General features: G+C 38.8%; 29 protein-coding genes across 29 annotated transcripts; 13 read left to right on the top strand and 16 right to left on the bottom strand.

The window, feature by feature from the left end:
* Positions 1-3,162: 3,162 nt before the first annotated feature.
* PAAG_06725 (hypothetical protein) lies at positions 3,163-5,693 on the top strand (the record flags this gene model as incomplete). The annotated part of the gene is made up of 8 exons (XM_015845984.1): positions 3,163-3,415; positions 3,668-3,767; positions 3,958-3,970; positions 4,040-4,257; positions 4,340-4,489; positions 4,567-4,976; positions 5,070-5,177; positions 5,245-5,693. The coding sequence occupies 8 exons, from the start codon at positions 3,163-3,165 to the stop codon at positions 5,691-5,693; spliced, it is 1,701 nt and encodes a 566-aa protein (XP_015700419.1).
* Positions 5,694-7,469: 1,776 nt separating this feature from the next.
* Positions 7,470-9,966, bottom strand: PAAG_06726 (serine/threonine-protein kinase srk1; the record flags this gene model as incomplete). Its single annotated transcript, XM_015845985.1, has 4 exons — positions 7,470-8,676; positions 8,763-9,007; positions 9,177-9,230; positions 9,511-9,966. The coding sequence occupies 4 exons, from the start codon at positions 9,964-9,966 to the stop codon at positions 7,470-7,472; spliced, it is 1,962 nt and encodes a 653-aa protein (XP_015700420.1).
* Positions 9,967-14,873: 4,907 nt separating this feature from the next.
* PAAG_06729 (hypothetical protein) lies at positions 14,874-15,327 on the bottom strand (the record flags this gene model as incomplete). Its single annotated transcript, XM_002791137.2, has 2 exons — positions 14,874-15,180; positions 15,260-15,327. 2 exons carry the CDS (start codon positions 15,325-15,327, stop codon positions 14,874-14,876), a joined length of 375 nt encoding a protein of 124 aa, XP_002791183.2.
* Positions 15,328-15,603: 276 nt separating this feature from the next.
* Positions 15,604-18,306, top strand: PAAG_06730 (hypothetical protein; the record flags this gene model as incomplete). The annotated part of the gene is made up of 1 exon (XM_002791138.1): positions 15,604-18,306. One exon carries the CDS (start codon positions 15,604-15,606, stop codon positions 18,304-18,306), a length of 2,703 nt encoding a protein of 900 aa, XP_002791184.1.
* A 978-nt stretch (positions 18,307-19,284) lies between these two features.
* On the bottom strand, positions 19,285-19,646 carry PAAG_06731 (hypothetical protein; the record flags this gene model as incomplete). The annotated part of the gene is made up of 2 exons (XM_015845986.1): positions 19,285-19,316; positions 19,400-19,646. The coding sequence occupies 2 exons, from the start codon at positions 19,644-19,646 to the stop codon at positions 19,285-19,287; spliced, it is 279 nt and encodes a 92-aa protein (XP_015700421.1).
* A 189-nt stretch (positions 19,647-19,835) lies between these two features.
* PAAG_06733 (Zn(II)2Cys6 transcriptional activator) lies at positions 19,836-23,108 on the top strand (the record flags this gene model as incomplete). The annotated part of the gene is made up of 8 exons (XM_015845987.1): positions 19,836-19,983; positions 20,049-20,115; positions 20,187-20,637; positions 20,760-21,232; positions 21,309-21,746; positions 21,832-22,100; positions 22,157-22,702; positions 22,786-23,108. The coding sequence occupies 8 exons, from the start codon at positions 19,836-19,838 to the stop codon at positions 23,106-23,108; spliced, it is 2,715 nt and encodes a 904-aa protein (XP_015700422.1).
* Positions 23,109-23,738: 630 nt separating this feature from the next.
* On the bottom strand, positions 23,739-25,437 carry PAAG_06734 (hypothetical protein; the record flags this gene model as incomplete). Its single annotated transcript, XM_015845988.1, has 6 exons — positions 23,739-23,905; positions 23,962-24,217; positions 24,296-24,340; positions 24,439-24,654; positions 24,777-24,842; positions 24,925-25,437. 6 exons carry the CDS (start codon positions 25,435-25,437, stop codon positions 23,739-23,741), a joined length of 1,263 nt encoding a protein of 420 aa, XP_015700423.1.
* A 287-nt stretch (positions 25,438-25,724) lies between these two features.
* PAAG_12271 (hypothetical protein) lies at positions 25,725-26,075 on the top strand (the record flags this gene model as incomplete). The annotated part of the gene is made up of 1 exon (XM_015847783.1): positions 25,725-26,075. One exon carries the CDS (start codon positions 25,725-25,727, stop codon positions 26,073-26,075), a length of 351 nt encoding a protein of 116 aa, XP_015702579.1.
* An 11,582-nt stretch (positions 26,076-37,657) lies between these two features.
* Positions 37,658-41,271, bottom strand: PAAG_06735 (F-box domain-containing protein; the record flags this gene model as incomplete). The annotated part of the gene is made up of 2 exons (XM_015845989.1): positions 37,658-40,853; positions 41,027-41,271. 2 exons carry the CDS (start codon positions 41,269-41,271, stop codon positions 37,658-37,660), a joined length of 3,441 nt encoding a protein of 1,146 aa, XP_015700424.1.
* Positions 41,272-43,231: 1,960 nt separating this feature from the next.
* Positions 43,232-45,607, top strand: PAAG_06736 (hypothetical protein; the record flags this gene model as incomplete). Its single annotated transcript, XM_002791144.2, has 5 exons — positions 43,232-43,929; positions 43,998-44,432; positions 44,548-44,929; positions 45,001-45,139; positions 45,201-45,607. The coding sequence occupies 5 exons, from the start codon at positions 43,232-43,234 to the stop codon at positions 45,605-45,607; spliced, it is 2,061 nt and encodes a 686-aa protein (XP_002791190.2).
* Positions 45,608-46,215: 608 nt separating this feature from the next.
* PAAG_06737 (hypothetical protein) lies at positions 46,216-47,792 on the top strand (the record flags this gene model as incomplete). Its single annotated transcript, XM_015845990.1, has 7 exons — positions 46,216-46,313; positions 46,467-46,794; positions 46,873-46,897; positions 46,997-47,175; positions 47,237-47,331; positions 47,457-47,518; positions 47,560-47,792. The coding sequence occupies 7 exons, from the start codon at positions 46,216-46,218 to the stop codon at positions 47,790-47,792; spliced, it is 1,020 nt and encodes a 339-aa protein (XP_015700425.1).
* A 977-nt stretch (positions 47,793-48,769) lies between these two features.
* PAAG_06738 (import inner membrane translocase subunit tim-50) lies at positions 48,770-50,557 on the bottom strand (the record flags this gene model as incomplete). The annotated part of the gene is made up of 2 exons (XM_002791146.1): positions 48,770-49,399; positions 49,481-50,557. The coding sequence occupies 2 exons, from the start codon at positions 50,555-50,557 to the stop codon at positions 48,770-48,772; spliced, it is 1,707 nt and encodes a 568-aa protein (XP_002791192.1).
* Positions 50,558-51,679: 1,122 nt separating this feature from the next.
* Positions 51,680-52,847, bottom strand: PAAG_12272 (26S proteasome regulatory subunit rpn11; the record flags this gene model as incomplete). The annotated part of the gene is made up of 3 exons (XM_015847784.1): positions 51,680-51,828; positions 51,928-52,463; positions 52,570-52,847. 3 exons carry the CDS (start codon positions 52,845-52,847, stop codon positions 51,680-51,682), a joined length of 963 nt encoding a protein of 320 aa, XP_015702580.1.
* Positions 52,848-53,789: 942 nt separating this feature from the next.
* PAAG_06742 (histone deacetylase RPD3) lies at positions 53,790-56,165 on the top strand (the record flags this gene model as incomplete). Its single annotated transcript, XM_015845991.1, has 4 exons — positions 53,790-53,984; positions 54,152-54,452; positions 54,524-55,065; positions 55,128-56,165. 4 exons carry the CDS (start codon positions 53,790-53,792, stop codon positions 56,163-56,165), a joined length of 2,076 nt encoding a protein of 691 aa, XP_015700426.1.
* A 1,271-nt stretch (positions 56,166-57,436) lies between these two features.
* Positions 57,437-58,135, top strand: PAAG_06743 (60S ribosomal protein L23; the record flags this gene model as incomplete). Its single annotated transcript, XM_002791151.2, has 3 exons — positions 57,437-57,673; positions 57,948-58,025; positions 58,103-58,135. 3 exons carry the CDS (start codon positions 57,437-57,439, stop codon positions 58,133-58,135), a joined length of 348 nt encoding a protein of 115 aa, XP_002791197.2.
* Positions 58,136-59,116: 981 nt separating this feature from the next.
* Positions 59,117-61,024, bottom strand: PAAG_06744 (hypothetical protein; the record flags this gene model as incomplete). Its single annotated transcript, XM_002791152.2, has 1 exon — positions 59,117-61,024. One exon carries the CDS (start codon positions 61,022-61,024, stop codon positions 59,117-59,119), a length of 1,908 nt encoding a protein of 635 aa, XP_002791198.1.
* Positions 61,025-62,041: 1,017 nt separating this feature from the next.
* Positions 62,042-65,291, bottom strand: PAAG_06745 (hypothetical protein; the record flags this gene model as incomplete). The annotated part of the gene is made up of 3 exons (XM_015845992.1): positions 62,042-64,950; positions 65,017-65,160; positions 65,231-65,291. 3 exons carry the CDS (start codon positions 65,289-65,291, stop codon positions 62,042-62,044), a joined length of 3,114 nt encoding a protein of 1,037 aa, XP_015700427.1.
* A 564-nt stretch (positions 65,292-65,855) lies between these two features.
* On the top strand, positions 65,856-66,292 carry PAAG_06746 (hypothetical protein; the record flags this gene model as incomplete). Its single annotated transcript, XM_002791154.2, has 2 exons — positions 65,856-66,097; positions 66,166-66,292. 2 exons carry the CDS (start codon positions 65,856-65,858, stop codon positions 66,290-66,292), a joined length of 369 nt encoding a protein of 122 aa, XP_002791200.2.
* A 16,288-nt stretch (positions 66,293-82,580) lies between these two features.
* On the top strand, positions 82,581-85,961 carry PAAG_06748 (MIZ zinc finger domain-containing protein; the record flags this gene model as incomplete). The annotated part of the gene is made up of 1 exon (XM_015845993.1): positions 82,581-85,961. The coding sequence occupies one exon, from the start codon at positions 82,581-82,583 to the stop codon at positions 85,959-85,961; it is 3,381 nt and encodes a 1,126-aa protein (XP_015700428.1).
* A 1,536-nt stretch (positions 85,962-87,497) lies between these two features.
* PAAG_06749 (hypothetical protein) lies at positions 87,498-89,478 on the bottom strand (the record flags this gene model as incomplete). Its single annotated transcript, XM_002791157.2, has 4 exons — positions 87,498-88,223; positions 88,353-88,654; positions 88,724-89,317; positions 89,391-89,478. 4 exons carry the CDS (start codon positions 89,476-89,478, stop codon positions 87,498-87,500), a joined length of 1,710 nt encoding a protein of 569 aa, XP_002791203.1.
* A 24-nt stretch (positions 89,479-89,502) lies between these two features.
* Positions 89,503-89,841, bottom strand: PAAG_12273 (hypothetical protein; the record flags this gene model as incomplete). Its single annotated transcript, XM_015847785.1, has 1 exon — positions 89,503-89,841. One exon carries the CDS (start codon positions 89,839-89,841, stop codon positions 89,503-89,505), a length of 339 nt encoding a protein of 112 aa, XP_015702581.1.
* A 249-nt stretch (positions 89,842-90,090) lies between these two features.
* On the top strand, positions 90,091-92,363 carry PAAG_06750 (hypothetical protein; the record flags this gene model as incomplete). The annotated part of the gene is made up of 3 exons (XM_015845994.1): positions 90,091-91,799; positions 91,894-92,017; positions 92,133-92,363. The coding sequence occupies 3 exons, from the start codon at positions 90,091-90,093 to the stop codon at positions 92,361-92,363; spliced, it is 2,064 nt and encodes a 687-aa protein (XP_015700429.1).
* Positions 92,364-94,000: 1,637 nt separating this feature from the next.
* PAAG_06751 (DNA damage checkpoint protein rad24) lies at positions 94,001-95,167 on the bottom strand (the record flags this gene model as incomplete). Its single annotated transcript, XM_002791159.2, has 5 exons — positions 94,001-94,117; positions 94,182-94,252; positions 94,323-94,564; positions 94,710-95,016; positions 95,107-95,167. 5 exons carry the CDS (start codon positions 95,165-95,167, stop codon positions 94,001-94,003), a joined length of 798 nt encoding a protein of 265 aa, XP_002791205.1.
* A 2,478-nt stretch (positions 95,168-97,645) lies between these two features.
* Positions 97,646-98,367, top strand: PAAG_06752 (hypothetical protein; the record flags this gene model as incomplete). The annotated part of the gene is made up of 4 exons (XM_015845995.1): positions 97,646-97,779; positions 97,935-98,000; positions 98,142-98,207; positions 98,328-98,367. The coding sequence occupies 4 exons, from the start codon at positions 97,646-97,648 to the stop codon at positions 98,365-98,367; spliced, it is 306 nt and encodes a 101-aa protein (XP_015700430.1).
* A 2,798-nt stretch (positions 98,368-101,165) lies between these two features.
* PAAG_06754 (hypothetical protein) lies at positions 101,166-101,847 on the bottom strand (the record flags this gene model as incomplete). The annotated part of the gene is made up of 2 exons (XM_002791162.1): positions 101,166-101,361; positions 101,522-101,847. The coding sequence occupies 2 exons, from the start codon at positions 101,845-101,847 to the stop codon at positions 101,166-101,168; spliced, it is 522 nt and encodes a 173-aa protein (XP_002791208.1).
* An 835-nt stretch (positions 101,848-102,682) lies between these two features.
* On the bottom strand, positions 102,683-103,095 carry PAAG_06755 (hypothetical protein; the record flags this gene model as incomplete). The annotated part of the gene is made up of 3 exons (XM_015845996.1): positions 102,683-102,796; positions 102,905-102,929; positions 103,007-103,095. The coding sequence occupies 3 exons, from the start codon at positions 103,093-103,095 to the stop codon at positions 102,683-102,685; spliced, it is 228 nt and encodes a 75-aa protein (XP_015700431.1).
* Positions 103,096-107,094: 3,999 nt separating this feature from the next.
* Positions 107,095-107,378, top strand: PAAG_06757 (hypothetical protein; the record flags this gene model as incomplete). The annotated part of the gene is made up of 2 exons (XM_015845997.1): positions 107,095-107,196; positions 107,238-107,378. 2 exons carry the CDS (start codon positions 107,095-107,097, stop codon positions 107,376-107,378), a joined length of 243 nt encoding a protein of 80 aa, XP_015700432.1.
* A 936-nt stretch (positions 107,379-108,314) lies between these two features.
* PAAG_06758 (hypothetical protein) lies at positions 108,315-108,545 on the bottom strand (the record flags this gene model as incomplete). Its single annotated transcript, XM_015845998.1, has 2 exons — positions 108,315-108,436; positions 108,473-108,545. The coding sequence occupies 2 exons, from the start codon at positions 108,543-108,545 to the stop codon at positions 108,315-108,317; spliced, it is 195 nt and encodes a 64-aa protein (XP_015700433.1).
* A 2,543-nt stretch (positions 108,546-111,088) lies between these two features.
* PAAG_06759 (hypothetical protein) lies at positions 111,089-112,996 on the bottom strand (the record flags this gene model as incomplete). The annotated part of the gene is made up of 1 exon (XM_002791167.1): positions 111,089-112,996. The coding sequence occupies one exon, from the start codon at positions 112,994-112,996 to the stop codon at positions 111,089-111,091; it is 1,908 nt and encodes a 635-aa protein (XP_002791213.1).
* Between the last annotated feature and the right edge of the window lie 17,589 nt (positions 112,997-130,585).

A 130,585-nucleotide genomic window follows, 5' to 3' on the forward strand; every position in this document is an offset into this window, starting at 1 on the left:
ATAAAGATTAATTAATTTTTATTTTAAAAAATTATTTTTAATAATAATAATAATAATATAATATTAAATAAATATAAATTAAAAATATTTATTTATTATCTAATTTAATAAGTTTTTTTATCAATAATTATATAGTTTAACTAAGTTATTAGAGTTATAATAAAGTTAAAATAAATTAATTTATATCAGTTAATTTATATATTTTTTTATTTATTTTTAAAATTCTACTTTTGATTATTTTTATTAAAGTAACTAATTTTTATAAATTTAAATAATAATAAAAATTTTTTTTAATAATATTAAATTTAAATATTATTAATTTTATATATATATAAGTTTATATAAAAAGAAATTATAAATATATTTTTTAATTTAAAAATTAAATTAAAAGTTAATTAAAAATTTTATTAATTTTAAAAAATATAATAAAAAATATAAAATAATAAAATAATAGAAATAATTTCAGTAATAATAATAATATTAATAATAAAATAATTATTATTATATTATTAAATAATTATATAAATTATAAAAGTTTTTATTAAAATAATTTTTTAGATTTATTATTTTTTTATAATTTATAAAAAAGATTTTTTAATAACTATAATAATATTATATAAATATATTTTTTATAATATATAAAATAATAATATTAAAAAAATATCTTGATAAAATCTTATAATTAAAATAATTAAATAGTAAAAATTAATACTAAATTTATAAAATAACTTAAAGAGTTATTTTTTAATTTTATATAAAAAAATATTAAAAAATTATATTTTAATAAATAAATAAAGCTTTAAAATATAGTTAATATATAAAATATAAAATAAAATTAAAGTAAAAATTATAATTAATAAAATATATAAATTTTATAAATTTAAATAAATATATTATTATGATTATAAAATTTAATATAATTATAAAACTTAGTATAAATATAAAATTTAATTAAAAACTTTTTTTTTATATTAATATTTTCTATATATTATATTATTATCATAAAATTTAATTCAAAATATTTCTATAGTATCAATATACTCTATGACTTAAAGACTATTTTTATATAATACTGTTACTATTTTGATGATAAAATAATTATTTTATTTTTATATTAAACTATATAAGATGATAAAATAATTATTATATAAATAATAGAATAATTATTTTTATAATTATTTTTATAAAAAATATTTTTTTTTAAATCAGATAAATTAATATTTAAATATATTTATAAAGAAAAAAAATTAATAAAAACTTTATAAAGTTAATTATTTAATTTATTATTTAAAAGTATCAATAATTTATTTTTAATATATTAAATTAATTAAAAATATATATAATTCTCTATTTATTTATTAATATTTTTGATTATTTAAATTTTTTTTAATTTTAAATATATAAATATATCTACTTTCTTAGTTAATTAAATTTAATTAATCAATTTTTATTAATTAACTTATATATAGTACTATTAACTTTCTATCTTAGTACTATATTATTATATATAATTTTGAAAATTTAATTAAAAATTTAAATTATTTTTTAAATAATAATATTTATAAAAAAGTTTAAAAATATTTTATTAAATAATTAAATATATATATTTTAAATATTAAACTAAAAAAAGTTTTTAATTAATTTTAGAGAAAATAAAAATTATATATAAAAAATAAATTTTAAATTTAAATAAAATTTTTATTTAAAGTATATAATTAATAAATATTAAATTTAAGTATTATTTTAATTATTTTATTAATTTTTATAAAATTAAATATATATAAGTTTAATTTTTATTATATATTTAATAACTTTAACTTCTTTTTATTTAGTTATTTTTATTAATTTTAATTATTTAATTATATAATAATTTCTTAATCTAATATCAATAGAATTAATATTTTTTCTTTGTAATTTTTTATACAAAGTTCAATCAGTTTTATTAACTTCTACTATAATAGTAGCTTATTTTCAATTTTAAAATTATACAAACTTTGAATGATCAATTCTTAACTTGATAATCACTTTGATTATATTAATATCATCTATTTAAAACTCAGTTTCATCAATATTGCATATATTATTTAGTGAAATTTCATATTTCTCAATAATATTTCACATATGCTTAAATCATTCACATATTATCACAAAATTCTCACATAACATTAGCTCACTGATGGTCATACTTTCAGAAGAACTTTGATTTTAACTTTTCATGATGATTTATAAAGTTTCATACGTAGCATTCATCAACTGTTGATGGAGGCTTAGATTTAGACTTGATTTCTCATTCAAAAGGAAGTAAATTGATCATATTTCATATGATCAAAATCTGAGATGACTGTTTTCACATATTCATAGAGAGGATTCACTGAATAAGAAATTCTTGCTCTGTAAGACAGAGTTTTCAGTTCTTTGGTGAAGAATCAACACATGTCATATGACCATTGACATGATGAGTTAAGAGTAGAATGAGGAACATCACATAGCTTTGCTGCAGCTCATACACCCAAAATCAGACCTTTATCAAGTGCTTGAATTGCTAAAAGAAGTCCTCCTTCTTGAAAGGAGGCTTGATGACTTTGCATTGTTGATATTTTTAATTGTTAGATCAAGAGAGGCGTAGATATTGAGAAGTGGCTCAAATCACTGGCTCGCTCGCTTAATTATAGATTACGTTTCCCATCGGAAGTTATTAATAAATAAATATAAACACTAATTGAAACCAAGCCAATTGGCACAACACACACGGACGAGGGGAGAGTTCCAACCTGGTTCCGCCGCTCCCCCGGTTTTTTTTGGCGATCCCTCGAACCGGCAGTAAGGTTCTAGTATTCTTAACGCATAATATATATATTTTGAGCTTTCATTTCGTGTGGCTGTATATATGAGGATGGTCACTATCTCTTTGAGTCCAATCACGCACAGTTTTACCTAGGCCATCCTGGGCTCCTTCGTCTTGCTCCCTACTGTTCGCTGCGTGATACTGGCAAATACACGGAATCGTCAGCCCTATGCGACCAAAAGAAAGGAAAAGGAAAAGAGAAAAGAGAAAAAATTCTCCATCAACGTAAAATTCCTCCGGATACCGTTTCTCTATTTTCTAGATAGACATAACCCACCTGCCCAGAGCAACAACTTGCCCAGAAGGAAACCGTCGTCATGGGGTTCGTGAATCCGTTCAGGAATAGCGACATCGCAACGTATCCAGGGGTCCTGATTCCTCTGTCGCGTTCCCAGCCAGTAGAAGACCCGAAACCCGAAGCCGGAGATGTTAACCCGGAAGATGCACCAGAAAAAGGCTTTGCATCCTGGACGTTAGGTGACCAACACAGCTCTTCTCTGACTTTGGAAGACCTTAGGGCTGAGGTGGAGAATGATATTGTGATATCCGGCTATGATACCGCATATGACCGTACGTTTAAGACGACCAACCGCTGCGCTTGATAACAAATGCCCCTGGCCTTTTTATTTTATTTTTCTTCATTTGAATTTTCTCCTTTTCGTTTCTTGTCCGTGTTTATTATACAGCAAGGAAGGAAGGTGGAAGAAAATGAAAAAAGAAAAGGCCTTTTTTTTTCCTTACAATTTCGCTTTTCCCAAGTCGATCCAAGTCGATTTGGTTTACGTAATTGAAGATGATAGATCTAATTGTACAATTGTGTAGGTAAATCAAAAGTCATTAACTTCGCTATTCAGCATATCGGAATGGGCAAATATCAATGGCAGTTGTTTGTTCTTTGTGGTTTTGGCTGGTTAGCCGATAAGTAAGTTGAATGTTATCTAGTTACTATTTCTCCCCCTTTGTCTTCCGTTCCCGTCAGAATGGATAAACTTTCAACGGCTCTTGATTAAGTTTGTAGTCGTTCTGGAGTGATAAAAAACAAACCAAAAACAAAAAAAAAACAAAAAAAAAAAAAACAGAATTTGGCTGACGGTTTCTTTTTTAATTTGTAGTATCTGGATACAAGTATATTTATACACATCTTGGTATTGGGAGGCCAAAAGGGTTGGAGAAGAAACTGACAATCAAATATAGGGAGTTGCTTTGACCCTGCCACAGCTTTCCGTAGAATTTGGTGTCGATGACTCTACTGTCCGATTTACCACCTGTTCGTTGTTTGTCGGCCTCTGCGTTGGCGCCATATTCTGGGGAACTGCTTCGGATGTAATCGGTCGACGTCTTGCGTTTAACCTGACCCTTCTCCTAACTAGTGTTTTCGGCCTCGCTGCAGCTGGCGGGCCGACCTGGGTTGGGTAAATTAAAACAGTTCCTTTGAGCTACATTTAAAGGCATTTATTTAATCAATTGGTAACTAACATTTAATTGTGAATATAGTGTCAGTGCCCTGTTTGCATGCCTGGGTGTGGGAGTGGGCGGAAATCTGCCGGTGGACGGTGCATTGTTTTTGGAATTCTTGCCATTTGCATCAGGAAATCTGCTGACGATGTTGAGTATTTGGTGGCCTCTTGGTACACTTGTTGGAAGGTAGGTTTCCCAATTTTTTTCCTTTTGGGTGCTCATCTTCTCCACTGGGATTTACTAAAACTAATATGATCCATTAGCATGGTCGCATGGGGTTTAATTCCGAATTTCTCCTGCAGTGCAGACGAGCTCAGTTGTACGAAGGAAAAGAACATGGGATGGCGCTACCTTGTTATTACACTGGGAGGCCTGACCTTGGTCATGTTCATGTGTCGTTTCTTCCTGTTCCATCTCTACGAATCACCCAAGTTCCTTCTCTCCCGCGGTCGTCAGGAAGAAGCAGTGTCTGTGGTACATGCTGTCGCATATACAAATGGATCCAGCACTTGGTTGACTAACGAGATCCTTAATGAAATCGGCGGCTATCCGGAAGAAATTTCACCTGATCAGCAGAAGCTGTCGAACTTAGAAATTGTCAAAAGGCAACTTTCCAAGTTCTCTACACAGCGTATCGCGCCTCTTTTCGCTACCAAGAAGCTTGGGTTTACAAGTAGGTTTTTGAATTTCATAAAATCTGTCGGATTTGTGTCTTTGGATAACGATGAAGATAAAGGAAAATACAACTAACGTATGTCTCTCTCAGCTGTTCTCTTGTGGTTCTGCTGGGCCACGATTGGCATGGGATACCCTCTCTTCAACTCCTTTCTACCTCAATACCTTGGAAACAATGGAAAGACCCCCGTTTCAATTGGTATGTCCTCATGCCTGTACAAGGTGAAATGGTAGTTCAATTCTTAACCAACTGACCAAAAACCCAGTCTACCGAAACTACGCCATAACTTCTATTATAGGTGTTCCCGGCTCAATCCTTGCCTGCTTCACCGTTGACATCCCCTATATAGGCCGCAAGGGCACCATGGCCATCTCCACCGCACTCACCGCTGTAACGCTCTTCTGTTTTACCATATCCTCAAACCCAGATGTCCAGCTCGCCTGTTCTTGCCTAGAAGCCTTCTTCCAGAATATTATGTACGGCGTTCTGTATGCATATACACCGGAAGTCTTCCCCGCTCCTAACCGTGGAGCTGGCACGGGTATTGCTAGCTGTCTAAACCGGATTTGCGGGCTGTTAGCTCCCATTGTTGCTATATATAGTAGCAGTGCAAATCCCAAGGCACCCATTTACGCATCTGGTGGACTTATGTTTGCTGCATTTGTGGTGATGGTTTTGTTACCAATTGAGACGAGGGGGAGGGCTAGTTTGTAAGGGAGGAGAGCAGATACGGTACGAATCAATGTTATCCATATGGAGGCATTGAAGGGTGGGTTTCAAGAGGGCTTCTAAGGTTTGTATGGGGAATTTTTCATGATATGACTTAAATTTTAATTTTAATTTTTTTTTTTTTTTTTAATTTTTAATTTTTTTACTCTCTATTTTTATTTTGCGTTCACGCATTCTCTTGATTCATTTATACCGGGATTTATTAATCCTGATGACAGGTCAGTGAAGTTGATTTGATTTCAATGGGTTGACATGTTATTCTGCACCTTTTTTTAGTTCTATATCCATTAACACGCAGCTAATGTGATCGATCGACTGTGGCTTCTTAAACCCATGTGTGTTTTCAAACTTGTTTTGGAAATGCAAATCATATTTCATATAGGTGAGTATAGTCACCCTGCTTGTGAAATATAATACTAATTTTCTTCTTTTTTCATGATGATAAACCTCTTTCACTATTCTCCCATTATGAATTTTTTAAAAAAAGGCAAGAATAGGTAGATAATTAATTGAAATCATTTCCAATATAAAATTATGTTACCCTAGTCTACCATCTGAATACTTGCATTTCTTCTCTTCTTTCCTCCAGCAGAAACTCCATTCCTCAAGTACCCTTCAAAAGAATCATATAAATAGATTGCTCATTTAATCATAGTTTCGGTACAATATCTCCCTTCTCTTCCAAATCTCCATTCTTCTTTTTAGTTCCACTAGGGTAGTCTGTGGAACATTTTTTTGGGGGAAAGGGTTTCCTTTTGAAATGCAACAAAGTGAGAGAAAAATGGGGGGGAAAGGGGCCCTGCCATGCGAACAGTTATCATCTTCGCAAAAGCATAGAAGGAAAAGTGAAAATCCACGTTCAACTATTAGAAAAGGTATGCAACAGTGAATTTTAGATGTGGATATGTGATGGGTCATTTTCCTATTCGCTGCTATCCAAATGGTAATGGTGCAGAACGAATATGAATGTCCGGTCAAATTAAATAGCCGTAAGGGCTCGTGTGGATTAGAACGAACAAAAATAAGAAAGGTTTAGGAAAATAGAGAGAAATGTTTTTTCTAACGATTTTCTTCCTAGCAACTTATTAACGCTCAGTTGCTTACCGTTCGTTATAGGTATGTAGAACTACTTATTAGGTAGGTAAATATCAGTTTCCCATCCCGTCCATACCACCGGGCGGAGAAGAGGGTGAAAAGGTGATCTCATCAAACCGTGTAAAGCAAGGAGAAAGGAGGGAATGGAGGAAAAGGAAAAAGGGGGGGAAAAGAAGGGGCAAAAAAAAAACCATTGCGCAAATAGTTTATCACGAGAGAATAAGTAGAGAGTATTGTAAACAGGGGACATAGGTCCGTAAAAATGCATCGTAAAGGGTGTGGATGAGGGAGGGTGAGCTGGGGACGTAATATGTTCTTTTACTCAGTTTTTCTCATGCCCACTGCCAGTCAGTCTCTTTCTCCGTTGAGTTTTTACTTGCAATTATCAGAAAAGGTAATATGTAGGATGATATAATGAAAAACACTTCTTGAATCTGACAACGACAGTAAAAACGATCAAGACAGAAGGGAACGAAAAATAGCAAGTTAACAAAAAGGGAGAATGTGAGAATGAACTAAAAACAAGATCTAGCCAGATCTATTCACACACAGAATGCACACATACCTGAAAACGCACAAAAAAAAAAAGAGAAAAAAAGAAGAGAAAAAGAAAAAAGAAAGAAAGAAAAATCACAAAATAAAATTAAATCATCATAATTTTCAACATCAAGCAACCTCCTGCCCTGGCAATCGCCTCCCTCTCCTCCCCAACAACGTGGCATTATCCAAACTAAGCTCAAACGGCTGCATCGACGAGCGCGCCGCGCTCTCCCTCGCCGCAGCCACAACAGCAGCACTATGCGTCCCATATCCACCACCCCCACCACCACGTTGTTGTTTCTGCCGCTGTTGTTGCTGCTGTGGCTGGGCAGGCTGTTTTTTAACTGCCTGCTGTCTCGCCTGCGCTACAGCACTGGGTTGTGACATGTTAACTGCACCGGGTGCTGCGTTCAAATTTGTAGACTGCAACTTAGCCTCCATGGAAGCCACGTCGGCGCGGTTGGTATGATAAATCACCCGCCGTGCCTTAATGGGCGCCATGCAGGTGGCTGCATTATTATCCTGATCGTAATAGTACATCTCTTCCAGATCTTCGTCATCGTCATCTTGGTCATCATCATAGTCCTCGTTGAGAGGGTTGAGAGCGCCTCGGAAGCCGTATTTGAAATTCCTGCGGTGTTTGCCTTCTTCTTCTTGGCGGTGGACGGCGTAGCCAACATCGAAGACTTCGCGCAGGTTGATGGCTCCTGGGGATCGGAAGTCCATTTTGCGATCCAGCGCGATGGGGGGGGTTTCCATGAAGTGGGCGTGGAGGGCTGCTGGGGTGGCGAGAGGAGGGGCATCGGCGGCGGCATGGGTTTCTTCGTTCGTTTGTTTGATCCAGGGATGTTCCAGGAATTCCTTGATGGTGAAGCGCTTGTCTGGGTCGACAGTGAGGAGGTGGGAGACGAGGTCTTGGACGGATTTAGAGATGTCGTCCCACCACGGGGAGAGGAAAGTGTATTGGCCACGCGCGACCTTTTCGGTCAGCACTTGGATGCTCTCGTCGTAGAAAGGGGGGAAGCCGCATAGTAGGGTATATAGGACACAGCCTAGAGCCCACATATCGACGCTCTTGGAGTATCGTTCGTCCTTGACGATTTCAGGGGCCGTGTAACCGACCGTCCCACATGGTGTCATGGTTTCACTGTCCCATATCACCTTGGACAGACCGAAGTCGGCTACTTTGATCTGACCAATACCGCCACCTCCAACGCCAGGGGTAAACTCGCCTTCGTCAGCTTTTCCTTCATCACCAGGGCCAGAGGGTTTAGGGTTTTTAGAGGGGATGAATGGAGCGGGGTAGAAGAGGAGATTTTCAGGTTTGATGTCACTAAGTTAAAAATGTGATGTCAGTGGGAGACGCTCCATCAATGCCAAGATATAATGACGCCATGTGGTCTGGATCTTAATGCATACCGGTGTACAACGCCGGAATGTTCGTGTAAATATTCTATCGCCTTTGCGACTTGTACTATAACATGGCGACTGAGGTCCTCGCTGAAGTATGTCAATCGAACGATTTGGTGAAACAATTCACCTCCGGGACAAAGTTCAAGGACGATATAGTAAAATTGATTCGACTCTGAGAATTCGATCAGCTTAACTATATTGGGGTGGTCGAGTTGGCGCATTATTTGGACTTCTTTGAGGATATTTGAGCGCTAAAAGGAAGAAAAGACGGCATTAAACCAAAAGTTAGTGACATAATACTCAAGATATGGTTGGTGTGTTTTAACAGGCATTATCTGATGAAGATTTGATGCTGAAAACTTCAAAATCTGAATCTGAATCACCAAGTCGTGAAAACATATAAGTCAAGTAAACGCTCACCTCCACGACCTGCTTTTGCTTCTTCTTAAGGTCCGGATGAAGGTGATCCTCGCCCTAGAATTTGGCTCCCCGATGTTGGCCAATGCAAAGAAAGAAGAAAGAAGGATAATAAAATATTTGAAAAAAAAAAAAAAAAAAAAAAAAAAAACAGCCTCCAGGTATGCAGACATAATGTAAAATAGAAGAGAAGAAAAAAATAGTGGTTAATATTCTTTTCTTTCTTTTCTAAGAAATAATGGAAAAGAATAGAATAGAATAAAACGGAAGGAAAAAGGGTAAAAAAAAATTAAGATTAAAAAAATTATTTTGTTTATATCAGTGACAGGTCTCATACCTGTTTAGAGTTCATCTCGAATTTCCGCACGACTTTAATAGCAACCTCTCCGAATTTGCCAGTGGTATCTCTGGCACGATAGACGTTGCTGAAGGCACCGTCGCCCATTTTCTCCAGCAGTTCCCACCTCTCTAAACCCGGATATTTTGGCATCTGTGACCTACTTCGCCTCTCCTCTGCGATAATCTGTTCGATTTCCGACTCGTGTCCCCTTGCAGCTTTTATGGGCACGGTCGCTGACTTTTTGGTTTGAGTTGTCGCATGAGCAAACTTTGGGGGTAACCTGCTATCCAGGGCATCTAGGCCGTGAGCAGCGGCTGAGAATTGGCTGAGTGGCTGTTTCTGATGCTCTACGTGGATGGTGGAGACGTTTGTGGTGGGTTCTGCATGGGGAGTGGCTATGCGGGCCTGCTTGCCATGTCGTATGAAATTCTTCAGGTTCTGAATGGTACTCATCATGGATATGCAAGGGAGCCCGAAACTGCTGATTGTGAGACGAGTGAAAAATGCAAATGTGAATGGAAAATGAGAAAGCAAAACAAAGACATTAAAAGATGATTGTCACAAGGAGCGGTTGGAGGCAGGCTACATCTATTATATAAATGCGGGGGTTGCCTCAGGTACTCGATATAGAGTGGACGGCGAGTCACGATGGTTCCTGGTGGGGATAGATGTAGCAGTTGGACTCTTAAGAGAAGTTGCCAATGACAAACAGGACTGAGATTAGACGAGGTAAATGAAGGATACCAAGTCGGAATGAACTGTGTTGGACAGGTTAAAGACGCTGAGAAGTATTCAAATACAGTCGAAGCAATGAGCCACCTGGGCAGAAGTAGGGAGCTGTAGGCAGATGTGCTAGAAAGGGGGAACAAGCTATGAGGGAGAGGTGAGGTTACAAAAAAAAAGAATGAAATAAAAGGAGAGATTGTGAATGTGGTGGATGTTCCGGTGACAGCGTGATAGTAGTGGTGATGGTGCTCCCAGATGGTTGTTTAGTCGCTAAAAAAATCTTGATTCCGCCAAAAACCGCAGCGATGAATCATGAGTTCCAAGGTTGGGCCTAGCGTCAGCCGCAGTCAGGTGAGGGCCGTCCACGGATGGCGGAAGACGGGACAGGCAGACGTCATATTGTTGATACTCCTTTAATATGTTGAAAACATAATGTTGAATATTGTTGTCTTTTCCCTCTGCTCTAAGGGAAATAGGATTTATGCAACTCTTATTTCATATTTACAGTCTACCTGCACTCACCGCTGCTTAAAAGTCGAATGTTTGGCAAATGCCATCATTGCCCTTCAACACCCCCCCCCCCTAACTCTCGCTTTGCTGATCTGTGTACTTCGGTGGGGACTTGGGCTGATCCGCCCTCAGCAACAACTGACGCTCATGTCATTGGGGTTTTTGCCTGATACCAATTTCCCCGCTCGCTCCCGCCCCTCGCACCTCTGCTGTTTGATATTTTGTTCGGCTTGATGGGATCCTTAGTCCTAGGTCCTCTGATTATCATTCTGTACAGACGATAAGCTGAATTATCCGCTGCAACGGCGAAAATGATAATACCTCGAAGCACCAAGGTCAGGCCCTGGGATGCGATCCTGCTTGGACACCGGTAACCACTCTCTACACATGGATGATGTGCATTATGATGTTATGACATTACATATCCCTTTGTTTCTTCCCGCCTCTTAACCATGGCAAGGAACCACATCCATCCTTTGCTAGAACATGAGAGCAGGGAATAGCCATTTATTAATTTCTTTTGTGAGAATAGAATGAAATTAACTTCTTCCCCATCTTCCCTCAGAAAGAAGTTGAAAATGAGATTGTGGCTCAGTCATGGGGCTGAGAGTTCCACCACACAGATAATCTAAACCCTTCACTGCTCTTTGACTACAACTATTAGTTAGTTAACGTATCGCACTTTTAGTTACTAAATTCAAAACGCGAATTCGTCCACTACAACTGAAAGCGGGTTGAGAGGGCGTTGAGTCTGTACCTGAATCAAAATCCCCAGCCCAGCCGTACTAAATCTCCCGAGTCACGTGGTCACTGAATTTTAAACCTCTCTTAGGTACCTCTTTTGAATTAACTTACTCGAATAGACTCGGATCCATCACAAAATCTGGTAACTCTGTAAACTTTCGGAATGATTTATGTTCATGAAGTTAATATGGACTGATATCTTGGTTAACTCGGTCCTTTACCCAAGGAAACTTCCTCTCGGCATCACAAACTCTTTATGTATTATTTATTTACTGCAATGTAATTCTTCCAAACCAGTTCTTACATGACTAATCTTCTGGAGATTTTCTGCCACTTGATAAACCAGATACCTATTAGCTATAACGTAGTCCACCACCTTCTTGACCAAATCATTCAATTGAACATTTTATCTCAACAAATAATTCAAAATGTCAGCTACTTTTAATAAAAAACTTCTAAAACTTTTAGTTAGAATAATTTATTTATTGTTATATTATTTAATTAATTATATACGTATATAGTATGATTAGATGCTCAACTTAATAATTAAAAAATAATCTTTATAGAAAAGAAATCTTTAATTCAATAAATAGTTTTCATATATAAGAGAAAAGAAATCTTTTAAATTGTCATTATATAAGAGATGATTAATTTATATAAAATAATATTCAATACTTCTAGTATTGCAAAAGTTTAATTAAATCAATAAATTTATTATAGTATTTGAATTAAAGATAAAATTTTTATGTAATAAAATTATGCTAAAAGAATATATACAGCTTAAATGAATAAATTAAAAAATGAATAAACTGTAATGAAAATAATTAATATTATAAACTAAGTATTATTTTTTATAATTATATTAAAAAGTAAACTGTATTGAAGTTTAAAATATAAGTAGCAGTTGTTAAAAAACTAAATATTTACTATTACAAATAAAAATTAAATTACAATAAATTTAACTTACAACTATAAAAATATATAATAAATATAATATAATTTATATAACTAGTTGATAAAATTATGCTGTTGTTGAATTTAATAAATTTTACTTAAATTACAAAATTATAACATTATATATAATTTTTTACTTCTTTTATTTATTGTAGTTATTACATGTGAGTTATTTTTTTCTTCATTCAAAAAAGTATATAATAAATAAAATATAAAATAAAAGATTAAAAAATTATATTAATAAGATTTTTTTTATTAACTATAAAAATATTATTATAAAAAATAATTCTAAATTATAAATTTATATAATTTGACTAAGATTCTATCTAACTAGTATATATTTAAATCTTACTTCTTTCTTTATCAGAGTTAATTTATGAATTTCATAAATTTCTGTTTTTTTAAACTTTTAAAACTACTTATAATATGACTCATTGAAATAGCAAAGCAGCAAGATTAAATATGACATAAATTTTCTTTCTGGTTTCATGAAACAAGTTTTTGATCAGTTGATAAAGAAATGTCAGATGATCATGCACAGCATCTCTTTACTAACAAAAGAACATATGAAGTTATAGCTGACATTGCCAAGGTAGAAGTGATTGAGAAAAAAAACTGTTTACATATAGCTGCAGAAGGGATTCTAACTGCCTAAGAAGAATTAGTTAAGGCTGCTAGAGCCCAGAAGCTCAATGAGCTCATTGAGTAGGCGATTGAGGATGCAAATAATTATCATATATATTTCCTAACTATTGTAGTGGTTGTTGCTTAATTTGAAAATTTGTCGAATTTGAGTTTGAGGTTGTTTGGTTTGGTGGTTTGTTGCGGGAAGATTACGTTGCAGTATTCGTATTCGCTGACGTCAACCGATGGAGGACTAGTTAGCTAACTAATAGTTAACTAGTTAACGTGGTTAAGAAGTTACGTGAACGGAAATCAAGATGACTCCGAGTCATAAAGTAATAAAAAGGAAACTTTGCTGAGGCTCCTGTCGACGGCGATGGACCCTCCTTAATTTCCCAACCTCCCCTTCTACCTTCTCGTCAGCACCACTTCCATGGGCCCCGGTTGCGGCAGAGGATCTGAACTGCGCAACTAAATATAGCAACAGCCACGAGATTTATCTTCAGATGGAATGAACACACTCCTGAAACATTTAAGATGATAGTATGCACTGCACTATCTAGAAAATCGGTTTTCAGATTTAAAAGTAACTGGGAACCACCGGGGACTGCTCATGAATGTGATCGGATATTGAATGTCGGGCCTGAGATGAGTCAAGGGTACGGACCAGTGGTTTCCCTGTGCTCCTACAGGAGATAGAAGTAGATCCCATCCATGGATTATTATGGAGAGATCGTAATCATCTGGGCAGCGGCGATTTGTTGGTGATGTATCTTCTGTACTGAGTTATCCACTCAAACTATCCGCCTGCCAGTAAAATGGAGTAGACAACGGACGCTCCATGGCTTCTGCTCAGGAAATGAAGGAGTTTGATCGGGGAAAGGGCTGGAGGGCCATTTGGCTTCGCAGATATATATGGATGTGCTTGTAGAAGACTGAAGTAGGGAATGGCGTTTTAGATTTTGTCGCACCATTTTGAGAGACTGCTCTTGATGGATGGTATTCAAAGAAGTATCCGTGCATAGATAGGGGTTTCAAACAGGTATGCATATATGTGCATACTTCAAAAGCATGTGCATACTTCAAAGGCTATGGCCAAGTTTCCTAGAAGTGGGAGAAATGATTTTATTTGAACATTCTCCTGTCAAACAGCTTGACGGATGATGCAGGTTTGCCTTTTTGTTTATTTTCATTGTTAAATATTAACGCAGTGTCGAAAGCGGGTCTTGGCTTGCATAGCAGGGTAACCAGGGGATATGAGGAATTCGGGAGAGGAGCGGACATACATACAAACGGTAATTATGATTATTGTAATGTATGATGTATGCATGTACGAGTCTTCGTTGTGCGGAATGACCGTGGTTATTTGCGAATGTTAATTGCATCTGAGCCCATCAAACAAACACTCTTTGTACGGAACTTGGTCCTTTCTCCGTGATCTGTTTGAAGGACAAGCCATGATTTGTTGATAGTTAGTTAGAGGAGGAGGAGGAAGAGGAAGAAGAAGAAGAAGAAGAAGAAGAAGAAGAAGAAGAAGAAGAAGAAGAAGAACTGAGTGGTCTCCTTTTGCTTTCTGTTTCTTCTTCTGATGGGGATCGCCCTTTGCCGTTGGTGTGTCTTGTGTCTGCGGTCTGGGTCAGGCCGCCTCATCTTCAATCTTCCCTTCTGCATCCTCCTATTTGTCCTTGCGACCAACCATCTCCACACACCCAGATCCCTTCAACCGCTCTGGCTTGGTGGTTGCTCTATCACCTGTGATTTACCATCACCGTGCTTAGCGCCTACCCCAGGCCTTTTTAATCTCAACTTGTCCGAATTGTCACCAGGTTATTGGTCTTGCTGGGCTTGACTTTTACATTTTCGTGCCGTCGCATCAATCCCATCTCAACCATCCAGAATTCCACAACCATATTTGCTGCTAGGGTCTGCTTGTCTGTGACAATCTTTGCTGAAGGCTTAAACTTCTGCTCAACCGACCAAGGCAAAACGGCGGTTGTCTTCATTCCATCATCAACTGTTTCTAATTCTAGTGCGTCGCCAACCATCACATCTTCCCGCGCTTCGTACACACTTTCCATCTCTCCAGTTCCAATATCCAGACAACCCAGGCTATTGCAATACAAGCGGACTTTACCCCGCGAGTTGCCGAGATTATATATCGCAAGTTGCCACAGGTGAAAGTACATACATAGGGAGAAAACCCTCTCTTTGCCTTGGCAAGGTCATCTGTTCTATATGGGCCAGCCCACCATTCATCTCGATCTCACTTTTAACAATCGAGCTTTGCGGGGAAATAGTCAAGCTCAGATTCTTACAGAACTGGAAATATTTAAAGAGCTTATTCATCCGTTATGAGACCACTACCAGTGACTGAATGAAATATTTGAACATCGAGTTACATGTTATTTTGAGGGAATTAAAGGGTCTTAAGGTGTGCGGCCCAACTTTTATATTTAGCTGAGCATCTTCGTCCTGAGAAGACACTCCATCATCATCAACACCACGTTAATCCCGTCTTCGTTTCCTATCACTATGCTGGCTGTGAATGTTTTGGGGCCCAGCCCCTTGACCTTTCACGCAGATCCTCCATGTTTGAAAGCCCATAAAGCCCTACCTCGAAAGCGCGATTTTCCTAGTCATGGTTTAATATCGATACCGCCGTCATCCAGTCTAAGACAAGATGCCACGCCTTCTTCGAATGGATTCGCCTATTCCCCTGCGCCAACGCTTCCGTTGACACCGCCCGGCCTCCCGTTATTGCCCCACAAGAGAGTTAACAATGTTATTTCGCGGGAGGGATCCAATGAGCTTATTCCAGGCACCACAGGAACTGCTACGCCAACGCACCAGTTTAGCCCCCCGACGCCCGATATTACACCTCCACGAGCACTTTCGTGCTTTAAGAAAAGAGAAGGGCTTACACCAATACAGCCATCAATGGCCTCAAGGGCTGAGTCATTTACAACTGCTCGAGAAGCTTTGTCATCGGACGAAGATGTGGCGGAAAGAAGAAATGCAGCAGTGCCACTGTTATTGCGCCCAACAATACCCAAGCTGCCTCATCCTTTGCGAACGAATACGTCATTTTGGGAGCCAGACCTCCAGAGAAATGTTGGACCAACAAGGGATGGCCATGAGCGTGTTGACCAGACAGAGGCAACCATGTTCGATTCCTTTGAAGGAGAGTGGGTTAAGCCACATGAAAACAATATGATCAGATCCCATGAAAACAAACACAAGCGCCCTCCAATTCTTGCAGATCATGATCCGTTCTCACAGAACAGCAACAACCCTTGCGATTTGCACGCGACAAATAAATCTTCGTGGAATAGGGAAAGGAGCTTGAAGGAAAGGCTTCAAAATTCCCGCAGAACACCTATTACATCCGTTGAAAAGGTCGCAGAAGATTTAGAATGGGTTTCAGGAGACGACCACCTCGAGATGACCGATCGCGTCCGTACTTGGCGACTTTCTGGGATATCGACTTCCTCGACTGTGGAAGCGATGGTGATCGACTCTCCACCACGAAAACATCCGACACTAAGGCATTCGGAGAAGCATTCCTCCCTTCGATCTGCCAGATCTGCGAGTTCGCCAATTCCAAAGTCAAACTTCGACGACTCGGCATCGTCTTTGGCGGACCACCGCCATCGTCTGAACCGAAAGTCTGCCCGGATTACCAATGAAAATCGATGGAGTGTGTCATCGGATATGTCCTTTGCTGCGAGTGTAGTCTCTGTGCGACCAAAATTGAAGCAGGATGTCGTACCAGTTGTCGTCATTCCCCAACGACGATCCTCATTGAAATCTACAAATTCGGCCAGCAGAAGCGATTCAAAAACACGTTCCCTCGGGTTTACTCTTCGCCCTACCACTGCGCCAGACAGCGGAATTAGGTCGTTTGATATATCCCAACGACAAAGGCGTACCTTGTCCGCATCTTTACCTTCAACGAGCTATACATCCGGGCCTAACATTCCTCAAAGAAAGTCTTCATTATCCGCACCTACCAGCAGGAGTAACTCTAGAGCACCTTCACTTACTTTGGAGAGTTCACGCCGTCATGCTGCCGTGCCCGTCCAACCCCCTGCTCCCGAAACCCCCACCAAAAGACCTAACAAACCGACAACTCCAAAAACCACCATTCCTGAACCTGAGATCACAAGTCTAAGTCCACATGTATTCGAGCAGCCTGGCTATGAACATGGCCTAATAGCCTCTCCATCTCTATATCTTACTCCATTTCAGCCATCGATTCAATCTCTATCTCCAGGTCCAGTGGAGATTCACGAGGCTAGAGCCGTCCCATTTTTCTTTCACAACAACAAATCCCTTTTACTTATAGACCAACAGCCGGCGGTTGCTGAATCTCGAGCTGTCCAATACCTTCGCACTGGGCCAGGTCGCTTGGAAATGAAAGTTACTCGACCACAAACTCCCGAAATGCCCTCCCAAGCAACGACAAGTGATTTTTATTCTCCCCTCCACAATCCTCGCGCCCCTCCTAGACCCCCAGCTGTCAAATTCATCCCACCAACTCCTATTGGTGATATTGGTCTAACACTGGTTACGGAGAGAACCAATTCGGATAGTAACAATGGTCGAGTTCGCCGCGTCAACTCCGTTCGCCGCGCCTTTGGCTCATGGAGGCGTACGGAAGCATATCCCGTCACTTTCCCGTCACAACACGTTCGAAACACGAAAGCTGGCACTAACATAGACAGCAAGTTACACCCCTTCTGGCTCCCACAACCATTCTGGGAAGGATTCGCAGACTCCGATTGTGAAGTGGAGGGTGGTGTCACGTCCAGTTCTCCCCTGGCTAGAGGCAACGATGATCTAATCGTCAGCAACTCCCTAGGCATACCGCAAAAGCGTGTCACTCTCGCCGGCCCGCTGACTATAATTCGACGGATCTCTAACAGAACTCGATCTCGTCGGGCTGCACGTCGCATGAACAACAGAAACCAGGAGCTTGCATCGCACTTTAAATCGACCTTCCCGGCGCATCAAGTTCACTCTTCTACCCGTCACAATCGCCATTACACGATGTCTAGAGCTGGCCTTTTGCACATACCTGTCAGCTCCGTGCGCGGGTTACAAGAGTGGATTGCGCGGGCTAGGCGTCAGAGGACGCAGGATAAACTTGAAGAGCGAAGGGAGAAGCTGAGACAAAAGATTGGGGGACGCGTTTTGCCAGCTAATGCGGCTCTCATCGTTCCGGATGGCCGTTGAATTCCTGCGATGGAGGCCATATATTGAAATGGCTGAGGCCACTCTTTTGCCCAGGGTACCGAACTCGTGTGTATTAAAACAGGGAATTTTCGTTTTCGGTTTGATATCGACAATTTTTCTTCCCATATATCTTCTATATTATTTGCTCTTTTTCTTCATCTGTTTGTTATGTTCGTTTACGTTTTGCTCTTTTGCTTTTTAGCGATCTACGTTGACATGAAATGGTACATAAGCAAAACGTATCATCACGCAATTCGATGAGATAATGATTTATGAAACCCTCTCATATTAGATCGAAATCTGTTAACACTCACCCCTAATTTATTAAGTGTGCGATATTTTCTAGCTCAGCTGTCTTTCCATATATTGTCCATCTCTTACATCAGACGGTTTACTTGGTCTTCGGTTCCCTGACTATTTGGCTTCGTTTGGGCCCGGTGGCCTGCGCTTCAAGCGTTGCCTTTATCACTTTGCGATTTGACGACATTTAACCTGCAGCAGAGCATAGAGCATTCACGAACTTATGCCGATATGAGTTGAGACATCTCGGAGCACAACCAAAGACATGAAAAGGCGGGGCAGGGGAAATGAAATCGTTATTCACCTCACGCAAAAAAAAATATCATCCAGAATAACCCTAGAAATATATCCATTGCCTCAAACTGAGTTAAATAGGTTTTTTTCACCGTTTCCACCATGCCTCTTTTTCTTCCAGTTATTTTTTATGCCCTGCATTGCCCTTTCTCGGTACCATGTTGTTTTGCTCGATTGCTTCTTTTCTTCCGCTTGACGCACCGTCTTTCCGCCATGACAACTTATATGTAACTCTGTTTCGCGGATTTGATCCTGATACTTCCAGTTTCTCCACATTTTCTCCCCAGACTCCCTTTCGCAGATGTATATTATTTGTTTTCCATTGACAATTGTAGCTTCTTAAATGCCACTACTATTTCTTGACTTTCTAATGGATCACAAGGATCAACGGATGGCTCCGTTGTTCTCCCAAGACCCTGAACGTCCGAGCAAACAGCTCCTCTGAAATTGTGAACCCCATTGAAAGCCCTTCACTTTCAATCTTCATCATGTCCCTAACCCGCCCTTTCCAATGCGTCCTCCCCTTCCAAAAACGGTTGTGGGGCCTTAGAAGAATCAAATTCGATGACTGGTAGTTCCTTTTCCTCCTCTGCAATTCCACCTTCGGAGCCCTGAGCAGCTAACTTGGCGGATTTCAGCTGGAGATCTGCCACATGGGCAGAGGGGTTTAAAGGCCGAGAATGCAATTTCGGTTTCGACAGTGGTTGCTTCGGGAGGGGTTGGCGTTTTTGGGGGGAACTTGTCATTTTTGTTTAAATTTTGTTTTGGCACTGGGTGTATTAGGTTTCTGTTCTCTTGCTTTGCTTCATTTAACTCGAACCGGCTATCCTGTATGGATGTTGGATAATTAGGGTCGGGTTTGATAATAAGAGCTTCCTGCAAGAGGTAGCCGACCAACCCCGCATATCACGTGACTAATTTTGTACCTTAAGCTAATGTCAGAGTTGCTCTGTCTGGCTTATCTGCGAAACCTTACCGACATCGGACAGAATCATTTTCATGTCAAACGAACCCCGCCAACCGGCAACTGGAGCATTGAGTCACTAAGATCTCACTATCAGAATCCTACTTGCGTCCATTCGAGTGCGTCAACGCGCGACGTGACTTAGGACGAGGTAAGGGATTCTTCCCTCCCGCCGCTTCCCCAGCGACTGTGAGGGCCTGGGTTTGCCGACAGCCATCGTACCTTTTCCCGGCAATTTCTCTGATAGCTGGGTGCGCTCTTAAAACTGCCGCGGCCCCTCCGGTTTTCAACGCTGGTTGCCTCCTGTCATACCGGTTCCCAGTGTGGCTGCCCTGGCATTCAGTGACGGCCATAGACGCAGTGCCAGTGGCAATGGGAATGTCGCTGGCGTTGGCGTCGGGAATGGTAGCAGTGTCGGAGGGAATATTGGCCCAGGAGGAATAGCTACCCCGATCGGGTCAGCGGGAGGAGGCGTGGAAGGAGGTGTGACATCCACCGCAGGAGCTGGACCAGCCGAACAGCAGCACAGTCACAGCCCGCACACGAGTCCCACACGGAATACTGCTAGTTCATGTACGGCTGGTCCTTCTCCTGCTTCGGCATCTGCATTCGGAAGTGGAGCCAAGAGACGAAATGTGTCTATCTCAGGGCTGGATAGCTCACCCGGAAGCACATATGACATCGAAGAGTCGGAGAATAATGCCCATAGTACCCAGGATGGGAGAAGGAAACAGCCCGTGAAGCGGGCATGTAATGAATGTCGCCAACAAAAGGTTCGTCGTATTCTAAATGTTGTCACAAATAGATATATGTAGTTGTCGGTTCTTGTTTCATGTCCAAAATTATTGTTGCTGCCAATTTTCTTGACCATATACTAACATTTTTCACATTACAGCTCCGATGCGATGTCATTCAGGAACCTTTTACCACATGCTCGCGTTGTCGTCGTCTCAAGCTGGAATGCAAAATCGAAACAAATTTTAAACGCATTGGCAAGCGCAGTCGGAATGCTGAAATGGAGCGTGAAATAATCGAACTGAGAAGACAGATTGCGAATGCAAATGCTGCAGCCAGCGCGGCGCAACAGCATCAGCATCAGCATCAACAGCCACTTCCACCCATTAAGCAAGAGTTGCACTCCCTTTCTTCGCAGTATACTTCATCTCAGCGTAACATGTATCAACCGTCAGCTGGTGATGCAGGGGACCAATATATCGGATCGCACGAAGCTGTTGCATCGCTGCTTGATCTACGATCCGGACTAGATTCTTCCAGTTTCTTGAGGAGCCCTAGCGGCCAGCTAATTATGATGAAACGCATTGAAGATGTATCAATAAGCCCGGAGCGTGTTACGGAGCTCTTTAGCCTGTTAGTATCCCCCTTTTATTTTATTTTTTTCTTTTTCCATTCCAAATAAAGTCACAGCTATGCTTACTTGGACCAGTTTTTTCACGTTCTATCATCCATATCTCCCCTTTCTGGATAGAGAGAAGCCTCCTGAAGATTTATTTTCTACTTCACCTCTCCTATTCTGGACTATAATCAGTGTAGGGTCTCGTCGATACGAGACTGACCCTTCGCTCGTCAATACCCTGTCTGGACCAGTTTCGAGATTGGTATGGAGTACATTGGCAGATGTTCCCCAGAGCTATCATGTCGTGAAAGCACTTGCGCTGTTATGCACATGGCCGTTCCCAACCAGTAGCACATCGACAGATCCGACTTTCATGCTTTGTGGCATGATGATGCAGATAGCAATGCAAATTGGCCTTCATAGACCATCACATGCTCAAGATTTCTCTAAGTTTAGGGTCGAGTTTAGAGAAGGAGAATTGAAAGACAGGGTTAAAACTTGGGCTGTTTGCAACATAGTTGCTCAGAGGTATTGTTACTTCCTGCTTCCGTCAAGCTTTCTTTCCACGTCCCATGCGAACTGAGGTCGTTCAGATAGTTAACTCTCCTATTAGGGTAGCGACCGGTTATGGCCAACCATCGCAGACACTGATTGACTGGACACTGTCATCTCCCGAATCAGTTGACCAAAATTTCAAGCTTCCAGCCGAAATAAAAGTTCGATTGGATATCGAGAAATTCTGCGATAAAGTAACAAGGGGCCTCTACAACAATCCTCGAGATCCTGTGGGCCTCTCCAGCGATGATGAAAGATTTATTGTAACCACCATTCTCGCGAAAGATTTCGAGGAACTGGAAAGTCAACTAAGACAGGAACACAATTGTATGTGATTTTCTGTTGATTCTGAATATTCATATTTTAATACTCACATTTATTAGCCATAACAAGCCTCTATCTTCGGGCAGCTGCTCTTCACCTACGTCTTTCGGCCTTTTTTGATAACCCAACGGCCAAAGATTACCGCCAAGGCCTTTCAGCGTTGTATCTCGCCACTACCCTCTTTCTTGACGAGGCTCTAAATATCGAAACTACCGTGGGACCTGTACTTGCATATAGCCCAAATTACATATATCAGATGACCCTAGCTGCCGGATTCATCTTGCTTAAACTGTGCAAAAGCTTCTTTGCTGTTCACATCGATATGGATTATACAAAAAACCTTTTCAACAGAACTATTTGGACCCTACGAAGTATGTCAGTTACGAATAACGATCTTCCACAGCGATTGGCGGAAGTTTTGGCCCAAATGTGGCGGATGGGTAGTGCGCCAGTCTCCCCAGACGTTGCCAGATCTTCATCTAGCCAGCCGGAAATGGACGACTCCTTGCAACTTAAGGTCAGATGCCGCATGAGCATGTCTCTTGTCTACGACTCAGTTTGGCGGTGGAGAGAAGATTTCCAGGCTAAGGGAAGGAACCTAGAATGTATGTTCCCTCCGTTTATCCATATCCATCTGGTCCTTTTCCATATTCATAATTCTGTAGTGATTCTAATAACAATACTCCAGCGTTCCTCAAAAATCCTACGAATCCAGACTCCAACGCGTCATCCTCATCCTCATCCGTAGCCCCGTTACGGGCCTCAAGCTCAACCCCCGGGGTCGGGGGTGCAGATCCCAGCCTTACACCTGCACCACCTTCTCACTCGATCAACATCGGCGGTGCAGGAGGTGGAGGGACACTCAGTACATCCTGCCCCGGAAATGGACTAGGTCTCTTGGGTGGCTTTGTGGAACCGAATTACGAAGTGTTCGATCCACTAAATTGGATGCTGGATGGACTGGTAGATTTCCCCTATTCCTATAATGCCGTTCAGGGGTTGGAGACGTAAGCCATCACCTAGCGTGGCCCGTTTCCTTGACTTTACCAATTTCTGTTAAATAATTTCTTTGGCTTCTTGCAGTTAAAATGTCTATATATACTACAGCACACATCTAGAATAGATTGCTTCTCTTTATATTCTTATGATTTACTTACCTTTTCTTTGCATATTATATCCACTGGATTGCACGATCATGTAAAGAATTTTTATGCTAACTCTTTTTTTTTTTTTCTTCTTCACCACCAATTTACTTAATGAAAGAACATTTGGGTTGGTTAGCATTTTACTCTTTAATTTCCACGCCCAGTTTGTTTACAATCTGTTTACCTCCAACCCTGCAATCACGGGGATAACTGAAAACCTGAATCAGTTTACCCTATCTAATCACTTTATCAATGGGTATTGTTAACTTCAGTGGCTCTAATCAAGGGATAAATGTACAATTGAGTTAATGAAAATTTGCCTGAGCAATAGGACACGAAAACAAATAATCTGATTGCTGCGTTGTGTTTTCTATCAGAGAGTGTATCATGATGAAAAGGAGGAAGACGACGATGCAAATCAGAAAGATGAGCTATCAGCAGCAAAAAGTTCGACAATAACGAATCTCACCGGTTTTATGCTTCATAGGTAGCATTATCACACTTCATGGCCAATAAACCAATTGGTAAAGAGCCAAGAACATAATTCAACAACTTCCCCCTCCCCCTCCACCGCCTCCGCCAGTGCACCCTCCACCGCTGCACCCTCCAATACCGCCACCGGCCCCACTATCAACCAACCACCCGCATCCTCCCACAGAAACCCTAGCACTACATGCGGTCGTGACTCAATTACCCACAGCTCCAAACCCCATACTCACACACGACGGGTTGCATGGATATAGTCTCATTGATACTTGGATCAACGGCGAAGGGGATGTAAAAAGACATTGCTACCGGTAGACCCCAAACAAGAGTGTTCGCACCATATGGATTTTGTCCGTCATTATTTGTAGTCGATGAACTTGAGCGGTGCTTTGAAGGAGAGCCGCTGCTCACTATCTCCACCAAGGAAAGGTAAGCCACGCTTCTGCTTTCGTTTGATGGCTTTTTCGTACTGCGATTTAAGCCTCCAGACTACCAGCTGCTTTGGCGCGGATTTAAGGTGTCGGGAGGGTTAACTGCGCTGTGAGCGGATATATGTGGGCCTTTAACCGGATCAGAGTCGATATCTGCGCGGTCGTGGAGTTGGCCCGCAGCCTTTTGGGTTGGAATGTCGCGAGGGATTTGAAAAGGCCGTTGTTATTATATGATTCCCGGATAGCTTCACAGTGCCAACATGTGCATTCGCTATATACCTGGCCTCCTGTTATTCCCTGGTATTGCTTTGATGTCCATTGGAAGGAGATGTTGAGTTTATTCTCGATCACTTTGTCGTCGTGGTCGATGTACCTGCCCTGTGCATGGTGGGGGGAATATGTGAAATACTGGAATGGCGAAAGCTGGTGGGTGTGCCAGGCAAGATCGACATTGAAAGTAGGAACGGCCATGTCATTTGGATTCTCACATATAATCTGGCAAAAAGTTTTATATTTCGTGATGAGACGTGTCATAGTTGATTCGAGTGCTGGGGAATGAATCCAATCGATTTTACTATATTTTCTATGAATGACCCTTGACGGATAACTGCTCCTACTAAGTCAAGAGCGAAGGGTGACGAATTTCCCAAATAACGAGACATCATTTTGAACGGGGAAACGTTCTTCTTGGTTACCAGCCCGGCACTTTGAGTGCCATGTGGACATGTGCTCTGTTCCTTAAATTCTCTGAAAAAAATCTCGCACCATAGACATTGATGCAAGGGCATTTTGGGAGAGGTCCACCAGACCAAGTAGTGGAATGCTAATTGCTTGCTGGATGAGATTGCTGGGAAAAGAAGGGCTGTGACGTTCACCTCTTGGATTTTCAGGCATCCCATTCCGGCTCAGAATAGTGCCTGGCATGAGAAGTACATCGTGGCGGAACTTTGCAATTCGAAATTTCTCATGCGTGATAGTGACCCTACAATGAATGCACATAGTTCTGAGAGTTTTATCAGTAAAGCCACTACCATGTTCAAAGGGCCGTGCCAATGATCCGATCTGCGGGTGTTGTTCCTGCCATGGAATCATCACCTGGCCCTGGCATTGGGGGCAAGTAAAAACCTTAGACGGGCTGTCATTGGTATCATCCCATTGAAGGTCCATTTGTGTGCGGAAATTTGTCACCGCCTCGTCTGTAGGAAAGTAGTCAAACGTCCTGTCATTGATGCAAAAGTCCACAGCTTGCCATGGTAAACCTGTTGACCAAAAACTCATTTTTTCCATGCGAATGCAGTCTTCTAGAAAAACTCGGGGACTCAGCAAATAGGCATGCCACACCATCAGCACATCTGGGAATAAATAATTAGCTTCCAATAAATCGACAAAGGGATTGAGCATCTACCTAACGGAGGCATTATATCAAACGTCCAAAATATTGTTTCTTTCCAACCTCGTGAGGTCTCCAGGACACCTGAAGGCTCTATATCATAGATAGTGACGGTGACCCTACGGGAGCCAAAGCCATCTCTTCCGATACACTTTTCGTGCCAGTTAGAGAACCTATGAACCACCCTGCCAACATAAACTGCCCATCGCTTCTCCCTGATCAACTGGGCGGCTTTAAGCCTGTCCTCCTCAGTCTGAAAGCTTCCATAATCCTTGTCATGAAGATTAAAAAAGGCCCATCAGTGGCAGAAATCATTTCCGGAGATGGGTTAGAGCGGCCAAAAACTTTAGATGTGCAATACATTCGTCTGTTGAAACAGGAAAGGGCTTCAAAGGATTTGCAGATATTTGTGGGCCTGCAGGCGCTTAATGAAGCTCTCGAAATGGCGGTAACGTGGTTCCAGCGCCCGAATTGGGGTTGTCTCGCATATAAAGTGGTGGAGGGTCATTCAATGGAGCAGGCCTGAAAGTCGATGATGGTCCACCGGCCTCTGGTTGAGGAATCCTCATAGTTTTGGAAGGGGTGGAACCCACGAACGAACAACGTTTTGGGTTTATTGCGGGTCGATAATTCTGAGTATGGCACGACTTAAAAGTCCACTGTAAAGTGAGTGCTCATCAACAACAAATATCAATGATCCAAGATCAGAGCGCTTCCGATTGTATATTCAAAGGGTATAGACCATATTAAAAGGAACCAGCTCTAACTCGCACCCAGCACTAAATGACCTTGCGCTCCCAGGAATATTCAATTTTAATAATGGAGTCCGGCTGCCACAAACTTTATCGTAAAGCATCTACACGGGAGTAGAATGGCGAAGCTAACTACTCCACCATGCTGTCGACAGTGCACAATCGAAGAATCAACCTTGGAAGTCGAAAAATGACATCTAGTCAAGGCACTAGATATGTTACTAAACCTTTAGTAAACGGTTGATTCTTTGCACAGACGAACCGGGTTAAGCAGAGTTAATTATAATTAGGGAGGTATTCCAAGCCAAGCCACCCCTGAAGCTTACATCAAGGTTGAAGAGTACATCGCATTCGACTCCTATTCATTAATGACACAAGTTAGATGTTTGAGAGGTAGATGTAGAGAGACAGACAGGTTTTGCACGCTGAGCCTCGTGTCATTGTGCCTGGCCTCAGACGGCTTTACCATCAATTGGCCCCTGACCTTGCAGAATTTTGCAAGTTAGCCATGTCGATCCGGGATAGACTCCGATAAAATAAATATATAAAATTTATACAATATTAATATATAATTATATAATTAAAATTTTATGAAAAGAGTAAAAAACTATATAAATTATTAATTATTTTTAAATAAATTTTTATTATTATTATTCTTTTTTATTTAATATATGATCAGTTAGTAACTATAACATCTCTTTAATTAAAATAGAATTTAACTATTTATTAATCTAACTATTCAATATTATTTAAATTATATAATTAAAAAATTCTATTTCAGAATAATATAATAGTTAAAAAACTTATAATAAATAACAAGCTATTATAATTATAATTTTAGTCAAAAATCAAAATTAAAAATTAAAAATATAAATAATTAATATCTCTATTAATTAATATAATAAAATAAAAAAATAAAATTTTAATAAAAATAATATTAAATAAATAAAATATTTATAAACTAAAATAATATTTTCAATTTATATATATAATTTTATATATATTAATTTTATTTAAATTCAAAGTTTAATTTTTAAAAAATTTTTTATCTTTTCTATAAATATAATCAAGAACTTTTTTTCTAGTTTAGTATTAAAAAAAAACTATATTTGACTAATTAATTGAATATTTTTCTTTTGATTTTTTTCAGATATTATTATTTAATATAATTTACTAAAATATAATTTAAATTTTCTACTAAAGTATAAAAACTATATTTATTAAAGTTTAAAAAATCTTTAAATCTTTTTATATATTATAAAAGAAAATATATTTTTTTATTATATTTTATTGATGAAGACTTTTACTTTAATTTTATTTTATATTTTACATATTGAATACTTTTTTTTTAAACATTATTTATTTATTAATATATAATTCTTTAATTTTTTATTTAATATATAATTAAAATATAGTTCTTTAAATTATTTTTTAAATTTTTATATTAATTTTTATTACTAGATTTACTTTTATATTTTCTAAAATATTTATATAAATAGATATTTATATTTTTAAATAAAGTTTTAAAAAAATATTAAATATATTTAAAATATCTTTTATTAAAATTATAAAAATAAAAATTTTAATTCTATTATTAATTATGATTTAAATAAAATTTATATAAAAATTTAAAAAATATTAATTATTTAATTTAAATAATAATATTTAATTTATATTTATTAAATATATTAATAAAAATTTTAATTAATAAAAATTTTTAAATAAAAATAAATATTTTAAAAAATTAAAAATTTATAATTTTATTAAAAATTAATATTAAGTTTAAATATAAAATATGTAAATTATAATAAATATTTTTATTAATTAATTCTTTAAAAAAAATAAAAAAAATATTTTTTATTTATATATTTAAATAATTTTAAAAATAAATAAAAATATTTAAAAATTAATTTAACTTTAATATATTTTAAATTAAATTTTTAAAATATATAGAAATTTAAATTAAATTATTTTAAATTTTATATAAAAAAATTAAAGATTTTATAAATTTAAATAAATATAATTTTTATAAATTAATTAAAAATTAAAATTATATTTTAATAAATAAAAATATTTAAAAAAAATTTAAAAATTTTTTTATTAATTAATTAAATATATTTTTTGTTTTTAATACTAAATTAAAAAAATTTAATTAATTTTATAAAAAATAAAAATTATATTTAAAAAATAAAATTTTAAATTTTAATATTATTTTATTATTTTATTATTATTTTTTAAAGTTTACTTTTTTTAATTAATTATATTAACTTTATAAAATTAAATATATATAAATTTATTTATTATTATATATTTATTCAAATATTATTTTATTTTAAAATATAATTTAAATATTTCTTTAAAATTAAATTAGTAAAATATTTAATTTTTAATTTAAATAGATAAATATATTATAGTTACTGATTAAATATATTTTAAATAAGTAAAAATTTAATATTAATTTTATTAATTATATTATAAATAAAATAAAAATTAAGTAATTTATTAAAATATTTATATATATTATAAATTTATATAAAATTAAATTATATTTTATTTTATATGTTAATATATTTATTATATTTTTTTAAATATAAATAAATTTTAAAATTTTAAAATAAATATAAAAATTTTTATTAAATAATAATATAATTTAATTTTATTATTATTAAAAAGTAAAACTTATTAAATATATATTCTACAATGTATATAAAAATTTTCAATTAACTTTTTAACTATTTAAATAATATCATTTGAATTTGATGAAGTTATTTAGCAACTGAATATTTTAATGTAATTTCACACTGAGTGAGATATCCCAGTGAGTGAGACATTATTTCAAAATATCATTTAATTCAACTACTTGTCCACTTCAATGCGTAATTATATCATCAATTTATAATAAAAATTTTTCAAATTCTATTGAGAGAGAAGAGAGGCTTGTATAAGGGACTGAACCCCTAGATTCACACTGGCTGGCTGACTCAGCCTAGTCATCATTTGCATGTGCGCACGTGATCATGCTATGTGAGCTTGCTTAAGCTCATGTTCTCATCTCATTCTTTTCTTCCCTTTCCCAAGCAATTTGTCCTTGTTATATAGGAGGACTAGCCTCTAGTTCTTAGAGCTTAATCCTCTACATTACAAATTGCTTCACTTCTTTCATTGATAGGTCACTGAAAGTCTTAATTCTGTATCACAAAGCTCAGCAAATATACTGATATACAACAGACTATTGGAAGTCTTAAATTCTACATCATAAAGTTCAGTGATAGAACTGATATATGAATAGACTGGGTTAGCAATCATGTTAACAAATGAATGAGCAACATTGAAAATGTCTAGCTAAACAAGATAAAGTAGTAGACTTGTACAATGAATATACAAATAAATCAACATGAAGCAATGAGCAGAGATGCTCTCAGCAGCTTTGAACAATAATGAATGATCTTTCTTCAACAGCAGAAACAGGTTCAGTGTGAGAACAGAGATTTAATAGCAGCTCAGCAAGCTGAAATAGCTAATCTACAACAAGTTTTGAACATCTCAACATCAATTTTCTCTCAATTGAATCTGCAATCACTCATTGCAGTCAGAAGATCAAAGATCAAGCTACTGAACTGCAAGAAGTATGATAATTTTAATCTGAAGCACTACTCTCAGTGAGAGCTAAAGCTTCAATCAAAACTTAAGATCAATGAGAAAGCTTTAAATAATAATGAGGAATATACTTGATACATATACTCAAGATTGAAAGAAATAACAGCAGCTTGAGTTTATCTCTAGATTGAGAATAATAAGAACAAGATCAACTTCATAGTAGAGAGCTTACTGAAGCAGACACACATGCTCTTTAGTGATTTTGCACAACAGAAAAAGGCTATGCAAAAGCTCAACAATCTATGACAGAGTAGAAGAGCTCTCTTTGACTTTCTGCCTGAATTTAATCAGCTACTGATGAAAGCTGATGATCACAGATAAAATGATTATGTTAAAAAGAGGTATTTGAAATTCACCTTAAGCATGGAGCTGAAGGAAGGCATGATGAGTGTAAGAGAATCATCTCTCTATAAGAATTTCTGCAGAGAGCTTAGATTAGTTGATCATCAATTCTCTGAGTTTAAGACTTTAAGACAGTGATTTAAATATCACAAAGACATATCTTCTTCAGATCATACAATATCTAATTCACACTCTCCACTTCATCATGCTGTTCTTGATCAATGAAATCAGTCTCAAGCTTTCACTGATGATCTGATGAATCTCTCTTCTGATACTGTGACCCCAAATGCTCATCATATCAAATTGATAAATCAGACAGAGATTAATCAATGAAGAGAGCAAGGCTTGTGCCTGAGATGTAGAGCTGAAGATCATATGATTAAGAGCTGCTCATTCAAATCTCTCAGACACTCTGTCATCCCCACAATAGCTAAAGTGATTCTCAAGTCAGTACTGGATGACAACAATGTGAATATGAGTGAGGATTCAGGAAAAGAGTAGCTCCAATTCAAAGATACAGAAAGGAGTAAAATAAAAAGCTTATGAAGAAGCAATGAAGAAGATTTAAATCTAAGATGATATTCAAACCCTTCACTGTCAATGCTCTAATAGATAATGCCTTTTCAACTAGAGTAATGATAGATAGTGAATGTAATATCTATAATCTTATTTCTCAATTCTACATTAACAAGCATAAGCTCCTATGCATTGAAATTCCTTCTGTTAAAATGACTGGCTTTGAAGACTCTATAGAACTCTCTATAAGCATGGTGACTGGCATTCAAATTGATATAAGTGGTCACATAACTGAATGAGCCTTTCTCTATGTGGTGAATGAGTTACATAGTCATGATATGTATCTAGATGACCCCTGGCTGGCCCAGCAAAAGATGACTATGATCTCTCATTAAAGAATTATAAGATTTGAAGAGAGTGGCATAGAGGTATAGTCTAGTTCAAATGCAAAAGCTGATGTGATTCCCATCTCTGTCATAAGCTTCTCTAAGCTTATGAGCACTTGAGAGAAGTGAAACATTGAGATCTTTGCTGTCAGTTTGACTGATATTCAAAAGACTCTAGAAGTGAAATCAAAGATTGACCCTAGAGAAAAGCTGCCTAAACATTATCATAAGTTTTTGAATATATTTGATAAGAAAGTCACTGACACTCTACTCTCACTTTGTGGCCCAGGTAGAGATCATGAGATTGAACTGATTAAAAAGGCTGATAATAGTACAGAATAACCTTTTTGAGGCCCATTATATAATATATCTTGAGAGGAACTACTGGCTTTGTGAAAGACTCTTACAGATTATCTAGATAAGAATTTTATTAGAGTGAGTAACTCTCTCATAGTCACCTCTGTACTATTTGCAAAGAAGCCTGAAAGTGAGCTAAGATTCTGTATAGACTATTGAGCTCTTAACAAAATTACTTGAAAGGATTGATATTCTCTATTATTAATCAGTGAAACTCTACAGTGAATTGAATGAGCTAAATAATTCACTAAGCTAGATATTATTGCAGCTTTTCACAAGATTTGAATCATGAAAGGTGATGAGTGGATAATAGCTTTTAGAATCAGATATGAGCTATTTGAGTGGCTGGTTACACCCTTTGGTTTAGCTAATGCTCTGAGCACATTTCAAAAATATATTAATTGAGCATTATGTGAATATCTAGACAACTTCTGCTCAGTCTATTTAGATGACATCTTGATATTTTTCTCAAGAAGCTTACAGGAGCATCATGAGCATGTACAAAAGATGCTTATGTATCTACAGGAAGCAGGTCTACAGGCAGATATTAGAAAAAGTGAGTTTGAGATGAACAGCACAAAATATCTTGAATTCATCATTGAAGCAGGCAAGGGTATACAAATGAATCTAGAGAAGATTAAAGCTATTTTGGAATGAGTAACACCTACTACTCTTAAGAGTGTATGAGGATTTTTAGGCTTTACCAATTTCTATAGATGATTTATCAGGGATTTCTCAAAGATCATGATCTCACTAACAATTCTTACATACAAGAATGTTCTCTTTTTATGGATGAGCAAGGCTGAGGAAGCTTTTAAGTATCTAAAATCAATGTTTATCTCTGCTCTAATCCTGCTTCAATTTGACCCTAACTGTGAGACTATATTAGAAACAGACTTCTCAGATTATGTCTTAGAAGAAGTACTACTACAATATAATGAGCAGAGCATTCTACACTCATGTGCCTTCTTCTCTCATAAGTATTCACCTGCAAAATGCAACTATAAGATTTATGATAAGAAGTTATTAGCAATAATTGAGTATTTAAAGGAATGAAATGCTGAGCTATGAAGTGTAAAGAAATTTAAAATTCTTATAGATTATAAGAATCTAGAATACTTCATGACTACATACAGACTAAATAAAAGACAACTATGTTGAATGAATATTCTCTATCAATTCAACTTCAGAATTGATTATCAGTCAGAGAAGTTGAACACTGGACCAGACACTCTATCATGAAGAGAGCAGAACATGTCACAGAGTGCTGATGATGAGAGAATCAAGCAGAGGCAAGCTCAACTACTTAAGTTTAATATACTGGCACCTGGAATGAAATCAAGAGTAACTGCTGTCAGTGTGAAACCTGAGATGTCTCTTCAAGCTCAGTGAAATGAGACTTATAAAAATGATAAGATTTTGCAGTGTCTGGAGCAGACTCTTCATAAGAAAAGATTTAGATTTTCTTCTGAACTCAGCATTAAGGTCTTTGTCTCTGAGTGCTCTTTAAATGAGAATGAGAAGCTTCTCTTTTAAGGTTGTAAGTAAGTGCTAGACTTCAAACCTCTTTAAACCAGATTAGTGTATGAGACTCATGACTTACCTTTTACTGGCCATCCTGGGTGAGAGCAAATAGCAGAAGTTCTAATACATGAGTTCTACTGGTCAGGCTATGTCACTGATGTGAGAAGAATGATCAAGAACTATCATCTTTGCAGATCAAACATCACATAGAGAGATTGATATTAAGAACTGCTTAAGCCTCTCTTCATTCCTGAATGCATGTGACAGAAGCTTTTCATGGACTTTATTGTAGACTTACTAAGCTCTATACAAACATCATAATTATAACAGATAGATTAATCAAGAAGATTATATTAAAAGCAATTAAGAAAACTGATATAGAGACAGTGACTAGAGTATTTCTTCATGACATCATCTCTCAACATAGCATCTTTAAGACAATAGTGTCAGATTGAGGATCAGCTTTCACAAGCATGTTTTGAACTTAAATGTGTGAGAAATTAGATATTAAAAGATGACTCTTCACAGTCTATCACTAAGAGATTGACAGAGCTACAGAGTGAATGAATCAGATTCTGAAAATCTACTTATACAAGTATATTAGCTTTTAACAGAATGACTGGTGTAAATGACTCTCTCTGACAGAGCTGATCATCAATAATAGAGATACTGCCTCAATAGGCATGAGCTCATTCTTTTTAACACATCTTTTTTATGTCTTCTTTATTGATATAGCTAATGTACCCTCTGTTAAAACATCACATAATCTCATTGAGTTTGCAGATGATTATATGAGAAAGGTCTGTGAAGTGTTGAAGTAAGCTCAAGTAAAAATGACAGATGCTTAGCAATCTCAAAAGAACTATATGAATAGATGAAAAGACCTAGCTCCAAGCTTTCAACCCAGAGATAAGATCTGGTTGAGCTTAGAGAACATGAGAACTAATCACCTGTGCAAGAAGCTGAATGTGAAATACAATCAATATACTGTGCTAGAAAAGATAGAATCTCATGCTTACTGACTGAATGTTTCATCTGACATTCACAATGTCTTTAATGTAAAGCTTCTACATGTAGCAGCAATAGATTCATTACCTAGTCAGAGGCAAACTGACTGACAGCCACCCACTATAGAGACCTCAGAAGGACCTAAGTTTGAGATTGAGAAAATTTGAAATGAATGAACCTATCAGAGAAAAAAGTAATACCTTGTTAAATGAGTAGATTAGGCTGAGCCTACATGGAATGATGCAAGTCTCCTACAAGAAGTGAAGGCTTTGAACACTTGAGAGGCCTCTTAGCAGGCAAAAATTAGGTGTAAAAAGAGCTTTAAATAGTCATAAAGACCCACAACAAAGAGGGAGAAGAGGAGTATTATAAAGGGCTGAACCACTAAATTCACTCTGGCTGGCTGACTCAGCCTAGTCATCATTTGCATGTACGCACATGATCATGCTACGCGAGCTTGCTTAAGCTTGTATTTTCATCTCATTCTTTTCTTCCCTTTCCCAAGCAATTCGTCCTTGTTATATAGTAGGACTAGCTTCTAGTTTTTAGAGTTTAACCTTCTACAGCTTGAACTCATGATAAAATCTATTTAAAATGATGAAAAACTCTCAATTTATGAAGTTATATACTTATTTGATGTCTTATCTTCTACTCTTAGTCATCAAATTAATGGCAAACCTATACTGGTAAATTTATACTCAAATTCACACAAATTGTCTCAGACTGAAGAGGATAGACTAGTTGAATGAGTACTGCACTATGTTAAATGAGGATTTCCTCCTAGTCAGCATTTATTGAGAATATGGCTAATTATCTTCTTATTTTACAGAATTTCATCATCTCTATCACCTTTCTTCCCCAAGTTAGCAAGAACTAGATTTCAAGACTGATTAAACACTGTATAGAGCTTCAAAGCTGCTATTTCAGATACTATAATCATAAATAAGCTAAATGCAAAGATATCAGAGTTATACAAGATTGATTTAAAACTTTGAAAGCTACAATTGCTGAGCATGAGATTCTGTCATAGAATATATACAACTTTGATGAGATTAGCTTTGCCATGAGGCTTTATGTCACTATTAAAGTCATCACTAGTGCTGAGTGCTATGGCTGGGCAAAGCTCTTACAGCCTGAGAATTATAAATGGGTGACTGTGATTGAGGCAGTCAATATGTCAGGATGAGTCTTATATATATATATCATTCTCAAAGGGCAGATCCTATAGGAAGGTTAGTTTAACAGGCTCTCAGACAGCTGGAGACTTGATGTTAGTTCTAATGATTAAACTATAAATGAGATAAGAGTCAAATGACTTCTTAGGCTGTTTATTCCTACTACAAATCTACACAGAGTTGATACTTATAGTCTTTTTATTCTAGACAGGCATAGCAGTCATCTTACCCCAGAATTCAATCAAATCTACAAGGATAATGCTATTATATGTCTTTGCATGCCATCTCATTCATCACATCTATTATAACCACTAGACGTGAGTGTTGTTGCAGTCTTAAAGTAAGTATATAAAGGTTTAGTTCAACAGTAAATATAGCTAAGATTTAATGCTATTTAGAAGATAGATTTTTTAAAAACTTATTCTGCAGCGTGCACTGAAGTCTTCAAACTGCAGACTATTCAAAATAACTTTAAAGCTACTGGAATAGTGTTTTTTCAACCTGACTATATTCTCCAGCAGCTAGATATTCAACTTCAGACCTCTACTCCTCTATGCAGTAGCTTTAGCAAATCAATCATGTTCTGAATGCTTCAAACACCTAGTAATCTCCGGCAATTATACCAGCAGGCAAATAAGATCAAATACTTAGTAGAAGGTCAACCTCAAGGCTTTGTGGAAGACTTTGACCAAATTATCAAAGCCTATGAACATGGAATGGTTAGTGCCACTATTATAAAGAAGTAATACCAGGATATATTCAACATGAATGAGATAGAGAAGCAAAAGTGGACTAGATTTAGATGTCAGATTCAACATACAGAGGGTCTCACTAGACAGGAAGCTCAGAATCTTATTATTCCATCTACTGCACCTGATGAACAGTCTGTTATTCAATCTTATGAGCCTGTAGTCTCTGGGCCTAGACCATACTCAGGAGCACCACAGTGATGCAGCAACTGCAATTTACCTGACCATAAGAGAACAAGATGCCCTCAATCTAGTGTAATTTAATTTAATTTAATTAAGAGGGTATAGGTGTAGATATTTCAGGTTAAAATCTAGTTAGTTAGGATACAGTGGTTTTGATGTCTCATTCAGTGTGGAATTATATTAATTGATTAGTTAACTTTAACTTCTACTTCATCATTTAGCTGATTCAGCAACTTCATATCATTTTGAGTATTTCAAACATGAAGTAATCTTAGCCAATTGCATATTTAAGTGAATAAAATTATAAATTTTATAGAATAAAAGCTTAAAAGTATTATCTCAAGGCCTAGTGAAAGAATTTGATTAAATTACCAATGTCTGTGAATATGAAATAATTAATGCTATAATTATAAAAAAGTAATATCAGTATATATTCAATGTGAATGAGAAAGTGAAGCAGAAATGCAAGTGATATACATATAGAATTGAATCTGAAAAGGGGTCTATAGAGGAAAAGCTGTTGGATCTTATTATTCCATCTGCTCAGACTATTGAACAATATATTATTCAACCCCCTGAGCCTTCAACCCCTAGTCTATTCCACACTCACGAGCCCCACGAAGATGCAGCAATTGTGGGTTTCTCAGACATAAAATATCATTATCCTAGAGTTATTAAGTTAACTAACTAATTTATTTTAATTAGTTATTAAGTTAACTAACTAATTTATTTTAATTAGTCATTGTTGAGCATAGATATTTTGAGTTAAAATCTATTTAGTTCAGATATCTCGATTTGGGTGTTTGCTCGGGACGGGGGTGGTGTTCGCTCGGGGGGATTACGTTAGTTAACAGGTCACAGGAATTGGCTTATGTAAGAGGATCTCCGAAAACAAAATTCGGAGCCCTCGACTTCAATAACAGAAGGGTATATGCGAAATATGAGAGATATGCTACTTGTGCCATAAGAAAGCAGAAAAAGATGCCAACCCGACAGAGAAAGAAAGGAAAGGTGAAGGATGAGTTGATCGAGAGTGGTCGTTGGCAATTAGGAAACGTTAAATAAACGCCCGGTGCAGGATAACAAAGGTAAAACTGGCGATATCCCAGAAAGCAGATGATTTGAGAAGGGTAAATGTTCGGGAAACATAGCCACCATTAAGATGAAATGACGGGGCCGTAAGGAAGAGTCGTATATCAGAATACGCCATCGTCAAGGAGCATAGTAGACCATCGCAGAAACCACATTAGATACAAGAGCCCCAAACCGCTCCATGGTGTGTACCAATACCTTGATAAAAAGCAAAATCTAGCCATATATAGAAAGCAGATTGGAACCGAGTGAAGATGCGAGATCATAAACGTCACAAAAAGAATAAAAAGTATGGAAATTAACTCGCAGGTCGAAGCAGGTGGCTATTGGTACTGGACGTCACATTCTCGTCCCTCTGGATAGGTTGTTACATAATTGTACACCTAGCATCTTTCTTCTTCTTTCTCTCTCTCTCAAGCTGGCTCCAATCTATCATCCTTTCTCTCAGCTCTTCCGTCCTCGCACGATGTCCTACCCCTGCATCGGATTGAGAACTTGAAAGAACTCGCCCTGAGCGTACGTCAAAGAAGGCGCCACCAGTCATTGGTTTATGCCGAGGAACGTCTTGCGATCTTGGTCTAGATCGCTGCGACTCCGGATTTGAGCTGATGTTGAAAATTTCCTCCATACGGCGAGGCCCATGAGACTGTAAGTGTAAGTGAGGAGTGGATAAAGCGTGTGGCTTGGTTAGAACAGGAGAAAATTTTGGAGGAGCACTATGGCGCGAAGAGCTTTCAGTGTTCCTCGCATTTAGTCGGGGTGTTCTTAAATTGTCAGGGCGTTCATGTGTTGTGTAACTGAGATTCGGGTTGCTTGCCGTTGTTTGGACACTTTCATCGATGGAATCCTGAGTCATGGTGGAAAATCCACTGTTTCCCATTCGTATTCCTCCCTGCAAGACGGTATGGAAAGATGGGGATAACTTATTACGATCTATGTCCAAATGATGAATAGGTCCGTTCCTGCCAATCACTCGAGATAGCGTAGAGTCAGACTGAGAATATTCTGCAACCGTCGGGGAAATAAGATTCTCGGGTCGTTCTTGTAACGCAGATCCAGGAAGGATTGACGGTCTTGCTGACCAAGTTTCTACGGACGATGCATTGGTAAATCCTGATGGGGTCCGATCCATCGAGGGTGCCTGAATCTGCGTATTTATCACAAGTCGTTGGGGAGGACCTGACAAATAGTATGACTCTGAGTTTTCTGCACGAGTTGGACCGGGTGTTGTACACCCAGGCCTTCCTCCAGGTTGAACATGATGGGGGCCAACCCGACTTTCCCGCAAAGAAATAATCCGAGATATCCCATCAGAGACTGTTCTTCTGCTTCTAGGAGAGTGGCGGGAGGTAGCATTGTCTCTGGCTAGGTCACCTGCACCTAGAGTATCCGGGGACTTTCTCAACCTCGCCCTAGGGACAATAATACGATCCATGGTTGACGTAGTCCGTTCCATGGCATTCTGTGTCATCGATTCGAATCGAGATGTTTGTGCCCATCGGTGCTGTGGAGAAAATTCTTGGGCCACCCCAGGGATAGGCTTGGTCGCTGAGGGAAGCAAAAATCTTTGCATATGTTCTGGTAGCGGCTCGTCCGCATTGGGGGTATATGGCGGTGGCGGAGGAACCCAGTTATCTGCATCACTTTCATGAGGTGCAAATTGTCTACGATTACCTGAACCCATCGATTGCTGGTAGCGGGGATTTTGGAAGCGACTCCGGCCCCGATCAGCTGCTGCTGCAGTAGCAGCTCGACTGAGAATGTCTTGGGATCGAGGCTGGGTATTAGAATAGGGATTTTCAACTGCCTGGAGATCCACAACTAGGATGGAATCTGTGGGGGAGCCAGGCTGGGAAACGCTATTTCGATGAGTTCTCTCTGGAACAACAGGCTCAATGTTTGCACTTCCAATACTAGCGCGGTGCCTTGATAGCGCCATGGAACGTTCAATGACAGTATTGCGATTCCTCCCTAGTCCGCCGCATCGATTGACTCGTGTCCTTCTCCTCTCCAGCTCAACCTCAACGTCGAGGGTTGAACCCCGTTCGTGTAAAGGTGTGGGCTCTGCCTCTCCCACCTCGATTGTGATATCAACTGCCTTTCCATCAGCTGAAGAACGCGCGAAATCAAAAACCACAATCCTGCCACCATCGACTGGCAGATGATCGCCAACCACCTCCCCAAAATGAGACCTAACGCCGCCGGGAGCTACAGCCACTAGTCTCTGAAGACCTTGATTTCCAGTGGTTTTCAGATTAGTGTTGACCCATTTTATGGCTGTAATATCAGTTATGGATGACAACAATCTCCCGTGAACCAAGTGGCTAGGGGGTTTAATCACTTTGTTGAGCCTTTGAGAATTCGTACGCGCTAACATAGAACCCCAGCTGCGTTCCAGGACCATGTATGATGCTGAGGGACAACCAGACACGTCCGGAATTCCATAAAGCCAAATTCCAGAACCTTGGAAACCTAAGGCCAGTAGTTCACCATTAGAGCTTGCTGTTGGCTCAGAGCTTGGGCCTGGCTCTTTTATTTCACCATCTCCTCCAGGGCCAACAAAATAGGTAAACCCAGCCCGGGTATCATCAAGCTGACCGAGCCTAAAGACTTGCAACTGGGAGTCATATCCAACGATCCAAGTGACGCCTGCATCAGCAGCTTTAGAAGGAACGAGGGTCATGTTGTTGTAACCAATGGTAATGTCCGGAGATAGTATCTGTGTTGCCCACATTCGGGATTGAAACTCGGGGGAAGGCAACTCTGATTCCAGGTCCATATAAAGAGGCGGTGAAATGGAAACCATTCTGGCTTCAAGTGGATCATTGGACGAACCTACTAACATCAAACCATCCCGCGAGAAGGATAGCATATCCGTAGCAAAACACCGTACAGCCCTGCGGTCAGTCGCCAGTGCGTTCTCCCCCAAAGCATGGACTTCAATACCTCCATCATACGCAAATGCTAAAACCGTTCCTTCTGGGGAGAACGAAATGGTACGAGGAACTTCATCCAACGAAATAGACTGAATTAACTTTACATCTCTATTTACCAGGCGGTAAATGTTCGCTTGATGCGTCGTGGAAACAACCGCCAGTAGGCTTGCGTCATCTACTATTGTAGCCGTGTGCGGCCGTCGCAAAGTCTTCAATTCGTATGAAACTGATATTGGACTAGTGGCTAAATCAACGACGAAAATTCTGGACGAACTTAGGGCTAAGAGTTGCCGTCCATTGGCCGAGAAGGTAAATCGAAACGCTTCTCCTTGGGGAAATGCTGATGCTGAGCTTGCCGAAGCCGAAATGAGATTGACAACAGTCTTCTGCGCTCCAAGAAAAGATTCAAATAGATTCCTCCTGGCTTCACGAGCGAATCTTCGTTTCAGGTGCCAAAGATCCTCCGATGCCCAGGGACGGAGGACGTCATCTTTGTTGAGTAAGACGGTTCTGACACAACCATCTAGATGATAGCGATAAAGTTCTGGCAAATCTGAGACGCTCCGCCATTTACTATTTAAAAGTGCAAGAGAGGCGAATGAATTTGCGTCTACGATATACAAAATCCTAAAAATCAATGTGAGCAGAGACCAATATATATACCAGATTTTTCCTTTCAATTCTTTCCCCTCCTTCTTTTCTTTTTGACTATTTATAGACTTCAGCCCTCGAAAGCACCGCATAAGAAAATCGAAAAGCCCGGGCCAAGTGGCGCAGCATATGGATGAGCTTAAACATACCTCTCAATTATATTTCGCGGGAGACAGCCCAGTGAATCGCGACCACGGCATGCGGCATCGTTTGAGGGTCCAGGACTCTGCTCATGCGTTGTGTTTATTAGAGGGCTTCTGGTGATAGGTCTGTCTGCACCAAAAAGGGGCGTCTGCGGGCTTGTAACCGTGTCGACGATCATATCCGGTCCAAAGCTGGCGGGATTCTCGAGTCGACTCCAGGTCGAAATGGAATCACCATCTTCCATGGCCATTGTGTTGATCCCTCAAACTACACGTCATTTGCAGCAGGCCTCATACTTCCTAGGAGGGTCATGTTTGCCATATTGAAGAGGTGGATTGATGTTCCTATCATTGCTTGAGCTCTTTGTCTTGTCGTTCTCTCGCAGAGATCTGCAGAACACCCACCAATCTAGGGTTGGGCTAGGTGAGGCTGGCGTTGGGATGATTTCAAGCAGTTCCCGAAACTGTTGAACCGCGGGAATGATCTTTTAGCGAGGCGTTTACTGGCAGCAGCATAGTATTATGAAGGGTTTGGAAAGTAATTCCACACGATAACTGTAGCAGAAGTTGTTACCACCTCGCAGAAAAACTACCAAGAGGCTGCCAGACAACGCCAAGGCAACATAGCAATCACTCCACAACTCGGTCAAGGTCCAATCACGACGAACGCCGCGACGTCTGCATTTATTAACGCTTAGAACAATAATGACAACACGGGATACCCCACGCCAATCGGCTGCTCGTTTATGACATCTGTGTGTATCAAGCGGTCATCCCTGTTTTGATGGCCCCTAAGTAACTAGGTCGTATATACATTATTACTTCAGTTGAGCCCCACAAGCCTCAACAGGTTTGAAAGTGACCCCCCGTCAGCAAATAATAATGCAACGATGGTTCAGTGAATATTAAAAAGAGTAAGCACCCCAGGGCCGTGAAAACCCGCCATAAACTTTAGAGCAGAAATTTTTCTTCTCCTCTCTGACCAGCATGTGCAAAAAGTTCGGTCATCAAGCCAGGCTTTCCTGTCAGGACTAATTGCTAACAATTGGTCGTCAAACCTCTCTCTCTCTCATGTGGCGCAAACGGGCAGTTTCCAGTGGCCTTTGATCTTCTCAGTATTCTAATCCTTCATTGGTCTGAAATTGGCAATGCAGGCTCATTCAACCATTGGCCAAAAATCATGGTCGTCCGTCGGTGGCGCTAAGCTTGTGAGTCGGCAAATAAGTGTCCCGACAGCATAGTCGACTATTCAGCCCCAGATTTTCTTCCTTCTTGTCTCTTCAGTGGGATAAATTATGTCGACAAAGGGGTTAACTACCCGTTTCTCTGAGAAGACTTCAGCGGGCCGTGCCTCTTGTCATGATCACTCCGTGCAATGGCTGTCGTCGACATGGCCGTAGTGCAAACCCAATGTGTAAGACCAACAACAGGAAATAGAGCAGCCAAGGACTGTGGAACTTACCCCCCACGTTAGGTAAAGGAAAATTAAAAAGAAATCCAGGTTTTTGGAATAACGGTGCGAATAGTTAGTTAGTTGTGAAGGCTATTAGTTATTAGTTATTAATCGGTATGATTGAACAGTGAAAAGTGAAAAAGCGAGAGAAGAGAGAAACCTCGGGAAGGAAGTTAAAAAAAAAAAAAAGAAAAAAATAAGAAAAGAAACACGCACCAGCAAGCGGCGCCGCCGGGTGACGGCCGGGTGACGGTGAGGTCATATGTAACGTCTCGGGCCCTGGGATGCCCTGAACATAAGCCAGATGTTGGGCCGTGAACCCCTAAATGGCGGTTAAAGCCCTTCCTTGAAAAGGCAATCGTGACGAGTTCCCCACCCCAATCGAAGTACCTCCAGAGGAGACTTTGGCTTTCGGCAGGAGAATACAAGCGAGAGAGCCCGTGCCGCTACTCCGGAATTGATGGGGACGATCCATCCATGGAACGCAGTCCTATCTCAGCATAAACCAACTTGGAACGCGGGCAGCGTCCTGGGCCTCTGCATTCCTTGTGTTGAGAGATGCTTTAATAATTGACTTCTTGACGTGGACATAATGATTTCTACGTGGTTAATCGATCGAGCGATTACTGGCTTCACTGCCCCGGGTGGAAGTCCTAGAGCTCCCGCCTTGACTAGTTGGTTATCTAGTTATTATTGAATAGTTTTTCTCCCTAAACCATTAATTTATCCGACGCATGAACTTCCAAGGTTCAGATAAGATGTCACCATTCACCACACCTCACTTCAAGGGAGTTCCAAAGGATTTGCCTTCAGTCCCCATCCCGGTCGGAACTCGTCCTTACAGGTCTCACAAAATTCGTGCTTGTGATCTGTGCCGCAGAAGGAAATCCCGCTGTACAGTTGATCTGCCGGGCCAATCATGTCAGCTTTGCCGTCTTCAGGGGGCGGATTGTCACTATCGTGAAGACCTGTCAAGACTTATTGGACCTCATCCTTATGATCAGAGAGCGGCAGATAGTAATCACTTGCTCAGCGAATCTCAGATTTCGCAGAAGCGAAAGCACACACTGTTGTCTCCAAACTTGCCAGGAGCAGCCACATCGGCTCCCGCGGCAACAAGGATCCCAGAGTCTCTTCCACGAAGCTGCAGTCAAGATGGCCATATCTCTCCACGAGGGTTTGGAGAACCACTCGGCGAATCGGTCCATATTGTCGGGCCTGTCGCCGCTGAGGATGCTCAAGTCATTGAGCGGTTTATGCCCTCGGAAAATTCGGCAAAAGGTTCAGATGCCAAGGCTCCCTACAATGTTTATTCCAATGATCCAAAGAAGCCAATTCTCTATACTACGATCTCACGACGTAGGCAGGGCCTGAGGACCACCGGAATTCCAGGTGAAAGCCAGAAGGAGATCCTCGAACAAATCCTCGGTCCATTCAAACATGATTTGGTCAAGATGTACGCAATTACTCCTATTTTAATGTACCAGCTAGGGCTCCTCGCTAATACCGCGTACGGATTTTTAGCTTTCTGGACAGAATCAATGCTTCGTTCCTGATATTTGATGAAGTTGCCTTCGAGGAATCCTACAATTCGAACAATGGGAGCCTCCCTCCAGCTTTGATGTGCCAGGTATACGCGCAGAGCCTTATATACTGGGGCCAGTCCCATATTCTAGCCCCGCATCCCAAGCCGGATGTTCGATACGCAGTTAATCTTGCAGTCGCCGCATTACATGAGGAGTTTTCAGCGCCCGGTTTATCGACTTTGAGTGCTTCCCTAATAGACCTGACAGGCCGGCCAATTTTCTCCATGACTGGAAATGCAATTAACAGCGGCCGCACGGTTGCCCTTTCTCACACGCTTGGCCTCAATCGTGACCCCAGCAGTTGGAAGCTCTCTCGTGCGGAAAAACACCAGCGTATCCGCCTATGGTGGGGTGTAGTTGTTCATGATCGGTGGTAATTTCATTTTTCATTTTCATTTTCATTTTCATTTTTTTTTTTGGCCGGGAGGGAGGGTGGTTGGGATTGTCCCTACTGCTCATACCTTGCTTTGCGAGCTGACAAAGAACAGGGCAAGCTACGGACATGGCGTCCCTCCACAAATCAATAGAAACCAATACGACGTACCACTTCCGACGATCCATGTTCTCGTCCCCCAAGCAAATCCCTCTCCGAAGAGGATAAGAATGGCAGAATGCTACATCGCTCTGTGTCAGCTTACCGAAATTCTTGGCGATCTACTCCCGCTAATATACGAATTACAGCTTAAATCGCAACATGAGATCTCCAAAACCCTTCGAAGATTGAGGGCAGATATAGGAACTTGGGAAGATTCACTTCCAGAATGGTTGAAAGCCTCGCCTGCAAGCTTGCCAGCTCCCGTGTCGGGATCCAGCAGTTTGTTTCTGGCTTATTTTACTTTGAAAATGCTTATTTGCCGTGTTGAATTACAGGTAGAGTCGATTTTATAACCTTCGCAGTTGATGCTGTTAAACATTTGTCTAATATCTGTATATATTTCTAGGAGATTAATAATTCCGATAATCCATCCAACACTGAAGGGCGCCAGTATTTCCAGACTGAATGTAGGAAAGCTGCAGAAGAGGTGGTACAGTTTATGATCTCCTTGAAGAGGCCTAATTTTGATGAATTTTGGCTGCCGTGTAAGTCACTATAACGAGCTGCATGAGATACAAAATGCAACATGCTTATATCCGAATGCAGACAGCGCTTATCACCTTACGTCAACCGCTACACTTCTAGTACGATGTGCTCTTGAGACGTCTGACCCAGAAATAGCCCGTTCTTGCTTGTCTAGGGTAGATGTACTTCGTGACGCCCTCTACCGGGCCCGAGTAGAATATGACTGGGATCTTGCTGACATGTGTCTCGATCATTGCGAGCGGATCTTGGCCAAGCAACCCGGTATCATTTCCGATGATGCTCCTGGTGCTGAGCAAACCGCCCAAACACCTGATCTTGCCCCTCTACCACTCCCGGAAACCTTGACTCAGAATGATATTGTCAATGATATGATGTCAATATCCGGTACGTTCGGTACGATGGATGGCTTTCCGTTTGACATGACAGGAATCTGGGACCTTTCGGGATGGCAAGATGAACTCGGGTGAATTTTGGAATACCCATCGAGAGTCGAGAGCATAAAATCGTCTTTGTTCGGAATTTCTACGATTACGACGTGTCCGACCTTTACTTTTTAGATAACGGACGGACATGAAAGCTATGTCAACTATCTCTTATCACCATAGTTTATCAACAGACATAAAATACGACCAATAATATTAGCGGGAATACACTCCTCGGTGCGAGATTTGGAAATTACCGTCTGCTCATTCACCTCCCATATATTTCCCGACTCGGTGGGGCTAATCTCCAGCCGATCAGGACTTCGTATCTTCCCCACATTTGAGGGACGATATGACAACGTTATCGAGGGTTCTACATAACCTATCGCACGCTCTTTAAACATATTTGAGATTTACGACATTCAATTTTGGCGGTTTTGCTATAGAATTATCGTTTTACAACCTACAGCATTAAGCAATCCCCGGCCTTATCATTCACAGCCTCCGTTGTACAACACCCCTTATTAAGTTGTCACTGAGCAATCGGGAACTAGAAATGGCACCCAGTGTCAGTGATATTCCTAGCAGCATAGCATCCAAGACAAAATCGGAATCGGTAGAAGATAATGCATATCCGGCATCCTTAGTCGGCTATGCCGAACCTGAGAAAGGCAAAGCGGAAAGCAGGGAGTGAATTTCGGTCAGATGTTTCGACCGTACCCACAGAAAGTATGATGCAGGTGAGAAAGGAGTGAACGGTTAATTATCAAATATGTCTATTAAAAAGCAATTACCTCTCTCTGTACTTGTTAAAAACACTTTCACGTCGATACCTCATACTTATACCCTATATTAGAATCAATGCAATCAGTTTATGTTCTTTTAACTTAACTCACATAATTAGACCATTTTCGAAGCCTCAGTTGGCAATGATATATATGACGAAACTGGTGATCTCTCGGTCAACTGCCTCCAAGACAAACTCATCGGACTCACAGGAAAAGAAGTGGCGCTATGAGCCTTTTAGGACAATGGGGAACCAAATTTGTCTCCGGACGCATCTGGTACAACCTCCGTATACAGTACTTTTAGATCACCGAAATAATGTTTACTGCTGGGAATCGGGAGCTCTACCAGTATTGTCACAGGCTTCGGTGACTTCAGTTATCCCGGCGAATAAGATACATTTGACTCTAGATGATTTATTGCGAATGATCGGAGCAGCGAAAGACGTAGGGTAATCTTCCTCTAGACCAGGAACTGCTTCAGCTAGATTAGGCTGGGTTTGATTCTGGATGGATGATGTCAAGAAGAATATGGTTTCTGGAGAAAATCGTGGGTAGAATGCTTATTTTAGGTTCATTTATTCTACATCTCACCCCTTAATCAATTGAAAGATACAAGTTATTATTAACTAACTAAAAACCAATACAGTCCATTTCCCCCCAACCAGGGTAGTATCTCTTGAAAACACCCTGAGCAGCACCATCCTCCCGCTCAAAGACACCAAAGATATCTCAGACTATGTCAGGTCCTTCCCCGTCCCCGAAGGCCAACAAAAGCCTGTCGCCACGCACCGCGACTTTTTGATGGAATTTCCAGAAAAGGAGAATGTCTGAAGGAATGCTGTGTATGCTTCGATAGCATCAGCATACGTCTTGCAAAGGCCCTTAGTGCGCCGGTGGGAAGTGTAATTCTTGGATATCGCGCTTTTATCGAGAGGGCAAAGTGGGTTTGGAGGATGCTTGGAGGGGGGACGAGACTAATATGTATTTTAAAAAGTCCAAGTTTATATACATCAATATATCCAAGTGAAGCAAATCACATCCTTTCGGCATACCTACATACAAATTTATAATATGAGACTAATATCATACCAAACCATCCACACCAGCCGGCATGATGTCCGCCGCGGCGCACTCAGCCCTAACAACATCCATCCCTCAATTCCACCGTGTACACTCCCTATCGAAATCCACGGCCTCCATATTTTCCAGATTCGGCTACAAATCCCAACTCCCCGTCCAATGATGTGCCACCTGCGGCTTTTGTGAGTTATTGTGCCGCGGAGGAATTACAGGTGTTTCCATTCGGGAAGTTGGAGTTTCAATACCAGACAAGTGAGGAGGCGGTGGAGAGGTTTGTGGGCGTTTTGGAGAGGCTCATAGTGGATAGGAGGGCGGAGAAAGTGTTGGAGAGTGGAGAGGTTGTTGTGGGATATTGTACGTGACAGAGGGGAGAATGGGAGAGGGGTAAGCGGCGGAGCGGGATGGGGATTGAGTATTTTTGAAACAGCAAGGGCCTGTGAGAATCTTGGGGTGCAGGAATTGCTTGAGTGTAGATTAGTGGAAATAAATCATTTCTCTAACAACAAACCGATATATAAAAGTTAGCCCTTTTCCCAAAGTTCCTGTCGTCATAAGGCATACCAAGGTATTCACATACAACACAATAAAACGGTCCGAGAGAGAAAGAAATCCTCATCATAATGCAGCTGATCTTGTTCTAATAATATACACAGATACTTGGACACGAGGACTAAAAGATATAAAACCCGTCGACCATAACCCTAGCACCTTTCTCCCCTGACTACCTTCTCGCCACTGGGTAAAATATACAGGGAAGAAAAGGAATATCTAAAAAAGTGTAACATATGAACAAAAATTAGAAGCTCACCATACAGCCCCGGGACCCACAGATACATGAAGTCAAAAAAATAGAGTTCGCTCTCAATCGAAGCAAAATAATGGCAAAGAATTCCTTGAGAAGAAGGGGATAGGGGGATGCACGTCGCAGAAGCGCGTGAAATGATGAATGCCGAAAGCTTTAAAAAGGGAGGATGGCAAAATGATCTTCAGGTAGCAGGGACCAAGGGGTAGGCGAGATGTTCTCTTTTCTGGTTCCAAATAAGCGACTAAACGATATGGAACAGAACAGGGGAGTAATATTAAGGAATCGCGGGCTTGATTTGGACAAGGCACGGGGGAAACCACCAAATGAATCATAAGATATTATTTCATTTTTAGGTATTCACGATGATCGCACTTTTCTTTTTCCCTTATTTTCCTATTTTTGACGTCGTAGATGCGAAGAGTTAAAGAAGATATGTCAATCCAAAGAGGATGTTTTGACGTTCAACGGGCCCTCCCCGGCGACAACCAGGTGAAGTAAAAAGAGAAAAAGTGGCAGACAAGATCACAATTGCGATCATTTCTTCGCCTGACCATCTCCAGCACCTCCAGCACCACTACCACTACCACCACCAAACCCAAAGAATCCAGTAAAGCTATTCCTCATCCCCTTCATCTGCTCCTCCCTAGCCTTCTCCTCCTCCGCCGCCATCTCCGCCAACCACTTCTCTCCATTCTCCCGAATTTCCTTATCAATCAATTCATACTGTTTCTGGCCCCTCTCCCGAATCTGATCCCACAGCATCTTACCCTGCTCCAGGCCCGCAACAGGATCCACACCATCGATAGTCGGTGAGGTAGGTTTGATGCCAAAGAGCGACGTAACACTGCTGACGCTATACTTGGGCTTCTTAGCACGCTCCTCAGCGAGCTGTTTCTCGAATTTTTCGCGCATGAGTTTCTCACGCCGCGCGAATTCGATGGGTAATTTTGTCCCCTCGAAAGATTTGAGGACTGGGCGGACGTCTTCGATGCCCATGCCGGCTACGTATTCGAGGAAGGGGATCAGGGCTACTAGTTCTTTGTCACGTGGATTGCCTTTCCATTTATCGAGGATTATGGCGTTTTCGGGCTGGCGTTTGGCATGGGGAGCGTGGGTATCGACCAATATCACTTTGGAAAGGTCGCGGTTTAAGTAGGAAAGATCCTAGGGTAAAATTATTTAGCATTACGAAGAACTAGTAGCAGTGGAATCCCAAAGGACAAGAAAAAGCATATGTTTAAATACCTTGACGTGTTCACCATCCTCATACTTGGTAGCTTCCCGGAACAAGACCCAACGAATAATGCGGTACGGGTCAAGCTTTCGAAGAACCTGGTCCGCCATCATGCTAGGAACACTTGTAAAGAGGACCAATTCGTAATACTGATTAAGATACCGCAGGAAATAGTCCACGCCAGGCCTCTTAGCCACCCGGTACCCATGCTCCCGAGTCCACTCACTGTGAACCAAGAGATCCTCCAAACTAAGAACAAGTGTATACGGTTGCCGCATCATAGGGTCATCGTCCGGGAGCAATTTCTCAAAAGCCGGATCCTTGTAGTAACTCGTTATATCTGCGAAACGAGCCTTAATACGGTCAAAAAACAGCTTAAAGCCCCAGCCGGAGGGGGAGTCCTTGTGCTGCTTCTCCTCTTCCTCCGTATCCCAATTTCGACCCAGAAATATCGTACCCCCAACCCCAGCACCGAGGAACACAGCGTACATAATATTAATTAATCTGTTGCGTCGACGCTCGGTGGATGATACGTAGGGATTTTTCGGGAGGTCGCCACCATCACCTCCATCAGCAAATTCATTTTCTGTGAGGTTAAGAGTAGTTGGGCGGTGTCTTGAACGAGCTTCAAGCTCTTCTGCTATTGTAGAAGGGATGCCTCGTGTGAGATCTGGAAGTGGTTTCTGGGGTTGTGAAGGTTCCTCAGCAGCCTTATCTTTGGGAGAATCAGCGGCCGTATCAAACTCCGGTTGATCTTTCGGCACGTCTGACTGTGATTTGGAGCCCCCCGTCTGTACTGCTTCTGCGCTGGCTCCAGTCCCCGCGGATTCAGGGGCGGTATTCCTTTGAGCATCCCCGCTGGGCTCTAATTCCGCCTGGCTTTCTGAAAACTCCTGTCCTTGCTGTGGCGGCTTGGGTGTGTCTGATTGGGATTTTAGCAATTTTGAAGAGGAAGAAGAAGAAAGAGGGAGAGGAGGTTTGCTATTATTAGCGAAATATCGCAGATGCGCAGGCGATGTGAATGATGCTCGGATAGAAGCTGTGACCGCACGAGGCCTCAATAAAGGCAACGCGACACGACTTAGCATGATGTAGACTTGCAACATCAATAAAAAGGAAAAAGGGGAATCTCTCTATATGCTCATATTCAATGTTGCGCAGACAATTGGGGGAAATAAAACAGTCCGGTAGAGTTGGCACTCTCCGTTTTTGAAGCTCAGAATAGTTTATACAAATGATCCTAGATCTTTTGATTGAAAACCTTTGAAGAGAGTGCTGAGTCAGCAGCCCTAAGCTTAAAACCTTCCATCTTCAATTTCTTCTTCCTACTCTTTTTCTTCTTCAACCTAATTGAAAGTTGCACCCTGCGGAACGAAATTTGACACTATGCTTACCATTCTCTCCATGTGCATAGGGTTGTAAATGCTGGGGAGATCAATGCTCAGTCCGTCGTGCCACCCCAAGAACGTTAGTTAGGCTTCTTTTGGGAACCCCGTGAGCTGTTCTGTTCCGTTGGCATCGATATATGTTGCAGAACCAAACAAGTGGCTGTTTAGCAATCTGTATGTTAGAATTTTATGAAATGGTGTTGAGCTCCTGTTATTTTTACCCTTGCTCTCCGTAGCTAGCTCTGTAGAGTCAAATGAATTTGATGTATTATCTTCTTTGCTTTTTCTTTTTTTTTTCATCTCGACCAGTGTGTTTCCCGTATCTGCCAGAGAGAAGAGGTGCTACTCAATGCAGCAAAGAATAGCCTCACTCGGGTCCCACTAACGAGTGAGTCAAGTTGGAGATATCTTGCTTTAAAATGACGTATCACTGTCACCAGTTTCATTTATTCTATCAATTTACCGTACAACAATATTCGATATGGGTAGATTGGGTATTATACATTGCGCTCTTCTGACTGTACATGCCATCGCGTCCGGACTTGAGCCTCTTTTGGGAAATGTACCACAGATTGTTGTTCTGCTCAGCTACAAATCTCCCCTCCAGGTACTTTGTAACCATCTTACCACTTAAACCTCTCATGCCTTTCACAAGTTCTAAACCGTAAGATCTCATCATGCCAGCGTACAATATAGTATATGCGTATCTCACGCGGCAAGGAAAAATTATCATTAGAGCACGTCTATAGACAGATAAAGCTTGATATTGCATGCCCAAAAAAGGAGCTGAAAAAAAAAAATTAAAATCAGAAAAAGGTAACCTTATGGCTCTTCATCCACATCCATCGACTCATTCTGTGGAACGTTGCTTTTGCTAGACTCACGGGCCAAAGAGGCCACCTTGTCAATCATCTGCCGTGAGACTGCTACAATATTGTCTTCGATGAGCTGCTGGCCAACATCTTCGATATCTATTGTCCCATGAATACAATAGTTAGCAAAAACAATATAATATCACTAGACCACAGTGAATGAACGGGGTTGAGAAAGGTGGTATAAGCAGCACTAACGTTTCTTCGGATCCACCTTCCCAACGTATCTCGTCTTCAATTGATCCTTCGTCAACTCCGTCTCCTCCTTAACCCGCTTCTCATAGCCTTCCGCAAGACTAACAAGCTTCTTCAACCGATCGATATTCCTCTGCCCTTCTTCTCTAAAGTCATTCATCTGCAACGCCTCCGTCCATACATGCTTATGCAGGTTCATCAGCATATTCTCTTCCAGTCCCGTCTTGCGATAGTTAATTGCGATACTATAATAGTGGCGATTGAGGCCGTGAATAAGCGCTTGGATGGACGGCTTGTTGAGGTGTCCCAAGTTGGAAGTCGTCTGACGTGGCTCCTGGCCCATCATCAGAGTCTGTGAGGATATCAGGCGGAAGGCGTCGATGACAACTTTGCCTTTGACGGATTGTATGGGATCTACGACGACGGCGACGGCGCGGGGTGTAAGTTGTTCGAAGGACTGTTGGGTGTTGATGTCAACGGAGGAAAGCCAGCAGCCGAATCCGGGATGGGAATGGTACCATCCGACAACGGTCTCTGGCCTATACGTTACGACATGTCAGTAATGATGAATTGTGATGCAAGTATTTTGTACAGGACGATGTATAGATATAGATATAGATATCTATATTATGGATCAAAACAGACCTTCCCGTTTGTCGAAGCATCTCCATCATCTTAGTCTGGAAGACAGGATCGACAGCTTCAACACTAACACCCGTGCCGCTCTGAGGCATCGCAAACACATCAACCACTCTAACGGTAAACTCGTCGACGAAGTCTCCCAGCATAAGACCCATGACTTCCATAGGGACACCTGCACGGCCATGCCTTAGCATCTTGAGAAGGGCAAGCGACGAGATGTGCACGGTTTCTGAGTTATCGATGAGGTTGGGCGCATCCTGAGAAGCTGCAATGTTAGACATTTCGAGCAAGAAAGTAGCAAAGTGCCAAAATGCATAGGAAAGATAGTTATTGGAGGCTTTTTAAGGGGCGCCTTCATCCCCGAAATTCCAAGAGGGGGTGCGGACGAGGCCTGTCCTGGAGGGAGATGAGGGTGCAAAGGTGACACAACTGGGAGGTATTTAGCTTACTGCGCCTGGAACTGCGTTACCCATGCCCATTCCCTGGGCAGCCTGCAGCATCCGATTAAACCGCTCCATGTTTGCGATATGTGATGTTGTAGTTGAAAATGTAAACTAGGCGGAATCAAGGCGGGGAGGTATCGATGGAGGATGGTTTGGGCAAAGTTGGAGCGAGCTCCAACACTTACGCTCTCCGTTGCTGGAGAAGCTCATAAACAGGGAGTCTGTTCACGATCTCAAGAGGTTATATCTGACGGGGGGACTGAGCAGCTACCTGTGCTATGTATATCTAAGTTAGGTAAAAGGCTGATGAGATCCTTTTCTATCTGTTCTGTTCTGTTCTGTTCTTGTTTGTCTGTTGGTGCTTTATTTCAAAGAGCTGGAGGCGACTGCCTGCTTAGTCAGTCGCCTGTTCCCAGCTCCGCAACTTCTCCGCCTGCGCCTTCAGCTCCCATTTTCCAGTCGCTCTTCAACTGCTCCACTATCCTCAACTATCCTCAACTGTCCCAATGAGATAGGATAGGACTGTGGTGCATCAAATATCCTCTCACCAGCAAGCAGCGCCTGGAATTACATGCACTATACGATGCTCGCACTCGATTGCTGACAGCATCCCTCCATTATACCCCTGTTTTTCGATCTCCTCTCTCACTATACATCCCATTCTTTTTTTTTTTTTTTTTTTTCTTTTTTTTTTCATATTTTTAATACTTCCATATAGCGACCCCGACCACCGAGCTTCAACCCTTTCCATACAGCATATTGGCGGACGCAGAATCAGCCATGTCGACGTCGTTCGCCCCTCTCGACCTGGGCATCGCCAACGGGCCCGCAGACAGGAAGAGAGTCGCCTACTTCTACGATTCAGATGTGGGTAACTACGCTTACGTCGCGGGCCATCCCATGAAACCCCATCGCATTCGGATGGCCCATAGCTTGGTCATGAACTACGGTCTATACAAGAAGATGGAAATATACGTACGTTTTCTCTTTCTTTCTTTCTTTCTTTTTTTTTTTTTGTGTGTGCTTTCGCCATTCGCCCTTTCTCTCTCTTCATACTTTTTGGATTTGAAATTTCTCTTTGATGAGCCAGATTTACTAATAACTTTTTCTATGCCTTTTCCGCACCTTTGTATGTTGTGCAGCGAGCAAAACCAGCGAACAAGTTCGAAATGACCCAGTTTCACACGGATGAATATATCGATTTTCTCGCGAAAGTTACACCCGATAACATGGATTCATATGTGAAGGAACAGAGTAGATACAATGTCGGTGATGACTGTCCTGTTTTTGATGGTCTCTTCGAGTTCTGCGGAATCAGTGCCGGAGGCAGTATGGAAGGTGCAGCGCGCCTCAACCGAAATAAATGCGACATCGCAGTCAACTGGGCTGGAGGCCTTCACCACGCGAAAAAGAGCGAAGCCAGTGGCTTCTGCTATGTAAATGGTATTCCTGCCACTCTCCTCTCTCAACAATCGTGAATGACTCCACTTACAAACTAAATTCCTTCGTTTTAGATATTGTGCTTGGTATCCTCGAGTTGCTCCGTTTCAAACAAAGAGTTCTTTATGTGGATATCGACGTCCATCATGGAGATGGAGTGGAAGAAGCCTTTTACACTACGGACAGAGTCATGACAGTTTCCTTCCATAAATACGGAGAATACTTCCCTGGAACCGGTGAATTACGTGATATCGGCGTCGGTGCTGGTAAACACTATGCCGTCAATTTTCCGCTGCGAGATGGTATTGAAGATATAAGCTATAAAGGGATTTTTGAGCCGGTCATTAAACATGTTATGGAATGGTATCGTCCCGAGGCCGTCGTGCTCCAATGCGGCGGAGACAGTTTGTCTGGAGACCGTCTTGGTTGCTTTAATCTGAGTATGAGAGGACATGCAAATTGCGTAAAATACGTGAGGAGTTTTGGTATTCCCACCATGATCGTCGGTGGCGGCGGTTACACCATGAGAAACGTGGCGAGAACCTGGTGTTTTGAAACTGGAATTCTGGTTGGCGAGCAGCTGGGGACTGAGTTGCCATATAACGACTACTATGAGGTAAGCCTTACCGCCATCATCTACTCCTCTTGCTATATTTGGTAATTAAGAGTATACTGTAGTACTTTTCTCCCGATTACGAACTTGACGTCCGCCCGTCGAACATGGATAACGCCAATTCCAAAGAGTATCTCGACAAGATTCGAATGCAGGTTATTGAAAACCTGAAGCGCACTGCTTTCGCACCATCTGTGCAGATGACAGACGTCCCCAGAGGCCCATTAATTGACGGCATGGATGACGAGGCTGATGCCATCTTAGACGATCTTGATGAGGACGAGAATAAAGACAGACGGTTTACCAAGCGGCGGTTCGACCAATACATCGAGAAGGAAGGTGAATTAAGTGACAGCGAAGACGAAGAAGAAGCGGCCGCCAACGGCATTCGCCCGCAGCCCGGTGTCATCAAGCGACGGAACCAGGTCAACTACCGAAACCTCGACGGTGATTCCGGTGTTGATAGTGGCCTTGCCACTCCCCGGGAAGAATCGTCGATACCAGATGATGATGCTGGTCTCGATGATAAGATGGAAGATGTCGAAGAAACTGAAACGCAAGAGAAGGCAACACCGTCTCCCGAAGAGCCGACAACTCGATCAGAATCAAGGATGGATGCAGATGATGTCTCTGAGGGCAATGGGGTCGCGTTGCCCGACGCTGCAGCTGCTGCAGCTGCTGTCGCTGACGAGGAGCAGCAGGAGGAGGAGGAGGAGCCATTGGCGTCAGAAGCCATATTAACCCGTGCATCAGCTGTGCCGGAAAATGCCGACTTGGAGGACACGATGATGGAAGATGCGCCCCCGGAAGAACCCGCCACCAAGGACTCCACGGAGGCACCAATATCTGCACCTGTACCCAAGGAGGAGCCGCGTGAATCATCGCGACCCAAATCACCTGCAAGTGGAACCCCCACGCCTGCTGTGACTCTTACTGCCGCCGCTCCCGTGACAGCTTCTCACCCATCTGAGCCTGCTGCTGGAGCAGAGGCGTTGGAAACAGTCACGACCAAAGCCGCTGAAGCCGACATAGTTTCGAAAAGGGAGTCGTCTCCTCATGGTGAGGAGAAGAAGGAGAAAAGGGAGGATGATCAAATGGCATAAATGTATCTGGCTGAGTTTTTGAGTTTTTTGCTCAGGTGTTGGTTTGAACAAAGCAGAGGGACTCGGGCGCTCAGGGTGGATTTAGGAAGGGATTTTCATCTTCTTTTTTCATCTTACATTTTTTTTTTTTTTTTTTGTGTGTGTGTTCTTTTCTGTGTATTTGGACTTTTTCAGGGGGCGCGGTTGATCATGCCTGGCGTATGTCACTTTTTCTTAGTTTCTTTTTCGGGTTTTGATGCCGAGTAGTTCTCTTTTAATATCTTACATTTTACCTTTTTTTGGGGGCTTTTTTCTTTTACTTTGTTGGATCAATGTAGTTATGTATTTTATGTGATGTGCTATTTGTTAATTTTATTCTTCTACCCATCCTCCGTTGCTAAAAAAGAAGAATTACCGCGTCCATACGGTAATATTAGATATCAACTTCTAAGGGTATCTATCCCAGATTGGCCTAGCTTTAGGGCAACCCCCGTGACCAGCTGACTAATCCTTCCTTAAACCGAGGAAATGGCGCCAAGAGTTTGTACCAGCCCACACTAAGCGAAAGGCGACCTTGAAGATATTCACCACAACGACGCTGCTGAGAGCCCGCAAAACCACACCAACTTCGACGACGACGACGACGCCAAATTGTCCCTTCGTACATCAGTTTCTTTTTAGCGTCGAAGTAAACAACCTTTATACTCTAACACCATGTCGAAGAGAGGGTAAGCTGAATAGTCAATCAATCCCCTTGTTGGTTGTGGATGGGTGGAGATTGGTGGGATCTGACGGAATGGAAGCAATGAAGGAGAGGTGAAAAAAATAGAGGGAAAATGGGAGATTTGTTATATGAGGAGGAGGAGGAGGAGGAAATGGAAGGAATAGAGATTGAATATTTTGAGGGGCAGGGGGAAATGTATAAATATATATATATATTGAAGGAACTGGAGAAATGCTGACCGAATTCTGTTTTATTCTTATAGTCGTGGTGGTGCCGCCGGTAACAAGCTGAAGATGACTCTCGGTCTGCCAGTGTACGTTTGGACGACAATTCCCTTTTCCTCTCTCCGTTCATTACATCCCCGTGAACCTGTCTCTGGGAAAACAAAGATGATCAACTCGTTTATTTTACAATTCACCCACACACCCCCATATCCATCCTACACGAGCATTGCACTACCCATCTCATCGAGGAAATCGTCCAAAATAAAAGAATCTCGAAGCTTTGAGGATTGGACGCCTAAATTAATACATAACTAACCAAAGACCTTTTACACAGCGGCGCCGTGATGAACTGCTGTGATAACTCCGGCGCACGAAACATCTACATCATCTCCGTCAAGGGCATCGGAGCCCGTCTTAACCGCCTCCCCGCTGCCGGTGTTGGTGACATGGTCATGGCGACTGTCAAGAAGGGAAAGCCCGAGCTGAGAAAGAAAGTCATGCCCGCTGTTGTTGTGAGACAGAGCAAGCCGTGGCGACGGGCTGATGGCATTTATCTGTATTTTGAGGATAATGCTGGTGTGGTGAGTTGAAGATTGCTTCTGCTTTTTTACTTCCTATCTATTTCCCTCTGTTCTTTTTCGGGTTGGGGGTTTGGGATGGCTATGGGGAGACGTGTAGAGGCGATTTTGTGGTTTCTAAAAAAGATGAGCCATGTTGGTTTGTTGGTTTGCAGGAGATTCAAATGGGTTTTGCTATACGGCAGTTGAATGTTTTTTCGCCTTGGGACATGGAATCCTGGAATCCATGCGATGTTTTCTCAAGACAGTTTCCATGCTAACTCATCCATATATGCAGATTGTCAACGCTAAAGGTGAAATGAAGGGCTCAGCCATCACCGGCCCAATTGGAAAGGAAGCTACAGACCTGTGGCCGGTGAGTTCCATAAAACGTACCCCTACATTCCGTACCAGAATATATATATGCTAACACCAACTTTTCTTCTATAACAGCGTATTGCAGCTAACTCGGGTGTTGTGGTATAATGGTGCATAGGGAGGGGAACGGCCGCTCTTTTTTTTTTTTTTTTTTCTCTTAGAAATGAAAGTAATCTTCAAGGCGTTGTTTTGTAATGCGATACGCAGAAACTTGTTCATCAGTTTTTTTATATTATTCCTTTTCTTCCCTTGCTTCCCCCCACCCCCCTTCCCAGTTCTTTCCTCCTTGCGTCCATTTTTCCGACTTCCAACATGTCGCCATCCAGTGATAATTCGATATAAAGGCCCTGAGGATCACAAGTAGGAACCAATGGAATGACAACAATACTACGAAGACAAATTAAGCAAGGGGAACGTTCATTCTTGATGTGAAGACTACGAAGGAAGAAATTAATTAAGAAATAGCCATGTTAGCAAGAAACGTGTGAGAGGAGAAGTCTGGCACCTCACATTCGCTTCCCCCTCCTTATCACATCTGGCAAACCCTGTCTTTGCCGTTTAGAGTCCAGCTTGCTGTGAAATATATGGATTCTTTTTTCCCAACAGAAGCAACTGGCCATATACGTATGGTCATTTTAATTTCATTCAATGTGAACATGGGAGTTATATATTTGCCAAGTAGATAAGCCCTTTCTAGGTTCCCAGGAATTGTGGCTCGTTTAAGAGATAGAGTCTCCCCGCTGGGGCACAATTGACTCTCCCAGGAAGTGCACAAGTGCTCTTGGTGTTCTCTCTATCGCTTCCAAAAAGCAGGCGTTGTTCAATTGACACACTGTCAGATTGTTAGACTCAGTAGTGGACGCCCATACCAAATATTTTCTGCCCAGGAATAGAAATATGGAAACCAAAAGGGATGGGAAGAACATATATTAATTAGGACCTAAAGGTCAGGAGACCGTTACAAACATTCTCTATCATGCTAATAATAGGAATACCTGGGCATACAAAGTCTCATCCCAAAGTGAATCCAAAAAAAACGAAGACAAGGGTATCTTAATCGAGAAAAGCCATTACCCCATTTCAGGTAATTCAATTCTTAATTTTCACTGCCCCCTTCGAAACCTCACTCCTCCGTCTATCGGGGGAGGCTTTTACTCCGCGAGACGCCTTCTTCACACCCGCACCACCACTCTTCCACCCCTTGGCTGTTGATTCTGTAACAGCTCCACCTGGGGAACTGTCAACCAACCACCCCCAAACGCTCAACACCCCTGAAATTATAACTAAAATAACGGTGACGATTCCAACAACATGAATGGTCCACCAGATATGCTGCACTCCCAACCGACATGTGGAAATCTCATACCTCCATTCCTCCACAGAGGGATCAGAGTCAAACCACAGAGAAAGGAAACCAGCATTACCGCCAAATTCACCCATCATTGAGCGGAGAGTAACTTCTCGAATGCTAGGCGTATCCTCCTCCAATGATGGCAAGGAATACGATTTATGGCGAGGATACCTTATAACCTCCCAGGACCAACCAGGTGACGGAGCCCCCTCCGCACCATCCTGTGTCACAGATCGATTTACGAAATGCAAAACGTCACATCCAACATGATCATGACCAGTCAATACCAATCCATTCCGCCCCTTCCCCTTAGCAGGAGCATTTGAATCCCCGCTCAACCCAAACAGCCCCTGCAATATCCCCATCTGACTAGCATGTGGACTGAGATGATTCTGCTCGCGTAAGCCACCAGCTTTAAACCTCGGCCCCTGGCCCTCTGGTGGCTTTTCGTCGTCTTTGTCGTAGAAGCTGAAAAAGGGGCCATCGAAGCAGACTCCCTGACGCTTATGGAGTGGGAGGTGGGTCAGGAGGAGCGTGAAGGAGCTTCGGTCCTCGACGGGTTGGGATCGTTGTTGGATCACGTCGTTGAGGAAGTCGTAGGTGTGTGATTGGATGGATGGGGAGAGGGCGGGGGTGTCCAAGATGAGACTGTTTAGTACGACGAGGTGGATTGAGGGAGTGGTGGTGGAACTGGGTGATGGTGATAGTTCATCTGTGGAACTGGTAGCAGCTGCAGAGGTGGTGGTAGTAGTACTACCAGCTTCATGAGGCGATGTCGTAAGATTATCCCGAGCAGCCGGATAGCGGAACCTGATATCCCAATTTGCCCGTCCAAAGACCCTATCGAAGCGCTCCATGCGTGCCTCGCTAATATCGCCCGCATATCCAACATCGTGATTCCCCGCAACGTTAATGATGCGATTCTTCCAGGCTTCAACCGCAGAATTGGCCTGTACACTACCACTCTCCAATAACACTTCCTCCACCTTCACATCCCTCCCATGCACACCTTCACCACCCGTAACAGTTATCTCATCATCAACCCGAACCCCACCGCCAAAAACGCGATTCCAGAACCTCCACGCGCGCCATTCGAACTCACCATCCGTCACCCATTGGCTCCCCATAAGATCACCAAGTACAGTAACATGCGTAGGCTTTGTCCACCAATGCAACGACTGGTATATATGTGCTAGATAGAAATCATTTCCAAAAAGATCTAACCGTTTGCGCGCCCCTGAAAACGCGAACGGGATATCGACCAGTAGAGTGTCAAGCAGGCTACGACAAATCGCGGATAGAAAGTCCGTCCATGTATCTGTCGATGCGACGGCTTCTCGGTATGTGGCGAGGCGATTGAGGAGGCTGTCATTCGGGTTTGGGAGGGAGGTATCCCCTTCCAGCTGGGGGTCGGCTAGGATGAGCAGGCGGAAAGGTGCGATTTGGGTGTAGTGGGAGGGGTCGAGGGGAATGTTGATGTGTTGGCGGAGGGTATTTAGGAGAGCGGGAGGGTTGGAAGGGCTTGAGGCCGGGAGGGGGAAGTTGCAGCCACAGAATATTGGGTAGAGGTAGAGGTAGGTGAGTGATGTTATTGAGATGGGGAGGAGGATGGAGAGGAGTTGGTGAAGGGAGGTCTGGAGGGACATAGAGTCGCAGGCATTGGAAGTCCGTTTTTTCACTCTCTGTCTAACCACACTACTGTCAGTTGAGTCTTATTTTCATATTTATAAAATGTGGTATATAGAAAATACCCTGTCTGCGAATAATAGAAGGGCTACTTGGGGTGAAACATTACGGGGTCTGTGGAGGGAAATAGGAGGGAGGCTGTTGTCCCTTTGCTCGGCAGGGCTCGCGTCTCTTGCGCCACTTCTGAACACTATGAGAGCTGCAGGAGGGACAAAGTAAAACATGCCCGTACACAGGCAGATAAGACTTACTTGTCAAAACAATACACACTACAATTATATACAGGAATGAAAGCTATACAGTGGTATTATTGCTCTAATAGCAGTTAAAAGTAGTGTACAAAATAAACCTTCACTTTCGAGAGGAAAAAACACTAGTTGATGTAAACTATGTTGAAGGACTGAAAACAAAATGCCATATCAATCAATTACAAATTCTTGATGAAATAGGAGAAAGAAAAAAAAACAAGGAAGAAAGGGAAAGTGGAGCGCTCCTCTGTAATTTTTTTTTTTTTTTTTTTTTGGGGGGGGGGGGGGGGGGGGAAATGAAAGAATAAAGAGATTAAAAAATATTTCAACGTCGGTTCATTGTTCTCAAACTCATTCATCTTCCTCCTCATATCGATTTAATTCATATCGTCAAAGGGGGAAAGAAATAAAAGAAATATTTCTAAAGGGAAGGGTATATCTCATGGAGCGCCATATGTTCAACTCCTGCAAAGGAAAGAAAAGGAAAAAGGACACAAATGAAATGAAGATAGAACTTGGTGTTGAAGAATAAGGTAACAAAAGCGAAGAAATGGTGTGTGTATGTGTGTGTGTCGAAGAAAAAGAATGACGGTGGGGGGAAATGCATGCATTGTTATAAATGTAGGGCAAATTCAAGACATAACTTAAGGGTAAAATATGCCTTTTGCACAACAATAGATAGATATATGGGACACAAACAAAAATGAAAAGAAGAAGAAAGAAAAGCAATCACTGAGAAATAGTCTGCGGCCTTGGCATCAACTCAGATGTCCCAGTATCACCAGCTTCAAGCCTCTTTAGGTCCAAGCTAGCACGCTGTTTATCATTTCCTTCTCCATCCTTCTGAGTCTCAACATTCAGACCCTCGCCAGCTTGCCCGTTGGCTGAATCAATATCTTTCTCCGAAGCAGCGCTGTTGCCGCTATTAGCGTTATTATTGTTATTACTATTATTGACATCCTTGTCCTTGCGTTCTGAACCCATGAGCGCAGGAGGGCGCTGGTTCATAGCGCGAGCCTGCTTCAAACTAATGGTCTTCTGCTTGTTTGTGGTTTTGATGGGTAGATTCAGATCCCGCTCGATGGTCGCTTTCATCAGCGCCGCCATCCACAGACGACCCTGTTGGATGTTGTCGACTTGGAAAAAATGAATGGAGGGCTTGGTAAATTGGACCGCTCGTGATAATCCGGCTTTCGGGGGGACAAGTTTGAAGATGAACGGAGTATCGATTGCAGAAGTCTTGGAGGTATCTGAGACAGTATCTGAGGTCTTCCCACCACCCTTGTTATTTGGCGAGGTTGGAGAAGCGGTTGCTCCGGTGAGTGTAGCGTGGAGAGAAGTGATTGTGTCCTGGTCGGCGCGGAATACGCGGTGTGAGGAGATATCGATTAGTCCTCGCTCCTCCGTGTCATCTTCCGAGTAATAATAAGACAATCTGCGGCCACGGAGAACGAAAAGGCGCGGTTTCCATGTGGTCATCAGGTTAGAAGATTTTTTCTTCATCCAGCCCGAGTAGTCACATCCGATCATTTGTTCTTGGGGTGTCTTTTTCTCCAGCCCTCGCGTGTATGCACTTGTATCTTTCTTCGATTTAGAGCGAGAATTGGAAGCCTTTGCCATCGTTACTAAGGCAAACGCCCCCTCGACGTTTTTCGCAGAGCTATCTGTGCTTTCTATGTCGAAGCTCTTGGACGCACCAGATGTGGTACTCGAATTTGTCGTACTCGAGGACTTCAGAGGTTCTTTCGGCAGATATGATATAGGAGACGAGACCAATGCTTTCTCTTGTCCAGTGACTGCGTCAGATATAGCGCGTAAGCCTATGGCACGACGTACTTTGGGTGCAACATTTTTGAGATTGGAGGACGGCAGTGGAGACGACCGACCTGAGCTTTCTCCATCTGTCTTCGAGGAAAGAGGGGAGAGTGCAGAGAGAATACCATGGCTCGGGCTCGTGGTTTTTTCCAAGTTCGTCACTGTGGGAGTTTGAGACTGGTCCGCAAGTGAATCCTTGCAAGTGAGGCTAGAGTCATCAAACTGACCTTTGAATGATCCTCCCTGGAGAAGCTTGGGCGAAGAAAAATTGGGTACAAAATCCCGGATCGAATCTACACTACCAAAACGCGAGTGCCGTTTAACACGAATTTGTTTCAAATCCTCTGCAGTAGCACTGGACTGCCTCGAATGGCTGTAACTTCCACCTGTTGAATCGCGCTTTGTGAGGACTTTGCGAATCTTCCGCATATCTAGTTCACCACCAGAGAAATATCCACGATCCAAATCAACAGGGTCCACCGCGAAAGAGGAATCGGAGTCACCAGGTTCAGGACCACCAAGTGCTTGCTGGCGAACAGATCCTCCCTGGGATCCGATACACGCATCAGGCCGACCACGTACTGGTTGCGAACCCGAGGCCATAGTCCATCCCCTGTCAAAGGAAGATTTCGCATCTCGAGGAGTCTGCGTTGGCTTTCCAACTATCTTCTTATTCTGGTTTAACGATGCTGGTGAGCCATCTATTGATGAATGCGGGCGAGGATAGTTGTATTGGCGAACGGACGCAGCTGACGGTCTCAAAGCACCATCTAAACCGGCTGATTGGTTTAGATGAGAAATAGATGAAATATTACTACTGAGAGTTGAAGATATTGAGGACGCTATTCCTGGAGAGCGTCTCGCAGAGGCACTTCTCGATTGGTGTGCGCGGTGGGTATGACTTTCAGTGAGGCTGGGAATCCTTGGAAGAAATGAGCCTCCTGCTCGACTCTGAGATCGATCGAAGTCTTCAAAAGAGCGGTCTTTGTTGGAGAAGGGAGATGTGGACTTCCGTGGCCACTTAATGCCTTTAATCTCTTCCTGGAAGGTCTTGATTATATGCCACGTCTTCAATCTTCTCCCCATAACCCCAAAGTTGAACTCTTTCATGTAAATGAATTCCTGGTCCATCTCCAACAAAACATCTCCGGTAATTTCCTGCTCCTCAAAGATCTCGCAGTGTTTCGGATCAACACCAAGTTCGTGAAGATGTTGGGCTGTCTGGTGGTGATCCCAACTCCTTACTGCAGCTTCTGTGAGTGTAGCTACCTCCTCCTCGTCGGTTTCTGCGCCGGGGATGTATGAAATTCTGTGATCCAGATGGCTGCTGTACTCACTGCCGGAATCGTTGTGATTTTTCTGGTCATGAGCAACAAAGCTATGGCGAGGAGTGTTGAAATTGGTGATATGCTCATCTATAACACTCAGGGTTTCGTTCATAACTGGACTATCGTCACCGTTCTGACGAGCCGACATGACTTCGCTCATAGATCTTTGCATTGTCTGCTGCATGGGAAATGAGGAAGACAGTGGTGGTGACGTGGTAGATCCTTGCTGCGGTTGTTGGGCAGGTAGTACTAACGTATCACTTACAGATGTCTCAGTAAGAGAAGGTTTGAAATCGACCCCACTCACTTGACGTGACGCTTGTGGGGTTATGTCGTCATTGAATGATGGCGAGGCAGGAGTTGAAGAAATTTCCGTTACTTTAGGTGAGCCCGGCGGCTCACTATTTCTCTGTGATCCTGATGGAGTAGTTGAGTTTGAAGCTGTGTTTGATGGTTGTTGACGAACTCCTAATTTGGGTATGGTTGTCGTATAAACTAACGCATCACTTAATCAATTGTGATCACGACAGTATAAAAAAGTTACTTTTTGAGGTTCCTTACCGCCGGGGAAAAGACCAGTTCTATTTTCAGCCACATGTTTGCCTAAATACCATCCATCCCCAAAGCCTTCATCGAGCTCCAGTAACTCAACCTTGTCTCCTCTGCGAAGGGTGAGTTCGTCGGCTCCACGAGCTTGAAAGTCGTCTATCTCAGATTGTGCGATAAGCCCAGGCCCTGGCAACTTATAATTGCGTAGAAGAAAAGGATTACTCACGGACGACTACCAGGAAATCTCCAGGTTGCACACCTTGGGGAAGCTCCGGCGTATAAGGCATTGTTAAGGCCGCTATATATATCAGGGATGAAAAAAGTAAATATTTATAAAATGCTAGACCCTTCAAATTGGAGGACGAAGGAAATCATGGAGCACGCAACTGTTTGCGATTCGTGAAACGGGAATGGCCCAGGCGTTGTTCGGCTTAGGCTTTCACAGGGTCAAGTAATTCACTGATTAATCTAGCTTGTAAAAGGAGAACATGAAAATCGCACTCACGCCGTCCGATCCGAGGTCGAGGAATGATTGCGGAACTAGGTGAATTATGTGGGGGTTTTAGAATGAGCAGCCAAGCCTTACAGATCTATATAAAGGCGAGACGGTGCTCAGTAATAGCCCAAAACGCATGAAGATGAAGGCGAAAGTAGGTAGTTGTTTGAATATGGAGAAGCGATGATCTAAGTTCCCCCAACAGCAATATAACGGCTCAAAATTGAAGGAAAGAGGGAAAGAAATTAATTAAAATTAAAAAATCGAAATGACGAGAATTAGAGTGAAAACGATCCGTCGTGTCCTTTTGTAGCTGATGTAGCTGATATAGCTGAGTGAGTCGTGGGGTGGGTGGATGTGGTTGAGAGAGGTCAGGGCCAACAACACGTTTGGATACTGCCACGTCCAACACCTCGCAAAGACCGAATGGAATCTCCACACACAACAAGTGCAGGTCGTTGAAACGAGGATGCGGGTGAGGCGTCTGGAATTAGCATTCTGGCTCCGTGCGCAGTCTGGGTGCTCCCATGACTATTACCGGGGGGATCGACAAAGACGGATCAGACGGACAGAACCCAGAGATGCAGAAACCAGGAAGTGAATCGGTTTGAAGTTGAGGTTGAAGTCGTTGAAGTTGAAATTAGATGCAGCTGAACATTTCCAAGAGCTGGGCGGGGACTGAACTTTTTCCGGTCCCACTTACAAATTGGGGTCCGTGTGAATGGCGTGGAAACCCGTGACCCGGGGAATGACGGCCCGGGCATTGGCACAGCCCACATTACTGCGTATTGAAATGTTGGAGACCCTTGGGCCCAATAACAGTGCGTCAAACCAAACCCCAACGGCCGAAATGGGACCATTAGTTAACCCAATACGTGTATTCTACTCTAACCCGTTATGGTATAAACCTTGCTATTCATTTCGCTTTGTGTCATGTGACTCCTCTGTTTGTTGATTACCTAATACGCAGCTCAGATATCGAGACTTTTGACTGGCTCAAGTCAACAACAGCAGCAGAGGTTCGGTCGGTGGAAGCGAATTACCACTAATTTCCTAATAATTAAGTAAAATAAATAATTAGCTTCGATTCTTACACAAATCTAGAGATATATTGACTTTATTTGTAAAGTCAAAGTTTACTACTTACTAATTTAATCAAAATTAGTTTAGCTATATAAATAAATTTGAATAACTAATTTAATAATTAAAAGTATAAAAAATATTTTATTTATATAAGAAGAAAATTTATTATATATTTCAAAAAAAAAAAATCTGCATAGTAAGTTAATAAAATTTATTTAATTTAATATAATCTTAATTAACTATATTGTAATAAACTTATTATTTATTAATAATTTTAATAATAATTACTAAATGTTTTATATATAGAAATTAAATTTATTAAAAGAAAAAAATATCATAAAAAATTAAAGTTTAATATAAAATTAATATAAAATAAAAAACTAATTTTATATTACTTATAGAAAAATAAAAATAAAATATTAAAATAAAATATTAAAAAATATATTAATTAAATATATTATTAAAAATTATAAAGTTATAAAATAAATATTTTATATAAGTATTATTTTTTTTATTATATAAATTATATTTTTATATTTTAAAGATTGTTTTAAAATAAATAAAATATATAATAATCAAAAATATAAACTAATAAATTAAAATTAAAAATATACTTAGCTATAAAGTAAATAAATTTTTAATTAATTATTTAATTATATTACTTAATTAAAACTAAAAAAACTTATTATTAAAAAATTATATTTTATAATAAAAAGTTAAATTTTATATAAATTAAAAACTTTAAAAATTTTAATATAAATAATTTATATTATAAAAAATTTCAAATTATACTTTTTAAAATTATATATATATTTAAAAAAATCAAAAAATTAGTTCTATATAATCTTATTAATAAATTATATCTTATTAAAATATAAAATAAAAATATTAAAAACTTTTATTATTTATTACTTTTTTATTTATATTAAAAAAAGAAATAAATATAAAAAAATCTTAAAAAATTAAATAATTTTATATATTTAAAATACTTTTATAAATATTAAATTTATTATTAATTTTATATTATTATTATTATATTTTATATTTAAATATAATTAATGATTATAATAAGTTTATAAAATATAATATTAAATATATATATATATAATTATAGCATAGCTACTTGTAATATGAATTTGTAATATAAATTAAAATTGATCAGCTTAATTCTCAATTTCTTTATATTCAATTACTCTTTTATTTCATATTATATTCTTCAGTTTAGCATTCTCGTTACAGGCTATCTAGTTAAATAAATGAATTAAAACTTTATCTTATCATTTTTACTTTAGATTAAGTCATATTATAATACTAAATTTCTTTTTCTCAAAAAGCTCTAGAGATTGAATAGGCAGGTTTTATATTTACGTTCACGTCTATGTTTAAATGAGCTTTCAGTGGTTGTAACCATGCTGAATGCTCAGAATTTTTGTTATGTTTACATTCAAGTCCACATTCATGTCCATATTCAAGTCTTTACATCCGTGTTCACGTCTATGTCCACGTTCACACCCATATCTAAATAAGCTTCTTAGTAGTTGTGATTGTGTTGAATGCTTAGAATTTTCATTAAAATTTTATTATCAACTGAATCTTTGTAGTTAATATTTAAATTATTTGATTTTTTTTTATTTGTCTCATCAGATTTAAATACATCTGAGACTGCTGTTCTTCATTTACTTGCAGATATAAACAATGAACTTGCATTTAACTCTTGTCTTTTTGATGTTTTTGAGTTTTTTATTATATATAATAATATATAATCTTTCATTAAATCAGGCAATCTATCAAATCTGAAATTGATTATTTGATTCAATTAATATTTTTTAGTAAGATATCTAAATACATATTTAATAATATGTGAAAATATTTTTAATATATTATTTCAATAATTTTTTATAGCTTCTTTAAAGATTATAACTTATAGAAGAATAGCATTATTGTATGTATTAAATGTTAGCTAAGTAAAAGTAAAATATGTGAGATAATTAATCTTTTATTAATGGAAGAAACTAGCTAGCTAATTGATATATATATACATCATGTAATGTAGTATAGTTATCAAGTAATCATACTCAATATTTCTCTATATATCAACAGGTGAGATATTTCTGCATAGTCAAAACTAGTTATTTTATTCTAGAATTTAAATATAATATATTATATATAAAATATTTAAACACTATTATACTTAAAGACTAATTCTATTTATAGTTATTTTCTTTATGAGAATACAGTTGATTTATTGAATTGAATACTGAATTTATTAACTATCATTATTATATCTTTATAATTATAAAATTAAATGATATGATTAATCACTTTGAATATATAATGAATATTATTTTTCAAGTTTTATTTAATAATCTTATAGATAAAGCTTTATAGTATATAAATAATAATAAATATGATATTATTCAGAGTATGAATAATAAAATATAATAAGATAATTAAAAATAGTTTAAATCTTAAATCTTGATATTTTAACTTTATAAATAATAACAAATTAATAGTGAAATTTGAGATTTAGTATATATTTTAAATTATAATATTCTTTTCTTTTAATTATAAAAGAATATTTTCTATTTTCTTGATCTGTTTCTGATATTTATCAATTATACTTACTTTAATATTTCTTTTGAATGACTTTAAATATATCATCAAATGTCTTTAATCATTCATATGAAAATTGATATCAATGTCAAAATATTATTGTAAAGGGTTAAGCTCTAAAAACTAGAGGCTAGTCCTCCTATATAACAAGGACGAATTGCTTGAGAAAGGGAAGAAAAGAATGAGATGAGAACTTGAGCTTAAGCAAGCTCACGTAGCATGATCATGTGCGCACATGTGAATGATGGCTAGGCTGAGTCAGCCAGTTAGAGCAAATCTAAGAGTTCAACTCCTTATAATACCCCCCTTCTCCCTCTTTGTTGCAGGCCTTTATGACTATTTAAAGCCCTCTTTACATCTAATTTTGCCTGTTGAGAGGCCTCCCAAATGTTCAAAGCCTTTACTTCTTATAGAAGACTCATGTCATTTCATGTAGACTCAGCCCAACCTACTCATTTAACAAGGTATTGCTTTTTCCTCTGATAGATTTGTTCATTCTGAATTTCCTCAATCTCAAACTCAGGTCCTTTCAGGGTCTCTATAGCAGGTGACTGTCAGTCAGTTTGCCTCTAACTAGACAGGGAATCTGTCATCACAGCATGTAGGAGCTTTACATTAAAGACATTGTGAATGTCAGATGAAACATTCAGTCAGTAAACATGAAATTCTATCTTTTCTAGCACAGTATATTGATTGTATTTCACATTCAGCTTCTTGCACAGGTGATTAGTTCTCATGTTCACTAAGCTCAACCAGATCTTATCTCCAGGTTGAAAGCTTGAAGTCAGGTCTTTTTGTCTATTCACATATTTCTTTTGAGATTGCTGAGTATCTATCATTTTTACTTGAGTTTACTTCAACACTTCATAGACCTTTCTCATATAATTATCTGCAAATTCAATGAGATTATGTGATGTTTCAATAGAGGGTGCATCAGCTATATCAATGAAGGAGATGTGAAAAAAATGTGTTAAAAAGAATTAGCTCACACCTGTTGAGACAGCATCTCTATTATTGATGATCAGCTCTGCTAGAGAAAGTCATTCACATCAGTCATCCTGTTGAAAGCTAATGTACTTGTGTAGGTAGATTTCCAGGGTCTGATTTATTTGCTCTGTAGCTCCATTTGTCTCTGAGTGATAGACTGTGAAGAGTCATCTCTTAATGTCTAATTTCTCACACACTCAAGTTTAAAACATGCTTGTGAAAGCTGATTCTCAATCTGACACTACTGTCTTAGAAATGCTATGTTGAGAAATGATATTGTGAAGGAATACTCTAGTCACTGTCTTCACATCAGTTTTCTTAACTGCTTTTAATATAATCTTCTTGATCAGTCTGTCTGTTATAATCATGATGTTTGTGTATTCTTTAGAGCTTGATAAGTTCATAATAAAGTTTATGAAAAGCTTCTGCCACATGCATTCAGAAATGAGAAGAGGCTTAAGCAGTCTCTGATGTTGATCTCTTCATGCAGTGTTTGATCTGCAAAGATGACAGTTCCTGATTATTCTTTTCACATCAGTGACATAGTCTAACCAGTAGAACTCATATCTTAGAACTTCTGTCATTTGCTCTCACCTGGAATGGCTGATAAGAGGTGAGTCATGAGTCTTATGCACTAATCTGATTTGAAGAGGTTTGAAGTCTGGCACTCACTTATGATCTCAAAAGAGAAGCTCCTCATTCTCATTTAAAGAGCACTCAGAGACAGAGGTCTTAATGCTGAGTTCAGAAGAAAATCTGAATTTTCTCTCACAAAAAGTTTGCTTCAGACACTGCAGAATCTTGTCATTTTTGTGAGCCTCATTTCACTGAGCTTGAAGAGACATCTCAGGTTTCACACTAGCAGTAGCCACTATTGATTTCATTTCAGGTGCCAGTACATTAAACTTAAGTAGTTGAACTTGTCTCTGCTTGATTCTCTCATCATCAGCACCCTGTGACATGTCCTGCTCTCTTCATGATAGGATGTCTGATCTAGTGTTCAACTTCTTTGACTGGTAATCAATTCTGAAGTTGAATTGATAGAGAATATTCATTCAACATAGCTGTATTTCATTTAGTCTGTGTGTAGTCATGAAGTATTCTAGATTCTTATGATCTGTGAGAATCTTGAATTTCTTTACACTTTGTAGCTCAGCATCTCATTTCTTTAAACACTCAATTATTACTAATAACTCCTTATCATGAATCTCATAGTTGCATTCCACAGGTGAATGCTTGTGAGAGAAGAAGACACATGAGTGTAGAATGCTCTGCTCATCATATAGTAGCAGCATTTCTCCTGAGATGTAATCTGAGAAGTCTATTTTCAATATAGTCTCACAGTCAGGGTCAAATTGAAGCAGGATTAGAGCAAAAATAAACATTGATTTTAGATGCTTAAAAGCTTCCTCAGCCTTGCTCATCCACAAAAAAGAAATATTCTTGCATGTAAGAATCATCAGTGAGATCACAATCTTTGAGAAATCTCTGATAAATTGTCTATAGAAATTGACAAAGTCTAAAAATCCTCATACATCTTTAAGAGTAATAGGTGTTGCTCATTTCAAAATAGCTTTAACCTTCTCTGAATTCATTCATATACCCTTGCTCACTTCAATGATAAATTCAAAATATTTTGTGCTGTTCATCTCAAACTCACTCTTTCTGATATCTGCCTGCAAGCCTGCTTTCTGTAGATGCATAAGCACTTTTTGTACATGCTTATGATGCTCCTATAAGCTTCTTGAGGAAAATATCAAGATGTCATCTAAATAGACTGAGCAAAAGTCATCCAGATATCCATATAATGCTCAGTTGATATATTTTTGAAATGTGCTCAGAGCATTGACCAAATCAAAAGGTGTAATCAGCCACTCAAATAGTCTGTATCTAGTTCTAAAGGCTATCATTCACTCATCACCTTTTATAATTTGAATCTTGTGAAAAGCTACAATAATGTTCAGCTTAGTGAATTATTTAGTCTGTCCAATTCACTGTAGAGTCTCACTGATTAATGATAGAGAATATCAATTCTTTCAGATGATTTTATTAAGAGCTTGATAGTTCACACAGAATCTTAGCTCACTCTCAGACTTCTTCATAAATAGTACAAAGGCAGCTGCAGGGGAGTTGCTCACTCTAATAAAACCCTTATCTAGATAATCTGTAAGAGTCTTTCAAAAAGCCAGTAGTTCCTCTTGAGACATATTATATAGTGGGCCTCAAGGGGGTTGTTCTGTGCTATCATTGATCTTTTTAATTAGTTCAATCCCATGATCTTTACCTAGGCCATGAAGTGGGGGTAGAGCATCAGCAGCTTCCTTATCAAATATGTTCAAAAACTCATGATAATATTCAGGCAGCTTTTCTCTAGGATTAATCTTTGATTTCACTTCTAGAGCCTTTTGAATATTGGCCAAACTGATGATGAAGATCTTGATGTTTCACTTCTCTCAAGTGCTTGCAAGTCTAGAGAAGCTTATGGCAGAGATGAAAATCACATCAGCTTTTGCATTTGAACTAGGCTCTACCTCTATGCCACTCTCTTCAAATCTCATAATTCTTTGATAAGGGATCACAGTCACCTTTTGCTGGGCCAGCCAGGGGTCACCTAGATACATATCATGATCATATAACCCATTCACTATGTAGAGAAAGGCTCATTCAGTTATGTGATCATCTATATCAATTTGAATGCTAATCACTATGCTTGTAGAGAGTCCTATGGAGTCTTCAAAGCTGATCATTTTAACAGAGGGAATTTCAATGCACAGGAGCTTATGCTTGTTAACATAGAATTGAGAAATAAGATCATAGACATTACATTCACTGTCTATCATTGTTCTAGTTGAAAAGGCATTATCTACTAGAGTATCAACAGTGAAGGATTTGAATATCATCTTAGATTTAAATCTTCTCCATTGCTTTTTCATAAGCTTCTTATTTCACTTCTTTCAGTATCTTTTAGTTGGAGCTACTCTTTTCTCAAATCCTCACTCATATCCACATTGTCATCATTTAGTACTAGCTCAGGGATCATCTTAGCTATTGTGAGAGTGACAGAGCATCTGAGAGATTTGAATAAGCAGCTCTTAATTATATGACCTCCAGCTTCACATCTCAGGCACAGCCTTGCTCTCTTCATTGATTAACCTCTGTCTGATTTATCAATTTGATGTGGTGAGTGCTTGGGGTCACAGCACCAGGAGAGAGATTCATCAGATCATCAGTGAAAGCTTGAGACTGGTTTTATCAGTCAAGAACAACATGATGAAGTAGAAAGTGTGAATTAGATATCATATAATCTGAAGAAGATCTGTTCTCATAATGTTTAGATCACTGTCTTAAAGTCTTAAGCTCAAAGAGTTGATGATCAACTAATCTAAGCTCCTTACAGTAATTCTCATAGAGAGATGATTCTCTTACACCCACCATGCCTTCCCTCAGCTCCATGCTTAGAGCAGATTTCAAATACCTCTTTTTAACATAATCATTCTATTCATGATCATCAGCTTCCAGCAGTAGCTGATTAAATTTGAGCAGAAAGTCAAAGAAAGCTCTTCTACTCTGTCATAAATTGTTGAGCTTTTGCATAGTCTTTTCCTGTTGTGCAGAATCACTAAAGAGCATGTGTGTCTGCTTCAGTAAGCTCTCTACTGTGAAGTTGATCTTGTCTTTATTATTCTCAACTCAGAGATAAACTTGAGCTGCTGTCATTTCTTCCAGTCTTGAGTATACATACCAAGTATATTTCTCACTATTACCTAAAGCTTTCTCATTAATCTTAAGTTTTAATTAAAGCTTTAGCTCTCACTGAGAGTAGTGCTTCAGATTAGAATCATCATACTTCTTACAGTTCAGTAGCTTGATCTTTGGTCTTCTGACTGCAATAAATGATTGTGAGTTTGATTAAGAGAGAATTGATGTTAAGATGTTCAAAGCTTGTTGTAGATTAGCTATTTCAGCTTGCTGAGCTGCTATTAAATCTCTGTTCTCACACTGAACCTGTTCCTGCTGTTGGAGAAAGATCATTCATTGTTGTTCAAAGCTGCTGAGGGTATCCCTGCTCATTGCTTCATGTTGATTCATTTGTTGTACAAGTCTGCTGCTTTATCTCATTCAGCTAGATGTTTTCAATGTTGCTCATTTGTTTGTTAGCACAATTGCTAACCCAGTCTATTCATATATCAGTGCTATCATTGAACTTTGTGATGCAGGATTTAAGGCTCTCAATAGTCTATCATATATCAGCACATTTGCTGAGCTTTATGATACAGAATTAAGACTCTCAGTGATCTATCAATGAAAGAAGTGAAGCAATTTGTAATGTAAAGGGTTAAGCTCTAAGAACTAGAGGCTAGTCCTCCTATATAACAAGGACAAATTGCTTGAGAAAGGGAAGAAAAGAATGAGATGAGAACTCAAGCTTAAGCAAGCTCACATAGCATGATCATGTGCGCACATGCGAATAATGGCTAGGCTGAGTCAGCCAGCCAGAGCAAATCTAGAAGTTCAACTCTTTATAATTATTAAGATTTTAATAATATTTCAGATAAAATAGATAGAGTAATTATAACATTAATACTAAATTAAAAATAAAAAAATATAGTATCTTTTTATTATTTTTATTATTTTTATTTTTATTTTTATTTTTATTTTCTATCTATTATTATTCTTATTAGTATTTTTAATAATTTTATTTTTATTTACTTTTCTTTAATTATTTGCTAATTTCAAATATTAATATTAATATATCTTCTTTGTATAATCTATCTGCTTATAGATTTTATATTTCATATGTGATAAGTTGAGAGTTATTATTATTCATAATAACATTCACTATAGATATATTTATTGCATTTAATTTTCTTCATCTTGTTTATATAATTAAATAGTTATTTCATTAGATTATTAATATCTATATTAATAATTAAATTTTGATCTATTACATAAAAATCAATTATATAAGTCTTTATAAACACTTTTTAATAATTTTATAGACTATTGAGAAAGAGATTATAATAAAAATTATCTATATTCTTAACTAACTTACTATGATATGCAACTAAATAGTGAAATCTTCTCTGATAAATAAAATAGTTATTATTGTCATGACTTCAATTTAAATGCAAATAAAATAGATATTTAATTATTAACTATATAAACTATTTAAATGAATACTAAGATGATTTTTAAAAGATGAATTTAGAGAAAACTCTGTTTATACAGCTCTTTTTCTTAATGTAGTTACTAGGTAATTATTATATTTATATGTTATTTGTATGCAAAGTAATTGTAAAGTTGACTGCTAGACTATTGTTTAAATAGTTATAATTATCAATTGTCTCAACTTGTATAATAACCGATTATCTCAGTCTGTGATAATTATGCTATCAAGAAGATTGAATGTAAGCTCATCATACACTATTATAATTATCTTTGACATAGAGAATAAAAAACTTCTTCATTATATTTATTTATTCTTCTGTTAAAAAAACTATATATTTAGTACTAATTTCTATTATAGAGTAATTGTATTATCTGATTTTAGCTCTTTAATTATTATTTATATAAATTTTAATAAGAATTACAATATTCAATAATATAAAGTTTTTATATATATTATTTAATATTTTTTTACTAGAAAATTGATACTGAATTTTTTAGATAATTTATACTAATTTTTTATTAAAATATCTATATTATTAATAATTTTTATATCTGTAATAATTTTTAATCTTTAGATTTGATAATTGATTTCATCAAAAGTAATTATAGCTTTCATATTCATCAAAATTTGCACTTCTTTTCAATATTTATATATCTTCTGTTTTAAAGTATATACAGAAGTATTTTCATTAATTTGAATATTTTATTATATAGTCATCATTTATTGACAAAATACAAGTAAATCAGCTGTAATTATTATGATCATGTCACTTGCATTAAAAATAGATATGAAAATAGAGATAGATATAAAAGATGAAATCTTATCATTTAATTTATAATATATGAGTTTTTTTCTCAGATTGCAGTTGAAATTGATTTTTTTTAATTGCTTTTTCTGTTAATATATATTTAATTTTTTCTTTATCTGTTGAGCTAAACTCTGGCATTTGATTGTACTCTTCTTCATATATTGAGAGAAATGAGTCTTAAGATCTTAATTAAAAATATCAAAATTTTTTTTATTCTGATTTAAAAATAAAAGATAATCTGCTCATTTAATTATAATATAAGTGCTAATTCTTCAAAGAATGTGATTATTTCTTGTAATCAGACAATATTCCTGTGAAATCTTCTGATTTTGTTGCAAAAAGAGCCTTCTTTTATAGAATTGATATTGTAAAATAATGATTTGTTTTGATTCTTCAAAGAACATGATTACTTCTTGCAATCAGATCATTTTCCTGTGAAATCTTCTGATTTTGTTGTCAAAAGAGTCTTCTTTTGTGGAATCAATGTTGAACTCATCCAATATCGCGTTGGTTGCAGCGTGTTTTAATTAAAATGTCTTGTTTTGCTTAAAAATCCGGTATCCGAGCTATAACCTGTGGGATGGTTTGGGATGGTTAGTCTTCCATTGGTGGGAGGACTGGACAGCTAACTGATATACGCGTACATCACGTGAGGTGGCGCGGCTACCGGGCGGTCATGCCCAACAATATAATATGGTGGGGCCACGTGATAGGGTAGCCGTAGTATCCACCAACAAAATCGGTAGATTCAACCTTCCTTGCCTTCCTTAAAGGACAGTGTAGTAATATTTTGGATGGAAACAGTGGATGATTTTCCCACACTCAAAAGGTGGGGTGTTGGATGCTTTTTATTGTGGACACACAGCTCAACCATCAAAATTTATAAGGCCTGAGTAATAATAAAACTGCTACAGTTGCTAGGTTGAGCTCCTAATCCTAACTTATGATCATCAGAGAAATTCTCACTTAATGATTAATCTGCACCATTTCATTCTCTTATCATTACTATTCAATAATCATGGACAGCTCAGTCAGCTTATCATATGCAACAGATGTCCCTCTTCCTCTCCTAACAGAAGCTGAAATTGAGATCATACTGAATATATCTCCAGAGTATAAAGGGTGACAGGTTGTCCAGATCAGATATCATTATGTTGTGAAGTTCAGAAAGGGTATCAATCTTATTGAAGAAGAGAACATGCTGTTTATTCAGGAAATGATAAAGGTCCCTGTGCCTCATTTATGCTCTCTTCTCAAACTCACAAACAGGCAAAAACTACATCATCATAGAACATATTGCTGGTGAGATACTTGCAAAACTGTGAGTGAGTTTGACATGTGCAGAGAAGGAACCTATTGCTGTAAAACTGCACAGTTACTACTAGAAGATATATCAGTTGTCATTACCAGATTACTATAGCAGTATAGACAAACAATCTCTTCTTGATAAGATATTCTGAACACAGCATGCAGAAGCTATGATCAATGATTCATTCATCACTGAAGATATACTCAACAAAGCAATAATGCAGAAATACACTCATGATGACTGGTCTCATTACAGGGTAGATTTTTACTGTCAATGTCTGCTATACATTTTCTGTGGTCACAAGCTAACATTTACTCAAGGTGACTGTCAATATAAAAATATAATGATTTGAAGTAAACTTCAGCAGATGACTGCCAGTAATCACACTTTGAAGATTGTTATTCTTGACTAAGAGAAGACTAATTGATATTCATATTACTGGAAGTACTGTTTAGCTGTTTGTGCATTGCATTAAGATGATGACTGAGGCCTCTGAATTGAGAAAATGATAGATTTATTTATATCTGAAGTTTCTTAGCTGCAAATGCTATGCCTAGAATTGTGATCATAGAATAGCTATATTTTCAAATAACTCTCAGAGATTGACTTCTCAAGAGCAAGATGAAGTTTCAGAGCCACATCTATTGTGTCTATAGCACAGTCAGCCCAGATGGCCTGTAGTTCATTGAGATTATTTCTCATTCATCAACAAATCTACTGCTGCTTCTATTCATTTCTGATTAGAACATATTCATCATCTCAATATCCTTATATATATTTATAATCTTTATCTTCACTGTGTCAACTAAATGAATCTTCTTCTTCATAATTTCTACTACCTTTGCTGCAAAGTGTCTATAAATCTAATATAAATCTAAATCATATGTAGACCACTTTGAGGTATTAACAGCTACAATATCACTTTATTTGCCATTATATCCAAAACTACCAACATATGAATTGTGGTTAGAAAGCATTTGGATGCAAGATCACTTTCTTTAATCAACCTCAAAACTCTAGAAACTTCTTGTTGCACATGTACCTTACAGGATAATATGAGCACAATAAGGAGATGCCACAGAGAAGTAACTATAGCACTATATCCAATGAGCACTGAAAGGGAGTAACTGGTTCTGTATTCAGATCCTACACATGCGAGTAACAGCCCCTGCAGTGTATGAACCAACTCACAATCTCTATAATTTGACATCAACAAGGACTGTCTGATTATCTGAAACCCTCAACCTTCGCATCTATGGCTGAACGGTTAGCAATGAAAACCCACTGGGTATGGAAATAATGCTTACCAGCTCTGAAATGCTGCCTGTTACATCACGTCATGATCTTCTTTCACAGGTGACTGCAGATTGGTATCATATCACTCCTGAACCCCTTTTTCAATTGTCTCGACTACCATGGGCATTCCTTTCAGTCAATCTATCAGTTCGAGCACCTCCATGATTTCTTTCTCCTAGCCCCTTTTGTCAGCGCCCTTGACATATGAGTAGGGTGCTGAAGTTCTTCACATGTCACAGTTGGCATTCAGCATTGCAGCGGATGCTTTACTCTCCTGTTGCATGCCAGCAGGTTTCTAGGTAGCTATACAGTTCTGTTGAGATGTGAATCTCAAGTCAATTTGCAGATGATTTATTACAGTTTAAGAATGTAATATAAACATCCAAACAGGAGAGGTATGTATACTCTTCTCCAGGGCTATAACAAGGTGGTGGGCGGGATGGGATGACCGATGGCAGAGCCTCACTGGCTCCCCAAAGAAGGTTCAGGTAAGCAGCCGTCACGTGGGTTGTTTGATGGGAAGCTGAATGGGTAAGCTTGACTAGCTAAGGGAGCAGACGAGCCTTTGTCTTAGGACTCTAGGGGAATCTAAACGATCAAGGATACTGATAAATAGAGAGAGGATTGAATGCGTCTTCAATTAATCTCATATATTAAGAACGAATCGCTGACCCTCTAAACAGTGGGTCAGATAGCTAGCTTTATAGGGTTTTCATCAGCCTTCCCCTTCTTCATGAATCCACTCAGATACCACTCTATCTGATCAAGGAAGTGGCGATGTCTTTCATAGAGATGATCGTTGAGATGATCATCCCGTCATCAATATGATAGTCACCTCATCATTTCATACAAGACAAAATAATCATCTCATACAAAGAAAGGATGGTCACCTCGTCATCAGGGTCCTATGAATATCCTTATCAGAGTAGTGGCAGCGCCGTAGAGAGGTAGTTTCTAAGACGTAGGAGAGATATCGGTGCCAAGGAGACGTCTTTGACTAGATCTCATGATCGTGATACAAGACATAGGAGATATTGGTGCCAAGGAGATGTCTTTGGATAGGTCTCGTGATCGTGATATTATTTAAATTAAAATAATTACAATTTCTGAGCTGAAAATCATATATTGCAAGTTATATATTTATAATAATTGTATAAATATTATTACTATTATTAGATAGAAATTCTGATTCTTCAATTAAATAGATGTCATAGTCAGTAACTGCAAACATCTCTAATTGAATAATAATAATCTTGTTGTGTAAAGTGATAATTTATATATATAAAGAAAAAATTCTGAAAGAAATTCTTCTGTAACGGGCTAGCCGCTGAGAACAGCTAATAGCTAACGCGTGTAAGGAGACAGAAAGGAATCGTTAAGGGAGTAAAGAGGAAGATGGATCATGTAGGGGATCGGGCTTCCTTTTATAAGGGGCGGAGCTTCAGTACGAAGATGATTGAACCAGCGCCTTGGTAATAAGGGCTATACGGATAGGGTGCAGGCGTCGCCTTAATAGCGCCGTCTCGATGGCGCCATTTCGATAGTGTCTCGATAGCGCGAAGGCGTAGCCTGTAGTATCATGGGGGTCAGGGCATAGCCCTTTATATCTTCTATATTTTTTATTATATTGAAGTTTGAACTCATATTAATAATTAATATATTTTCTTTCAAAAGTTGATACTTAAAATTAATAACTTTTATAAATCTTTTACTGATATATATTATTTAAAAAGTTTTAATATTTATTTAAATATCTATATAATAAATTCTATTTAAGAATATAATTATCAAGAAAATATAATATCTATGTGATGCCAAGACTCTCTATACTAGCTCCTTGCCCTCACACTGCTTATCTCACACTGCTTACCACACTGCTTACTAAAGCACTTATCTTCACACTGCTTATCAAAGCACTTTAGGATCAGCACCTTCTAGAGGATCAGCATCATCTCAAAATTCAGCATTTGGGATCAGCACAGATCAGCACTTCTCAAAAACCAGTCCTTTAGCATCAGCACTTCCTGGAGGATAGGATCAGCACTTCATGGAGATTCAGATAACTGCATTGCTAATTCCTCATTTCATGGAACATTAGAGAAAAAATCTATTACTACTTATTCATACATATAAACATCCTGAATCCTCAAAGTTCCTTTAAGAGATTCAGTGGTTAGCTACTATTCAATCCTATATTTACATTTTCATCCATTGCTATTCTCTTCCCTCTGTAGCACTCACTGCGTCTATACACCTACCCTTTTATGATCCTAGTTATAGAGCTTTTCATGCTTCCTTTTAACATTCAGTTCATTTATTTTAAGTGTCCTCACAATCTATAACTTTAAATTTTATATATTATTATATGTTTATAAATTTGAATATATAATATTTATCTTCTAATAAAATAAAAATTAAATTAAAATATAAAAAGCTTTTATTGAAAAATAATTAATTTATAAATATATTACCTACAAAATTAATATCATTAAAAAAGGAAGAAGAAAAAGAAAAGAATTTCATATATAAATAAACTCAGAATAAAAAAAATTAAAACAGAGTGAAAATTAAATCAAAAGCAGAATAATAAAAGCTTTGATAAAAATTGTACAAAACTACTAATGTTATCTTTCACATGAAATAATTTTTGTTTTTAATTAAATATATATTCTGATCAAGTCTTTATTTTTATTTTATTTTTTTTTGTATTTTAAAAAGTTAAGTATATGAATTGCCTTCAAACTCAATAACAACAGCCTTCAATAAGGGAACAATCAAAAAAGAAATAAAATAAAATAAAAATAAAAATAATTTTTTTGATAGTCTCAGATTGTTTGCTTCCACCTCATGCTAAACTATAGCTTACATCTTCTAAATTACATACAAAAATCACTATTATAACATGAGTGTGGTTAGCAATTTATGGATTCAGATGAAACTAAGCAAAAATAAACAATAGCTGGTTTGTGATGTTTCTGGAAGATCGCCGACTGTTGTTTGACACCATCTCATCTCTGTCAGAAGTTAAATAACCCATACAACATCACTACAAATCACTAGTTAGTTAGGTCTTCGGATTTTCAGCAGGTTTCAATCAGCTTCACGGTGGGCAAATCTCCCAGGAAAAATAGGATTCAGATTCAATGGGTCGTTGGGTCGTTACGGGCTATCCGGGCTCATATCTGTTGGACGGTTCGGGGTTCAAAGATCGTTTTAGTGGAAGCGAACTAGTTAGTTAGGTTAGTTACCACTATTTTGGCAGCAATCGGTAAAATAAGTAATTGGCTTGATTCTTCCTACAGCCAGATTTGATCCTCCATAACTATTATAGGGTCAAATCCTACTAATAGTTGCTGATCTGGTCAATGGGGAATGATCCATTTAACCGTAAAAGCGAAGAAAATACCAATTCCTTTACAATCCTCACAATAAGTAGGGAAAATAGCTCATATATACCTTCAAAAAATCCCGCACGGTTAGGCCCATGAGACCCACCGAATTTGACAAGACGCTACAAGACGCTAAAGCGCCTCCAACGTCGTCCTGCTTTTCTTTGTTCGGCTTTACCTCTTCCGGCTTGTACCCTCTTCTCCTATATCCTTCTATCCCAAATTTCCAGTGCAGTCACTGCTTGCATATGTTCGTATTTCTCATTGAAACTATTTAAACCACTGCCAGGTATTGATTAACGCAGAGTAATGACTAATAACTAATAACTAATATTGGATGCCATAGCTATCTCTCAGCATAGTTTACCAGATAGCTCCAACTCTCCCAAAAGTCCCATGGTAACGAAAGATGATCACTCCCTGAGATGACTCGACAATTCCCCAAACGACCTCAGAATAGCCGCTCATCTTCTGATGTCCGCAGTCCGGGATATGAAATATCTTTTCTAAATTCAACTCTGAAAAAATTTTTAGGTGGAAAGCAAAAGCCATGGATGCTGAACCCCAATTCAGTCGCGACAACGAACCCTTCTTCTTCAGCTGCTACAAAACAACCAAACCCTACTTCAACTGTCCCGCATCCTAGCCCTATCCAACGTCGAGACAGTGAGAAGGCCCCTCAGAAATCTTCAATAACGGGAAAGGAACGGGAACCTATCCTGAACACCGTAATCACCCCGAACATCCCGAACACACCAGGCCAAGCCGCATCTATCAATTTCACACCATCATCAGAGCAGCTGCCGATATCTCCAGTCTCCGTCCAACCGGGCCCCAAGTCGTTATCTGCTTCGCCTCATATTTTAAATTCACAGCTTGCGGACAAAACGAGCGGTTCGCCTACGAATGCTCGCCAAATCCCGGTTATTCCGTCCCCGGATTCATGCCATGGAACTTCCGTAAGAGCTGCCAGTGAGGCTGCCCCCCCGGGTAACATCTTTGGCTCTGGCTCAGACTCTGGATCTGGCGCTCTTCCGAGAGCTAGTCCTATCCCACCGCTTCAACCGCCACCACGTCCAGCGCGGCAGTTACCAGCAGAAAACCAAACAGGAGAGTTGCCGTATACAACAACAACAACAATAACAGGAGCAGCAGCAACAATAACAACCCCCGCTATAGGCTGTTCACCACCACTCGTATCATCACAATCACCTGCCATGGTTGCCATGGCAAACAATTCACCCACAGCTGAAGTGCATAGAAATAAACGGGCCCGAACCGCAACAGCAAATTCTCCCCTACTTCAAACTTTTCGACTTCGAAACAGTACGGCTCTGGTGAATGCGGTGCCAACGTCGGATATGATGAACAATTCCCAGCAAGCTAGGCCCGCCGGACAATTTTCCCTTAAATTTTACAAGCCGCTCCTGGATCGCATTCCAACCACACCAGGCAGGCCTGAGGAAGGTCGGATCTCTCTGTTGCGAAATGCTTGCGAAGAGGAGGATATATTTTACGTTGTCCTACATCAAGTCTATTGCCTTACCACAGCAAGCACTGTCTGCCTGGCACTCCCTAAATTTGGAGTTCAACAAATAAGAGGACTCGAGGCTCTCTCCCCACTTCTAATCAAAAATGATTTTCTCTCAAAAACGTTTATCCACTCATGTGCCCATTTCCCGGCTCTCATTGGCGACTTGATTCAAAACTGCTCGGCCTACAGTAAGACTTTGGATAGTGTGATGGATTTTTTAGCAGGACTAGCCGATTGCTGGCCCCAATTCGAAAGGACTATTGTTTTGCGGGGATATCCCCCGCTCATCGACGAGTTTCGCTCTCTCGGTGTACTCTCCTCGCCCACTTTGCAACATGTTATATTCGTTGCCAGTTGTCGCCACTTAACAGGAAATCGAAATGATAGAGCTCTTAGGATCTACCTCAGCATCTTTCATAAAAATCAGGAGTTTTATCGCCAGCGGATCCAACGAATGCTCACTGCGAATCCAGTATCTGCAGCCCAAGCGCGAACTGAAAACGAATACCTAGTCGGAATGTATATGAAAATACTAAGGCAGCATCTTGGAATAAACCGGGCACTACCCAACCAACAGATGGGTAGCCAGCAAGCTCACCAGAATCAAGGAATCCATTTTACTCCCACGTCTGGTCCCAATGGCCAACACCAACATCAGCCCTTCATGACCCAAGGATCTCTCTCACCTTCAGCAGGGGCACATCATAAAATGCAGTCCACTTTTCCAACACACTCACCGAACACTACTCAGAACCCACTTCAACAACCCCCAGGATGCGTATCTGTATCTTCTATGAGCGAAATTGTTACAGCTCCGCATACGTATACACTTGTGCCTGCACCTGCGGCCGCACAGGTACAATCGTATGCAGCCCCCGGAAGATCCGGTGTTCAGCTCGCTTCCAACCCGATGTCCGGGCTTCCACCCGGATGTGTAGTTCAGTTAAATAATAAGAATGTACCTTTGCATTGTGGTCCCCTTGTTCCTCCATCTGTTCAATTACCCCACGACAATCGCGTCAATATCCAGCCTCGTCCCAACAGGCGAAATCACTTACTTCTTCCTCCACCGGGGTTCGTTCCAATGGAATCTGCAAATCCTAACCCTCTCATCGTTGGCCTCCACCAAGCTCACCTTAAAGACAAAATCCGTGCTCTTAATAATAATGAGCCGAGAGCCAGTGGCCCTGAACCGCTATTCCACTATCTTCAATCTTTTGCCATTGCTCCTTCGTATATTAGAACGAGTACATCAGTTCTCAAGTGGCAGTTTACAATCTCTCCAGAAGAATTCCAGAAATTCCCTGTTCAATTACAAGGTCCAAAGCAAGGATCCCGATTATGGGGGATTGCAGATGGACGTCGAACATATCAGTTGCGCTGTATAAAAAAGATTCCACCCTTCCAAAAGCTACAGGGACATGAATGGGCTATATCAGATACCGCATGGCCCACCGCCATATACATTCACGTGAATGGCACAGAACACTTCGTTCATCGGAAGGTACACAACGGCAAAGATCTCCCTGTCCATATCACGCCGTCCCTCAAGGAAGGAGTGAATGAAGTATCGTTAACGATACTCTGGGGCCCTCCGGAGCTTAACAGCAAGTCAGTTTATTGCATGGCAGTGGAAGTGCTCGAATACGCCAAGCTCAGCCGCGTCCGCACATCTATCCAACACAACCCCCTCTCCAAATCAATTGAAAGTATCAAGAACCGCCTTACAGGCTCAGATGTAGCCGCTGCCGATGACGACCTCGCCGTTGTAGACGAGCACATCACCATCGACCTAACCGACCCCTTCATGGCACGAATCTTCGACACCCCCGCCCGCGCCAAATACTGCTCACATATGGAGTGTTTCGACCTTGAAACATTCCTGAGCACACGCTTGACAAGATCCGTCAAGGGCCACGGTATGGCTGAGGACTGGAAGTGTCCGATCTGCGGCAACGATGCACGTCCACAGTCGCTAATTATTGATGATTTCCTGGTCGAGGTGCGCAGGAAGCTCAAGGAGGAGAAGCTGCTAGATGATGTGAAGGCAATACTCGTGCGGCAGGATGGAAGTTGGGAGCGGAGGGTTGAAGGGATTAACGGTCATGGTAATCGATTTAGCAAGTCACACTCATTGAAGCGGAAACGGGAGTCGTCCGAACGTAGCGAAGCAGATACACCCAGTCAACATCAAGCTGGCCAGCAGCTGCCTTCTGCGTCTGAGCTGTCGAAGGATTCAGGTTCAGTCCCGGAAATAATTGAACTTGACTAGTTGATCCTTGACTTTTTTTTTTTTTTTGTTTCGTTTCCGGATGACGGGGTTCTTTCCATAGTTTCATCCCGTTCTTCCAAATTGGCTCCATGCTCCTTTCTTTCTTTACATGTCCGTTCCCGATCCTTGTTTAATGCATATAGCAAATTTGTTCTCACGGAGAGGCCAAAACAAGATGTTTTTCACACCCTCATTGCTCACAAGCGAACGTCAGAATCTGTTTTTACCGTTATATACCCCATTAGGAACATATCTGTTAAGTTCTTTTTTCTCTTTTGGATAAATTTTTATTCTTATTGCACCGGGCATTTGCTTCAAAGAAAAGAACGTCTGCGGCTTTCGTGTCAAAGGAATGAGATATATACATGTCATCAGCAGGTTACATACATATATACAAAATCATTTTTCACACTTCCATCATTCCTGTCTCTTCAGGAGTTGTAGATGTTTCAGATCTCTGAAAAAAATTACTGTCTCTTTTGCAAACAATCCTGCTTCATTTCTGTTGATACTATAGGTTTTACTCAGCACATATTCAATATGGGCTTGTGATATTTCTAGATTTCTATATACATATGTGAACCATTGCCCTGTACCCATTAGAGGTAGAGAAGAAAGATGAAAGGGCTTGGTTTCTTTTGCAGTTTGCAGTTTGCATTGTTATTTTATTTTATTTTATTTTATTTTTTTTTGATTCCAATTAAGATGTTTTGCCGGGGTGGGCTGGGGTTGATGATGGATCGTGACATTGATTCTGCTTGATATATTTATGCATAATGACGTAAAAGTATTTCAAAAAGCTTTCTATTGCAGGGATATATGCTCCGCAATCTTTGTTAAGTTTCTTTTGTGGTATGATGGGAAGTCAATTGTGGATTTTTATAGTCACTTATCTCAAAGAAGGGTTTACTGGAAAGTAGAATCCATCTGGAGGCTTTCCTCTCAGATGGGCAGAGATGGTAATGACAATGAATTATGGTTGATATAATTATCAATATTCGCTTTAGCTCCCTATGTAGTAAATCCATTAAAATGGAAATGATGTATGTAAAGGAAACAAGTGAAAGTGGTAGGTAGAATCTAAATCACAATGTACAATTAAAAGGGCCCCAGATTTGGAGCCGGTGTGGAGGGAGGACCGCTTACACAGTAAGAGAGAAGCAAGGGTTGGAGGGTTTAAGGGTTATGCAATAGTTTCCTGTTAAGTGATAAAGATGAGCAAGAAAAGAAAAGGGCAGCCTTCCTGCTCAAGTCTTTTCATTTTGACCGTTCCCGCCGTCGGACCCCTTCCGCCTATCCTTTCCGTGAAGCCCATATGATGGGGAATGATGTGACTGGATGAAATGAATGCATTGAATGCAATCTACTCAGGGTGGGCCCTGACGACGTATGAAGATATATATGCGCGTATATCAAGCATGGGCACCAGCAATTGCATCAAGTATCCCATTCATAGTAGCTCCCTTCTTTCTGCATCACTTCCCCAAGAAGTTGATGAGCCGCCCCCGGCGGCCCAACCCCGCCTTTAGCAGAAAACTACTTCCTCACCTGCCGAGCATGTTTCACCAAGTTCTCAATAACGCCCTCGAACGCTTCTTTCTCTCCAATCTGCGCATCACGGCGCTTGAGCCAGTATTCCAACACCTCACTGGCGCGCCGAGTCATCTCCTCCAGTCGCGAGATGTGCTGCTTCAGCTCGTCGTCCGTAAAGTTATCCAGAGCCGCATCTGTAGTTGCGCATAGACGACGGACGGCCAAAAGATCTAATTCTGGAGGTGGTTGGGGCCCACGACGTCGTGGGGCGCGGGTGTGCGATGTAGAGCGGACAGAGTCGAGAGATGTCGAGGAGCGTCCCTGGCCGTCCGCTTTCACTCTGCTGACGGAGGACGGGGCGCCGCCTGTTGCCGTGTTGGAGGGCGATGGGCTGCCCTCGAAATTTATGGAGGGGAGGACGAGCTTTTTTTGTTTTGAGGCGGGCAGGATTTCGTCTAGGTCGACAGGGACGCCCAGGGAGACGAGGAAGAGGCGACGGATGCGGGATTTTATCCAGTTGGGTGGTTGGAGGGGGGGCGGGGCGACGAGTTGGGACCAGAGGGAGAGAGAGCGGTCTGTGATGAAGATGGCGGAGGCATCTGGGAAGGGTTCGACTGGGGGGAGAGATGAGAGGTTTGCGGAGCTGGGGAATAAGGTGTCAAGATGGTTGGATGTTGCTCCTAGGAGGTCCTGGAGGTTTTTTATGGAGTCGATGTCAATGAGGGGGGGCTGCAGTATATGAGAATGGATCAGTTTACAGATTATGTTTAGAAGTGGTAATAGGATGGAGGTGACCGCATCAACAGATGGATTGTATGTACAGTTGGGATCGCTGTTTATGCTAAAGCTACTACTTACAAAGGAAGGTGGAGGAGGTTGTTGTAGGATGGGATGATTGTCTGTTTGAGTCGCACCCTCATGGATAACCTCCATTGGTCCCTGAAAAGCTGCTTCACCAAAATCACCGAAATCATCATCATCTATGGTTCTATCCCCCTCCTCGAAGTCATCAAAATCTTCACCAAAAGGTCGATCGTCAGATCCGTCTCCTGCAGGCTGTTGTGAAGCATCATTCTCAGAGCTCTGGTTTTCTGCTACGGAGCTTTTCCGCCGGACGTGACTTCGATGTTCGGATCTACTCGGTGAAGCGTTTGGAGATCCTGGTTCGGTCAATCGTCCTTCTGAAAACTATTCGCGCCACACCAGGGAAGGGAGGATGGTAAGCTTACCTAGTACATCCGGCACTGTCACGATGGTATCTGGCATTGCATCACTAGGGTGCCTCTTGTGTGCAATAAATGCTCGACGAGGGTGGTCTTCAGGGAGAGATTCAACACGGGAAAGTAACGTTTCTGGAACGGGGAAACCCTCTACCCTCTGCCCTGTTTGGTCGGGTGGCACATTCCAAAGTCGAGGGCCTTGGTCACCAATTTTCCATATCATATCCGGAGCAGAATCTGCTTTGTGAGTTTCGTAGGCTGGCGTTCCTGGCTCCTCTCCATAGCTGGGTGAGCTCGGGTCGATTTTCTCGACAACGGTCCGCGGAATCTGAACTGCATCGGGGGTTAAGGAGGCCCTTCCACTTGCACTTGACGATGGTCTGCTGGGCATGCCCCTGCCGATAATCTCGATCTCGTCTGGGACAGCGTCCAGTTCTCTCTTCTCGTAAGCAGGAGAACCAGGTGTCTCACCATAAGCTGGGACATCATCGATTCTCTCTACGCGGGTTCTGGGGATGGGCGAGGGAGAACGAGAACGAGACCCAGAGTGGGGTACTATGCCTTCAGAAGCATCAGAAAAATGCTCATCTTCGCTCTCTGAGTCTGCAGGATATAAGATTAGCTGCACATCGCTCCAGAATGTAGAATAGATATCATAGTGAGGAATGATACACACGGGATTGTGCTCCGGGGTCTTCCAGCTCAGCCCCTTTCGGCGGTGGCTCCAGCAATATGCTGGGAGGGCGGGAAATCCGCTCTGTCATCGAAACGGTCCGGGTGTCTCCAGCTCAGCTCAGCTCAAATAAACTAGTGCAGCCGTAGAATACCAGGATATTCTCCGTTGGATTCAGATCCCCCGCACCAGCAGATTGTGTCTGGGAACGAAGTCCCATTTCTGAAATTGTGGAAGGATTCTGCCAAGGCGGTCTGGAGCCCCAATCGGCCCGGTATCTGTATTGATACCGTTTTGTTGTAGCTGCTGGCCGATTGCTATGTGTGTAATCTCGTATGGTACTGTCACCTCCAGCTAAAGCTACATACAGCAAAACATCACCAACTGAAACTTCATGCGATTTCAATGTCGACAACAGCAAGAAAACTGCCCGATGCTTCACCTCCCAGGGCATAACGTTGAAGCCCTTCTTACTTCTATACATATATCCAGCGCCTATACAGCATCGGCTCTGTTGGCTGCTTAGCCTACCTCAGCTATATCCCACTCGTCCAGTCCCTCTTTATAAGTATCCATTCACCAGGCTCCAAACACCGTCCAACAAGGTAGTAGTAGTCCCTAATCAAAATATTAATTTCTGGTTCTTAGCATACATCCTGTTCTTCTTCGAAGTCCCCGAAGAAACGATAAACTATTTGCAACGATGTCTAGCCCATTTCAATTTGGGACGCCCTCGACATCGGGAGCTTCCAATACACCAACATTCGGTACCGCGGGCGCATCGCCATTTTCGCAAAACGCGTCCGGCAACACTGGTGGTGTCTTTGGAAGTGTTGGAGCAACACCAGCAACGAGTAGCTCTGCCACTCCTTTGTTTGGAGGCTCAACGACCCCTGCAACAGGTCAAACCGGTTCCATGTTTGGTGGCCAGAGCTCTAAACATACGTTCGGCGTAATATCAGGTACTACCTCTAGCCCTTTCGCGAAGCCCTCGGATCAGGGACAAACTGGTGGACAAACATCGACGACGCCCTTATTCGGGGCTGCAAGCCAGACTCCTAAGCCAACGGAACCTGCGTCATCGGGTCAGGCGAAATCTGGATTGTTTGGGGAGCTAGGAAAGAATACACCGTCAACTGGTAGTTTATTTGGAAACGCCACTCCAGCAGCATCAGGTGCAACATCAGTATTTGGCAACATGTCAACTACACCGGCAAAGCCCCCGCCGCAGAGTTCAACGGGATCCAGCCTTTTCGGGAATCAAGGGTCGACAAAGCCAGGGGAGTCTGCACCTCTGTTTGGACAGAAACCCAGTTCTAATCCCTTTGGAGGACAAGGCGCTGTCACAGGCACTCTGTCATCAACAAGTGCTTCTACGCCGGCAACAACGACAACGACTCTTTTCCCAAATGCTCCTCAATCACAAACTACAAGTTCAGGGAACTTATTCAACGTCCCCACTACCAAGGGCCAAATCACCGAGACCGAGAAATCTGATGCGAAGCCATCCGCTCTCAGCACAGCTGGGACGTCAACCACCCCGCAAACGTCTGGTTCTCCATTCTCTGTCCCTAGCACTTCAGGGACCCAATCGCCACAAAAGCAATCGAGCTTTCCTTCCTCTAAACCCACGTTTGGTACTTTAACGCCAGCCACGTCAGCAGAGACCGCTCAGAAACCCCTCTTCGGGTCCCTGGGCGGTTCCTCTGCTTCCACCTCTACCCTATCAATGACATCTACTACGGCAACAACAACAACGGCGGCACCCGCTGGAGGGTTGTTTGTCAGTATAAGCACCCCGAAGACGAATGCACCCAAGGAGTCGACTACCCCAGCCTCCACTCCGGGCCAAGCAGCTAGTGGAATGTTTAACCTCAATAAACCGAGCTTAACGACAGTTCCCACAACATCAACTCCCGCAACTACCTCCGCTACCGATGGAAAGACAACTATCACTGCTCCTCCAACAACTGACACTACCACTGCCACGACCACTGCTTGCACCACACCCACAACTACAGCAACCGCCAGTGGCCTGGGGGCGTCGATTGTAGGACCACCTCCCCCAGCCCAATCCCGTCTCAAAAACAAGACCATGGATGAGATTATAACTCGTTGGGCCACTGATTTAACAAAATACCAAAAAGAATTCCAAGAACAAGCGGAGCAAGTCGCCACATGGGATCGTATGCTTGTGGACAATGGAACTAAAGTCCAGAAACTTTATGGCAATACCGTCGATGCGGAGAGGGCGACACAGGAAGTTGAACGCCAATTAGCATCTGTGGAAGGGCAGCAGGATGAATTGAGCTCGTGGCTCGATCGGTACGAACAGGAGGTTCAAGCTTTGTTGTCGAAACAGGTTGGGACTACAGATTCATTGCAAGGACCAGACCAGGAACGTGAGCGAACGTGAGTACCAGCTCCCCCGATATCCCAATCCACGTCTAACCATATAATTTTGCCTTCCTATTGCAAACCACCAGCTAACCATCCTTCAAAACAGTTACAAACTCGCCGAACGCCTATCCGAACGCCTTAACGAAATGGGCCAGGACCTAACAAGTATGATCGAAGAAGTAAACTCCGCCTCCTCAACTCTAAACAAGACAACCAAGGCCGATGAACCCGTACGTAATAACTATAACCCCTACATATTTATCTCCCTTCACTATCCAGACACACATTGTTGTCCTTTTTTCTAACCTATCCCACCCAACCCTCTCCCTTTTTTTGCCCCTCCAGATCTCCCAAATCGTCCGCATCCTCAATTCACACCTCTCCCAGCTCCAACTCATCGACCAGGGCACAGCAAATCTACATGCCAAGATTGCCGCAGCGCAAAAGCTGGGTAGCTCGCTTAGTATGCATCAGCATCAGAGCCCGTATGGGCAGTATAGGAATGGAACTAGCAATGGTCTTGGTGGGGGAGGTGCGGCGGAAGATTTTTACAAAGCGTATATGGGCCGTCGATAGGGGCCGTTGGATGGGACTTTGGGGATTGGTATTGCGTTGGGGAAACGGACATTAGTTTTTCCTCCAATTAATTCTGATTGTCGGGGAATTACGGTTGTTGGTAATACCCCGCATTTTGGAATCTATTCTTGTTTTCTTTTCTGGTTTTTCTCCCTTCTCATTTCATGTTATGCCATGCTTTCCTTTTTATCTCTGTGTCCCGATTTTATGTTATCGGTTTTCTTTCTGGGATCACATCTGTATCGTTCCCATTTTATATATAATGCTGTCTTGATATTACTTTCCTCCTTTTTCGTCCCTTTTTCAATAATTGCAGAATGTTTTTATAAAATACGGCTTACTATCCGGGAGACAGCTAATCTTTCTCCTTTTCGTTTTGTCTTCCTTTGACAGTGGAATATATCCTAGCGCGTCCATATCACCTCCTCCCAGATACATTGTCGCGTCATTAGAGATCATTATCCTCATCAGAGCACAGCATATCCCGCATAAGATATATTTGAAAAGTAACATGATAATCAAGGGAACACAATAAATCATATGAGTAGTAACCGACTTATAGAAAAAGTATCACGGAAACGATACGTCCTCTAAAGACTTCTAGCCCTTACCTCCGGAGCTCTACCAACTCTTTTAGCTTTCCTATTCTCAGGTTAACTATCCATAGACTCCGCCACACTCCGCCTCTGCTTTCATTCTTCTCTCTTCTATCTTGGAAAAAGGAACTTGCAAATCTCTCTCGACTCATATTAAGACTGCAAATGTAGCTTACATCAGGAGCTGAAAATAAAACAATACAAAACAATCGATATACGACAAGTGAGAGGCGAGAAAAGAAGGTTTTTAAAGCCTAAGGCGAAAAAGGTGTACAAATATATGTATGACGGCTGTATTATGTTAATTTCTTTCCTTATTTGTTTTCTTTTCCTTAGTTGTGAGTTTTGCAGAGGTACTCGAAGTGTGTGATTTGTGTCCATTCCATATTGTCGAGGAAAAAAACATATCCGAACTTAAAACAAAGCCCAATCAATCAAGCAAACAAGGCCCCTCACCATCTATTACATACCTATGTATACGGTCAGAAAACAAATTGGGAAGTTCCTTTTTTTCCACTTTTGCTGAAAGAATATTTGCGTATTTTGTTTTGTTTGGCTTTGGGGTTTTGGGTTTTATTTCCTTACTCGATTGATCGTCATTTTGTGAATGGTTTTTTTTTTCCTTTTCAATACGAAAGGAGCACGAGTACAAAGGACGAAAACGAGAAAGAATGGAAATGAGAAAACAAGACATTCTGAGAAAAGAGAACGGAGTATTAGAAAACAAAAAACAACCTAACAGAGATACTTCCCAGCCGCTAAAATCGAGGAAAAGGAACGGGGGAAAATGGGGTCAGGGTTGGTGAGTGATTGGGGTGTGAGAGGGGAGCAAAGGGAGATGAGAAAAGCGAGATTTGAATGGGATGGACCATGGAAAAGGGTTTTGGAGCGCGATAAAATAAATTGAAGAGCACGGCACATCGGGGAAGGATGGGCAGATAAAAAAGAGATTAACAAAAGTCACAACAAAGGTTCCCTTTGTATCCACTCCAATCTAAAAAACAGCAAAAATAACTTCTTTCAAATTTTTTTCTTCTTTGTCTACTCAGCGGCCTTAGGGGCATCCTCGCTAGTAGAAGCGGGGGCTTCATCCTTTTGCTCAGCGGGGGCAGGGGCCACCTCGGGAGCGGGTTCAGCCTCAGATGATGTCCAGAGAGTCTGAGATAGAAAATGTTAGGTATTGGCTGACATGTCTGATTGGGGCGGGCGGCATGGTATTTACCAGGTTGTCTCTCAAGAGTTGCATAATAAGAGTGGAGTCCTTGTAGCTCTCCTCGCTAAGTGTGTCAAGTTCTAAAGTTCAAAGTTAGCTTTTGGTTCCTATCTGACATTCAAGGTAGGTTGAAAAAGTCAAATGACATACCAGCAATAGCGTCATCGAAAGCTTGTTTGGCGAGGTGGCAAGCCTGGTCTGGAGAATTCAGGATTTCATAGTAGAAGACGGAGAAGTTGAGAGCAAGACCCAGACGGATGGGGTGGGTAGGGGCAAGATCGGTCTGAGCAACCTCAGTTGCGTTCTTGTAAGCCTCCAGCGACTTGTCAGCGGAGTCCTTGCGCTTGTCTCCAAGAGCGAACTCGGCGAGATAACGGTGGTAGTCCCCCTTCCTACAAACGAACACTCAAATTAGATAAAAAGAAGACAGAAAGTCGAATATATCAAGCACTGGGCCACAAACCAACCAGCACAAAAAAAATAAGAAATAAAGAAAGAATGGGCGAAATGCGATGAAAAGGTTAGATGATTGCTTACATCTTGTGGTAGAAAACCTTGGATTCTCCAGTTTCCGCAGAGGCGATAAGGTGCTTGTCAAGCACATCCAAGATATCCTCACAGATCTTGGCCAACTCAGTCTCGATGTTTTGGCGGTACTCCTTGATAAGAGCAACCTGCGCCTCGTTGCCTTTCGACTCCTCCTTTTGTTCGATCGAAGTAACGATTCTCCACGAGGCACGTCGGGCGCCAATCACGTTCTTATAGGCAACGGAAAGCAGATTGCGCTCCTCGACGGATAGCTCCTTGTCTGCAGAAGCCACAATCTTCATGTTTTCCACCATTTCTAATCCAGAGTCAACATCTTTCATGTTCCTCACCCACATTGCGCTTTTAAAGGGGTGCCTAGGTAGGCAGGTAGTATTTTGTCACGGACCTTCGTAGCGCTCGGCCTGCTCGGCGAGCTTGGCGAGATATACAGCATCTTCGTAACCCATAATGAATCAAGGTTCCTACAATCGAAGTTTGTTAGCGCGGAAGATGGGCAGTAGTGGGTATGATTTGACGCATGTTAGCTCTTTTTTTTTTTTTTTTTTTTTTTTTTTAGTTTTAGTTTTTATTTTTTCTATTTTGCCGTTGTCATGTCAACGGAAACAGGGTAAGAGGGGCTAGGCTAAGTTTAAGACAAGATAGAGAGAGGGTGGCATTTCGTGGGACTCCAAAATGGCCGCATCGAAGCTAGATTTCTCAGGACCAATGCGAAACGATGGAATAACCCACGCAGGAAGTACAGAGATAGAAAGTAATGGTATGGAAGTAAATTGCTAAGGATTTTCTGACGCGATTACAGAAGCGTTGCTGTGACAGGGCAATGGCCAAAACTCAACAAAGAATGATTGCACACATGATACATCGCAGAGGCTTTGAAATGGATGACAACGACGTCAACTAGGGCAAAACCCCTTGCAGCGATTCGAAGGGACGGGGGTATAAATGTAGATTTCGGCAACTTGGGCGGCGGTTGGGGCCAGTTGCTGGGTGAATCACACACACACAAACAAAGGAAGGTCTCACCTGGAAAGGGGATAACGCGTAGTTTGAGAGAGCGAAGATAGACACAGACGAAGGATTGAGACAGCGGTTGGAGTACTGGGGCGGGTTGATGGGTGGTTGAGGCGAGATAGGGGTTGTTGTGGTGCGAGACAGGATGGGGAAAGGTTGGTTGTTGGGAGATGTGGGATATTTGAAGGGGTTGAGGTGGAAGGGTGAAGAGAGCAGAAGAAATTGGGCGGGTTTGGACCAGTACAGGGCAGAATGGAAAGTTTGGGATCAGGTGCTGCCAGGAGTAGTCAGCAACAAACCAACCGACGAACGACAAACAACAACATCCAGGTTAACCTGCACAACTCGGCAGCTTTTAACTGTTATTTACTTCTGCTCGCTTTATTCTTTTTATTATATATGAGAGAGTCAAATTATGCTGTCGTACTGCTCTACCCTAATCCCTGGATGGAGCTGGAAATATTTCAGAAATTCTATCCCTGCGTCATTGTTAAAAGCACTTATTTTACGTACCTACATATATCCTTAATTAGCTACATCTCCCAGCATTTCACACCATTATATCTTTTACTTCAGCCCTAGGAAGAAGAAAGCCATCCATCCATCTGCAAAGAGCCGAATGGCGCATCGACTTGGAGTCTTGTAACAATCCCACCACACGACAGCTTTCAACGCTAAAGAAGCGCTGTGCAGGACAAGGCGTAATTTCTTCCTACTCAGACTTGCGCGCTTCCAATTTCTGGCCTTCTGCCGGACTAGGCGATAACATATCCATTGTCATTCGTATATACAGCGGCTGCCAGCATACGTTTTTGCCCTGACGTTCGTCAGCTTGACTAGGCTGTGATTAAGGGGGGAAGAAGAGGGCGGCTTGCAGTATCATACTCATCGCCATCATCCGTAAAAGATGGTTAGATATTATTATATTAACTATCGATTCTCGGGTCCTGTCTCCGTTCTTGGTGGAAAAGGTCGAGAAAATATTTCATCTTTTCTACAAGCTTCTCTTCGCCCCTCGCCCCGCTTGCTTCGACTTCAATACAATAACAATACCGATAGAGTCAGACTTGTTCTGGTTGGATCCATTGTATCAGCAGAGCTGATGAATGAGCATCAATTACCAACAGTTAATAGGGACTGGATATTCGTGCTGAAACCTCTTGATGATAAACAAATGAAAAAAAGAGGAAATACCTCCACTCAGAATATAGTTTGAGGACGATCAAGAACAATAACCAAACTCGAGAAGAAACCTAACAAAGATATCCATGTTCTTTCTCAGTCGCCATTCTCTAAGATGTAGCATAGCTGCCTAATGAATAGCTGGCCTCTATTTCCATTCATAGCCATAATCTCTCCGCCAAATGTGAAAATGTAGTTGCTCTTTTACACAGCAATATCATTGCAGTGATGTATACTCTTTCGCTACGCTCGCATTGTATACCTTTTACTGTTTTTCGTCTCGACTCGATTCTCTCCCAAGGAAGTTGACGGGTGGCAACCCCAAAGAAACCGGAGTCATCCGACGTCATTCCACTTGCTAGCTAACTAGTTACCTACTTGACCCCGCTGAGTCAGCAATGAAGCTGCTCCTGCCCGAATCCGGCTAGTCTCACTCCGGTTTCCACAGCCCACCACCAAACCACTAACCTCCAATTCCACCAAATCCAAACCTCCAAAACCACCTTATCCCAAACAACCCCATTAAACCCTCTAGGTAGAAGTACGAAACCCTCTGCCATTGCTCTTGACCATATTATATCTAACGGATAAGCTGGCAGATCTCACCCCCTCCCCCCTCCACCCGCCACAGCTGATCACTCTAAACTCATCCCTCTACTTCTCAAATAGCCCTTATATATATCTCTCCCTCTCCTCTTTTCGCCCCACACGCACATCAGAACCTATCCGATATGTTGCGTCAATCCTCCCGATCTTTCCTCCGCGCTACGCAGCTGCCTATCTCCCGCTCTTTCTCCATTGCTGCCGCAAGAATGAGTGAAGGTGATGTAGGCGCTCCGAGATCTACTGGGAAAATGACAACTGGGTACGTGCTCGGTTTTTTCTAGGCATCCATATCTCTTGTATATTTAAAGCTCTATGTTTCTTTGTAGCTATTGTAGAGACGCAGTGGATGATGTTTTTCCCTGAGAAAAGATAAATAAAATACTGATTTTATATTCCTTTCTTGTATCAAAACAGCAATTCATGGACCAAGAAGGAAGCTGCCGATGAAGCCATATACATTAAGCAAAGGGAGATGGAAAAGTGCGTTTTCATAGCAACCCCCCAATATCTGAAAGGGGAATGGGAGAAAAGATAATCGAGGGAACTCGGACTTCAAGTGACTTGAATACGAGGGAGATTTATTGTGAATGGGAAAATACTTATTCATCTGTATCACAATAGGCTGCAAATTCTAAGAGAAAAGCTGAAGCAACAGCGCAAGCATCTCGATGAGCTCGATGCTCACATGTACGTGCTTATACCCCTTCCCCCTCTTTCCCCCGTCCCCATCTTCCCTTTGGACTGTAGGCAGAATTCTTCCCTTTCCATATCCATTTATACTAACGAACTCATGATCCCTCAATGCAGTGAGCAACTCACCAAGGAACACGGTGGGGAGAATAACTAAAATCTTCATCCTCCAAAGTCAACGAGAGGTGGTTACGAACGAGAGGGAGCGGGGTTGGTGCCAGGAAATTAGTTGTAAAAGGAATGCCGAATCATTGATCGCATTTTGTCGTCCCTTTGCTGCTAACTACTACTCCTTCTCCTCATCGATTATCACCAAGTTACATCTCCCCTCCACAAATACAAATACTCGTACAGCCCCGGAAAGTCTTTACTCTTTACTTACAGCAATCAGCTGGTATGTGAACACATACTTTGGAATATATCACTGTATATAAACGGTTCCTTATTATTTCCCCCCCTTCCACCTATGGTGGTAAGCTAGCTGTTACTGATCTCTCCCTTATTTTCTTTTTCCTTGTATCTGTCTATCTTGTCATTGCATTGTGTTACGGTACGATGAATCAGAAGAAAGTTAGAGAAGAGAAATATGCCTTGAAAACTTATGTTTTTCGTTTTCAGGTGATATCGTATCATCAGAGAATCAAAATGAAAAAAGGGAAATCTTCCTTCTACTTTTTCCTTCCTTTTTTCACTGATTGATATCATGCACAAGATACCAAGGACGTTTGTGCATGGGGATCGTTTGACACCTACTTGGCATCGGAACCCATAAAAAATAATCCCACAAAAAGGCTAAAATTATGCATTGCACTTGGAATCTAATGGCTCATCATAGACGTTAGAGTCATAGCGAAGTGTCATATCGTCAGATCCTGCTTTTCCTTCCCGCCCTATCTTGTCAAGGAGGTGAAAAAAGTGGGTGGGTGACAAGAGATGAGCGGAAGGGAGAAGTCAATCAGGGAGGTCAAGATGGTCAATTTTAAGGGTTTGGAGAAGTGTTGAACAGCCAAAGCATAGATTTAACCAATGGGGATTTTGAAGACAAGGGAAAAGTATTGAAAAGGACTAAAAAATCGAAAGAAAATTAGGGGGAAAATAATATGAATTAACTAGGAATGTATATCGATGGTATTTTCATTTTTAAAGAGAAGATAATATATTTTGCTCACTTTCTATTTTCTATTTTCTCATTTTTTTGTGGTTTCGACGGTTCATACATCCTCCAGGTCTAGGAGGGAAACCTGTCATATGGAATATGAAGGACTCCTTATTTATCTCTTTTCATTTTTTGTTCATATCTTTTTCTAAAAAAAAAAAAAAAAAGAATAAATAAATAAATAAATAAATAAATAAAAATAAAGAGATACCACAAATGATATCGAGGTAGAATATAGAAGAGAAGAGATCCTTCACCAATTTTTTTTTAAATGGAAACTCCATCAATCACGCCTGGCGCTTTTCCCCCTTTCTGATAAAGCATAAAACACGTTGGATGGAAACGAAAAATAGTGGATTTCAACGCCTCTCTGCTCACTCAATAGCCAATTATTAAGGAAAGCGATGGGAGAGAAAGAAAAATGAGAGAGGGAAAACAACAAGAAAACGCTCCGCAAAATAATTGTCTCCAGAAATAAAATCATGCTTAGTGAGATGAAGATTAGAGGTGTGTTTGGTAGTAGAAGGGAGGAGAGGAGGGTTAAAGCCATATCGCACACCGCATTTGGTAGTAGTAGTAGTAGAAGAAGAAGAAGAAGAAGGGGAGAGCAGAAAGCACAGGGAGGGGTAGGGAAGTAGAGTCTTTGAAACAAATGAAGTCGCACTGTCTCAGTCTCAGCCAAGGATTTATATAAGAATACTACTTATTATTTATCCGGCCAAATCGATGCGATAAGTAGCCCCCAAATACTAAAAGAAAAACATATCCATTCCCGTCTTCCCACCGGCAGTAACAAACAACGTTTGTCATCCAACGAGAAGCTCACGATATTTTTTTTTTTTTTTTTTTTTTTTTTTTGCTGCAAAAAAAAAACAACCCAAAAAAAAGAAAAAAGAAAAAAAAAAAAGAAATAAGGAAATACAGAAGGGGCGCATTTGTTATGAGACCTACGAGAAACCGAATATGAGCACCGCTTTTTCCACCAAGGTCAGGGGTGGAGGATATGGTGCCAGGGACGTAGGAGCATATCCGGCTTTGAGAAAAATTGAGAGTCGCATAATTTTTTTAGCCGGACTTTTGCTTAAGTCAGGGTTTCCGAAATGGCGCTGACATCATTTATAATCCGTGACGATTCAATATGCTTTTTTTTTATTTTCCCCATTTCGATGTTTTGATCGTGTGATGTCACATGCTCACAAAGCGCGACTTGCCACTGGCTGATCGAATGTTTGGGTTTCGGACTGTTGACGGCTTCTCCTTTTAAGCATTTGGCAGCAGACGTTTGGCAGCAGACAGGACTGGCTAAAAGGGCAAAGGTATCAGAGAGCAAATAAACCTTGTTTTGTTTTATTTCTAAAACTGACAGGGTATTTTGGATCAATGGCGGGGAAGCTGACAGCATGGGCGCACAAAGCCAGTTCGTATGTGTTGTAGTCGACCCGTAGGATTATTTTCTAAGTGCATGTCTCTCAGGAAATGAAGAACTAAAGGTGATTGATGTGTTGTGGACGACTTTTGGTTGGCTTCCTCTTCTGTGTTTCCAAGTGCAGACTCCACAGCATTAAGATTAAAGGTGATAATATAGGCGGTAACAAAGGGCTATGCTAAGCTGTTGATCGAAGGTCGTAATGCGTAATTAAGTCATGAATGGTTTGAAGATGGTTCGTGGGTTTATGTGTGTCATTGATTCCTCTTTCAGTCGTCGATAGGGGGTCACAAATCGTGTTTGCGGAGAGTGTTTTGAGAAAGGAAAAGGAGGAAGGTGTATTTCAACCCCATCCCCCATAGTATTTCACTGATTACTTCTGGGGCTTTTTCCCTTTCCCGACGCCGCTGGTTGATGTAACCTCTGTCTTCGCGGACATGGTTCGTGTCAGACCACCAATGTAGTCTTGTAGAAACCTATTTTCCATTTCCAATTTGTCGTGGTCCGACTTGACTTCATCAATGCGTTCCACGAGTGCTTGCAGTGATGATTGTAAGATAAATGCTTGTCTGCCAGGGGGAAAGGTTAGAAACAGATAGAGTAAAGATCTAGCACTCTGAACGGGAAAATTGTAGAGAGTAGAGGCAAATATTACAACATTCCGACATTCAAGACATATCGCGCACGAAGATAAGACAAAACATTAGATTGTAATTTAGGAACACTCACTTTTCTAGGAACTCTCTGGCTTCTCTACCTAGTCTCTCAACATCAGCAGAGTTCCTCCTGGGACTCATGGCGCGGGCGTCATCTGATGAGAATTCCTCCTCCTCAATCTCGATTTCGGGATGGTCGCGAGGGACCAGAATGGAGGCACTAGGTCTCCGCTTCGCCAAACGGGGACGGTTGGCCCTGGATTTTTGGTTATGTTCAGTATCAGATGCTGTGGACGATGACGAAGGAGATGAGACAGGTACGCCGTTTCCATTCGCGTTGTGAGACGGCATTGCCGGTACTGGATCTGATCGCTGGTCCACTCCAGGTCCAAGAGCCATACTATGGTATTTCCGGACCTTTAATTCTCAAAACGAAGATCCGCAAGGTACAACGTAAAAGTGGAAGAGAGAGAAGGAAATAGAGGATTCCCAGGACTCCGATAGTCACCCGAATGACGGAAAAGGACAAGAATGTTCACGGCGGACTAAAATATGAGGTTGTCTGAAGAATGGAATGTTTTATGTCCACGATTGGGGGGGGGGTCGTTGAGGAACGACAACCAGGAAATCAATCCAATATGCCTTTGGATTGAGGAGTCGTTCTCTATGAAGATGAGAGACAATCCGCAAACTGAATCAAGAGTCGAGGGAGACGGGCGGATTTGGCGGTATAAAAATGGAGCCCGTATATATGGGGAGTAGTTTAGATGTGTGCGGCGAGAGATGGAAGGGAGAGCGAGGAGAGAGAATATAAACCGGAAGAACGAAGAATTAGAGAAAGAATAGATATGGAGGGCGTGTGCGGCGAGAGATGCGAGGGATTGAGAGGAGAGAGAATATAAACCGGAAAAACAAAGAATTAAAGAAAGAATACGCAGTGAAGGTATGGACGGCGTCTGGCGAAGCAACCAGTCGATCACCCCGTGAGGCGTTAAAAAGAGTGAAATGTCAGAGCGAAGAGTGGACGGAGAGTTCTTAGCTGTCCAGGTGGGAGGACGTATCTGGCAACGGTGAAGCAAAAAATAAAATTAAAAATATAAATAATAAATAATAAAAAATAAAAAATAACAAGGGAGGCGCAGGTTAATATGGAGGGAGAAGATAGGCGTTTCTCTCACCTGAGTCGCTGACGGCGTTGCGCTGAGAGGACCGTTTCTCCCAGTCGACCAGGTCGTCAGTCGCTCTGGTTGGCTCTCACGTATATTTTCTTCCCTTTCCCTTTCCCTTTCCCTTTGCCTTTCCCACCGTCACAGTGAAGCGGTTGGAAGCTTGGCTGGGGGATGTAGGACTAGGGTTCGAAGGTTTAGCGCTGGTGGAGAGTCGACCCGCATTATTGGTCACATACAAAGGGCGGAGAACGTTACACCGCACAGTCAGCCGATGAGGCAGCGCGTACTCTTATTTGCTGGGGGTACCTGGACCTGGTAGTAATGTCAACTCAATTGTATCATCTGGTATTAGCGGTAACTATCCTTTATTTATCACCCGCATACCATACCAATACCCAGTGTGTCCAGCCAGTACGGAGAACTCTTCTCCTGCTCCCCGCTCGGTACTCTGTGCAGGAGTTGCCGTGTGTATCGCCATCTTGAAGGGTTAGAATACGCCGACTGCCTTCGGAGCACGCAGTGCGACCGGGAATGCGCTATTATTGCACTCGGCTTCAACGTCAACCACTCACGTTCACTCAGAATCAATTATTATTATGTTACCCACCCCCCGCCGAAGGCGATGCTTGTTGTCTCTGCCATTTTATTATTACCACCATTAATATTCTCTTCTCGCCAGTCCTGGCTGCGCAATATGCAAAAATACGCAAAAAGTATCAGCATGTTTACGAAAATAAAGAGAAGAGCTTAAGGTATTTGCTTTATACCGGTTAGTTATCTCTGCCCACACCATCCATTTCCATTAGTTCAACATGGGATTTAATTAATCTTTTGACATATGGCATGGAACCTCGTCAAATCATCTTGGTTTTGCTCCGATAGAATCTCCACCCTGAGAACAGAGCAACGAAACACTCTTGCATTTTGGCTTTTTTGTACGGAGTATGTTGTGCCATAAATATGCATTAATGCGTTTCGTACCCTTGACCATGAGGCTTTGGTTTGCTGTTGGTGGAAATCACAGTTCTGTTTGCTCAGGACACCTGACCAAAAAGCATGGACATCCGGGCCGCAGGTGTGGAAGAAGAGCCAATGAGAACGTTTTCAAGTTATTCTTCATCAAGTTTAGCCCCCTGATTTAAGAGGGTGGATAATACCCAGATGGAGTACGTACAGAGTACATACCAACACATTTATTTGTCCCTAGGTAGAACCTTCATCTGAGATCATATATATATTTAGCCGTTGATGATGTCTGCAGGGATATAGACGTGTGCAATGATCAAACATTTATTTATCTCCTGAATCATTGAATAATAAGCGCTCATATCATCTTATCTCATGTGTGCATTGACTGGCACTGAATGCAAAACTCAGGAGTTTTTTTCTCTTCTTCAATATCAAATTTTAGTTCTACTCTTTTATCCCCCGTTTCACAAGGGTTTCACAAAGAGGTGCGCCTGACATAGGTTACTCGGAATGCCCCCAGGTCTTGATCGACAAAAAGGAGGTATTATTGTAGAGAAGAGTCTTACTTAGAGCTACGAAGCCATGATGATATATATACCAGACCAAATAAGGAGCGGAAACCTGTGGAGATCAAACATTTATTTTCAACACTTGATTCACTTCCCACTTGATATGCCTTCTCCCTTGCCATTGAAACCCGCATTGGCAGTCAGGTAAGCTCCGTTTGCTCTTCTCGAATGACCTCAGTTGCAGAGAGACATGGCCCAGTTCAACCATGCCAAACCAAGCTGCCACAAGGCTCTGGCAGAAAAGCGCCACTGGCACCTTTGGGAAACAATTCTACCTTCAGGGACCAAAACTTAATCTTGCTTCCTAGAAAGAACCGGGAAATGCCTCTTGGTAACTATGCACCGTCTCATCCGTTTATATCTTGTAACTGGAACTATAATAATCCGATGGGCGACCTGACAAAGTGCTGCGGATGAGGCCGTGAGACGCATGAAGTTGCCGGGCATTCATCATAAATAAAGTCTCAGTGCTCAAGAGCGTACATCTGGGGCCATGCTGCCAATTTTCAATTAGGGAAGCTCCACACCGAGTTTACAGCGCCACATGAGTGCTTGAGCAGATGAGATGATATCACCTGCCAGATCATCTGCCCGAGACAGTGTGTGATTTGGAGAGTATGAATAGTACTCTTCAATTATTCATGCTCTGCACTTTAGTTCTATTCTCTATTGACTAAATCAGGGAGTGATTCGAGTGACCCACTTGAACATATCTTTTTGTCAATGGGAACATCTCGATGCTGGACACTAGGAAACTCATCCTTTAAAATTCAACATTGACCAGCTGTGCAAGAAAGTGGTTTCTTTGTGCCCTTCTTCAGTTTCAAAATTTCCTGCCTCTGGGGCCTGCCCTCCAGGTTTCATTTACCAAGAAAAGAGTCGATTTAGGGTGTAGATGAAGGGTTCTGGGTTGGACCTTGTTGGGATGGCATCCGTTGGGACTTTGAAGGTGGACATGCAACGTATTATCACTATTTAAAACACGATAGCGGTCTCATCCATGGAATGATTTCGGAAACCATCATGTCCAACGAAATGGAATTTTAATGACAACATTTAAGGAGAACCTTTCCAAATATGCTTCTTCTTCGTTGATGCTGGCTTGGGAGACTCTCTCCTTCGGAGTAGCTGGAGGCAAACCCCCAAGGCCATTCTAAAGCTCTGTTAATGAACACATTCAGATCCTCTTCACCGGGTTAAAATATCCTTCAACATGCACTGAAAAACTACATATTCAGAATGCTCATGCGCCAATAATCTTCTATGAAACCTTCCCAAACGAATCATTTTATCTCCAAAGAATATCCAAGGTTCGTGACTGGATTTTGTCGAGCAGGGTACCCAGCATTTTGTCAAGAGGATGAAATCCTTATGTTGCTACATTTTCAGTTTTCAATGAAGAAATATAACAGACCGGCCCGCCAACCCCAACGAGGCCACTGCCCTCTGTAGTCAGGCAGTTGTTGCGGGTTTAGCCATTTTAGCGCCACAAATGACCGCTTCCTGAGATCCCGAAGAGATGATTCTCCCGTCACTCGAGAATTGCTTATCGTCCCTGGTTTGACTCCATTTTTTTTCGTAGCGGGGAACAACTGGAGCTATAAATAAACTGGACTGCAATCGGATTCAAAAAACTGTACTCTCTATTCCCTGACTTCACGAATTTAGATATGACGGGATGAGCAATTGTTAATGATTTCTGGAGGTGAAGGAGGAGGGAGACCTTCGACAAGAATGAGAGAGTCAACCGGGCTTTGTATATACTGTGCAACCCCCTACTTACGAATGATACGATACCATTAGGGCTAATGTGAAGCAACAAAAGAAGACCATGAGGACATCAATATGTTACCGTTTGATGCGGACTAGTTCTAAACATGGACCAAAAGTTGAAGAAATAATGCTAAAAGACTGACAATATTACCGGGTGCCTGAGGGCTCACTCTCTCAATTTTATGGAGCTTTTGCTAGGTAGTGCGAGACTCGGTTTCTTAAATTTTGTTGCAAAATGAAATGAAATAAAGTGTAATATAAGTGCTGTATGTATCATACACGTAATATATGATTGTTTTGATAATACTTAAAACTGTTCATTATCACGCACTTTTCGTTTCTCTGTTGTTGATTGCAGGAGAAATTTGTCAAGGGTGTATCAAGTTTTTTATTTTTATTTTTATTTTTTTATTTTTTTTAATGCAAAGCGTTTTGATCAAGTTCCATTGGTTCCGATTGGCGGGGTTGTGGGAGGAGGGGGACCTCTCTTGATATAGAAATGATATGTATTAGTTGAGGTATTTAACTTCTGATTGTCCGTTTCAAATTCTGATTTATATTATGGCAATGGGCAAAGCTTCCGAAGAAAGGAAAAGCAAAAATCACTGAGCTCAGGCGATGGTCAATTCTTTCGGAGGTCGTTGAGGAAGTTGTGTTCCCCATAATTTTTCTACTTTCATTCATTTCGAGGAATTCTAAGTCAACTCGGAATTGCACGATCGCTTTTCACCAACCAGCAACTGAAGGGGTTTAAAGTCCTTATGACTCGTGTATTTCTGCATCCATAAACCATGTCCTCTCCAAGTCGATCTTTACGCCCATTCGGCCGGTATACAGCGTCCTGAAGGCCGATCATCATGATTGGGGAAATCATAATATGGGGATATGGTGTTGAAATGATCTTCGCCGTAGTATGACGAAGCAAAGTGGTTTGGTTTTTTCGAAGTTAGTTCTAGCGTCTGCTCCCTACGCCATAAATACGCCATTTGACCAGGGGTCGTTGCGGAGCGCATCGTCTCAACTTCTCACCACCTGTTTGTCCCTTTTGTTAGTTACATTTTGTCCTTGATGATTTTGAAAGGTTTGAATCATGGCCTTAGGACTGCTTAAACTTAAAAGAAATATCAGCCAGCATCCAGAAGCCAGCGGAGAAAAACGCCTCATAAATGGTCGAAATATACCGCGATCAGTTTCTAATCAACAGAAGAAGCCATGATAAAACACAAAGAATAAATCCGTTCACGTCATCATCTTGGCAGTCTATAGCGGTAAGTTTAAGGTAATGAGAGACTGAATCATTGTCCAATAGACGAGACAAACATCGGAAGCAACACGCTGGGAGAACTTTGCGGGAATGGGCAAAGAGAAAGGGGCACAGTGGGAGGTATACCGCAACTCATACGACGTCTTTGAATCGAACCCAGGAAAGGCTCAGTTTCATGCTTCCTGACTTTGCCCCAGAGTCTTGGCCATTGCAAGAGTATGAACAAAGCGACCCAAGTATACACAACAAAAATACAGCCGTTGCCCTGACGGCTCCCTTTCTGTTTTACAGACTCAAGCCACATGACAGACATCTATCTCAGTAGCAGTTCGCTTAGGTCTACCCCTCTGGGCAGGCTAATCTTTAACGATTGCATCACACGTGTTTAGTTTCTGGGTCTTGCAGTTCCACCTGGTCCTAAGTTAGTGAGCGCACCAGCTTCAGCCAGTCATGATGGACTTTCTGTTGAACAATCATTGGCGGCTGGTAAAATATACGCATCAAAGGCGGACTTTCTGGCACTATTGTTATCATCGAGGTGAAAAAGGACTTCTTCCGGAGGGGGATCAAATATCTCCATGAGAATTTGGAGACTACTCGTATGGTAACTATTTTCATTTTCACATGTACTGTACAGGGACATACCTGTTTTGTTAGTTTTCAAGTGCCCTGGAGGAGAAGGGGGGGGAGAGGGGGGGGGAATAAATCGCTTCATTAATAGTTACTGGCGCTCAACTTGCAAGGAAGATCAATCGCGGGACAGTGTGGAAACAGCAAAAAGCAGCGGAGAAAGGGCAGAACTCCGCATTCATACTAGACAATTATGGTCATACATACCTCAGGCATAGCACGTACTATTAATTAGTATTCAGTAACCCTATAATCCACAGATTAAAACTGTTCCAAAAAACCCCGCGCTTGATTTTAGGTCCATGATAGTGCAATCCCGTACTGTGGACAGCGGGCCATTTCCAAGTCTCACCAAAACAAACGGGGGAAGGCAGACAAAAGGGAAAGGAGAGCATAATATTATTTAAGTTCTGCACTCTTCGCAACATTTCTCAGCTGTATGTATGTATTATGAGAAAAAGAAGGACGAGAGTAGGTTGAACAATAATACTTTCAATCTTTCACCTCGGTTTCGTCATTCCGTTCTGGTCGCTTATGAGTTTCCGGTTCCTGTTGTTTTCCGCGGCTCCATCCCTCCTTTTCTTGAGTATGGCCCAATAGAAACCGTTCCTCGGCTAAGAATTAGCACATATTCATGCTTATTATCACACATAATAGTGCGATCTTATATGAGGAGGGAGGGAGACGACGCGATTTGAGAGCCTGTGTTTTGAGATACTTCATAGTGTCCCTCCGCCCATTTCTTCATTTCCAGATTTGCAAGCTATAAAAACGTTATAAAATATCGAAAAATGTGAGGCTGATACATTCATCCTCATAGGTTCGGAAGATTGAAATCGCGGGGGACGTGCGTGGTTTCTTGCCCCACCGCCATCCCTGTCGCTGCCTATCAGTCTATCTGATTGGGGGCTTATCCCTTCCGTGGTCTCACCCAAAGATTCCGATTCTCTCTTTTCCCTGATGCTTGTTTGCGATTGGTTGTGAAGCTGATGCTTTTTATTATCAAACTTCAGTATGAAGTTCCATCCTCAAGGCCGTATTGATGTACTGTTATGTATCACAGTGCCAGTAACTAAATAACCTTCAAATTCTCGTATGGAAAACTGTAGCAATACGTACCGTTTAGAATACGTCGTCATTAGCCGCGAGCTTCTTTAATCTCGCTGGGGATCAACATTTCGCTCAGCGATCCCAAAATACATGCCCTGTTCAGTTAAAGACCATGCCTAAGAGATTGGGACACCGTAAATTTCTACTCCATTCGCCGGGTGAAATTGAGAAATACGATAATCTATCAAAGGGCCATGTCTGTCAGCTTATCCCAATTTTCAAGTAATTCTCCACTTCCATCTCTCAGCTCATATAGACAATGCTGAACACGCGAACTGCACAAGTATGTAATGTGCGTACTTCGTCTTCATTACCCCCTGTTCAAAAGACCCATCTTCTTTTTGCGGAAGGGTTTCGTCATCAACTCTGAGGGAAATCTCGGGGCGTGTGAGCACACACAAATCGCACAGTTCCATGTGGTGGAAGAAAACGTCATGAACGATAATCTTTGTAACCTCGGCCTACCTCTTGTTCGATTTGGCCATACAGAGGAAGCGAGACGGGACAATGGAGTGTGCTGAAGCAAAATCGCCCGTTGTGTAAAAGCGTGAAATGCAATGTGTGTGCGTGGGTCTTCGAGGATTTTTCGGCGGCAAAGACGATCTGAAATGGAAAATCTCTCAACCCCCTTAACACATATCCAGTATAAAAAGGCGAGGAGAGGATACACAACTAGCCCTGATACCTAGTCTTAACCCTAACCTACCCTAACCCTGGTGTTGAGGGCAGTGAGACTTGAATAGTTAGAGATAAGGCTCTGGTGTTCGGTAAGGTATTTCCTATCTCTTCCAGCAATGCGTAGGCAACTTCTCTGGCATGTCTACAACTAGTTACAGTTTGGGAAATTTGGAATAAACAAACAAAGCAGACCTTACATACAAGCCTGCAAGGGCTGCATGTAAATATCCCCTGTCAAGGGATTGGTGCTAGGTTTAGCTATTCCCCTTTAGTTTGCTGTTCCCCCATCCCTCATCATCATCCCACATTTCATGGACTGAGAAAGCTCTTGCATGCCACACTTTCCACGGCACTGCAAGCTAAGCAAGCTTGCCATGTCAGACAAGAGCAAAAAGGAATGGTGAAAAAGGGCTATTTAAATTAACATGACGTAACCGATGCAGTGTAGTTTACCCTTGCTTTACGCATGCCGTTTTTTGCGATTTTGATTCTGCAACCCAGCTCCATGGATTCATTTGCATTGCTTGCAACGGCTTGGGCCAATGCCAACTGCTTATTCCGGACCGTGCGCAGGCCAAATGTGAAGAAGACCTTTGTTATTCCCTCGAAATTTCTCGATTTCTTCTGCTTGGAGAGTGCAGAGTACCTATACTTGTGTTTGCTTCCTGCATGGACAGAGATTAAATGCAGTTATGCATTTGTCTTGTATTTTCACTGAGAGAACTTAATGGGTCGAGACTCAACTAGGAGCTTGATAGAAAAGGACAGGAAATTTTCGCGATCTCATATAAAGTTCGCAGAATCCAGGGTGTAAGAGAGCGCAAACCAGATGGTCTTTTCGAGATTTGGAGTGTATCATTCGGCAATGCACAATGCCCGTTTTCACGCTTTCATAAATCACGCCATTAGCCTGAATATATACTATGGGAATCACCTTGCTACTTCCCGGGGCAATTAGCATACACCTGGACATAAAATACAAGCCTGCTAGCCTATAATTCAGCAGGTGTTCAAGTCCTCTAATGAGGGCGCAAAGACCTTATATCATGAGAGTTGAAACACCAACAGGCCTGTATGGCCATATTTCTGGCTTCAGGACTACACCAAAGGATGTGAACGAAGATGAAGTCTTATTCAATAGGAATGGAGGCTTGAGTTTATATTGTAAAAACAAAACAGAAGCACAAAACAGTATAAATAGAATCGTCTTTACTTCCGCGTGAACGTGAACGATATATCCAAAAAGCATAACGCCAGAGTCCTCTATACCAACAAGTGCAAGCACACCTTATATCTGCAATCCAAGGGGAAAAGTAGAGAAACGAAGAAAGCTTCCTATGACACTCCCCTTTAACGGAAGAAGCAGAGCATCATGCAGGGAAAAACTAGTCTGTAGGGAATCGAGAAGTATGTATATCAATGCCACCATCATCGTATGACGCTCCAGTCATGGGGGAAAAGTTCGCCCAATCTGCTGATTAACGAGAATTCTCCCATTGGTACAATGCCCGTAGAACGGCCACTGCGCCAGATTGGGATTCAACGGTACGGCCCCGGCCACGATCATTCACATCTTTTGAGAATGCCAAATCCACGTTGTCGGGATCTATGACGGATGTTTCTTTCTTCTTTTTTTTTTCTACTGGAGACATTCGATGCCCTCTAACGCAAATTTCATCGAGTGTGCCTACATGTGGATGGTGATAGGGTTCGTCACCATCACCTGAGAATGGCCCATCATTCATGCGATCGATAGCACCCTCTGGTAAAGGGGATGTCTGGTTGGAATCTGGATCGTTGTATGGATACTGTTTCCCCCACCACATACCAAACTTTCCTTGTTCATTTTTTGTCATGTATGAAGCCTGAGCGTTGTGTTTGATCCAAGAATAATAGGCAGCGCATTTCTCTTGATGCCAGTCGTAGTCCGGCCTTCGAGGTGGGGAATATTTAGCTGTTTGCTTGTGAAGTGACGAAGATAGAAATTGTTCTTCTTCGGGAGAGATACGACGACAGAATTCAGCAAAATGATGGAAGAAAATGCCTTTAAACGTGTGCCCATTCTGGGAGCATTTCCCTGAGCTGTCGCAAACGTCCTCGAGGACTCCAGCCCGTCCCAACCCTTGCCATTCTTGATTTGATGTGTCAGGCCACCCGGTCGCCTTGAGCACATTCTCTATTAGTTGATGGCCATCATCTAGGTAGCTTTTATCCCCAGTAGCAAGCCAAAGACCCCGGGCTCCGCTGAGTATAACTCCTTGGTTGTAAGTGTACACCATCGTATCCAAAACGTCACATTTCTTAGTGCCAGGATTAGGTTTATCTACCCATCCATTTATATGGAACCCATCGGCATAGAGCCCATTTTTGGTTGTCATGTTTGAGTTTCTCAGCCACCGGTATGCGGTAATCGCGGAGTTCAGATAGTCAGGGTTATGGGGCTTGGAGATAACACCGCCTGAAGAGGAGCTGGAGGCTAAGGGTGAGTCGATATCGTCACCAGGAAAATATAGATACATGCCAATGCTCGCAGAGATGAAAAGTTCATTGGTAATTGCATTTTTATACGGCTCTAGGTATGGGCTCCAGATCATACCGCCATCGCACAAGGCAGTATCCCATCCCTGCGAAGCTAGCTCGTAGAACAATCGAGCTCTGTGAGCAGCAGGCCTTCTGAACTCGGTGCCGTACCAGGATGGTTGCAAGCTTTCATTCACCTTGGAGTATGAAGAGTAATATAAGTTTGAATGTGTATTTTGGAACTTAATGTTCTCCAACCAGTCTAGTACCACCCACAACATGTCATCGTACGCCTGCATTCTCAAGCTAAAGGCGTTTTCCCCAAAATAAAAAGTCGACAGCTGAAGAAAATAATGATTTATCAGGTTTTCGTAGACAAGAATGTCGAAAGGTTCGGACTTGGGAGTGGTAAAGCCGCCCGCGGCAACCGATTGACTGTCATTTAGGACAGCACCGAGATTTGTACTCAGTGTGGAGAGTGTGGCAGAGACGTGTGTTGCCAAAACTGCTGCGGTCCAGTCAATGCTTGTTGGCCAGGTCCCTTCCCAAATTTCAAAATATGATGATTGCATGACATCCAGGGCGTCTAGCAGCTTCTTCAGGGTGTCCGTGGGAGCTCCGTCAGCTTGTATGCGTTTCTGTGGTTCCGAACCAAAACCTCGCAATGGAATCGACTCCGGGAGATCATTGAGTAATTTCTGCTGTCCATCGCTGCGGGAATGACTATCGTGAGGATCTAGGTTGTACTCGAGCGGTTGCGCCAGCGCATCAGCGTGAACGGATAGGCATAGGAGAAAGCCAACTGTAAAGATAACGGGATAGATGGAGCGAAATCCATATCCCGGACACCAAAACCAAAAGTCCATTCCGTCGTTACATAAACTAAGCCTTTACCTAAGAAGACTTTCTGGGTTTAACCAAAACTAATAATGTGTGGTCGATAGCTGGAGGGGAGGTATGGACAAAGACATTTAGGCTATCTCCAACAAGAGATAACTCATCGAGAACTAAACGAAGGATAAACGAAAGTAATGAATCAGCTAGCAAACGACAGGTATAATGACTAGACGCGCCATTGAAAGTCCAAATGCCATGCAAGAGATGTGGTTGGAAGATATCGTTTGGGCAGTGCAGGTTAACTGCAGCGTTGATGTTCTGCACCCTTTGGTGAACCGGTCTTAAGTTTAAGCGGGCGGACGAAAGGGTAGGGCGTGGCATCGACTATTCTAACCTACGGATAGGCGATAAACCCAGCCTGACCGCCAGAGCTGTTCACTCCGGCTCTGGATCCCATATTAACTGATCTGACTTTTTGGCGTACATAGGGCTTCGAAAGAAAGTCCATCGGGATTCCTGTTGGAAGCACTGATCCCCAACTCCTACAAGATACTACGAAATACGATGTCGACAAGCCCTGAGGTGAACCCTCACGAGGTCGCGCCCCGAGCGATAACTACCGCATAAACGTCAGGATGCCTCTTGTCGTCTGAACGCCTATTTGGATGGTAACTTCTTTCCAAAATCTGTCCAATATGTTGTTGTTTCTCATTCATATGACCTGCATAATGGAGCAGATTATCAACAAAGTAGCTAACTATCATATGCTTCCGTAAACTCTAGACTATTTAAACACGCCTTTCAATATAATAACAGCATGACCCTCATTTATTCAGGGTCATGGGTACAAAAATAGCTATTATGATAGTTTACAATTCGTCAACATTCCGGGCATTCAGCTAACTTTATTGAAGCTATGGCGTATACCTTCTCACCCTTGACGTAATCGGACACTCCCTTTACATACCAAATGAACCACTTTCATTCATCAATTAGTTATTCATATGCCAATCATTTTAACGTAATCAATCACCTACCGGATCACCCCCACCATTCTATTTGACAAACTTTCAGATTAAGCAACAACCACGAGGAATTCTATACAGAAATTATGTAGGATAGACACTTAGTTGGCACTGCCTAATACTATATCCAGGGGTATTACGCTTGCTGCAGGTTGGGGGTCTTCACATCCTAGACCCTGGGTTCAAATCCTCAACCCCTTCCTCTGTATGTTGATCACACTCCTGAGGTCTAGCAGTCCCAGCTAATGCATCTTGAGCTGTTAGGATTTCTTTCTTTGCTATATAAAAATGTGATTTCTCTCTCTTTCACTTCTGCCTGGTATTGACAACTCTCAGCACTGTTTTTTTTTTTTTTTTTTTTTTGCTACTATACCAGCACTATGCATGACCAGCTAACATTTCTTCTTTATTCCCTAGCTGTACAATAAGTGATTTATTATTTTTCTCAACTCTAGTGATCATTCATTCTGATTGTTGAAATAAGTTTTATCATAAAGTTAATCTCATTAAAGTTGTAGATAGATATTCTTCAGTATAATTTTATATTTTTTTATATTATAATTTATTTAAACAAATCATATATATAGAATTTTTCAATTCTCATATTAGAATTTATTGATAGTTGTATTTATATAAAAATCTTATTTTTTAATTCATAATATTATTGTATATAAATTTATTGATTTAATATTTTTCTATAATAATAAAAATATTGAATTTATATTTTTTAAGTTGTAAATTAATCATTTTTTATATAATTATAATTTAAAAAGATTATTCTCTTTTATTTATAAAAATTATTTATTAAATTAGAGATTTTTTTTTTATAAAGATCAATTTTTAATTTTTTAAGTATTTATATATATAATTTAATTATATAATCTATATATCAAAAAGAAATAGAAAATATTATATAATTTAAAAATAATTTTAATAATTATAATTTACAGAGTTTTATAAATTTTAATAATTAATAAAAGTTTGACTTTTTAATTATAAGTTTTTTTAATTATAGTAATTTATATACTAAATTTTTTAATAAGTATAAATGATTTGAATAAAAATAATTTATTAGATAATATTATTTAATAAATAATTAAATATATTAAATAAAAAATTTTTTTAATTAATTAAAAAAATCTTTTTAAGTTATTAAATTTTATAAACTTTAAATAATAAAATTATTATAATAATATATATTATTTTTTATATTATTTTTTAATAACTATATAAATTTATAATATTTTAAATTTTTAATATTTTAATTAAAATTTATCTTTATAAAAAAATTTTTTTTATTAAATAAATAATATTATAAATAATTAAAAAATTTAGTTTTTTAAATTATAATTATATAGTAAATAATTAATTTATTATTATAATTTTTAAAAAAATAAATTATTTAAATTGAATAAATTATAAATTATTATATTTTAGTTAACTAAATTTTAAATTAAAATATTGTAATATTTTAATATTTAATTAAATTAAATTAAATTATATTAAATTAAAAATATAATATTTTTATATATTTAAAAATATTTTAATTATTATAGTATTATAAAACTTATTAAATTGAATAATTATTTATTCAACAGATATAATATATAAAATAATAAGATTTTAAATTTTATTTCTAGTTATATATTTTATATATTAAATTTAATATTTAGATTTATTTTATTTTTACTTTTATTATTTATATTGAATATATTTTGATATTATTTTTTTATAATAATAATATTAATTATATTATATTTAAGTAGAAATTATTCTAATATATTAAATAATTTAATTATAATAATAATTAATTAAAAAAAATAATAAAAAATGAATAATATATATATATATATATAAGCTTAATTATAAGTATAGTATATAACTATAATGATAATCTGATATATATTAATGATATGATAATTATGATACACTTTTTCAGTTGAGTGCTATCAAACATAAATTTGAAGAGATTACTCAAATAGATTATGAGTAGAAGATGTAAATGTTAAATTTTCTTATAAATTATAAATATCTATTGAAGGCATAAAATAAGAAAATAAGAAAGTAAATAAATAAGTAAAAAATAACTAAAACTAGTTTTAAAACAGATCTGCTAGCAAGTGATAAGATCTATAATATTCATTAAATCAAGTTGATATATAAATAAGATATATTTTTATAACTTCAATAACTTTGTAAATCTGTTATTATATCTAATATTATATTAGTGATTAGCACATGTGATACAGATAACATTGAGATCTATAATAAAGAGAGTTCTGATAAACTTATAGAGACTTTTTTTTCAAATTTTAAAATCTGTCTTCATATTATCAGTTTATATTTTTTTTATTAATTTAAAATAATCTATCACTACTAATATAATTATGATAATATTATTTAGCTGAGTATCATTATTAGCAGTATCATTGAATTTAAATACTTAACTTTAAATAACTTCTGTATTAAGATAAAAGATAGTAGTTATAGCTTTGAAATCACTGAAATCTGCAGAGAGTATAATATCATCTGCTACATCTATGATGATATAGAACAGATTTATATTCAATCTTCTCAACAGTGTAATCATCACAGGCTGAGATGATCAGTTATTATATAGACTGAGATGATTAAAAATTATAACTATCTAGACAATAATATAATAGTCAATCTCACAATTACTCTGCATACAAATAATATGTAAATGTGACAATTACCTAGCAATTACACTAAGAAAAAAGAACTATATAAACAGAGTCTTCTCTAAATTTATTTTTTAAAAATCATCTTAGTATTCACTCAGATAGCTTATATAATTGATAATTGAATATCTGTTCACCTGTATTTAAATTAAAACTATAATATAATACTAAAATCAAATACTTTTCTTACTCTTTTTAAAGTATATTTTTAGATAAAAAATCTCTGAGATTTTTTATCTTCTTTTATTTTTAAATCTTTGAGAAGACTGCTAAGATGTCAAAAAAAGTTAGAGAGTCTAACAGTTTATAAAGATCAAATTGAAATATAATAACTCTGACTAAGAGAAATATAAGATCAAGAAATCTCATATTAAAAAAATATTTTCTTTTAACAATTGAAAAAATTCAGATTAGATATATGAAGAAATTGCTGATCTCATAAATGAGATAAAAGATACTTTAGAAAGAGTTAGAGTAGAATGATATGAGCAGAGAAAGCAAGTGAATAAACTTGATCAGCAAGTAAACAGCTTGATAAAGAAATAAAATATCTTACAGTAGATAGTGAACTCTTTAGTCTCTCAAATCAGACTAATAAATACTTAACAGATATAGTATTTAGTTAAATTTGATGATTTTAAACATCTTATCAATAAAAAAAAACTGATATTTGAAAACTAACTCTTTTAAATAAAATATAAGCTAGCTGTCAATGCAGATCACTTTTTAACTGAAGAAAGTTATATTGTCTATATTGAAAACTGAACTGATGATGATGTTGTCAGATACTTAGTCTTAAGAATAAAGAAAAATTATTCTGAGAAGTTTAAAATAGCTGAAAAAATATACAGAAAATATATAAAAATATCAATAAGCTTAAAAATACAAATATAAAATACTGATGACTAATAATGAGAAATGAAGATAACTATTATATATTTATAATTAAGTTTTTATATCTGACTGATGAAGCTCAAGTTTACAAAAATGATTATAAGGCAGATTTTATAAGATTTTTTTTGATCTTTAATGTATGATTGCAGCAATTTGTATCAATTGCAGCATCTTTCATAAGATTTAAGAGATCTGTATTAAAATTGCTCACTATATTAAAGACATGTCTAGTCAAAATAACTAATAACTACTCAACTATGAAAAAACTTCTATAACTCAAAATAGCTATAAGAGAACTTTCTTAACTTGAAACTATGAATTGACTTCAGTCACACCAGCACAGACAACTGAGAATAGACTGAAAAATAAAAATTGAAAAAAAAATATAAAATACTTCAATTGCTAAATCAAAAATTATATAATATAAAGTTATTTATATAAGTAAAAGATAAAACTTATTAGAGGATTCTCTAGCTATCTAAGATCATATGCATCTATATATTTATTAGTTGTAGCTAGCTCACTTAGAGTCTCATAATGTAACAAAGTTGATAATAGTCCTCTAAAAGGTTATGAGACTTTTGAATTATAAATCTTTCACTGTGAACAATATGAGAAGAAGTTGTGAATGAATAGCTATAAATGAATAGCTAAAAATAAAATGAGGAAAAATACAAACAACAATTATACATCATCAATAGTCAATCTATGTTCAGGTGGAATACCAGATTTAACAAAAGAATATATGTCAAAAAGGAGATAAAATCAAAGATCTGAGAATAGAACCCTGAAGAATAGGACTTCAGAGCCTGCAAATTCACTGCCTACATCTATTACAGTCTGTAGAAGTGCCTCTAGAGCATTTGAAATAGATAAAACAATTTTAGAGAAATCAGATAAATCTAATAATGTATATGAAGACCTAGTTGAAAAAATGTCAAAGAATATGATTGGTCCTAATGACTAGATATCAAAAGTTAGTAAAAAAATTCTAATAGAATTAGAGATTGCAAAACTCAGTGAGAAGTTGAAATGATGAGAGCTAGCAGAGAGACATTTATTATTAATACTAGCAGTAATAAAATAAGTGAAGGTCTTACAAACTATCTATAGAAAAATGATAAGACTATTATCATAATGAAGATCTTGACTGAATTTAAAGATCAAGTAAAGCATATTAAGAAATCTATTATTCTAACTGATTTTATGAACTATTCAATATGAAGAGAAGAGAAGATACTAACTGCTAAGCAATCTGAAATCAATAATATTCTCAATGAGAAGCAATCTACCCCAGAGAATGATTTTAGTATAAATATGCAATATTTTTAAACTGAAAGAAATATATAACTCTATAATTATATATTGACTTCAATCTCCTTAGAAGTAAAATCTCATTTTATGATATTCTCAGATCATCAGTTGTCAGTATATATTTTATAAATAATTATAGAAGAAAACTTCTTAGAGAGGTCTGCAGTCTATTGTACTTATCTTTTTGAGAAACTGATTAGCTTAACAGTTAAGGCAAAAGACTCAGATAGAGCTTTCATAGAATATCTGATCATCATTCAGACTGAATATACTTGTTTAGAGTATAAAATTAAAGATTTTATTCTTTTTGACTGCTTGTTAACTAGTGTCAGTGCTGGATAAGCATCATTCATCAGAGATAGAATAAATCATATTGAAAAAGATGTCAACACCTACAATATTGAAACAAATTTCATGAGACTGTGTCAAAATATTCTATTACATCTATCAGCTGCTGGACAGAACACTGTCTTGATAAATATAATATATCTTGCAAATAATATTCAAAATTCATAAAAAAAAATAAGAGTAAGAATAAGAATTTAAGAACTAAAGACAAAGACAAAGATAAAAAGTTCAAGCAGAATAGCAATAATATGAAAAAGACATATTATCACTATCAGAAGACAAAGTATCTCATGATTGACTGTTGAATAAAATATTTAAAAAAATATTTTACAAATCATAAAAAAAAGAATAAATATAAAAATAAGAATAAAGACAGTACTACTTCAGTTTATAATATTATGAAGCAAATATTCTCTGCAAAACAGATGATTTATTCCAGTGATAAAGTGATAGAGAATACTTGAGTTTTAGACTTTGAATCAAAAGCTCACACCTACGCCTGAAGGATATTGTTGAGATTATACTTCAAAGAATAAATATTATGTTGAAGATAGCAGATAGATCTATAACACTAGTAGCAGGTATAAGGAGGATATGCATCTCAACTGAAGAATCAGATATTGAACTGGATGATATGTGTTACATCTCAAAATTGGAGATCAACTTAATGAACCTTGGAAAACTTGTATACAAAGATTATACCTTTAAATAATTGGTGTACAGCAATAATCATTCAATTTTGATGATGTCTTCTGATAGAATGATAGACTTCACAGCATATTTAAATGAAAAAAATATCTATATGATGAAGAAATTACCAGCATTAAGAGATTTAATTCATTTTACAATATTAAATGATGATTTTAAACCTGTATGTATCTTGCAATTAAATAATGATTCTCTAATGAAGCTGTTCAAGGAGGATATCAAGACTTTGAAATACATGATGACATAGTGACATCAAAAGCTGAGTTATTTAAACTTAGTAAATATATTAAGAATGATTGCAGATTCTAGACTAAAGATGTGAATAAGAGATCAAAGAACCTTGTCATTTTGCAAGATATATATGCAAGCAAAATTAACTTATTTGCTCTTTATTTCAATAAGTAGAGCTGTAAAATCAGCAATGAGATTTTTTATGAATCTTGCAGAAGAAGAAAAAATACTATATGATGAAAAAAATCTATTTACTGAAGAAAATGCAAGATACTGAATGAGGATTACAGATGATATCACTTGCTTTAAATGAATTATTCTGATTGTTATAAAAGCAGAGATCACATCAGTACTTATAAACTTTATTGATATGATTGAGGCAATATCTCAATAACTTGTAGGAACTTTGCATTGAGAAGATGACAAAAAGTTCAAAAGTGATGATCTCAAGGTGTTTTGCAAGAATAAGGGAATAGTGTATGAAGTGACAACTTCAAATACATCTCAATTAAATAACTCTGTAAAATATGTGAATTAGTTAGTGATAAATAAAATAAAAAGTTTACTATTTAATAGTGAACTTGTCAGAGGGCTTTAAAATGAAGCAATGCAGGTAGCTATAATATTGATAAATATATTCTCTATATCAATAAAGATTTTTGACTGCAAAGATGATAGTTCATTAATATTTTTTAAAGTTTGAACAGAGATTCAATCATCAGCTCATTGAATCTGCAAATAAAGATACAAGATTTATAAGAAGAATTTAAAAGTGACAAATAAGCTCACAGATAGAACAGATGGCAAGAAGTGATGATTGATGAGTTATCAAAAATTGTATCAACATCATATATAAGATTCAAAAGAATGTAAATTAGAGATTATTACAGATGTTATTTTTGATGAAGATCTTATCACAAAATCTGTTTCTGCAAATGCTGTGAGTAAAGCTATTGAAATGATGAGAGAAGATATCAAAACTGTTAAAAAAATTAAATATTGTTAACTTTCTAAATGACTAATGTCACTGTCTGCTAAGATAACTAGCAAAAAATAAATCAGAGATTCTGAAGATATTAATTAATAATAATCTGAAGAATATTATTGATCTGACCTATCTGCTTGATGAGATAGAGCTAGTCAAAGATAATAAATCTGAGATATCTACTAGTGACACAGATTCTGTCCTAAGCATGTTTATAAATTGCTCAAATAATCTAGCAGAAGTGAAAAAGAGCTCAGATTGAAATCACTGACTTGAGGCAATGAGAAAAGAAATCAAAATATTCAAAAATAAAAAAATATATATTATCATTGAGAAGATGCCTGAGATGAATGTACTGATGAGCAAATGAGTATTTGATCATAAGTTAAATAATAGAAGTGAGACAATTTATTTTAGAGTCTGCTGAGTGATTAAAGGATTTCTACAGCAGCAGAGCATTCACTACTTTAAGTTCTATACTGCAGTCATCTCAGAGCCTACAAATCACTCTCTATTTACTATATCAACTGCAAGAGGTTGGAAATCAAAGTTGATTGACTATATATCAGCATTTTTGAATGATGTACTGTCACAGAATGAAATAATCTATATGCAGTTAGCTATAGACATTAAACATAGAAAGAGGGAACTGGTAAGCCTTTTTAGACAGAGTTTATATGATATGAAGCAAGCTGTAAAGATCTGATATTTTATGATAACAGAGCATCTCACATTACTGAAGTTCAGAATTTTAAAATATGATAAATAATTTCTATTTTATTCTCTCTGCAAGATTTATCTAATACTACATATTGATAATTGTAGGGTTACAGACTCTAAAGAGGTAGAATTAAATTAAGTATTGAGTGAAATATAGAAGGAATTTGACACAAAAGATATTAAAGAAGATAAGTTTTATTTTGAGATGAAGGTTAAATGCAGATCAAATGATGACTTAGTAGTCTTACAGATCTGCTATATTGAAGAGATTCTTGAAGATTTTGAGATGAATAAGATTAACCCCACTAGCACATCTATGATAGCAGGTATACAACTTGAATTTATCTCAGAGAGAGATGATGAATTGAAAGATGAGTTTACAGCTATGAGATATTATCAGAGACTTGAATTACTTCAATATCTTATATCAAGCACAAGGTCAGATTTAGCATTTGCTGTGAATTATTTGTCAAAGTTCAACTCACATCTGAATAAGGACTGCTAAGTGACTATGAAGCATGTTCTTTCATTATATAAAGAAGATAAAAGCTCTAAGGATAGTTTACAAAAATAAGAGATATGATAAAAACCTACAGTCAATTGCTTATTGTAATTCAGATTGAGTAGATGCAGACTTTTAATATAAATTAACATTTTACTATATCATCATAATTAATAAATCCTCAATATTATAATGCTCATAATATCAAATATCAACTGCAAAATCAACAATAGAAGCAGAATATATTGCCACTATTGAAACTGTATATAAGTTTATTTGATTGAATGATATACTGCAAGATGCAGGCTTGATGAAAGAGAAGTCAAAGATCTGCACAACATTGCAGGTAGATAATAAAGATGCTATTGATCTAGCAAAGGAGAAGTTTTTGACAAAGAGATTCTGTCATATAGAGATTGATTACTATATACTTTACAACCTAGTTGAGAAGAGAGAGATAGAGCTCTCACATATAGATTTTATGATGAATAAAGTAGATAAATTTATGAAGTTTCTGCTAAAGCCAGCTTATAATAAATTTATAAAGAAAATAAAATTGATAAAGGTCTGATCTCATTGATGAGAATGATTGATTTTATACAGTTTTATAGCCCCTAAGAAGGTGTAATAAGAATACAGATTAGAAGAATAATTGTATACTTTCTTTACAAAGTTACAGTATAAAGATATAATAAAGCTTTTTCTAATAGGAAAACTAGTATTTAATTCTTATATTTAATTTTTATTGTGAATTTGAGGGCATTTAATAGGGAATAAGGTAGAGCTTAGACTCATCATAGCATAGGAGAGTGTTAGAGGATTTCCCAGCTACTTGAGATCATATGTACTTTTATATTTATTAATTGTAGCTAGCTTACTTTGAGTCTCACAATGTAACAAGGTTGATAATAATTCTCTAAGAGAACTTACTAAAGTAAATACTGAGATTACTATTATCAAGTTAAAAAAAAATTAAAATTAAGAGAAGTCTTCTTTTCAAATAAAATAGTTATATTAAAAACTTTGAATATGAATCAGTTAATAAGTGAAAATTCTTTTACTATATATATTAAAATAGTTTTTAATGAATTTATTATTTCTACAAAAGTACTAGTAAATCTTGAAGCAAATTGCTATATTCTTATTAATATAAGCTATGCATATAGATGTGTTAAAGCTTTAAAAGCAAATTCTAAAAAGCTGATAAAAAATTATCAGATTATGAGATTCAATAATCAGAGAGAAACTTCAATTATAAAAGTTATTTCTTTATATTTATGAGTAAATGAATAAAGATTTCTTAACATATTAATACTAATAATAGATCTGAGAAGTACTGATATAATTCTAGAACAGTTCTTACTGATAAAACAGAAAATATAATTAGATATAAAGAATTAATATCTAGTTTAATCAAAGATGTGAACAACTAAAAACAGAATATCAGAAGAGTATAATATAATAATTTCAAGAAAGATTCTGAAGAGATTAGTAGTAGAGTCAGAGTATTAAGAAGATGCATATTATTATGATAAACTTATTAATAAAGAATTTAAATAAAAAATTACTGAAAAACTGATAAAAGCTTAATAAAAAAATAAATTGAACAAACAACAAAGAATAATATTAATTAAAAATATAATTTTTCATCATTATAAAAGAAGTAAAAAGTCAAAGATCTTTATTTTAAATTTCTATAAAATAAATAAAATTATTAAAAAAAAAGAATTATTATTGATATAGAATTAAAGAATAAAAAGATAATTAATGAACAGCTGCTAAAGAACTATAAAAAATTCTATGATATTTTTTAAAGATTATCTCTAATCAATTATCATTCTTTTAAAAGAGAGTGAACTATAAGATTGAGATTGAAAAAAGAATTGATTTAAATAAAGCTATCAATCACACATTATTATACTGAATAAGCTTAAAGAAACTTGAGACAGTTAAGTAGTATCTTGAAATTAATCTAAAGAAAAGTTTTATTTTATCAGTGACTTTCTCATTTGCATCTTTAACTCTTATAGTATATATAGTAAGTAACTTAAGATTTTATATGAATTATCATCAGCTTATTATAATCTTAAAGAAGAATTGATACTTAATTTCTTTAGTTAATGAGCTTATGAAATAACTAAATAAAATTAAATTCTTTATTAAATTGAACATTCTATCGTGACTTCAATCTAGATACAGATGAACAGATATTTAATTATTAGCTAAATAAGCTATCTGAGTAAATACTAAAATAATTTTTAAGAGTTAAGTTCAAAAAAGACTCTGTTTATATAGCTCTTTTTCTTTATACTATTTTTCACATTTATATATTATTTATATGCAGAGTAATTATGAGGTTGACTGCTATGCTGTTGTTTATGTAGTTGTAATTTCTGATCATCTCAGTCTGTTCTATATCATTACATTATCTTCTCTTAAAGTCTAAATATATTCTTATACTAGTAAGTTATCATCTGCTTTATCTACTAGATAGTTATTCTTTTTCTAAATTTTCAGTCATTTATTTAATCATTTTGAAGACTTTGCTTTCATTGAAATTACAGCATAAAACTCTTGAATCAGATACAGTAATTTCTTTAAATTTGGTGCTGAATATCATGTTAAATCTTTATCAAATTCTAGTTATTTTATTTAATATTGAAGCTTTTTATAAAAAATATAACTTGTTAAAATGTTTTCAACTTCTTACTTATTTCTTCTTGTATATTGACTAATTCTGATAACTTATTTAGTTATTCTAATAGAAGATAATTTATCGCTTTTTATAGTTTATCAGAAGAGAATATTGAGTAGATTTTTATACTGTTTAATTGTTTTAGTCTGTAGCTGTTATCAACTTTCTCAATAATTTTAAAAAAGTTTTTATTTTACTCTGTAAGCTTTCTACTGAACTATTGAATTCTATAGTTCTTGAATTACAGAAAGATCTTATCTTCTACTTCAAAGTTTTACTTCTGACAATGCTTGTTGACCTATAGTTTCATGATTTATTGTGTTTTTTTCAAATTGTCAATTGTCAGCTTTCAGATTTTCTTCATTTGAATGATATGCTATTAGATATCTTTTGTGAAGACACTAAAGTGAATGAACTAAGTGTCAAAAGGAAGCGTGAGAAGCTCTATAACTAAGGTCGTAAAAAGGTAGGTATATAGACGCTACGAGCGCTATGAAGAAAAGAGGATAGTGATGAATAAAATGTATATGTAGGATTGAATAGTAGCTAACCACTGAATCTCTCAAAGGAACTTTGGGGATTGTTTATATACATGAATGAGTAGCAATAAATTTTATCTCTAATCTTCCATAAAATGGGGAATTAGCAATGCAATGATCTGAATCTTCATGAAGTGCTGATCCTATCCTCCAGGAAGTGCTGATGCTAAAGGACTGGTTTTTTAGAAGTGCTAATCTGTGCTGATCCTGAATGCTAAATTTTGAGATGATACTGATCTTCTAGGAGGTGCTGATCTTAAAGTGCTTTGGTAAGCAGTATGAAGATAAGTGCTTTAATAAGCGAGTGTGAGAACTTAGAGGATCTGATCCTAAAGTGCTTTGATAAGCAGTATGAAAAGCAGTGTGAGGACAAGGAGCTAGTATAGAGAGCCTTGGCATCATACTGAAGATCTTTCAGCTCAGCATGTTATTCTGTCAATGCTGTTATAATCACTAGCATCTTTTTATTATGAATTTTATAGTTTCTTTCTACCTCACTCATTGAAGCTGAGTAGAAGATATATAAATGTTACTACTTATTATTATACAACTGAGATAAAATATCAACTATAGCATTATCTAAAGTATTTATCTTCACTTAAGTTTTTTGATTTGAGTCATAATGACAGAGCACTAAAGGTTCAAATAGAACTTTTTTTATTTGATTAAAGACAAGTTGACAAGTCTTATTTCACTTAAAAAATTGATTTTTTCAAATAAGCTTAAACAATGACTTCATAATCTGACTGTATTTCTTTACAAAATACTGATAAAAGTTGCAGAATTTCAAAAAGAATTAAATTTTCTTAACTATACTAGACACTGCTCATCTTGATATTACTGTAATCTTTTCTGAATTTACTTTGATTTCTTAATTAATGATAATAAATTTCAAGAACTTTGTCTATTGAATATGAAACTTATATTTTGAGACGCTTGTCTATAGTTTAGCTTCTTGCAATCTAGTTAATATTTTCTTAATATGCTTCTTGTATTTTTTTAAGATTTTACTATAAATAAGTAGATTATTCACAAAAGTAGTCATAAATTAATTTAAATAGTTAAAAAAAATAGTATTCACAAAGCATTAAAAGATCATCAAATCATTACTTAGATCAAAAAGTATAATTTTATATTTATAGATTTCATATTATATTCTAAAAATAGTTAGATCTTTAATTTCAAAATATATACATATTTTATAAAAGTCTTAATAAATATTCAATTTAATAAAGAACTTAGTTTTATTTAGCTACTCTATAAGCTCATCAACTAGTAAAATTAAATATTAATTCTTCTTTGAGATTGTGTTAAATCAGTATAATAATATAGAATGAGCTCTGTAGTCTTCTCAACAATATAAGATCAAGGTAACAATAATTGCAACTGTCAAAATGAACAGTAATCATAAATTGCCTAGATTAGCATAGCAATCAACCTCATAATTACTCTATATACAAATAACATATAAATATGGTAATCACATAATAACTGCACTAAGAGAAGCACTAAAAAAAGAGTTGTATAAATAGAGTCTTTTCTGAACTCATCTTTTAGAAATCATATTAGTATTTATTCAAATAGTTTATCTAGTTCGCAATTGAACATCTGTTTTATCTACATCTAGATTGAAGTTATGACAGTTAGTAATAATTTATACAGAATCTCAGCTTGCTTATCATATAAGCTATAAAAATTAAAAATGTAAATGAGAAAATCACTGATAAAATAAAGTTCTTCTTTAAATTAGTCTCAAGATACTACTTGATTATCTCAAGTTTTTTTAAGCTCATTCAGTATAATGATATATGACTGATAGTTATATTTAAATCAACTTTTTTCTTAAACTCAATCTTATAGTTTACTTTTTTTCAAAAAAGTGATAATTAATCAAAAATAGTCTTTAAAAAAATATTATAAAATTTTTTATATTTCTCTGATTCATTAATTATTTTTTATTTTTTAGTTTTACACTAATAATAATCTTTTTCTCAATAATTTTATCTATTTTACAGAAATTTAAAATAAAAATCTCTAACTTTTTATTTCTCTTATAATAATAAAAGATCACATCTTCAATGAATATTATTCTTTATTACTTTTTTAATTTATTTTTTATTTGAGCTTTTATAGATTTTTCAGCAACTTCTTATTTAAATTTCTTATTAATAAATCTATTCTGATAGTCTATATCTTGTTGATACTCTGATTTTACTACTAATCTCTTTAAAATCTTTTTTAAAATTATTATATTGTATTTTTTTGATATTCTATTTTTAGTTATCTGCATGCTTGATCAAATTAGATGTTAATTCTTCATATTTAGTTATATTTTCTACTTTATCAGTTAAAACTATTCTTAAATTATATTAATACTTTTTAGATTTATTACTAGAATTAATATATTGAGAAATCTTCATTCATCTACTTATAAATATAAAAAGATGACTTTTGTAATTGAAGTTTCTCTCTAATCATTAAATTTTATGATCTATGATCTTCTGTCAACTTCTCAAAATTCATTTCTAAGACTTTAACACATCTGTATACAAAGTTTATATTGATAAAAATATAGCAACTTGCTTCAGAATTCACTAATGCTTTTGTAGAAATAACATATTCATTAAAAACTACTTTAATATATATAGTAAAAGAATTTTCACTCATTAACTAATTTATTTTCAAAGTTTTTAGTGTAACTATCTTATTTGAGAAGAAAACTTCTTTTAGATTTAATTTTTTTCTAACTTAGCAATAACAGTCTTAGTATTTACTTCATTTAGTTCTGTATTTTACTTATATGAGTAATTTCACATTATATGATCTTTACTTTAATAATTAAAGTATTTTATATTCTTTTTTAATTCTTATTCTTTAGCCTATTCTCAGTTGTCTATGCTAGTATAATTGAAATCAATTTGTAGTTTCAAGTTGAGAAAGTTTCTTTATAACTATTTTGAATTATAGAAGTTTCTTTATAATTAAGCAGCTATTAGTTATTTTGACTAGATATATCTTTAAAATAATAAGCTATTCTGATATAGATCTTTTGAATCTCATGAAAAATACTATAATTAATATAGACTACTGTAATTATATGTTGAAAATTAAAAAAAATCTTATAAAAAAGTCTACTTTATAATTTTTCTTGTAAACTTGAACTTTATCTGTCAGATACAAGAACTTGATCATAAATACATGATAGGTATCTTCATTTCTTATTATTAGTTATTGATATTTTATCTTTACATTTTCAAGCTTATTGATATTCTCATATATTTTCTGTAAATAATTAAATACTTTTTCAACTATTTTAAACTTCTCAAAATGATTTTTTTTTATTTTTGAGACTAAGTATCTGACAATTTCATCATCAGTTCAGTTTTTAATATAGATAATATAGTTTTCTTTTATTGAAAAATGATTTATATTAATAATTAGCTTGTATTTTATTTAGAAAAATTAGTTTTCAAGTATTAATTTTTTTTTTAATAATAAGATATTTAGAATTATTAAGTTTGATTAATTGTTATATTTATTAAATATTTATCAGTCTGATTTGAGAGATTAAAGAGTTCATAGTTTGCTGTAAAATATCTCATTTCTCTATTAAATTATTCACTTGTTGATTAATTTTATTCACTTACTTTCTCCGCTTATATTATTCTGCTCTAACTTTTTCTAAAATATTTTTTATTTCATTTATAAGATCAGTAATCTTTTCATATATATAATTTGAACTTTTCTTAATTATTTCAAAAAATTATTTCTTTAATATAAGATTTCTTAAGCTCATATTTCTCTTAGTCAAAATTATTATATTTTAATCTAATCTTCATAAACTGTCAGACTCTCTAACTGCTTTTGATATTTTAATAGTCTTTTCAGAGATTCAAAAATAAATATATATAAGAATTCTCAGAGATTTTTTATCTAAAAACCTGCTTTAAAAAATAATAAAAGTATTTAATTTTAGTATTATATTATAACTTCAATTTATATACAGATGAAATAGATATTTAATTATCAACTAGATAAACTATTTAAGTAAATACTAAAATAATTTTTAAGAGATGGATTTAAGAAAAACTCTATTTATATAACTCTTTTTCTTAGTACTATTTCTCATACTTATATATTATTTATATGTAGAGTAATTGTGAGGTTAATTACTATACTGTTATCTAGACAATTGCAATTTTTGATCATATTAATCTGTGTAATAACTGATTATTTTAGTTTGTTCTATGCTATTACAAGAAGATGCTCAGTAGTGTGTTATTCAAATAAAGAAAATCTGAAAGCTGATAGCTGATAATGTGAAAAAAATACAAAAAATTATAAAACTATAAATTAACAAGTATCATCAGAAGTCAAACTTTGAGATAGAAGATAAGATCTTTCTGTTACTCAAGAACTATATAATTTAACATTTTAGCAAAAGCTCATAAAGTAAAATAAAAACTCTTCTGAGATTATTATGAGAGTTGACAATAGCTATAAACTAAGACTACTGAATAGTATAAAAATTTACTCAATATTTTCTTCTAATAAGCTATGAAAAGTTGTAAATAATCTTCTATCAGAATAACTAAATAAAACATCAGAATTAGTCAAAATACAAGAAGAAAATAAGTAAAAAGTTAAGAATATTTTAATAAGTTATATCTTTTATGAGAAGCTTCAATATTAGATAAAATAATTAGAATTTGATAAAGATTTAATATGATATTCAGTATAAAATCTAAAGAGATTACTGTATTTAATTCAAGAATTTATGCTACAAATTTAATAAAAGCAGAACTCTTAAAATAATTATATAAATGACTAAAAATTTGGAAAAAAAAATGACTATTTAACAGATAAAGTGAATGATAATCTATTAGCATGAGAATATATCTAGATCTCAAGAAGAGATAATGTGATGATGTAGAACAGGCTTATATTCAATCTTC

This window comes from Paracoccidioides lutzii (genome assembly GCF_000150705.2).
Source record: "Paracoccidioides lutzii Pb01 unplaced genomic scaffold supercont2.20, whole genome shotgun sequence".
Taxonomy (NCBI): domain Eukaryota; kingdom Fungi; phylum Ascomycota; class Eurotiomycetes; order Onygenales; family Ajellomycetaceae; genus Paracoccidioides; species Paracoccidioides lutzii.